The 137,921-nt window shown below is 43.4% G+C and overlaps 1 protein-coding gene across 1 annotated transcript; it reads right to left on the reverse strand.

Moving 5' to 3' along the window:
* Nucleotides 1–24,222: 24,222 nt before the first annotated feature.
* adgrb1a (adhesion G protein-coupled receptor B1a) lies at nt 24,223–104,102 on the reverse strand. Its single transcript, XM_028425316.1, has 31 exons — nt 103,367–104,102; nt 77,408–77,566; nt 76,621–76,725; nt 74,933–75,100; nt 74,386–74,550; nt 73,473–73,637; nt 72,778–72,942; nt 72,592–72,693; nt 72,382–72,488; nt 71,836–72,030; nt 71,610–71,678; nt 70,202–70,310; nt 67,884–68,027; nt 61,103–61,178; nt 58,955–59,057; nt 58,601–58,644; nt 52,503–52,629; nt 43,423–43,526; nt 42,900–43,002; nt 42,665–42,815; nt 42,487–42,556; nt 42,163–42,229; nt 40,477–40,562; nt 34,449–34,547; nt 31,385–31,556; nt 31,043–31,138; nt 30,928–30,967; nt 28,900–29,564; nt 27,192–27,227; nt 26,840–26,998; nt 24,223–24,563 (listed from the first exon to the last, which is right to left on the reverse strand). The coding sequence occupies exons 1-31, from the start codon at nt 104,100–104,102 to the stop codon at nt 24,369–24,371; spliced, it is 4,782 nt and encodes a 1,593-aa protein (XP_028281117.1). The 3' UTR covers nt 24,223–24,368.
* Nucleotides 104,103–137,921: the final 33,819 nt, after the last annotated feature.

Here is a 137,921-nt window from a genome sequence, read left to right on the forward strand (position 1 = left end):
ACCTTTCCACTGTGAATTTTATGGAATTTTTCCAAGAAGAAAAAATTTCAGTTGCTAATTCAGACTTGTTTAAAAATGTATTTTACTTATTATCTTATTTGTTGACACAGGCTGTGTCTTACCCTTGAAACGCAAGCAGTCCAAGCTGACGGAACAAAATCTTGGTCGTCCAATAACACAAATATACACAAATATATTATGTTCTCTGCTGTACAGCCGTTTTTGTGCAAAAATCTTTACAAGCAATTTTCAGCAAGCTTCTTTAGATTGATGATCCCAGTGTCGGTGGTCACATCACCTACCACCATACATGCTACAAAGGCTACACCATCTTTGTAAGAATTGTCCAGTATATGTCTGTATGTCTGTAAGAATCTAAAACACACCTTATTTTGATTGCCACAGACAAAGAAATTGGACCTTCTGAGTCTGTTTGGTTCATACATCCTAATTAGCATTCTATGTTGCAACTCTCAGGAGGTTGTTCAGTTGTCATAGAGATGCATGAACTCATTAGTCCTTACCTGTCATCATCTACAGACTAATTACATGCACTTATGTACAGGTCTTAGGGTTGTCAGTTCTGCTGACCAGGATACTGAAGTTAGGGTAATCCAAATTTAGAGAGGCACTTTCCAGTTCTTGTGCAATCTTTAAAATATTTATGTTTTATTTTTTTTTTTTCTTATTTTAAACTTGTAAAGTTGGATTAGGACACATTTGCATGAATAACAGTAAAGCAGTGGATACAATTACAGGTTAGCCAATTAAAAAGAAAGGCTTATATTGTTCCTGGAAATGTCCTCCCACCATCCGGTTAAAAATAGAGATTCTCTTCATTCACCAGCGGCTGACGAGCTGTTGTGACAGTTTATGTCAAATTATGCTCTCAATTTACCAGCATTGAACAGAACTGTTCATTCAATCTGGGCCCACCGCATGTTTAAACTGCCACTTAAGCACAAGAAGTCTTGGAATCATACTGCATGTGTTAACATGCCCTTTTTCTCAGCTGACTTTACTGTGTTATGTTCATATACCTAAGAGATTATACTTAAAATGACATCTTTATGTAAGGCTATGAATCATGCAGTTAGTTTTTAGTGTTTAAAAAAAAAGAAACACAGGCACGAACCAAGTGGGATCTTCTAGGACTGAGACTTGAATTCAGCACAGAAGAGTTTAAATACATTACCTAAAAGAATAAAGGTCTTCATAGACAAAGCAGTTAGCAGCTTTGTTGGCATGTTGGTGGATTATTAACACGATTAACCTCAGGCCGAATCACTGGTGGTTCATAGCTTAAGGCCTGGCAAGATTGTGATTTCACTACATAAGGTAAAATAATCACTCATTATGACTAGGGCTGCAACAATTAGTCAACTAATAGTCAACAGCAAAATTGGTCAACAACTATTTTAGAAGTCGACGGGTCGATAGTGACGTGATTGCATGGTATGCTGGTTAGGGCTGTCCCGATCCGATATTGATATCGGATATCTGTCCGATATCAGCCAAAAAACAAATATCGGATTTTATTAGAAGGCATCTAAAATCTCCGATATCAACGCTCTGATAAAAGTAGGTGACGCTTCACACTCCATCACAGTTGTTGGCGGTAGTGCACCCGTTGCTGCCGCCCACTGACGAAGAAAAGCGCCCGGCTCCAGCATGTAGAGATCACGTGATCAAAACAACAAGTGTGTGTATGTGTGCGACTGTAGCAAGGAGAAGACATGTCGGCTGTGTGGCAGTATCTTTCCTCACAGTCAGACAAAGACATTGCAGCTACGTGCAAAACTTGTCATGCTCAAATTTCCCGAGGAGGCACAGAGGCAAGGAAGTTTAATATGACCAACCTCATCGCACATTTGAAGCAGCACCACAAACAACAATATGAAGAGTTTAAGAAGATCACTAGACAATGAGTTTACATTGCAGAGAGCAGTGTTACATGCACGTGAGTAACACTAATAGCGAGTAACGGTAAGAGTAGTCAGCAGTTTAATAACTGACTGATTGTTTTCTGTTCTTGTTATTAGAGAGGTGTGTTTATTTTGTTTACACTATTTGTTTAAGACTAAGAGCAATGACCACATTGTTTTGGGCCCAGTTAGTAAAACTGGAGCTGTGTGGACTCTTGAGTTTGAGCAGTTGGAGAGTGAACAATACTGTTGTTGGTTTTGTGTCCCTGCTCTCAGTTGTTCTCACCATAGTGAGCTTGCCCTGAATTATTTGCACTTTAAAAGTATAATTTGTTTTTTATTTTATTACAGAGGTTATTTTTCTGGGTCTCCTAATTTTTTTTTTTTACTTTTGTATTTTATTGAATTGTTAATAAATGGGTCTTTCTCATACCTACTGCTTCTGACAATTTATAAAGCCTTTTCTAAAAAATTTGTAATCAAAGTATGTATGATATGTGTTGATTTAGTGTTTAGTGAATATCGGCTCAATATCGGTATCGGTCGATATTCATGGCTGCAATATCGGTATAATATCGGAAGTGAAAAAGTTGTATCGGGACAGCCCTAATGCTGGTGTAATGCATTTGCAAGAGGTCCTGAGTTCGAAACCAGGATGAGCCATCTTTTAGTTCGGCGCTGGGGAAAAGGTGTGCGCGACTGTATGAGAACCATGTAGAGTCAACCGCAATGCACTTCTGACAGATGCGGGAACTAGCGAGCGAACACAGAGACACAGCTTTTATTTCCTTTAAAAAAAAAAACAAGGCAAGCAAAGCATGAACCCAGGGCTTCAGTCCCAAGATCTTCAGCTCTATTCATTGAAGTGGCAGCATGGAGGCGGATGAATCAACGACAAATTAGTGGTCCAAAGTAGTTGACTATTAGTCGACTAGTTATTAAAGGTAGGATAGGAGATTTTGAAAACTCGGTGAGAGTCAGCCAGATTTCAAAAGTAAACACACGCCCCTTTCTCTCGGAGCTCACCCCGAAGCCACGCCTCCCAATCACATGGACGCCCATTACCTGAAGACGAGCTGCGGTCTGTGACTTCGGCCATCATGCACGTACCTCTCTGGTGCACGCAGAGCAGGAAGAGAGTGACAACCAAGCAATACTCCGCGCAGGGTCCACCCGGAGGATTGGCTGATGTTTTTAGTGTTTTATAGCTTCCAAAGATGATTCATATTCTTTGTTTTAAAGTGAAACTACCGAACTAATTGGTTGCTATCGGATTGTTACACTAACTTAACAAACAGTGCATCAGAATGAAATCTCCTACCCTACCTGTAAGGTAGTCTATGACTAGTCGACTATTGAAATAGTCAATAGTTGCAGCCCTAATTATGACCATGACAAAGTCATTATTTATTATTACATTATTTATTTATAATACAGGAGCCATATAATTGATTAAAATAATTAAGCCATTTGTGAGTTTTAATATCCAAAAAAATACAAGCTCTACTTTAACAGATAACTATTACTCCACTGTTGTACATGAGTCTTTGTGTCTCCAAAAGACATATTTCAAGTTATGATATGTATTAGAGTGGTGACAGATAAAGAAATAATAAAAAAGAAGGATGATGAGAAGGAGCAGGTGTGGAGGCTGCAGGTGACTGAGGAGGCTGAAATGAAGAGATTGCATAGAGAGAGAGAAAGAAGGCAGGGAAGGCGGGGATTGTTAGAAACAAAAGAAGAGATGACGACTGATGGAACTGATGAACCTCACAGTCCAGTGAAGAGCCCTCGAGGAAAAATTTGACACATGCTGTCTCCTTTTGCTATGCTAATGCCATCAGGTATTCTGCAGGAGAGACAGAGGGAGGGCTGAGTTTCATGTCTCTTGAGACACAGAGGAGAGGGACACCTGGGGTTATGCTGTTCCACTACCAACGCACACAATGCTAATGAGTATCATCTTGGGTCTGGATGAAAAAATACCTTTTTTTTGGAGGTGGCTATTGCAAACCTGATGTTTCAACATAGGAAACAAACATTTTCTGCCTGTAGCAGGTGCTTCTCATTTACAAAGCGTACATGGTGATGCACCTTAAGATATCAATGATTCATTTGTTCCATAAAAACATGAACATTCCATTCACAGAGAGGCAGGCGTCCTCCTTCAGATGAACCAGCTTCCTGCCACTGGCGATCATGTACTAAGACACGATCCCAGCTGCAAATTGATTCCTGTCTTGTCACATAGAATAAAAAAAATGAGTTATGTGTGCTGAAATTCAGAACTGTGCACAGAAAGAGAGGTGTGGATCTCCACTTAGTAAGGATGACACAGAGAGGTCCTGACCACAGACTGGCGCCACAACTAAAGAAACCTTTTATCCTTTCTGTGGATTCAGTGAGTGGATAACTAAGGTTTAACTAGGCTTCAGTCCTAAACTGACCACAGCCCTTGACCCTTCTGCTTACCCAATTAAACTTAAGTTTACACATACAGGTAGAGGTATTCACAGATAGTTTTGCAGTTCCCAGTATACCACCCCGACATACAAGAAAACAAGATGGGCAAATCCAAGTTTTAAGAATAAAAAAAAATGGCTATGCAGAGAGAAATCAGCATCTCCTCCAGGTGTGTGCTTAACAACACAATACTCCCTTCTATTTCTTGAACTCAAATTGTTTCCTCAATTACCATATTTCTCAAAAAGCTGTTTAATGTTTGCTCCAACAAACGTCTATGTGATCTCCACATGGACCTATTCTGTTGCTCCACACTCCTATTCCTCCAAAGCAAGACTAAACGCTTGAATTGTGCATCTCACTTGCATTTTTAGTGGAGAAGATATGCAAACAGACAGGCGGAGGAATAGTTTGACTTTTAAAGATGCCATGCGTGTGTGATTCGTTGCGGTTGCTGCTCTCCCAAGCAAAGATGCTCCGCTTTGTACTCCACATACTGTCAATGTATTATTCAGCAGTTCACAGTGAGTAGCTGCGCCCTGAAAGGCACAGAGAGGTCAATGGCTCATGGAGCACTATTACCATCTCGACCCAGGACTGACTGAGTCCGCATATGTGTGAAAGCTGGAGAGAGAGAGACAGAGATGTAAATGTAAACATTCCTCAATCTCTCCACTGGGAGATTTATTCCATTTCTTCTATTTCACCTTTATCTACAAAGATACACATGGAGGAACCACACTCTGTCCCATATGTGCAAACAGAAATCCCAGAAAATATTCACCGACGTACACAAACAAAGCTCTAAAACTAACCGCAGCAGCAGGCCTGAGTCTGCGCTCTTCCAATACGAGTGATTACTTTTACATAAAAACTCCAAAATGCACTGTGCTCCTTACATTTTCAGCTCATCGCTATTTAAAATGGGCAGGTAGAGGCCTATTGGTAACCAGCCCTCCCCTGTCCATGCGTGTCTCAAAGCTTTCTCGTAAAAATGTTTGTGGACGCTGCAGACAGTGACTCCACCAGCTGTCCCTGCCCAGTACCTGGAGTCTGTGGTGGAGGTGACGGAGAGGAGGATACTGAGGAAACTCCTCAGTATTCGTAACAACACGTCTCACCCCCTTCACGACACACTGCTGTCCTACAGGAGCACATTCAGCGGTAGACTGAGACTACCGAGGAGCAGCACAGAACGCCACAGGAGGTCCTTCCTGCCAGTGGCCATCAGACTGTATAACTCCTCCCCTTTCTGTAGGGAGAAGCGCTAGATAATCATGTCAGGCATCACTGTCATTCTTATATTATGTTTACTTAGCACCTTACATCTCCATATTGTATCCATGTATCATATATTGTGCTCATACCGTGTACTGTACTCTTTTTGGATTATAGTGACACTTATACTCTGTACTTAACTGCATTTAATGTAACTTAATACCTCTGGCACAAGAATTTCCTTCGGGATTAATAAAGTTTTATCTTATCTTATCTTATCTTATCTTACTTCAAAAAAGTAACTGTTAGTCATTCATTATGCTAATCTAATGCATTAATAATAAGTGTAAATGAGTGACCATCTAAGACCTCAAAAGCCTTGATGGTCCTTTAACCAAAAATGTCAGAATGAAAGAATGAGGATCACCAGCTGCAATATAAAGTCATGTGTGACAAAGGTCAGCATTTAACATACGAACAACTAATGCAGGGTCCTAATGTTGACTGCCTGAGGTTGTGTATTTACCCTGACTGTGGGATTTACAGATTGGATCAGTGTCCGAGCTGAATTAAAGTGGCTATAAATTGCCAGACACCTTTTGTTAGAGCGGCTGAGCCGTATTGACTGTCAGCTTCAGCCGCATATTAAATCTCTTTGATTTCAAGCCCACTTTGTGAAAGACAAAGTGTTTGACAATAACACACACAGAGACAATTGTGTTTAGCTGCATAACAATCCAATCAGAGGCGAAGGACAGCAATAATGCTCCTGCAGAAAATACAGAAAAAAAACAGACCACAAAACCAGAAGTTTCATTTCAACATGACAATTGGAATTTTTGTGACAACAATAAAAAGTCAAAGGCTCATTCATTCTGTGATTCGAAGCATACTTATATCCACATTCATTAAGTGACAAAGACTTCCTGTTCAGGATTAAGCAGCTGGAATCAATCAGAGAAAACACATTCTACTACATCCCACCTGTCAATACTGCTTACTGTTTGAAGCAAAGATGCAGGAACTGGGACACTGATCTCTGTTTTGTTGGGCAATTTCATCTGTAGTTTGTAGTTTTCAAAGTGGACACCTCCAAAGTGAATACAGTCGAATTTAGCTCATCCTGTTGTTTACTTTTATTTTGTACTGCAGTTTTTTCATCTCTTTCTGTCACTCATTGGTGAAGTTTAGGCAAGTTTAGGCAATCACCGATGGGTGATTTCCAGGTCACAGGAAGAAAGAAGATACAAGCATGTAACATCAATCCACCCATCAATGCTATCACACAAAAACCAGCCATCTCAGCTGTCAATGGGCAAGAAGCAGGTACAACCCAAACAGGTCGCTAATCTATTGCAGGGCAAACAAAGACACTAACACCTCACACTCATGACCAACTCAGAGTCTGCAACAGTCTCCCAGAATCTCACCGAGACAGGACAGTGGTGGTAACACCTGACCACTGTGCTCAGTGCTGTGCGCAAGCATTAGCCTTAATGGTTTCCTTTCTTAGTTTTCCACCTCTGATCTTTTTGTGAAAGTTGAAAGTTTGCTGAAACACCGATACCCTTAGTTATAACACAATCTTGCCCATTTCACCCCAGTCAGATAACAGATGAAAGCAGCTCTCTGATTCTCACACTCAGCTCTGACTCACCGAGGTGATGACTGACTCAGTATGCAAATCAATATACAGTTGTGGGAGTGATACAATAATAAAAAAAGACTGTTTGCACCAAGTTCATATAACAGCTGCACAAGCAGTCTGTAAAAGCCTTAGATCCTGTCTCCAAAAAATGCCTGACAACTCAATGTGCTGTGGAATGAATGCAGGATCAGGCTCCCTGGATACAGACTGCCTCGCAGCATGAGGTGATTGAGTTGAAGGCTGCTGCTGGAACTGTATGGCAAACGTGTGAGAACACAGCAGCTAAAAGGTAATTGTGTTTTACATATGTTTAGACCGCGACGGACGTGGGAGGGCTTACCGTGGATGACAGCTCCAGGAGGAAGGGAGAAATAAAAAACACATCCTCACATATTATCGGCTTTACATTTAACAACTCCGCAGTAGCACTAAGGTACATGTCTGCCAAAGGCCAAAAGTTCACACAAGAGGTGCTTTCTTTCATTTAATACTAATATTTTAATTAATCAACCAATCAATCAAACTTTCTTTGTATAGCATTTTTGTGCATGTGAGCACAATTCGAAGAGCTTACAGATGATTGAGAAAGTATTAACCAATAAAATAAAATGAAATCAAAATAATAATTGACTCTTGCTCAAAATATAAATATTGGAATAAAATAACAAAGCAAGAGAAATAAAGAAATGAGCACTGCTCCTAATCTCTAGGCCAAAACTTTCCACTTCTGTGCACCTAATAATTACAGATTTCTATATTCATCATTCGGAGCCTTCCTTCTGTTTCCCCTCTGGCCAAAACGTCAATCTAACACACAAGATTCCTCCTAATCAAACACACAAATGACCGTGAAATTTGCTGAACACACTCACTCCACAGCCACAGGGATGAACCACTTGTAATGACCACATGACCTTTGTTCATGCTCTATGCACAGATATATTAACAGTAGAGGAAAAGCAGGATATTAGATTGTGGTTACGTAAAAAGACAGGACTACAAAGAGCAAAGCATTTGGTGGTGAGGAGGAGGAGGAGGAGGAGGCGTAAGGGCGTCTAACCATAGAATTTGGGGTGGGGGAGGAACTAAGAGATTATCTCCTCCACCAACCACCCACATCAGGACTGACCTCTGCAGACGCCCAGAGGGAGGGTTCTGCCACAGTTGTCATTGATCTCTCCCAGCACACACCATGGGTTTGATTGCAGGGGATTCAAAATCAATACAGCAGGGTTTCTGTGGCACACTGATATCACAGATAATAATGTGGTGGAAATCATTACTGTTAAAGTGGTTTTGTGTCATTTTAGCCAGGGTGTGTTTTTACTTTAAAATGTTTCTTTTTCATTTAGAATATTTGGCAGCATCACCGTTGTGATTTTGTAATGAAATTTTACATTACAGTTTTCCACTTTTTCTACATCCATGACTGTATAGCACACTATGCTACTACAGCCTCGCAACACCATCAATTCAACAAATAACATACTATGAAACTGTTAGTAAAGACAGACTGCCCATGGGAGTAAATATATAATATCATAATAGAAAAATATCCAACTAACATCTCCATCATATTAGGCAAAATAATCCCACAGAGATCTGGTTGAATTCCTTGGTTCCTGTGGCTCAAAAATGCCATCTGTGCACAGTAAAGGGTATTTGTATGAGTTCACATTTTGACCAATCAGAAACTTGTTTCTCTCCCTTGCTGAATGGGGAAACGAAAAATGTATGAATAGAGAACAAAATAGGGATTCATCCCAGCAACCTGAATGTGTAAATCCACCCATCTTGATCTTCACCACATTTGTCTGTCTGGTGGTCTTTGTATCAGACAACAACAGCCTGGCATAGAGGCAGGAAATTATATATTTTTTTTTTTTTAGAGATGTGATGGATGAGAGCCGGGAGATGAAAAGCACCTTAGCAGCATTCCATATTATACTGAGCGTCTGTATGAGTTACAAAAGCTGAGTGCAGAGCGCCGTATGGACAGATGTGGACAAATGATATTTCAGTGCCTGCCCAGACAAATGTTCATTAAAAGTGCTATTTCTAATGTTTCCTAATTAGCACATTATTAATGTAGCTGTCTGTGTGGTGAGGTGTGTGAACACAGTATGTCAGGTTTATTATTGGAAGGAACACAACAGGCTCAAAACTTGTGAAATATTACCACTTTAGCAGACACACAGAGAGGTCAGCATTAGCTCTTTTTAGCATGTGCATGCACCTGTAACTACCCTCTTTTTTTAGCTCTGCTTTAAAGTCTACAGACCTATTCTGTTAGCCACTAAATTCTCCTGTAAGTCTAAATTTCCATTAAACTTTAAATAGTCCTTGTGTCTCCACTCTTACACATGTGCCACTTTCTTCCTGTGGTCCTCTCTCACATTTATGTGCCATTCTTAAATGTCTGCACAATATGCCTTTTGTCTCCTGTGGTCCATTCTGCCATTTTTGTGCCACTCTTGTATGTTTACACAGTATCATTTTCCTGCCCTCTCCTCTTCTGGTCCACTCTTAAATTTATGTGCCACTCTTACATGTTTGCTCATGTGGTCCATTCTGCCATTTTTGTGCCACTCTCACATGGCTATGTCTGTCATGTCACTTTATGCTCCTTTCTTCCTTCTCTTCTGGTCCACTCTCGCAATTTTAAGCCACTCTTGGATGCGCACTATGCTCCTTCCCTCTCTTCTGGTCCACTATTGAATTTATGTACCACTCTAACATGTCAGCTCTGAGCTCATCTCTCTCTATGATCCACTCACATTTATGTGCTACTCTTGAATATCTGCACTATGATCCTTTCCTTCCTCCTTGTCTGGTCCACTCTTACATATCTACACTCTTCTCTTCTCCTCCTTTCGTTCTACTCTGACATTTATGTGCCCACATGTCTACCTCAAGCTCATTAATTCCTCTGGTCCTCACCCATATTTACGTCCCACTCTTGCACACCAATATTTTTTCTCCTCTCCTCTGTCCAGCTGACTCAAATTTATAAGCCAGTTGACAAGTAATATTCAATATTAACAGGAGGTGGCAGCAACAACACAACAACACTAATTGTTGACAACTGACATGTTCATTGAAATGCTTTAAAGGAACAAATCAGGAAGCTGTAAGTGGACTTTAAGGAAAACAGGAAAACAAAAATTGTGATTTCAAAAATCCCCTTAATAAGCAGGTCTGTCCAACCTTTTTGACAAGGACAGGGTAATAATGTTCTTTGTTTATGAATTCCTGCTTTTAATATTGTGTAAACATGATAAAATATGAAAGCTGGATAGTATGCTAGCACGTGTATTCATTAGGTGGAGACCTCCGTCTAAGAGAACCGCAGAGCCCTGGGAATAGCCGGGGGTCATTTGGATCTCATTATGGAAGAACAAGAGTCATCTTTGCTCAGGCTGCACAGAAGCCCAGTGACTCATATCATTTCTGTAATTTCTAATCAGCATTATTACTATGAAAGCTTTTCTGGCACAGCTCATTCTCCAAGGCTGGAATTTCCTTTAAAACCCCATGCTCACCCCCAATCAACATATAGAGCTGTGGACAGGGTCACTGGTAAAAGGGTTTTATCGTGCAATGTTTCAGCCTCTGTATAAAGTGATGACAAAAAGTAAATTTATACGAGTCATAATTAATGTTTGATGGGATCAATTGGAAACCTATTTATGGAGGTTAAGAAAAACAATCTCAGGACTGATTGTGTAGTGTGGTCTGAATGCCACTAGTTTAATGTAATTTCCTGAACGTGCCCCACGGAAGAGGAATGCTCATTTTTTATGACTGTGACATGCTTTTTTTTTTTTTTTGGTTGGGAAAACTTTTCTATTTCTCTGCAGCCATCGTGTCTCAAATGAATGGGCAACTGATGGCTGAGCTATTATGACTGTGGAGCTAAGCACTATTGTTGATTTATTTTTAATGAGTTTTCCAATTATGCGAGCAATAATATCCATTAGAATGTATCCATGAGAGCTGGCTGTGAAGCAGGCCTGCACTGTGCCACTTCTACTGTGCCATAGTGAGACTCCTGGGCCACAGTTTTTTTAACAAACGTGGAGTCTAAACTAAAAAAGATGTGATTCAGGTGTGAATGAAAGCTTATTAGCATCCCATTTTCTTTGTTTGCATTAAAGTAAAGTTTTGTATTGCCTTCAGGAACCGGTCCTTTTTACATTTTAAGGAAAAGCTGTGGGTAAGTATGTGTGTACGTTTGTGTCAGTTTACTCCTGACAGGAACATTAATCATTGACTATGGGCAGACACAGATCAATGTGGAAAGGTTTGCGTCCAGCCCCTGCTGGGAACATTTCTCAGTCAGAGTCCTGGAGTGACAGGCTGTAAATCACGTTTGTTTGTTGGATCAGTGGCAGTTTTAACGGCTGTTGGTGGCAGCCGATGTTGTAAACACTTGAATGCTGGAGAAAAAAAGTCACACACAATTCTTCTCACAGCTGACTTTTATGTGGTAGCTTATGTATCTGGTATGAGGGGAGATCATGGAGCCTGTATGTTTAACACGTTTTCTTTTAGCCAACGATAATAACATACTTTAGCCTTTCATGTATAAACTGCTTTAGAGGACAGAATTGTGTCTACATACCATACAATAATAATAATTTTCAGTTCAACATATCATTAAACTTCATAGTTTGCTTATTTTTTTTATTACCATTACAGTTGGTGAGTCACGCAATATTTTTCTTAAAAGTTATTAATGAAATTTCCCAAAAAATCCAGCCAGTCCTATATAAGACATAAATATTCACAGGGTGTACCAATTTGGCGCCCACTTGGGGTGGTAACTATATGAAGCATCTCAAATTTGTTGAGTGGGACAAAACTCATCTTGCCTCACGAGCTATCGAAATTCTCTTTCTGTTCTATACAAAGAACACAACAAAGATGTTTAAATGTCTAAATGTTAAGTTTGAAAAGTCAATTGAGTTAGAAAGATGTAAACTGATTAGACCTCTGTGGCCTAATATCTGCAATATCTGCATAGCTGCAGGCTACAATAGCAACTCATCAGACAACAAGTCTGGATGTCTGAAATCACCTACTCACTATATGAATAGTTCATTGTAGGGACTATAGAATTAAGTCAGCACTATTTCAATTACGTTCATTGCAGCATTGTTGTTGCATGATTAACACCAGCTAAAACAATATTAAGCACAATGCTAATGCATGCACTGCTTGTAGACTACATATTATGGTGCATTGTAGAGTGCTCCATAGAGGGTGCAATGATTTTCACTACACATTTAGACAGCACTACAACATAGACATTATCAGGTGTGATAATGTCTCTGTTCTTAAACAACTTTATCTGAAGATGCACCCTGACTGAATGAAATAAATTATTATATACAGTGACAGCCTTTCACAGATATTCCACTCTTCAGCCCACAGCATAGGGGGCTGGAGCATGTCCTAGCTGACATGAGTACATCCTGTTTACACCTGCGTTCAATGTAAGGTCAACATGCACATGAAGAGAACTAAAAAAAAGGAACAACACATCTTGTTGTTGTTCTTTTGCTGGATTCCATTTGTTCTTTAAGTCACATAAAATATATGATTAGGAAAAGCTCATTCTACATGCATCAGTTTGACCCAGAGACACACTCTCTGCCCTCCATCCTGCTTTCAATATTCGTCCATTTCCCTTCTTTCATTAATTTCTTCGTTAAGAGAATTTTCAGCCGCTTCTATTTTCAACTCTTTCTTATTGATTCTGTTTGATGAACACATGTAGGTAGTGAACAAGATTCTGCCTGGGGCCAAATGCACCCACAGATATAAGGAGAAACCGAGCGTATATGTCCGTCCATACGCAATCAGACTAGCAGCACGACAGAAACACACTGAGCTTTAATTTCCATGTAATTGGATATAGGCCTCTCCTGCAGATTAGATTTACAGTAATTAGTCCTCTCATGTGGAGGGAACACAGCCAGTGTCTCTACATTGCATTATTAAGCCTCCCCCTTATTAACACTGGTAAACAATAAGGAGAACCACAAAAAAAATCACATCAGCACAGAAACTGTGGGAGAATCAGTCGTTTCTCCTCGCACCACAGGTATGCGATGTGTCTGGGATTTAAAAATGGCTGCTGCTGAATAAATAAAAGGTAGACAATGGCAGCAGTTCTGCTTTTGGTTGGAGCTGTTCTCTGTCATTAGAAGCGTTGTTGCAGAGATAAGCGCGTGGCTATTATAGGCCCGGGCCTGCATCCACCTTATCTCCTTCTGCTATAATAACCCAGCCACACCGGCAGCCTGGACACGGATAAGGGCGTCAATGTGAAAGTATGTGTATGTGTGTTGGTGGGTTCACCTACTATCGCAGAGAAACAGTGAATGGCTCATAATTTTTATATCATTTTTCTTCCAGTGTGGAATAAGTATTTAAACCTTAAGCAGTGTATTTAGTGAGTTTTAGGTGTGCTTTTTAAAAATATTCATGGATTTTAACATGCAGCAATCTATGACAAGTGCCATAAGACTGCAGTTCCTCCTGAGTCCACTAGAGACTCAGACTAGAAACTGGTTTCCATGTTAAAATGTCAAACTTTAACACAGAAATAAGTAGAGATGTCTCGATCAGGTTTTTTTGCCCTCGAGTCCGAGTCCGAGTCATTTGATTTTGAGTATCTGTCGATACCGAGTCCCGATCCGATACTTTCAAGATTCTCTATAAATCCACGCTAAGTGATTTCAGACGTTGTAACAGCTCATCGAGACCTCGAACCCAGGACCTCTCGCACCAAAACCAGCTACCCTAATAAATATATATCCAAGTCCTGATTGGGAGGCAACATCCGATTCCGATCGAGTCTGAAATCACGTAATCGGGCCCGATTTCCGATCACGTGATCGGATCGGGACATCCCTAGAAATAAGCATATTTGCAGACCGATACCTACAGCTATTTTTGTCTCTGACATGTGTTATGGTTTAGGAAATGGTGAAAGGGGCCACTGCTATTAATAAATACTTGGTAGGTGATTTGGTGAACCAACCTGCCAGTTGCTGGTCCTCAAAAATCAGGCATGGGTAACACGAAAAGGTCACAAGAATCTTTGAAAACTAGCCGTTAGCTTGTTAGCAGATGATGCTGCCTTCCTTGTAAGGCAAATAAAATCCACATAAATAACAAACAAGTACTTTCTCACAAGAGGTCAACCGGTCCAAACCATCCGCGGTTCAGCCACAAGCACACAGCCTGAAGCCAGACAGGCAGATCTGAGCTGTGATCTCACAAATCTCACAGAACAGCAGCTGTGCTATGTAAGATAAGTTCTCAGTCAATGACAACTGTGACTCCAGGGCGTCAGCATAGATCTGGTTATAAAGTAAGGCTGCACCAGGGGGGTACAAACACAACATGCAAACAATTTCATTTTTACTATGTTCTGTACAACTACTATGTTTGTTATGCTTTCAGTTTAGGGAGGATGAACCCAAATGCAGACAAGACTAAACTAAAACAAACAATAGATATCAAACAAAACAGGAACAAGGCAGAAGGAGAGAAAACTGAATGAGAACACACAGGAAATAACAGCTTTACAACTTTAAAACTAGGGTAAACAATATACCTCACCAGCTTAATAACATTTAGAGCTCACAAACATATAATTCCCTTTTTACTAGCAATACACACACACAGCAAAGAAAACCGTTGCAGGCCTGTATGTCCTCAAAAATGATTCCACCTCTACGTCTCTGTCCTCAGCAGAAGTAAAGTCATTTAGACTCACCGTCCAGTGGAGAGTCTGCAGAAATAATCCCCAATCAGCTGAGAAGGAGCAGAAGAATCAGCAATGGCGTCTTCAGGAAGGGCTCCTAGCCCAGATGGCGGTAGCGGGAATGTTCAATACCAACACTCAGTCCAGACGAAGGAACCCGACAGTGGTGTCAATAGTCTGTCTTTTGAAGCACACGGTCCATTTTCCCTCTGAAACGGACCTCAGCACCGCAAAGACTCTCATCCAGACACCTGTGCGTAGCTGCGGCACGTCTTCTCAAGCCGCTAGCTGGAGTTAGCTTAGCGCAGTACAGGAGGTCGTGCTAGACGCAAGAAAGTCTTTTACTCCAGTCGATGATAAACTACTTAAACTCTTGCTCAAACAATCCCACAATACATTCACACACAATACACTCACACAAAGATAAACCCGGTTTGTAACCAGTATGTCGCTAAAACGTTTCTTCCTTCTCTTCTTCTCATGCTTCTCTACGCACTTCCGCACTCTTTCGTTCCTAGCCCCGCCCCCTCATACCTCATCCAATCGCTACAGGTGACCTTGACTGACAGCAGCAGCGACTAATGAAAATAAACAAATGAAAATAAAGGCACATACCTATTTATAATACCTCATTTTTCTTGCGTTACCTTGCAGCTTTACTTTTACCATTTTTTTATTAATTAATATAGAATTCAGTTAACCGTTTCATTTCAATTACTGTTTAAAAAATATATACAACATCATATTTTTATCAAAAATATACTTCTACCTAATTAAATCCATGTCACATTTGTTTTTCACAGGACTACATAACAATCAAATATAATATTCAATACACATGTAAACAGACTATGAGAACTTTAACTTTTAAGATTTGTTCAACATATGCCAGCAGCATGTGTCTGTGTGTTTCTGTTACAAAGTTTTCCCCCAATCAAGTTTCCATGTGAAGTGCCGTCTAATCAGTTTGCAGCTGGAGTGGCTCATAACTGTCGAACACGGAACTTGTTAAAGTGGAAGCTGCAAAAACAGATGTCCTCATGAATTAGTGAGGGACCCATGAAAAATTAACAGACGACCCAGGACATAAGGCCAGGGGGCTTATGCTCATTTAATTCTTCTTTCAACATGCAATATGCTGCCTCCAGTTATTGTTTTCACTGTCTGTCCTTGTCCAGCTGCAGCCGGCCCTTTTTTTTTTTGTGACAAATTAAAAGTGACGCCGACATGTCCATCGAAAATAAACAACACAACACAACACGGCATAGACTCTGGGATTACTGGCCTCATCAGGCTCGCTGCTAAAAGGCTTCAAAGTAGTCTCAGATGTGGTGATCTCACTCTCAGCAGCGTTGTTAATGATGATAATATTGATATTTTCACTGCTGTTATGACAGAATCCTCAGTGCTGCTATCTACACTGGTAAAAAAAAATGTATATACAAACATCATTGTCATGTAGTGTCACTGTGCAGTGCAGTGGCAGCACATTAGATCCTTTCAAAAGCCCAGTGCAGGGTCAAAGACAGTACAGTCATGAGCTGCTTATCAGCATGTTGGGTTGTGTTTTTAATGAGCTAAAGCTACCGAAACCTGGGTGACTCAGCTCGGCTGCACCACCCAGCATGCTACAGCTTATAGAGAACTGCTGCACTGTCAAAACTAAACTCTAACAAAGAGTTACTGAGCCAAATGGTTGAGGGTAAGCTGCAGCACCACCACTACATGGTCCACATAGCCCATAGCAATAGCAACATACTGTTTAGCTTGTTGGTTCTGCCATAATTGGCGATGTCATAACACAGGTCAAACTATTCATTTTACCCTTCAATAGCTGATATTAACATGAGCTAGCTTACACTATACTGCAGCCTACATTATATTCAGCAGTCCAGTAAACATATCATAGACTGTATAAAAGATGGATGACATGACAGCTCTCCAAGAGTGCAGTGTTAATTTTGTTGGCGAATCATTTTCGTCATAGTTTTCGTTAACGGCCTTTTTTGGCTGATAAAAATGAGACGATAACTAAATAAAAACTAACGCACGGTGCCAAAAACGCAGACGAAATGTACTGACACTTTCGTCAACGAATAAAAACGAGACAAAATTATTGATGGAGATGAGATCCAATCGGAGCAAATGTTGTTTGTGGAAGGGAGGGACGAATCAGGAGACGGCGGCAGAGAGCCAATCAGAAGTGATCTCATATATTTATTAGGGCTGTCAAAGTTAACGCTTTCTGTGCAGGGTGGTTCTGTGTCTTGTAGTGTAGGGGTATGACAGTCGCTTTTGGCGCGATAGATCCTGGGTTTGAGACCTCCCAGTGCGACACACACACACACACACACACACACAGGTTTTGCCGTAATGAGTGCCTTTATAGAAAGTATTGGATCGGGAATCGGCAGATACTCAAAATCGGCAGATACTCAAAATCAAATGACTCAAGGGCAAAAAAACCTGATCGGGACATCCCTAATCAAGACAAACAAGACGGTTTGCAAACCGTGTGGAGTGAAAACACAATAAAGGTGAAGCGACATTTGCAGACGAGTCATCTTAACTTCCGTTCAAAGATACACCTGACAAAATCTATAAATGAAGACACCGCTGCTGATGGTTTTACAGCATGCGACCTGTTTCTAAGCTGTCACTGAAGTGTTTTGCTGTAGTTATGGAGGATTCATGAAGAAGGTCATGACTGAACAGTGTGTTCAGGGAGAGCAGCTCACTGTTCATTGGTTCTTTTATGAAAAGGTCATAGCAACTAAATAAAGAGGTGTTTGATTCAAACAACACAAGTTAAAGCTGTGCCTGTTTTTATTGCACTTCAAACCTTAATTATTTCATGAAAAAATATATATCATCAGAATTTTAGTCGACTAAATCCAGATTTAGTCGACTAAAACTAGACTAAAAGTTCAAAAATGTTGATGACTAAAATGTGACTAAAATCAAATGACATTTTAGTCACCAGACTAAAATAAAAACTAAATCTGAAATTGCTGCCAAAATTAACACTGCAAGAGTGAGGCCAAAACATCTTCATTGCCCCCGGGTGGTTGGTCATAAACCTCACCTCCTCCACGTTAGTGCATAGCGCACATGGACTAGTTTTTAGCATAATTACCCTTTTCTTCAAAAATGTTTAGCTGGTTACTCTTAAATAAAATAGGAAGTAGTAACATTGAGCGAGCAGCTGCTGGCTCATTGCTCCACCATGCAGCTTTACCTCAGCCTCTACTGTGCAGACTCTGGCTCCAAGATGGCATCTTCTTCCAACATGGCAGCGCCTGTACGTGAAGGCAGGACCCTGTCATCCATCTTTGTATACAGAACAGTCTATGTATTAATCAGACATGCACAGACCAGCATGTGCATTATTAAATATCACAACTTTAATACCAGCGTTTGAAGCATATAGACTTCCTATTTAATGAAAGCACCAGCACAGTGGATAACCTGCTTCACTTCCTGAAGGCTGTTACATGTTCGTACATATCTAAATGTGGAATTGTAAGTATTTTATTGTAGATTTACATAAGGACAGTAGAATCATTGCTTTAAGTAGCACAACCAGTCATCGTTGTTAATCAGAATCATTAGTAAAATCCTTGCTTTTATAAGCCTCTTCGCTGCTGTGCATCAGGATGCAGAATGAGCTGTATTAAATCTCCATTTTAAACAGTTCAGAAGAGGACAGTGTTGTTAGTGTCACAACACATTTGAGCTCTGAAGGCTAAAAGCCTCATTCTCAAGCCAAAAACAGTGCAGCCGCTTTAATAAATGTGGTGGCACATTTACCTCCGCACTTCATGTTTCTGCTGGGTGTCTCTTCCAATTAGCTCGCTTAAATCTCCCTAATGTGAAAGCATGTCTGTAAGGCCACAAAAAATGTGTGTGAGTGTGTGTGTGTGTGTGTGAAAGTCATTTAAAAAAAAAAAAAAGCTCCTTAGAGCCAGAGGCGGCAGGAGCACAGATGACCACACAGACCACATGGCCATACATCCCAGCCATACACAAACAGCTGAGCGTGAGACTGTGACACCATCACAGCCCCAGGCTGCAGGCTGTCCACCATGCAGACATTCAAGCAGGCTGCAGGGATTTGTTCTAATTCAGTCAGAGCAGCGCTGATGTTGGGTGATAAGGTCTGGCTTGCAGTTCCATGTCATATTAAGCGTGCTGGATGGGCTTCAGCTCACAGATCTGTGCATGTTCTTCACACCTAACTGGGAAAAAAAGAGAAACAAACTAACAGCAAAAGACCAAGAATATGGAAACAACCTCTGAGTTTACACGTACACAGGTATCTGTAAAAACGAATATTTCCTTCCCTCCATTTTCCAAAATAACATCGTGCACACATCGTTTTCAAAAAAGTTTCTGTTTACATTAACCCGCATAAACACGCTCCCAAGAGCCGTCATAACTACTCCAGGCCTGTGGGTGGCAGTGTAGGAAGAAGGAGAAAGCCGAGCGAGCCAATCAGAAGCCTCGTCGACGCAGTCTGGCTCTTTGAGTCAGAAGTTGTTCCAACATTGCTGAACCTGGAGACCTGACATGTCGCTGCTCCTCCACTCAGTAAGAGGAGCTGTAATTAAAATGCAAACACATAAAAAGTGCTGACACCAGCAGAAATGCAAACGCTACCCGGAATGCTTCCATTACTAAACTACAGCTGCTCAGGCAGCCGTACTACACAAAAAAAGGTCGCACCAACTGACAGCAGACTGCCGCAAACTCCGTTTTCTCTGTTTTTGTCCGTTCACATTGAAGCGCGAATACAGCGTTTTCCAAAATCTCCACTTTTTCTGGAATTTTTTGAAAGATTCGTTTTCAGAGGCAAAAACTCTGTTTATGTGTAAATGAAAGATACAAACGAAGGAAAAGTCTCCGTATTTACAGATACCCTGTTTGTGGAAACGGGGTCTGAGGTAACACATGGGATAAATACACACAGGTGGAAACAAATCAATCACAGAGGAAAGAAAGTGACAGGAAGTAAACAAGGAAAGACAAAGTATAAAGAAGTATAAAGAGGAGACGTGTGTTATGACCCGCTCGTTCTGATCACAACAATAGTCGAAGACATGCTATTTAATTAAATAAAGCAATTAACAACAAAGCCCTATATGCTTTCACGATGCTACACCTTTGGACCTTACAACTATTAAGATGGCTTCACCTAGGAGGTGATGGCTCTTCAAAATAAAACACACTTAAAATAAGCTTGCTTAAAGTCTAAAAGTATAAATAAAACACTGTTAACAAACATACACAACTATGAACACACACTCACATATTACGCTCACACAGAGATAAAAGTCCCAAAAATAAAAGCCCCAAGGTCATTACAAGAAGGTAATAAGAGGAGCTAGGAAAAGCTTCTCTGAGCTAACAGATGCTAGCTGGAGCTAACCAAGTAAAACACATAAAACAGACCACTTCCTCTTCTAGCTCCATCACTGCAGCCGTTCCTGGATCTGATGCAACCCTGAATTCTGACCATTTCTGCAGAAACAGGCAGACTCTGCAGCACACAGTAAATCCACAGTGTTTGGAGCGTCAGGGTGGCAGCTGTCTGTAGGTGTATCTGAACTCTGAAAGAGGAGAATTGATGCTTTGGATGGAAAAACTGAATTTTGCACATTTCATCAGGGAACAAACAGATGGTTAGCAGGTGACTCACTGCTGTGTGTATTATTGGATTTTCCTCTTTCCCTCTGGCTGATAAATACACTTACTTATTAAACCCTTTATTTACACCTTTAATGAAAGTTTACTGTTTCTTCTGCCATATGTTTTTCTTGTTTCCAAGCAGCAGGGACGGTACAGTCTCATTGTAACACTGCAGGATAAGACGTGTCATACAGAATATATTTAGTTTCAGCACTCACCATGAAGCTTCACAGTGTGAGTCCAATATGAAAAGAGAAGGATTCGCTGCCAAAACTGTGTCGATGCAGCATCGATGTCTGATTATCTGGGCTCAGACAGACATTTTAAAGCTCACAAAATGTTCAGAGCTGCTTCAAAATCTGACCTCTGAACCTGGGGGTTAGTTCCAGACTTTCTTCCGCTGACATCAACACTTAAAACAAAGATAAGACTGTTTCCTTGACTCCCATGAACCATGGCGTGGTGTTGGCGGGGTTGGTCCGATCACGGAGCACTTAATGCCCCCTTGAAAAGCTCATCTGGCTGCAGCACGGTGTGAAGGTTCAGGCTGGTGGACTGCACAGCTGCTGCTGGTCGTCAGCGTCCTGCTCTTCCTCCTCCTCCTCCTCCTCCATCACCCACGGGCTGCAGAAACACCACGACCGGTCGTACAGATGAGCAAAATGTCAGTCGAGCAGCAGTCCATTAAAAGCCGTTGTCAGGTCTTTGTGAGATGGAGCATGAGTGGAGGCTAATGCCTGTTGATGGCCTAATTAACAACGTGAGGTTAATGTGTCTGGATGGAAGCTAACGATGTTACAGGCCACACTCTTTCCTTCCTCCTTGCACGAATGCTGAAAGCGGATAAAAACAAAGCGGGTGAAGTCACGACAGTTCAGACAGTTATTACACCATGAGTCAGGAGTTCATAAACAATACGAGGATATGTGGGAGTTGTTGACACAGCCGTCATGACAGCTGTAACCGCTCCATCTCCGAAGGTCAAACAGCCTTCATTTCTCAGTAAGCAGATGCTGACAAAGACGATGAAGGAAAAAGCTGATGTGTGATAACACCACGATTATCTGATCGCATGAAAACATGTCAGAAGTGAGGACCGCTGCTGCCGTGAAGCCTCCCGGTTCGGTTCTGACTCCGTGTTTGTCTCTGGCAGAGAGTGACAGAGTGAACACATGCCAGCTTGAAAGGCCCAGGTGAGCTACATCAGCTGATGATGTCAGCAGTGCTCAGGGCTCAGAGCAGGGCTGCCTCCACGTCAGTGGGCGGAGCTTCACAGTCTGATCCAGAGTTCTTGGGATTGAAATGTTCTTATATTGATATAGAAGTAGAAGACTTATGTTGGCTGAAAACTGCAATGCAGGAGCATTTCTTTACAAATGAACTTTCAAAATAAGAGCATGAGGATTAGTCAAAACAAAGGGATATGGCTACGAATGGAGATTATTAATGTGCTAATAATCACATAAAGAAACAACATAATCTTCAACAATTCAATACTCACATATTCCTTAGCCTGGGTTTACTAGCTTAAGCTAATTGTTAGCTGAGCAAATTTGGAAGACTTCCTGTTTGTATTAGGACATTCTGCTCCTGTTGCCTAGCAACCTGCAGCAGACAAAACCAAGCGGAAGTTTTCTCTGGTATTATTTTGTACAAACAACAAAATTACATTTCCAAAACACATTTCCAAGCTCCAAACTCTACCTGAAAGGCAGCGGTACGTTCTTCTTATAAACCTTCTGCGTGCTCTCCTCTCGCACAATTTAGGGTTGAACTCATCACATAATCGATCACATGATCCATCTTCACTCGCAGACTTTTGTCGCCGTCTATCTGAGGTCAACATGAACGCCAAACACAACAACAACTCGAACTGTCCGCTCCCGTCATCACTTCCAAGTCATCCCAGAAGTTAGGACATTCCCTTTCCGGTAGATTTTGAAACGTATATAAATTTAAATTTGTCTCGGCATTTGTAAAAGTGTTTTGAGCTTTGTAATTTTGGATTGCACCTCCTAGCCACCGTACATCAATGACACAATGAATTCTGGGATATGCTGGGCTGTGAAGGATCTACACAAAGAATTTGAAGGAGCCTTCGACGTGTCGTAGCTTTAATTTTTTTTTAATTTGATGAAAAATCGCAGACAGCTGATGGTTTATTATATAGATATGCTTTTATTAGAAATAAGACACATTCATTTTGTGCTCTGAAAACTGTACATTAACAAAGAGGCGACCCCAGTCAAATAAAAAGGGGGAGGTGGGAGGGAGGTGTGTGTGTGTGTGTGTGTGTGTGTGTGTGTGGCAGGGTGGGGCGCAAACTGGAGGCCGGCAGTCAGGGATTGGACAAGTACAGGATCTGAGGGAGTGACCGGTGGTGATATCAAAACACACACTGTTACATTGCGATACAGAACACTCGTATAGTCCGGTAGGTCCTATCCCGGAAGGACAGGGGGGGGGGGGGGGGGGGGGGGGGGGTGGGAGGATCGGTATCAGAATAATCATGTTCATATTTATAATAATGATAACAACTATCCCCAAGCACAGTAAGAAAGATATTTATAGGCTAAAATCCATTCTGTAGAACTCTGTTGAAATAATTACAATGCTGTACATCAGGACTCCAAATGAGCCTTGTGCTTTCTCTATGTGCAGCCACCATCCCTCCCACTGCCTTATATCACCACCTTTAATCATCATCACATATATATTTATAGATCCAATCATCATTTATTCGTCTTCACACACACACACACACACACACACACAGGCAGGCGCTTCTCCTTCGTCTTTGCCTGCATGTACATCGAGAGAAACAACACGTGTCTGTTCAACGTGGCGTCCATGTTGTCCCTCTGCGGGGGCAGCGCTGAGGTTCGAGGCTGCGCTCCGGGCAGCTCTGAGGTGTCTGTCGACGAGAAGGCAACCTGCCATTTATTTTGGCTCAGAGAGATGTTTGTGTGTTTGTTTGTTTTCCTCCCATCTCCCCCCTTTGTTTGTCTGCAGGGCTGACCTTACCCTGCTGAGATCAGCAGCAGGAGGAGGAGGAGGAGGAGCATAGACGAGAGGGGGTGGGGGGGGCGCTAACGAGCCAAAATGATTGGAGGTGGAGGAGCGAGCGGCATTGAGGGGCACGTGGGTATATGTTTGGCAGTCTGCCCCCTCAAACCCTTTTGTCTTCTCGAGATAGAAAAGTAATCCAAAGGCAGGAAGAGGAGAGCGGAGCGCTGACGCAACCACACTCCAGAAAAAGAGACATGATTATGATTGTTACATCATAACCGCTTCATACAGCTGGAAACACTGCGTGGTTATTTTAGCTGTATGATGCGCATGTAGTAGCTTGATCTGCTACTCGGGCAATCCGTCACCCCGTGAGCCAGCAGACCGGAGGAAGATGGTCTGAGTGTGTTTGCTGACATCAAAACATCAAAATGAAGCGACAGAGACGGAGACGCTGTGTTCCTGCCTCCTCCTCCTTCCTTCCGCCTCGTCTTCTTGCAGCCTTGGAGTAGAAATACACAGCAGGGCAGTGTGTGTGTGTGTGTGTGTGTGTGTGTGTGTGTGTGTGTGTGTGAGAGCATTGGGGCGAATTAAGGGGGGGTTTGGGATTTGCAGGGTGTGAGGCCTGGAGGCTACATCACACCTCCGTTTGCAGGTCCATGATCTCCTGGCCCACCAGTGGAATGGTGGCGCTGGTCTTCTCCCACTCCACTGTCTGCAGCTCCAGAGGGGAGGCGGCCACCGTCTCCAGGTCCTTCCTCACCCAGGACGGAGGGGAGTGGGTCTTTCGGATGCCCTCCCACGCCCTCTTACTCGGGGTCTGCTGCTTGTCCTAAAGGCGAAAAAAAAGGAAAAGGTTTTGTTTGTCTTCATAAAATCTGTGATGTGTTTTTCTTTACTCAAGCTGCCTGAATATGAGGCTGTGGTTTCTACATGTTTTCCAGAATGACTGCGCTGCTGGCATGAGAACAGGGATGGTGATGGTCTTACATCATACATACATACTGACCTTGTATATTGTATAATATACAAGTGGAAACCTTCGGGGGCTGATACATGAAGCCTGTGCAGAAGTTTTAAAAACTGCAGTTCCACCCCATGGCCTCTGGGGGCATAGTCCAACCCACACAGACCTCCATGTTAAACTGTCCAACCTGTTTACTGCCTGGTAAACAAACACTAACATCAACCAACTTTAACTCATTGTGCTCGTGCACGCTTTGTGTGCGCACACAAGTGCACAATACCTGTTGTTGTGTCCCATTCTGGATATTTCCATTACTGGACATGCATGCAATTTACAGCGTGCACGTGTGCATGAGGTTAAATCTGTATTTACAGGACATATAGCAACACTAGCCCATTGCTAATCTACTGAGCTAACAATAGTAGCTGTGCTTCCTGTTGTACCCACTGGACACAATGATGGTTTCTGACAACAGCATTCACGGCTGCTAATTTTAGAAACTAGTCCTGCTAAGACGATGAGTGTGGCGACCACACGCGAATGTTGCTGAACAGGTGGAACAGATATGTGCTTGAATATCCGGCAGTGACCCCTTCTCTGCAGCTTCTGTGCAGCTTGGTGAAGTGTGAAGCTTGTTAACAACTGGATTTAAAGAAATAAACACCTAAATGAACCCTGTAATTAGCTTAGCTTAGCATAAGGACTGTTAGCAGGTAGGAACAGGCCATCTCCTTTGATGCTCACTAATGTATCACAACACAACATGACAGGAACACACGGTTAATATCACACTGAATAAATTTGTATGTCCATGAAAATGATGGACATGAGATGAATACAAAGGTGCTCTGATACTGTGCTTCCTACTGGTCTCACTGAATATGGATGAACTGAATGATACACTTTAAAATTCTGTTTTCTTTTTTAACCTGATGATGATGACACACGGTGCCCCTCTAAATTCTGATTGGAGGTGATTTTCTGATCTCTTTGAAAAGTTAAAGCTGGTACATGGACTAAGTAGAAGTGCTGAGGGAGGATAAACTGTGGCGGCACATCCTCAAAACACATCTTGTACCCACAGTGGAGAAGTAGATCTCTCTGCCTCTTCCACTTCAGTGACCATTATGTCACAGAATGTTTGTTGTTGTGCGATCGTGTACGTCTGTTCTGACCTGTGAAGTTGGACCTGACTTCATAGCTGTGAAACAAACAGAGCTCAGGGGATCATCTGCAGCTAACAAAGCCAACATGCTGCGTGTGACTTCAACATTAACCCCCTTTCCTATTGGTTAGAGGGCAGAAAGAGACTATATGAGTCATTGTTTAGCTAGATAAAGAAAGAACAGAAGAACAACTTACACCCCTACACAGCTAATAATACTGTCCTGAATGTCATCCTGACATTATCAGCCGTGGAGCGGCTGTTAGCTGGCAGCTGAAGGCTTGTTTGGGCTCAGAACTCTTATGTAGTGTGTCTGAAGCTAGAATCATCTTCACATAATAAACCATCATGAAGTAAAAACATGAGTATGTCCCACTATCAGTATGTCCCGGCATGTCTACACACCTGATTTGCTCTGACGTTGCTAACTGATGTGTGGCTAAGATGGAAAAGGGCCGCCACTGACGCAACCGCCCCACAAAGGGGACAAAAACAACTGTGTCTACACCGAGACGTGAACACGTGATGGTGTATTAGGGCCATAAATGGGGTTTGTTGTGTTGATGAACTTTTGAATTTTCTGGTTTTTGCCCCTGATCATCTGAATCCTATTTTTAATGATCTCATATTTCCATAGCAACAGATCCAGGCATCACATGCTGCCATCACTGCTACATTTGAGCATTTTTGACATTGTACCAGCTGCTAGCTCAGCTTTTAGAGCGGCTAAGTCTGTAGTTAGCACACCCACCCACCCACCCACACACCCACCCACCCAGCATCCTGTACCCACACAGCTAACTCGTCCTGGCACTGCTGCTGTGATCAGATAGAAACACAGCCTTTAAATGGCTGCACTCACAAGTAAACAAGAAACTCTACTCATGTGTGGTTATTTTTTTTTTCTACTTAAGAGAGAAAGATTAGATTATTAGGGGAGGGGAGGGGCGGGACAGAATAAAGTTAAACTCTTTACACTCATGTTGGTCTTGTCGCTGCTGGCAGAGGACACACTCCATCTTTTGGCAGCTTTGGCGTCAACAGGTGGAGAGTCTCTATCCTTGTCTGCACTGTGAATCTTCCTGTTCAGGTCCTGAAACATGTCCTGGTGGCGTTTCCGGGTGTGCATTATTTTCTACACAGGAACATTGCACGTTACGTACAAAGGTAAACAGCACAGGCTAGCATCAATCCTGCTTCCACCGCCTCTAATCTCAGCACTACAGTCTAACTTTACAAACAAACATCTAGCGGTATGAACAGCTAAGAGACATATCAGCTTTTTTTTTTTTTTTTTGCTCTGTAGGAATCAAAGAGACTAAAATTACCTCAAAGTCAAGCTCTGCATAGCGTGATTTTCGTCTCTGGGGGGAGGGAGATGAGACAGAGAGATTAAAGATGTGTCTTGATACTGTGTGCCTTGCGAGCTTAAACGCTCGAGTGTTTCTTAAGTGTTTTCTCCTTGTGCTGTTTTTCGGGGACTCGGAGGAGAGGAGTGAGTCATGAGAAAACAGGATTTGTGCTGCTGGTCATTCTGACCCCGCTGGCGCAGGTTTGCAGTTAACAGATTGTGACCGAGTGACCTTTCAGTCCTCCGTCACGGAGTGGTGAAGGAAGACCTGACCTTCAGGCTGCCCGGTTGCCGTGGCAGCTGCCGCCTCGCACGGCATTATGGAAGTGTGTTTTGCCCTGAAGTGAAAAGACACCAGCAGGCAGATGTCTGGGCCGCTGTGCGCTGACGGCTGTGTCGTCTCATCCTGCCACTGCTGTCTGCACTCGGAGCCGAGTGAAAACTAACCTTTTCAAAGATGGTGCGCTTACATGGGGCCAGAAAAAGCTGGACACTTGTAATGTTATGAATGAAAGGGGGCGCTGGGTGATTTATGTTCGGCATCAGATACTGATGAAGAAATTTGGACAGTGACTCTTTGCAGAGAGTTAATGTTCACTGTTTAGTCGATTGGCCTGACTCCAGATGATTCCAGAATAAAAAGCAGTCTTGCAATAAATACCACTTGGTCCTTTAGAGTGTGAATGGCTGCAGTGCATGCAAAACAGCAAGCGGTCATGACATGTGGCCTCATTCATGGATAAGAAAAGAAACACAGCAGCTACGTTAGAGTCGAGTCCTGTGTGGAGAGAATGATAATAAAGAGGAGAGATGTGATTAAAAAAGAAAGTGATGTTTACCACAGTGAAGCTAGCATAAATCCTCAAACTGAAGTCGCTAAAAACAAAACAAATCAATCTTCAAAATGCTCTGTCAGAGGTTCCCAGTGTAAGAATATCAACAGATAAACATGCTTGATGATCACAAACAAAAATAACAAAAAACTGAGTCATCAGTGATTATCATTTATATTTAAAATAATTTCATACTTTCATTTTTAACTATCACTGCATTTAATAATAGTACGGCAGGTTCACCCTGAAGTCAGAGGGCAAGACATGTTCTGCAGCGTAACGCTAATGCTAAATGCTAATCCATTTGAACTCACCGGTGCCTTCACTGGATGACAGCTCCAGTTATAGGCAGCTCTTCATTCCTGGTCTCAGCTACATACTGACACACTTGCCTGTTGAGTTTCTTAGCAACTGTAAGGTTTTTCTACCTACTGTGAGTCTATATGAGACAATTTGACAGATGTCCTCTAAGAAAAACAGATATTATATTTGGAACAATATACAAGTTTTTAATGATTAGATTAGCCAGAAAAGTGTTATTTACTTTTACTCACATGCAGTTTACTTAGATAAACTGTAGCTGTAGATTTTGCAAGACAAACCACTAATGAGTTGAAGGCAGCCTGAACACAGACTGCAGTTTCTATAAATGGCCATAGGTGGCAGTGTTAACAATGGCTTAATGATTCTTACATTCAGAATTTTGAACAGAAAAAAATCATCCCCTTCACTTTTTGCCATATTTGAAACTAATAATGAGAATTTATGATAGTGACAACAAAAACAGAAATTTGTGTCAATGTGTTATTTTATGAAAATGCGTTGTGGTATCAATAAGTGTCGTGGTCGTACCTCCAGTGAGCTCATGGACAGCGTGGAGACGGTCTCGCTCTTTGACATCACGCCGGAGTTCCCGGACTCTCCCCCTTCACACATGTTGGTGGCCGCCTGGGAGTCTCTGGGCATGTTCTGCAGGTTGTGTGCAGGTGAGTCTCTGTCAGAGCATGACACACTGACCTGGTCAGCAGGCAGGCTCTTCAGCCCGAAGCCGGGCACCGGCTCCCCAGTGGGGGGGTTGGCCAGGTGGATGAGCCGGGTCTGAGGCATCTGCTCGATGCTGATGTTATACTTGGCTGCCGGGTCCTCTTTCCCCTTGGCTGGTTTCAGGGTGCCCGTGTTCGTGTTTGTCGGCAGGATGACGTACCCCGGGCCCTTGCCAGCTCCCTCAGAGCTGCTGCCCTCTCCGTTCCCTCGAGACAGATCTCCGTCCAGCTGCTTGAACAGCTCGCCGTCGCAGATGTAGATGGATTTGGCGCCCGGCAACTCCGTGCTGATTCCCTTGGCGGTGCCTTTCTCCCTTCGCATCGTCAGGGTGTGGCTGGTGTAGTCGGCCACGTTCTGGAGGTGAACCTTGGCCATGCTCGCCGGCATGGTGTTGAAGTTAGACCCTTTCTGAAGGGTTAACGTCCCAGAGGAGGCCTTCTCCTCGCCCTGGAGAGACGAGCGCTTCATGGTGCCTGGAGACAGAAAGAGAAAAGCCTGCTTTCAGCCTTGAATCGGAGGTAAAACTCTTCTAGTGACGCAGTTTTTATATAAAAAAAAAATCAAAGGTTTTACAGAAAACACGCCTGACATGGGGCTTGGCATGACCCCGTGGCCCAGACCTCATTTCACCGTAACAACTGCTGGCTTATGGCAAGATGCATTTCCCATACACTGCGCTGAACAACATGAGACAATGCTCCATGCTAAATATCAGAGGATCGTCCCTCCTCCTCCCTGACATGTACAAAAAACAGAACCGCCATCGCTCTGTGTTCTCCTCTCCACTGGGCCCGTCTGTGTCTCAATAGCTTTTCTGCTCCAGATGTATTTCCTGATATCCTGTCTCAAGAGATAATCAGATCCTCACTCCCAGCGGATTTCACAGCAGAGCCGGTATCTGATGCAGCACCGTCTGCAGGGACTTAATCATACAGGGGTAGTTTAGCAGAGACTCAGCCGGCCCCTGTTCATCTGCATATAACTGCTCAGTACATGTTCAACAAGGGCTTCTCCTGGCTCAGAATGGGCTTTAAGGTCTGCACTTAGCATGTGTTAGCTCTTTTCACTGAGATAGATGTGCTCTCCTGTTATGTCTGACCATTTTCCACAAACAGCTGAGGAACACAAACAGCCACCATTTTCTGCTCCGTCCTCACACCTGCATGGAGTTTACATTCCGATTTAGTCCCTTGTTGGCATCCAGGTTGGTAAGAAACGAGCCATGTACGGCAGGCAGCGAAGATGGTGTCCGTGTCACATGATCTCCTCCTCTGCCCCGCCCCTTTAGCAGGCTGGCAGTGCGTCCTGACTCTATTGATTCCAATGGGAGAAGTAAACATGATCTCTAAATGTGAGTCACTGTGAAGTCATTAAAACTGAATACTGGACCCATCTGTCACATGACCTGATGTTCAAACATTCTGACACCTACATTGTATTTTACAGACGAACCAATCAGGAGAAAATGTGACTTTGTTGGAGCATTACATGGATCTTAGCAGCACAGAAGGTATCCAAGCTAACTCGCTTTGTGATGCTGACAGGTAATGATGCTAACAGTGTTATCTTGTCGGTGTATCACGAACCTTTGATGGCTCTACAGTCTTAAACTGAGACAGACTACAGGTAGAACAAGAGAATCCTGGCTGACAACACTGAAAATAGATTTAGCGCTAGCTTCAGAAAGGAGCGTTATTTTCTGGTGATGTTCCTTTGGTGCTGACTGAAGCCTCCTTGGAGGCAGCCAGGATGCTAACTGCATGACACAACACAGCGGTGACGTCTCACATCTGCTCTGACGACGCTGAGAAAAACCCTAAAATCAGAGTGACTCACCTGATCTGCAGGCCATATCCACGTCTTTCTCAAAGTCAGTCTGAGAACAGAAGACAATCAGTGTCATTTAAGGGGTTAAAACTCTTATTGATATACATGTTAAAAGTCTTCATACCATGAGCTGAGCGTGGCCATTCTGAAAGGACCCTCCTGAGTCTCCGTTAGCGTCCTCCTGTCGGTCCACCACGCGACACTTCACAGCCTCCTGAACCTGCAAACCATTGGTTGTCCATGATAAATCAATCAACGTAAAGCTTTAGAACATATAATGAGGCTTTAGATCGTAGCTGTGTGTGTTTGCTGGTCCACAAAAGAGCACAAAGAAATGATTTGCCCATCCCACCCTCAGTTCCATCTTTTCTTAAATCTACAAATCTCTAAAAATGTCCTGACAGGAAACCAGAAAGGCCGATGGATGGGTGTCCACATACTTTTGGTCATATAGGACATGAGATACCTCTCTGCGCAGGATGCAGTGAACCATGACGATGACGAAGCCTTCCAGTGAATCGAACACTGCAAAGAGGATCTGGAAGAGGGCTGAGCGCCGGTCGGTGATGGCCAGGACGGCCGACATCCACGTGAGGGCGAGGAGGGGCAGAACCACACAGGAGCTCCACAGCGACGCCCTGCAGGACAGGACAGGAAGTGCAGTCAGTCAATCATTGCACCTTCATCAACATAAACACAGATTAAAGAAGTTTTTTAATGTTCATTAGATAATTTTTAAGCTGTCTTCTATGCAAAACATTTCCAAGAGATAAGCTGGATCCTTGTGAAGCTAACAGAATTTTAACCCCCCCCCCCTCCCAGTTAGCATAGCATTAGCGGGCTTTAACTCTACCCATGCATAAAAATATTACATCACCACAAATAATTATGTTACTATCACAAACAGAAACATACATCCATTTTCAGTAGATATATATGTTGGTAATTCACATATATTACATGCATGTATGTTTAAGATGGTTCAGTCCAAACCATAGAGGATCTAGTGCCACAGGAAAGAGAGGGAGGGAGGGGGGAGCGAGGGTGAGCAGTGGAGGGAAAACAAGTGTAATGAGGCTGAAACAGAATGCAAAGACAAACAGAAGAGGCAGAGCAGAGGAGGACAGACAAAAGAGAGAGAGAGAGTCTGAACAAGTGTCATTCTCGCCATCTTTGCTCCCACTGCTCTGCTTGTTTTTCTTCTGACTCATCCACATTTTGTTCTGATGTGAGCATCGGGGACACGGACGACAACTACCCCGAGTGTCAACATCATGAAACCATGTGAAGCGAGTCCAGAGGTGAACAAACCGTTCCTGTCTCTGCCAGAATATGAGAGTATTTAAAACGATCTGCTGCTCTCACTCTGTTTATACACTCGATTCTACTTTTAGCTCAGATGAGGCTGGAAACATACGCATCATATGATGATTATGGCCAATAACATTTAACAAAATCACAGATTTCTCCAATCATTTAACACCAGGTCATGTTAACATGTCTGTCATGATCTGACTTAGACTATAAACTATAAGACTATGCTGCAGATTTAGCAGAATAGTTAGAAACTGAAAAAAAAAAACCCTTTCTTAAATATTTTCTCTACCTTTTAAGAGAAATAAATTAATAAAATGATCATAAATAAAATGGAAGGAAAGTAAATATAGTTAATTATTGTCTATATTTTTGTAAATTTGATATATTTTAAATAGAAAGCCGCTGATGTCTGTAGGTTTCTGTCCACCTCTGGTAATAAACTGAGCTGAGTCTGATGGATTTTTGTTGTATTGACTTTTCCACCCTGCCCACAGTAACACACCGGAATGATTACTCTTATACTAATATTAATTTTGGTATAAATTTAAAAAAATTGATGGTGAGTGACTGAAGCCCGTCTGAAGGACACATCTAGTTACTTTCCCCCATTCTTGTTGTTAATGTCTGACTGTAAACCCACAAACACACCGCACGACCATCCAACGTTCAGCTGAACCCAAGCGGAAAATCACTTTTTATGAAGAGGTCATTTTAAACAGAGGCAGATGTGACTGAAAACCCGCCGATCAGATTTAACATGATTTCAATAATGGGTGCTTTTATTTAACTGAATCAGAAGAACCAGAAAAAAGACAATACTATGTGTGTATTTATTTCCTATTTCATTTAAAAATGCTTGAAATATTAGAATTAAAACATGTTATGTGGAATTTGTACAGGACCAGTTTGGACACATCTACTCAGTCGATAAACGTTTTTACAGCGTGAGCTCTCTCCGATCTCACAAACACTATGAACCAACACAAATCAAGCTACTGACGCCTGACTCTCTGTTTTTAAAGACATGAAGATGTGACTTGAAGGCACGCTGGCTACAGCAGCCTCCTGCAGAGAGGCTGTGCTTCAGCTACATCTGGAACTTCTCCTGGAGACGCTCCAGGTAACACTGCTGCTACTACTAACACAAAAACACAAAAAACCCTAATTAACCATAAAAACTAAGAAACAAACACTGAATTATGGTTGTGTCCAAAGTTCAGACTAACTGTACTGTCATATCAGTCAAATGATTAATGCAAATAAAGCTTTAAGTATAGAGCAGGTTTTAAACACACAGCGCTTCACACACACACACACACAACAAACATTGCGACACATTAGTTTGATTAATTTATGTTATAAATATATGTACTGTATCAATTATCCATTCAGAGCTATTTAAGATTTTATCTCCCAGAACACCAAGCTGTTTACAGCTTATGTGTTTGGGCTCATTTTTCTCAGCAATATACTAAAGTCCTGCACCTCCATCCAAACAGAGAGAACCCAGCCTGCCTTTCACTGTAGAATGTAGGTTATAAACCATCAAGAAGAAAGAAAGATAAAAAAAAGGCCAAGTCAGTAGATCATAGCTTTATGACTGTGTGATATAACTGTTTTTCAGGTGGTTGTGTCGAGCTTTAACTGGTCCCTACGTGGTGCATTCAAAGACTTTTGGAGAGTTCAGAGTCTGACTGTTCTCCTATTTTTTTTAGATTTAGCATAAAAAATGTATTTCAAATCCATCTGAAGGTTTCAGGATTGTGAGGGTTAAAGTAGCTCTTTAAAATGCAAGACACACTTTAAGACTAAGTCCAACACAAAGCTAACTTCTATTAGCAAAAATGCTAGAAGTGGAAAATTCAGTCAGAAGATAGATCTCAGCTCACAGCCATGGCCTCCTCAGTATCTGTTCTAATCAGCCTGGCGCTGTGAGAGTCTCTAAAGAGTTCAACACACACACACACACACACACACACACTCTCTCTCTCTCTCTCTCATCAGGCGCATATGCAGTTATTTATACACATTTGTTAACACAGATTGTTTTCTGTACATAAGCTCCAAGAGCTGCCGGGGCATCAGGGAGAAGAAAAAATGACAGAGGGACAAAGAACAGAGAACCAGTCAAGTGTGGGAGAAGAAGGCAGGCGTACAGCAGAGGACAGGACAGAGGTAAGAAGAGTTAAGGAAAAATAATTAGCGGGACTAACATGGCGTTACTGGTAGCTGTGGTGGAAACGTCAGCCGAAGAGATAACTCCGCACTTGGCACATTTGAGCGTCATATTGTACAGTGGCACTGTCATCTGACTGCAAAGTCAAATTAACACGCTGTAACATACACAAACAGATACAAATGCACCAACACACAGACTCGCACAGATGCATGTGCGCACACACACACACACACACAAAGTGAGTCTCGCACAGTCTCTCTCTCAGGGCTACATTCCACCTCAGAGTTTGGTGTGTGTGTGTGTAGACCTGTGTGTGAGGTGGGGGATGGGGGCGGGGCCTGATTCATGAATTTGACTTCCTGAATGAACACCTCTGTGAGTGCTTCACTGAACCTTGTACACCTCATGACCCTCAAACTCATCTAATACTTTAATGCAAAGGTTTGCACACACACACAGACAGACATACATCATATACACATGTGCAAAAGCAATTCAAGTACCCACAAAGGAAGAAACATTTACATAACTAACCAATGTATTTTGCTTATTTCACCTGTCAAGCAACCTTCTGAATCAGCAGCAGCACAATCATGTTATCATGAACTTAGACGTGTCCTCTTAAACATTTGTTGTAGTGTCTACAAATCACTTTATCCCTCCACTTTAATGAGTGGCTTAATCCAGCTTAATCCGGCTTGTTTGCTGTCCTCCAAACCGCTAGGTGGCGCCTCGTAATATAAAGATTCCGTTCAGGCCGCGGTAGGACAAAGTGTGTGTATACGTTGTGGATTTTTATTTTTTTTTGTCCTGTTTGTTGTTTTTTGTTCCTTTGTAGCCCTGTGGAAATAAACTCGGGGCAAAGCTGTCGTAGTTCGATGGTTGTTTACATACGGCTTTTGTACGCGACCTGGACACTGTCCCTGTGAACCTGGAAGTATGACGTCGCCAGTGGGATTCGCTAGCTGCATTTGTGTTCAGACCTGAGCCAGATGTAAGCCAATCCGGCTAGATCCACCTCCGAGAGGTGGATTGAAATCAATCCGGATATATCCATATACGGCCTGAATCCCGCTCTAGCCGGATTGATTTCCCCAGTGTGAACAAGTGGTTGTAATAAAATACCATGATTTTAGGTGCATTCAAATACCATAGGAAATTTCATAGTCTTCTGCCTGTTGTTTCTTTTTGTAAAAAGTAAAGCATGCTTTTCAGAGCCGCAGGCAGGTTTAGGAGCTCTGATTGTTAAGTCATCAGTAACCCTTGTGTTCTCTCTCATCGCTGCAGCTCTAAAAATAGAACTTGATACATAGCCCGGGGTTGTAGAAGTAAAAAAATGGGGTAGTTTCCTAGTGGGATCACATCCAACCCTCCAAAAACTCCTCCTCTGTTGCTGTTGGACAAACACTGACGACAACACTGGAGATATCGACAGGTAATAACAAACCAATCTGTTACCATATGGCCTCCTGCTAAACAACAATTAGAGCAGAGGAGCCGAGGGAATCGATTTCTGTAGCCTCGGGATGTCCAGATTAAAAATCACATAATGAAAGAAACTCAATTTCACGTAAAAAGGGCAATACAGCTGCTGGAAGTTCGCTGCAGGCAGGGATATTAAAAGGCAATCGACACGTTTTGAAATACTTCCCTGGACCGAAGTAGAAAGTGGCAAAAGGTCGGTGACTGGGCGGGAGCGAGATGTGCTCAGATAAAGTCAATAAACAATATGAAACAACATCACGTGGCTCAAGTACAATGTAAACGTTCATCTATATATTAAGATGTGAGATGGAATGCTAAGCTAAGACACACTTTCACCCACACAATTATTGTTACAGATCTCCATTAGCTCAGGCGAAACAGACAGAGTGACAATACGCTGGCCTCTACCTACCTATCAAATGACAGTGCAGGAGACTCGGATGGATGGATGACCTAAAAACACAACACTACCAGGACCCCTACCGTTATCCTCAAACAACACTATGCTCCAGAACTGCAACCTACCTGCAGGGTCCAGAGGTACAAGCTGTGACCGGCTCTGAGACATAGCCAAGGCAAAGATGGCCGAAACACCACTGAACAAGATCCGAAGCGACAAGGCCGTGTCGCAAAACTACCTGAAGATAGATGATTTTTACATAAACAAAAGAAGTGAGGCTGGATGGATCACATGGATATAGGGACCATGGCTGGACCTCTAATGGACACAAGACACTGCTCCAAGTAAAGCGTGGGCTGCAACAGTATCATTAAAAATCAATAAATGACATTCAGAATCACTAGTGGCAGCAGTAAAAACACTGAAGGCAAAGAAGCAAGATGAAGAATGGAATTAAACATAAACAGATTTTTACAGTTATTTTAGTATTATCAGCAGAGCATAGAAAAGATCATATCTGACACACCGTGACTTGATTCTATGCTGAGGACACCATAACTGTATTTTCTTCTGTACAAATAGATGGCAAACTATTGATTGAAGCTACACAAATAGAAAAAAAGTAATGACCTTAGTTCGACCTTGGAAAATGCACCAAAAATAACCAAATAATGACGGTCTGAAGTCTGTGAGATAATCAATGAGTGAAGAATGAAAGGATAAGAGGCTGACTGTGAAAAGAAAGATCCAAGATAAACACGATCCCAAGAGAATCTTTCATGACTGCACACAAACTTTACTAACTGCCTTCCCCTGATGTGTCTGTTATTGCAGGAGGTACAGAGGATATCTGCCCTTTGTTGTTTCTGAAACTGAGGCCAAGGACCAGCCACTTGGCCATTGTCATTTCCTCCAGAAGTCAGTTTGTAGGAGCTTTAGACTCCTGGTTGTGCCTGGGACCAGTTTGCCTTTCAGGACCTAGTCAGCACATACCCCCACCCCCAAAAATGGCAATGAGTCTGACTGTGAGTAAAGCTGCTCGGATGGTCAGGAAAAAGGCCTGTGTAGCACAGCTGCTCTGTGGCATGATGCCAGTCGAGGTGGATGCCTGTTAGAAGACTCTCTGTGTGTGGGTATGCTTGGCAAGCCCGCCTCGGGGAGACCCAGGAGTAGAATTCATTGAAAGCTTCAGCAGAGCCTGTAGAAGTGCACACAATGCCTGCAGCTCAGAAGCCTGGGCACAGAAGAGAATTATCATCCTCTTTGATACTTATCAAGCAGTCCGCTGAGTTGACCCACCCAATGGGGGGTCTGGCTGAGAAGCAGATACAGGTCTGATGAGCTGTCTATGACCCTGTTGTAGAAGGTCTTTGGTGAGTGGACCAAAGAAGAAGAATTTCCAGGAGACAATTGACCAATGAACATCTTGGAATTGGATGGAGAGATAAGATCTGCTCCCCTTCAGATCAACAAAGCCAGCTGTTAGGATTCCCCTAAAGCCAGCATCGTCCAGTTCCGTCCTGGTCTGAACAACCACAGTGGATCCACGAGTACACAGCTGGATGCCCGGCAAGATTAACCCTTATGATTCCAGGGACAGTTTTGCTGTTTGTGTAGCACGGTGCTCACTGAACACACCAACGAGACAAGGCTGAGATTTATAACCATGGTCTCAAAGAACATGTGTCGCAGAGGGGAGAACTTTTCCTTGTACTGCACATTACTACTGCAACAAGATTAGTTTGAACCCCATCATCTTCTGAACCAAACCAAGTGGGTTTGATGATTAAACCTAGAGTGACTTAAGTAAGTCAGTTTGTGTACTTATTCCGTATAATGTGAATATACTGCACGTTTTAGGATGAGTTGATATTCAGTTTGTTCTCTTGTTTATAGCCTGATCATGTCACCTGTAATACAAAGACTGTGACATGTGGGTAGAGGCTCGGTCACAAACACTGATCTGAAGGTCTACGACCTGGTCCTACATTCAATTACAGCTCGATCACACCAAGTTCTCAGCCACACACAAAGCACAAAGGTGCATTTATGACACACACACTCCCATACAATTCAGGTGAATAGAAAACATTAATATTACTGCAACTAGCATGTGTTATTGGAAAAAAAAGTCAGCGTTTCCAGAAAGAATCTGAGGTAGTGTTATGTTCTATCCAGCTAATGGAAGGCAGCGTAAAGATCAATAGAGAAATAGTGAGGTGAATAGGCAGGAAGTAATAATAAGCCAATCAGAGGAGCTTGCTAGAGGATTCAGCAGGTTTGGCGATGGGCAGGGCTGGTAGCCGTACATTAAATAGAGGGTGGGATGGGCAGGTACGGGTCATTTTTTGAATTTTACCCAATCACTGATGACATGGGAGGGGGCTTCTGAGACTGATGTGTTCCTGATGGGAGAGCCCTGAGTGAGAGAGAGGGGATTCTGTACAAACTCAAACATGACATTTCAGACATCAAAAACAAGTACAGTTCAACAGAGAGATCATTGAAAAAAGCAAACATTTTCCAGAGAGAGAGAAAGAGAGAGCGAAACGAGAGAAAGAAAATATCCTTTGAATGCACCAACAATGTCAATGGAGACGGAACAGCCTGCACAGTAAAGGGAAGCAGGGTCTGTGTGTAGGCTCTGTGCGTGGATCAATGGATTTGTAGAAGCCCTATCAGCAGCATTTTATATACATCTGTGGATGCTCTCATTCATCCAGGTCATAGTCATGTCCAAGAGGTTAAAATCGCGGCAATCTGTTTTGGTTGGGAATCTGTGTTTCCTGTGTTCAGGACGTCTGTGGGTGGATCTTGGAGGAACTCACGTGACTAAGATCCCTCTTGTTGGTTGATGGACAATTAACGACCAGTTAACCCTATGCCAGGGCCCTGTGCAGGACTAGTTAACAGTCTACCGTTAGGGTTTGAATGGCGGTGAAACCTGCTGGGAAGGGATGAGAGGACAGAGATGTAAAGGCTCCATCATTTCATCTCTTAACTGAAATGACTGGTGTTTGTATAAAGTATGCACCAATCTGACTTTTTTCAGTCCTGGGAGCTGAGGAAGCCACTCAGGGCAGTAGCGAAATGTCTTCAGAAAAAAACAAATCCAGAGTCCAGTTTCCTCGATTCAAACTCTTGACTATGACCTGGATGAATAAGAGCATCCACAGATATTGATAAATAGACTTTGTCAGGTCTGATCACAGAAGTTAAAAAGCTGCAGTTCCTCCAGTAGCCACTTGAGGGTGCCTCCAATCGCCATTAGATCTTTACCTATTTGACATATCTTTACAACACAAATAAACATGTTTAGGCGACGGGTTGGGACAGAACTTCCTACTCTGTACTTCTGTACTTGTGCTGCATTGCTTTTCATCCAGGTTTGTCAATAAGCGCTCTTGGGTGACATATCAGAAGGTTTTGTCTTTATAAACTTGTCTGTCCTTTATCAAAATGTTGGAGGACCAAACTGTATGTCAAGAGAACGACTGCCTTTGTGCTCTTATCTGTAACTTCTGTCAGGGGTTTTATTGGTAGTGACAACATTATACTCACAAATGTACATGCTGAGATGTAATAATGTGACATATGATGACCTGACAGGTTTTAAAATCTCAGGAGTTCATTTAGTGAGTATGATTCAAAAATGACCAAAAGAACTGATGCCAAGAACTTAAAGAGTTAAATAGATGAGTGTGTTTTTTTAATCTTACGGTCTCTTGCTGTTTAAAAAACGCCCTGCTTCCCTTTACCAGAAACAACCAAACAGGAGAAAAAAGACGGATGGATTTACAGAACTTCACATCAAGAGCAACACCTGCAAACAAAGAGCAGCTGGAGGAAAATGCGACACATTTGAAACTTAAAAGAAAAGCAATGAGATGAGTCATCATCTTGCTCAGTCTGTACAGGGACCAATAACCAGTCGGCCTCCTCCACAGTCATCTCAGGCTACACGAGGACATCATTTTCATTTTTGGTCCTCATTTTTTTTTTGGTGATAAAAATGAAGCGTCATCTTCAGCCAATTAGCTAAAGTGTGGAAATGATGGCCAAGCATCATTTTTTAGGCAATGAGCCAACAACTGAACTACCCCCCCCCCCCCATAGCTGTGCCATCAGGCTGGTTATAGGTCCTCTGTGTAAAATGGATGTGTGGTATAAGGCATACCCCGCCCTCTCCTTTAGTTTCATATCAGTAATGCCGTCTTTGGACACCAGTTTGTTAAAAACGAGAATCCCAATAACCATGTTAACCTGCCGAAGAGAAGAGCACAGGATTAAAGCAGAGAAGAAAAAGACATGTTCAATAACTTCACAGCATGCAGCGCTACTCTGCTGGCTGGATGATGTTGATGATGATGATGATGATGATGGCAGCAGCATGCACAGAAATGAGTCACAAACACGCTAGCTGCACTTACTGTAGGCTCTGCACTGTAAATGCTAAATGGTAGCGTGTTAAACGTAGGCGACAGGCACCAAATGAAGCATGAAAGGTGAAAAATAGTTGAAGGAACGGACTGCGAATGTAAAAATTAATTTCTGAATATAGAGAGCGTGGTGAAAAGGAAAAAAAAATCATAAATAAAATATGAGCGGTGTGAAATCAAAGGTGGTGGAGTAGTATGTTGTGGTTAATTCCTACAATTTTGCTGCTTTGAGGATTCTCCGCCTGGTGGTTAAAGAGTGCGCTAGGCCAACTGCTGCAGCAGCTCTCTCTATTAGAGAAGCAGCTTAAACAAACAGGACACCCAAAACAAGCTGTTGAACTTGTAGGAGGGAAGGAAGGAAGGACTGGAAGGTGAATCACTGAAACTGTAGCTAATGGATGTGATTAGCAAAACAAGGACACAGAGTCAGTGCAGCGTGTGTTCTGCCAGGGTTTAAGGCTGATTTAGGCTCGATGTGAGGGGACATGAATGACAATTTATGGAGGAAATTACCTCAACGTGATTTTATGGTTAATATAAGGCTGTCCTTGTTCGCATTCTAACAGCAGCTGCGAGCAGGTGGAACATTAAATATGCTTTATGAATCCTGTCCGGTTATACGGCTCATATTTAAATATATACCACTGAAAAGTCTGTGTATTGATAAAGCTTATGAACATGATGTTACTAGTTCCTGAATTGGAAACTTTTTTCATGGCCATTACAGGGTAAATAGAGATTGAACCTTAAAAAGAACTGGGTGCTTAAATTATGGTTTAATTGTGCTTTTTAAATGTAGCTCATTTTGTCTTATGTTTTAACAGCAGCTGCCCATTTGCCTAATGTAACAAGTTAAAAATGCATCAGACGTGTGGAAATAAAATCCAAAAGTGATTAAAAAAGACTGGGAAGTAAAGAAGAGGTAAATAAGGACCAAACAGATGCAGGAGAAGGAAGAAATGTGAAGAGGAAGAGAGGAAAAGAAGGAAAGTGGGGAAGGGGAAAAACGATTAAAAGAAGGGAAGCAAAAGAGGAAATGAAGAGGTGGAAGAGAGGAGGAGGAGAAAGAAAGAGGAAGCAAAGGGCAGGGACAGATGGGGAAAATGAGGAAACAGTAAGAGGAAAGGAGGAAGTAAGAAAGGAAAAGAATGTTGTGATGTGGAAAGGGGGATGAAATGGAAAATAAAACAACAAAAGCAGAGAAGCAAAAGAAGAAGTAAAAAAAAAAAAGAAAGTGCAGGAAGTAAAGCCTAAAGTAAGCAAGAAAAGAAGGTGAGTGAGGAACGCAGCATCTTTAAAATGTTGACTGCATGTGTCCTGGGCTACGTTTCCAGTGTTGTTGGAGTGGCAGTTACTTGAATGGAGCTACAGCAGTGTATCTGAAAGCATACAAACAGTGACGAAGGAGGAAGAGAGAGAAATACCAAGACTACAGCTGCAGCAGGTCCCACAAATGCATAGAGAAGACCTCCTTCCAGAGACAGCCAGCAGCTACAGGAGAGAGGAGCAGGGAGGCACACATGGAGACAGAGGAGGGCGGGGGAGAGTCAAGGTGGGAGGGGCATGGAGGGTTGTAAGGAGGAGGGAGAGGAGGGTGTGCATGGCAATTATGAAGGGTTGTAAAAGACAGATGAGGCAGAGAGAGAGAGAGAGGTTAATCATTCTGACCAACCATGTGTAATATCCAAACATTAATAGTTAAAGAGGAGGAGCTTAACAATGGCGGGTCTATAAGAAGACATGCTTACTAGCTCTGTGTCCCGTATCCCTTCGCCTTGGTGAATCCCACTGAGATCGCCACGACTAGAGCAGGGAGACCTGGGCAGGAAAATAAACGTGGAGTCATGTTAACACAGGAAAGACGAGCGAGAGAGAGAGAGAGAGAGAGAGAGAGAGAGAGGAACAATGAAGGCGAGAAAGCCTCACCCCAACCGAGGCACAGGAAGCGCTTCCGTATGATGCGGTTCCTGAGGCGGCCCGTCACCGCCATGTAGGACTGCCACGCCTCCGTCAGAACCCAGCAGAATGAGGACAGGAAGAAGAAATGGAGAAAGGCCGCGATCAGGGTGCATAAGACCTGAACCAGAAAAAACAAGGGAGCAGTTTTTAATCAAAGCATACATGGTGTGGTCATGTGACAGGCATTGTGATTGGCTGTTACCTTATTCCTTGTTTGTGTCTGTCCAATGAGAATAAGGGCATTAGAGGAGATGATGGAGAGGCAGAAGTTAATGAGAATGACTGAGCGCTCAGACCGGATGTACCTGCAGGGAGACGAAACACTCCATTAAAAAAACAACCTCCACAAATCTATCGGACATGTGAACAGCATGTAGCTTTAAGGAAGTCAGCACTTAAAGAAAACATCCCTGGCAGGTGATTGGCTGATGCTGACCATCATCACCCACCTAAAAGTGGTTTGACTGAAGCCTCAATGGCTCTCAGGTTTGCTTGGAGCTGCTAGCTGTGTCTTAGCTCCATGACTAACTCCTAACAAGCATTAAAAACACTGTGCTGAAGTTTGGATTTGGGCAACATGGCGTGCTCATTTTTCTCTTATTTTTGAATGTTAGCTGAAACACAGATGCACATATTTGTTCCACCACTGCTAGCCCCATGTAAAGACTCCTCATATCAATCACGGCTCAGTGCAAATATTTTTAACACGCGCTGCGTTATCTCACCTCCAGACAGATACATAGATGATGATGAGTAGCAGCAATGTCAATGAAGACACTCCACAGCCCACGATCAGCGTCACAGACGGGAGCTGCGTCTTATCCATGTTCTGCAAATACGAAAAGAAAGAAAGACGCAACCATCACTTTATTTAGCAGATTATATATACCTGAGCTCAGCTGCTGTGTAATTACAGACAGACAGGGAAAGGAGTTCAACCTGTCTGCAGCTCCAGATGCAGGTTTCCAGAGTTTTCACACAAAATTTGACACTGAATGCAAATAAGTACAGTAGATGTTTATTATATCTGAAAATTATAATGAAGGAAGGAAGTATGTCTGTTCTATTTACACCCAAAACTATCATTCTGATATCTGAAAGTGTACATTAAAGTGACTTGAATTGACTAGAATTAAATCCATCCAGGTTGTACATTACATTAATAATTGAAGGGGACGGCCGCCTGAGACATACGGACAGAAACCTCTGAGGATTTTCTTGTGTAACTGGGTCATCGTTACTGGAAAGAGACATTAAGACACAGTTTTTCCAATTTTTTTTTTTTGGTGCTTGGAGCGCCACATGCAGAGTACTATATAGTTCTATTACATTGGAAAGAAGGCAGCCATTTCCAAACATGGCCAACTCCCTCCAACACAACAAATCTGATTATTCGATTTTGATGTGAACTGTCATCTTAATGTCTACTCACATGTAATGACATCTGTGCGAGCTCTGCCCTGAAAACAGCTGCTTCTTTACTTTATGTGCAGCTCTATGAAGTAAACATCCAAACTTTCAAAACCAAAAGGGTTAAAGTAGAGTTGTAAAGGTTAGCAGGATTCACACACACAGACAGACACACACAAACACCAGAGGAACAAGCACTGCCTGCGAACTCAACTAAAGATGGTGTAGCTTTCAGCAAAGAGGCTTTTCTCTCCTGACAAGAATGAAATTACAGTATGTGAGGTGCACACACACAGACACACACACACGCAGACATCTGGTATGTAGCCTTCAGAGAAGTCGACAGGCTGCTGCTTTTTGGCCTCAGCACTGGATCAAGGTGACTTCAAGGTGATTCGTGAATAACCCACAATACCTCAGCAAAAAAACACACACACACACACACATCAAGCGGCTGCCTCGCATCTCTTCCTTACATATTTCAAAGATATGACAACACTCCGACAATTTACATGTGCTCACAAAGGAAGCACAGTAACGTAGGTGTCGTGCTGTGGGCGGGTGTTTCATGCAGCTACATGTAAGCTTATATGCAAACATATGTCACTTGAACACACAGTGCGCTGACAGACACGGTGGAACATATTTCTATGTGTAAATGGAGCGCATGTCAAATGATGTGCGCTCCAGGAAACACCTACACACACACATACACACCATACCTAACATTAAACTTACTGTATAAAGTAAATCCAGCATATTGTGTGTCACACTTTTACTCTGGGAAACATAGAGGTCCACTATCCTTTGGAAATATATAAATACAACCATATATGCATGCGGAACTATGCCATCAGACGTAGAGGTAGATCTATAAATCAATGGTTTTCTTAATCCGCATTGCCCAACACCTGAACATATTAAGCTGATTACAGATTACAATAAAGAAAACCAGCAAAACATACACTGTATACGGCTGCTGATGATTGGTACTGGCCACAGAAAGCCATGTATTGGTCAACCTCACACAGATTTACACCTTTTACAGACATCATCTTGTTGTCATGGCAACCCCTGGCTCTCTATAATTGACAATATTTTTTTTAACTAATTTTCTCCAATCCAAGTTCAGGTTTATATATGTATCCTAATTAAAGACCTGCTCAGAGCTCAGATGAATCATCACAGAAAGAAAAATGTCAGGTGACAAGCACAGAAATATCACAGAAAAAAGAACCGCCATCGTGGTCACAGCTCTCTCCAACAGTAAAGGTAGAAGGACTTCCACTCTGTGACAAATTGAACTTGCCACTGTGCAGTCATCTGAATGAGGGTATGGCAGAGAGGGAGAGAGGGAGAGCCTGGAAGATGACCCCCGTCCTTGAAGGCTGGTCATCGCCACCACACACAGGAGACCATTTTTACAAGATCCGTGACATGACAGGATGACAAATAACACAGAGCTACATTGTGGCAGAGCCGTGTCTCCCAGGAAATGAATCCATCCAGTTTTCTACAAGAAAACCCAGCAGACCCAAGAGCCAGCACGCTGGGTCCTGACTCCAGAGATGCCACATCAGAAGAGAATTCAGTACAACGGGTCCAGGGACATTTCTGAGGTAAATCCCCGGGAGATTCTCTGAGTCAGGTTCGCCACAGAAATGAAGTGGAATGCTGGTGGAAAAGGGTCATCCGCTCATGTATGGGCCAACTACACTAACCTCCTGAGTAACTACTTACTAGCTTTAGTGTGGGAAGCATGTCACCTCCCTGTGTGAAGTACTAGTCGCCACCAAGCCGTCACAATCCACCTGAAGTCCTGATGCAGGCAAGGAGGTGGATCAGGCAGCTCACACACTGTCACTGAAGGAGTTAAACCCAGTGAGGTAACATAAAAATGAGTCAAAAAGGGAACTTATCAACAGAAACCTAAAGCCAAAAGTTATTTTTCTCTGCTGAAAAGCCTCATCACTGAGGCCCCGTTCACACTGGAGAAAGTCAATCCAGCTAGAATAGGACTGAGTCCAGATAGCCTTTAAGCTGGATACGTTCAGACCTATTTTCAAATCTGGCTATCACACACACCCTTAACCCAGCTCAACCCGGCTCCTTTGTTGTCCTCCAAACCGCCTCCAACCATGTGGCGCCTCGTAATATACGGAGTCTGTTCAGGTCGTGGTAGGACGTGTCGCTCATTCTTTCATTTTTTTTCGGTTCATAAAGCAGATCCTTTGTAGCCCTGTCAAAAATAAACTTGACGGTTGTTTACATACGGCTTTTGTACGCGACCCGGACACTGTACCCGTGAACCCGGAAGTATGACACTGCTAGCGGGAATTGCTAGCTGCATTTGCATTCAGACCTGAGCCAGATGTGAGCCAATCCAGCTAGATCCACCTCCGAGAGGTGGATAGAAATCAATCAGGATATATGCAGAGCCGTCGCAACACGGTAGGCAAACGCCTAGGGCCCCGAGCATGAGAGGGGCCCCAAGACGGACGGTCAGTGAGCACCACCATTTAACTACAACTGTTTTGACAGAGCGCATTGACACATTCAGACTCCCCCCTCCCCACGGGGCCCTGTGTCAGCGCTGCTGTCAAAGCAGAGAGGGGTAGCGGCATGTTCAAAATAAAGGATGAAGCACACACACTCTGCAGGCTGCAAGGAAAGACGGCAACAGAAAGAAGCAGAGGACAAAACAGGAGAGAGGTAAGAGTCTGTACCACAGCTGGGCCTCACCTTACTCCACCACACTGTTTGTGTACGTCACTACAGTCTCCTTCATACTGCAGCTGTTCATTGTGAGTCTGCTGAATGAGTTACAAACGTCAATATAATGACGTGATATAACGTGTGGAGCTGCTATGCTAGTGATACTTTAGCTTGTTGTTTTTTCATCAGGTGCTGTGCTTAAACACCGTCTGTGTCTCCTCATGAAGATGCCACAACCTCCACAGATGAAGGTATGTGCACTATGAATAATCTGGATTATTTACATTGTTAATGATCAGGCTGATCATTATGGTCTTATACCACACAGGTCATGTGGAGCCCTGTGAGGAAACTCCAGAGGACGTCCCAGCAGCAGTCCAACACCTGAGAGCCTCCACTCCTTCCTCTGCTCCTCCAGCACCTGACCTGGTAACAAAGGAAGGTTCCAAGTTGTCCAGTTCTCACTGATGATCCTGCACTGTAGCCAAATCGATGACAACACTGATCATCATATCTTGTGTTGTACAGAGAGTCCATATTTCTATGATATATACTGATTGTGTTGTAAGTTTTTTTACTTCCTTCAGATAATATTTTCATATGTGTGTTTGCACATTATTTAAATAAAATGGTTGCTCATATAATCACTGTACATGTCTTTGTGTTTGGGGTGGCATTTCCATACAATCTAGTAGCCCGTAGGGCCCCAGTGGTACCTTCTTGCCTAGGGCCCCTATAGTGTCCAGCAACGGCTCTAGACATATCCAGATACAGCCCAAATCCCGCTCTAGCTGGATTGATTTCTCCAGTGTGAACAGGGTCTGAGATACATGAAGACTGCTTTTAAAGCCAGTCCCTGGAGCCTGTGGGGGAAACTGCAGTCTGTCACACTTGCACATTTCTCAGCTTGCTTGCACGCTAACAGGTGCTCATCCACCAGGACAACAACTACAGCACCATCAGGTCCACAGTGGCGATGGCAGCCATCATCATATTCATTTGTACCACCACTTCCCCCAAGTCAAAGACAGAGCTCAGCAGTCGCCATTTTGACAGTGATGTCATACTGAGACACAGTCCACCTGATGAACAACCTAAGTAGAAGCCTCACATTCAACAAGTCATTGGAATTCTCTTCCACATCCAACACATCAGATATGAGGCACAGAGTGACCTGCAGGGTTCACTTATTTACAGACGTAATCACCCAAACCTGATGTGGCTGCAGCTGCAGCAGCTTACACCTAATGTTACGCTGTGTCCAGGTGAAGAAAGTGGAGGTGAGATGAGGGGGCAACGGTAATGAAATAAGCTTTGTTGTTCACAGGTGGAGGGTGGGTGGACATGAAGAGACCTGGACACACACACACACACACAGACACACACCTCTAGCAGGAGATAATTGGCTGAGTTTATAGCCTGTCTTGTCTCCAGGTTTGATATGTGTGCCGGGGCCAAGTTAATTAAATCCCTCTGATTAATCTGCACTGCAGCGAGTTCCTTCTCTCAAAGCAGAAGAAAAAAAAGATTACGAATGCAGTGGAATGGAAAGGCATCTGCTGAGACAGACAAACTTTTCACTTCCTCCTCAGCCAATCACCGGCCTCGACCGGCAGTCTCACACAGAGTCCAAACAAGAGGGCTACCATCTGCAAAAAAGTGACCAGACTGCATTATTCCACATGAGCAGAGACAGCTCCCGCCCTCCACAGGAGGTCTTTATATCAGATAAAGCTGCTGCCGCTAACAGTAAAGGGATATGACCACTTAAACAGGCTGCACTGATATAAGAAGGGATGGGCTGCTGATCCATATACTCACACTTATCAAAGAAAATAAGCATAGCTTGCTGTAAACATAATCAGTCAAACGTAGCGCTATCTGGGTCAAACAGCTTGTCTAATTATAGCTGTGAATTTTTATTACCAGCTCTAATTGTAAAGAGAATGTCTTTGGGTTATTGAGAGAACAAAACAAGCTTTGTGCATCCCCCCCCCTAAGGAACCGGTGCCGCCATTTTTTTTTCCAGTACATTTAAACGATTCATCAAAGGAAATAAGCAATAATGAAAATAATTGTTACCATCAAACGCATTTATTCAACAAGCGGACTGAAACCATTCAGAACAAAGCACGTTCAGAGTATTCGCAGGAGAAAGGACATTATTTTCAGGTGGTTAGCCTAGCTTAGCACAAATGCCTACACAGATTTGTGACATAGGATGAGGTTCCCCCGGCAGCATGAAGCCCTGCAGACCTCAGTCAGTCCTGGTTACCCCCCCCCCCAACAACACACTCACAGTGAAGGAAAGGCTTATGCAGGCTTACAGCATCCAAAATGACACAACCCCCCCCCCCCCCACACAGGTCCAGCCGTGGCAGTGAAGCGGGTTCAGGGTTCAGGGTTCAGGGTTCAGGGGGCTTTGGACTTCTGCAGTGCTTTTTTTTTCCTCTGTGTTTCCTGCTAGTCGCTGGTGAGGCTGGACCGAGCAAAATGGACACAAGAGGTGGCAGCAAGAGAGTAAATGATGTAGGGAGAGAGAGAGGGAGAGAGAGAGAGGGGGAGCTAAGATATAATGCAGCATCTGAGCATGAAACATGGTGTGATGAAATGACTGAGGGGTAGAGCAGAGAGGGATGAGAGGAAGAAAAGAGAGGGGGGTGGAGAGAGTGAGAGAGAGAGAGAGAGAGAGAGAGAGGCTGGGGTGTTTGTCATGCTGGAGCTGTAGGAGGCTAGTTGCAGACAGAGCGACTGAGCCGTTTGGAGGCTACTATGTGTTGCAGTAGGAATAATTAGCACGGTGGCCACAAAATAAGAGAATGGGGGAGTGGAGGAGGATGCCTGGCAAAAACAAGCAGCAACAATTTAGCTTCCCTCAGGGGGAGGGGGCTGCAACAGAGCTGTGGTCTGCACAGGTGGAGGCAGGCTGCAGGTCGGACAACACACTGGGCGTGCTCTGTTATCAGCTCGCTGACAAGTATTAGCTGATATTCAGAAGACAAGTCTACAATCATGCTCTGCAAGGCTGCACACACTGTAGCAACAGCAGCAAAGAGCTAAATGCTAATGCAGCATAGCAACATGCTCACAGTGGAGATGCTCTATATATGATCATGTTAGCATTGCCACTGTATTCCCCAGCATATTCTTTATCATCTACTTTTATCATGCTAACATTTGCAGACAAAATTCAATTGCAATCCGTGAAGTAGTTTTAATTAGCAGAGGCTTCATCAGAGTAGTGTTTGTCCCTGATTTCTACCCAGAACAGGAAAAAAACAGGATACAATGAAATAAACAGCCCAGCAGACATATGGATATCAGATATGTGAAGTATTATTTGGTTGTTGTTGTGTTGTCTCGCCTCTGGCACAGAGCACAGTTAGCACCGTACCAGCAGTGTTTGATGTTCTCGCTGCCATCGGTGATGCTGGTGAAAACTGCTCAGCGTGTCAGCTTGTAGCTTGTCAAAGTGTGACCTACTGCCTCCTGCTCCACCCCCCCTTCAGCAAAGGTCCTGCCCAGATAACTGAACTGAACACGAGCTCTGATAGAGAGCAGCAACTGGACTGTGACTATAGGGATTGTTTTCATTCTTAAATAAGTATGAATATTAGATCAGTCATCAAGCCTGCAAAGAGTAGAATCCAGCATCCATTCTCAGGGTTACTCTAGGGTTAGCTGCCCATACACCTATCTCTATACTCATCTTATCACCAAGGGCATTAGCCAGGGCTAATGCAGAGTGAAAGACAATCATTCACACACTCACACTTTAATGTAAGACGGCGCTCACAAGATATTAGACTCATCCAGAAGCCATGTTGCAGGATTTCACTGTGGCAACATATCCGCTAGGCCACTAGCCGTCTCATAGTTCAGAACAGCATCACAGTGAAGCGATCCATGCCCGGATCTGAGGGTGCAGAATGTCTGAGGTGATAGACTGTATGTGTCCACATAAGTGAAGTTATATAAAGAATAAAACTGGAGACATATTAACCAAATATTTGCAATAACCAGACCAAACAATCAGAGAAGAAGCAGCTACATACAGCGCTGCCTGAAAGATCACTCTAAAAGCCGTGAGCTCCACCATGAGGAGAACACTGAAGAACCACAGTCTGCACGGCAAAGCTGCAAAAACAGAGAAGCCTTACAGGTCTCTGAAACAGAGCACTGATCATTGTTGCTTAAGCTCATGTGAACAAACCAAAAAACATATTTTCTGGACACGTGAAGCCAAAACGATTTGATTTATATGAGACGTTTGGAGAAAGGAACCAGCCGCCCGCATTCCAGCATAGGAACCTTATCCCATCTGTGATGCATGGTGGTAGGAGTATCATGGTTCAGGCCTGTGTTATCAATGATGGGACAGTGAATTCTGAATGATACCTTTAATTTATAAAGGATAATGTTCTCAAACACTGAAGCATCGCTGCATGCAGTGACATCAACACTCTCCAGGCTAACCATGGGCTCAGTGAGTCAGTGCCATGCACACGTACGACTGATGTTGACATTTGCTCTCAAAGTCTGTTCAAATAAGGCGTCTGATTGAATTCATGTAAGAAACGCTGCTCTGTACATGAATGTGACCGTGACGATCCCAATATCCCAAATACTAAGGCGACATTTCTGCCATGCAGCCGTAGCTGTGCTTTAGACAGAGCCATGCTAGGCTAACTGTGTGCTTTAACCCCTTCACTCACATCCCTGCATCTGTTACAACCACGCAGCCGAGCTGCTGTACGAGCTCCTGCTCTGGCCTAGCCACCTCCTCTGGGCCGTGCAGGCACGCTGTCTGCCTGCCTGCCTGCTATGTCTTTAAGAAAAGCCTGGCTGCCCATCCTGTTACCACGGTAACTAGTGAACAAACTGCTTCCGAGGCAATTTCCAGTCTAATAATAACTAATCGCACTGAATGAAAATTCCCCACAAAGACACTGCCCCTGTCCCTGAAGAAACTGGGGCACGCTTGCTTGACTGTGATTTTTATTTTTTTTTTTCGTTAACACGGCCGTCCGGCTGAATGTGGAGCCATTGTGTGTGCTGCTGTAGCTTTTCAAGTCTTATCATAATGTGCCTCCTTCCTTTCGATCTTTCTTTTCCTCGTTGTACAGATTAATAAATTGCCATGCAGCACCTTCTCCGTGAGGCCTGGTAACCATGGAGACGCCGCTGACAGTCTAATATGTTAAAATATGCTAATATGAAGACATGTTGGTGAAATATATGCATGCAGGTATAATGGTACAGATTTTTAATCCCACTCAGGGAGTCCTGTGTGTGTGTGAATCTGACAGCTTAATGAAGCAGGTTAGCACTGAGCTGTGCATCCCTGATTGGTAGGATACACACAAAGATGAAGATGATGAAGACGACCCCTCCTCCTCCTCCTCCAGAAAATTAAGAAAAAGGACAAAATACATCTCCTTTGCACAGACATACAATAACCTTTAGCAGCATGGATTTGGCATGTTGAGACAAGGAAGGAAGGAAGGAGGGAAGGAGGGGAGAGAGGGAGGATCTGTTGATATGTAATGACAATGACGCCCTTTGGAAAACACACACACACAGAGCACACAGCTGATGCAGTCACACAAAACCCTACAAACACACACACACACACCGTCTCTGACACCTTTAAGGAAGTCAAGGGAGATTTCGGACTTACCATTTCGGGGTTCAGCCGTGCTAAAATGGCGAAGGTGGACAGTCTGTCACACACGCATTTGGTTCTGAATGAGTCGACTAGCACGGCTTTGCAGCCCCTGGCAGACCAGGATCCCAGCACAGAGGAGCTGCACGGGCGAAACACACACACACAGGGAGAGAGAGAGAGAGAAAAAAGCGATGCGGTGAATATAGAGACAGTCCCGGTTAAAAAAATACCCACAGTGAATAAGGAAAGCGGTTCAAATCCCACCGCGTTCCACCGGCTGCTTAATCCGTTTCACATCTCCGCCGGATGCAGCAGGCGAAGGCGCAGAGAGCGGAGTGAACGCGGCGGTGAGGCGGCTGTGAGGCGGCGTGCTGCAGCTCTGTGCCCGGACACATTACAGCTGCACACCGCAGGATCAGCCCCACCGAACATTTATTATTAGTATTCAAAATAATAATAATAAACAGTATTATTACTAATCAGCTAAACGAATGATTCACTCTATAAATAAACGTTATTTTTATGCATTAAATAAGCTACAGTATAATTTCTGATGCGGTACTGAAGCATGATGGGAAAAATGCAAACATTAATAAAAGTACTGGTATTTTTAATTATTTTAAATTAGGTTCACATTAATCATAATAAAGTCAAAATGAATTATTAATGGCTGCGATTCACTCTAAATATTGTGATGATGGAGCCATGTTTATTCTCATTAGTTTCACCTGGGCTGATGTCAGCACATGTATCAGTGAAACATGGGAGTTAATGGCTGGTGTGGATCAGTGACAGTGTCAGATATTCATCAATAACATGAGATCAAACCAATCATATCACAGACCACCTCTGGACGCAGGAAGGAACCTGCCAGGCGTTGGATTTTTGCTGATATACAGTTTGTAGTGTTGAGCGGATTCAATATGTCTCCTCGTCATGTGACCAATCAATGTGTTTGGTCCAATATCTGCAATATTGATGAAATTGACCAATAGTTATCAGCATAGATCTATACATGAAAACAATGTGAGTATTTTGGGCCAGGAGTTCTTATGTACGTGCCGTGACGTGTTGTGTTTTGTTGGTGAAGTCAAAGCAGTGTGACGATCTGTAGCTTCAGTGTTTTGTAATCTGACACCTTTTGGCAATTAGACAGCAGCGCTCCATCTGATTAGGCTGCTGACACAGATCGGCCTTACATTAATCTGCCTCAATGCACAAAGGAATTAATGAAATAAGTCAGATTGATGAGGGCGGAAAAAAAGCAGGTGTTATGAATTAACAACAGGCAGCAACAGGCGGCAGACTTCTCATGCTAATTCATGTCCATTTGATTGACTTGATTTTCCATCCACTTGATTGAGCAGGTTTCGAGTCAAACTCTGTCTATGAAATCCAAATGAATTTTTCAGGCCCTGATGGTTGTGAGCGCTTTTATTTGAAGAAATGTTGCACTTGTGTGGCTTCCATGAAGGGTTTAAGGGCAGTATATCTCCCGTTCAGTAGAAAAGATGGCCACCACCCAGGGTCAAAAGTGTCTAAATTGATCAATATCAGCCAATAAGATGAAGACAGAAGTTGATGCTTGACTAAATAATAATGACCGTGTCTCCAGTGGATCCATAAGAAATAATGTCTTTATGTCTGTGACTCTGCAGTGTGAAGGTCAGGAACTGCCAGCATGGCTGCTGTCTGCTTGTGCTAGCTCTGCATTGGCTTTCCTTCGACAGTTAATAAGTTCTTTTCACCACAGGAAAGGCGTCATGATGTCTGCTGTTAGATGGAAAAGCTATGTGAGCCACAAGCAGGAGAACAATATCAGCATATCTGCAAAGATTCCATTCTAAGGAAGGTCCCCTGGTGCCTGCCCGAGTTAGGCCCCGTTCACACTGGAGAAAGTCACTCCAGCTAGAGTAGGATTCGCTCAATCCGGGCCCCTAGATGACGCAAGAGTCGTTCAGGCCGCGGTAGGATCGCTCGTTCTTTTGTTTTTTATTTGAATCAAAAAGCAGTTTATTCCTTTGTAGCCCTGTGAAGAATAAACTCGGGGCAAAGCTGTCGTAGTTCGACGGTTGTTTACTTTTGTGCGCGACCTGGACACTGTCCCCGTGAACCAGAAGTATCACAATGCTAGCCGGATTTGCGTTCAGACCTGAGCCACATTTGAGCCAATTCAGACTCAGAAAAAATCCTGCTCTAGCCGGATTGATTTCCCGGGTTAGCATGCTAACATAGATGGTAGGATTAAAATGTGTTGAATTGTGTGTCCACAACATGACACCTTTCGTGAGCTCTCAGTTTGTCACTTCATTTCTAGCTTTGCCCTTTAATCTGTCTGAATGTCCAAATACAACAACGCAACAGGCAATAAGGGCAGCAGATCATATTAGAAAATAAACCAGACACATGTTCACGCTTCTCCTGATCTGATAGGTTCATACACTGGAATGTAGTGCTTTGCTGTGTGTGTGTGTGTGTTAGAACCCAGGAGGTGACTCAGTGCTGACATTAGCACATCACCTCTAACAGAAATCCAATATATTAGGACTTGGTGCAGTTTTTTCTGTAAGGCCTGACGTGATTAAGCCTCTGTGTGAGCCGCACAATGGCCTGCAGACAGTCTTGGCCCCCACCGTCTAATTGGATAATTTAGGTGCTGGTCCAGCAGTCCTGCATGGAATGATGTCCTCTGCCAAGAACAGAGCACATGGATGAGGTGCAGTCAGTGTGCCAGCACACAGGAAATATAGGAGCACGGCCACTTGGAGGAGGACTCGTGAGTGATTAGAAGGATGATCTAAGATGATGTCATGAAGATCAAGACTGCGTGCATTTCATTTATCTATTTATCTGTCAGCATTAAAGGTCGGGTAGGAGATTTCATTCTGATGCACTTTTTGTTAAATTAGTGTAACTTCTCTTTACAATCCGATAGCAACCAATTAGTTCGGCAGTTTCACATTAAAACGAAGAATATGAATCATCTGTGGAAGCTATAAAACACTAAAAACATCAGCCAATCCTCCGGGTGGACCCTGTGCGGAGTATTGGCTGGTTGTCACTCTCTTCCTGCTCTGCGCGCACCAGAGAGGTACGTGCATGATGGCCGAAGTCACAGACTGCAGCGCGTCCATGTGATTGGGAGGCGTGGCTTCGGGGTGAGCTCCGAGAGAAAGGGGCGTGTGTTTACTTTGGAAATCTGGCTGACTCTCACTGAGTTTTCAAAATCTCCTACTCTACCTTTGAGGTTCTCTATGAAGATGCAACTTGTCTCGATGCTGCTGATCAATAAAATGAGCTTTGTGTGTGAAGACGTGTGTCGTCCCTCCACTGTCTGGACTGAAGTTAGTTACAGACACAAACTCATGTAAATGTTCCTGCAGGCTACTTTCTGTCCTGTTTGCTGCATAAGATGACAGCTGCGTTGTCCCCAGTGGCCAATTAATGCAGGTATAATAAACAAATGATTTACCCCCATTTAAAATAAGAGCATGTTTCTGAGTAGACGCCACACGCTGGTTTAGTTGAGGTGACTCTCTGTCCTCGTGGACTAGGGTCAGATTTTCTGGGTATTTATCACAGTCTTATTCTTGCAGACTGCCGTGAGCAGTAATGTTCAGAAGTAAACAAACATGGCCGCTGATCTCCACCTCCTTGTCTATAATTGCGTTATTGTAATTGATGAAAACTCTGTCACCTCCAACGTCTTTGATGAATGGAGGCAGCCCGTCATCATCAGCACCGGCTCTGTAAACCAGCAGAGACAGCCGGGCTCATTTGTATGGTCGGAGGCTAAGTCGGTGGTTAGTGGCGATGAAGTAAACAATGTTTAGCTAATGCATAAATAGCTGTGTCCTCAGGAAACATAACAATTATATGCTGTAGTTTTAGTTTTAAAAAGAACTTCTGTACTAACTTTATGGCCCCTGTTATATTGTGTAGGTCCCCCTTCTCTTACCTCTAGACCTCCGAAGATGTGCTGTGGTATGTGCACTAACCACTATGAACCGCAGAGAACTGTCAAACCTGTTCGATATACTTCTCTCCATGCATGTAATGAAAACACAACTTTTCAATAATCATTTCAGAATCTCTAATGACAACTAACGACAGTTTTGGTGTCAGAAGTGGGATTCCAGGCGGGTCGTCGTCTCAGCGAGGCAGCGAGTGGCCTCACCCTGACAGATTTAAGGCCGAGAGGGCTGCCTGGTGGATGACGGCCATCACCTTGGAATCCAACGAACTCAATCAATCAAATGTATCTTTAATTGCGACGACTCCAGTGAAACCTACAAATGCAGGACTTGTTTGAGATCTGGGGGAATGTGGAGGCCGAGTCAGCACCTTGAAGTCCTTATTCTGTTCCTGGTCTGTGTGCGTGTTTGTGACACCTCTCACCTCCTATCTGTCGCCTCCTTTCCTTACTTGGGCCCCTTTTGAAAGGTACTGACCACTCCAGAGTCTGTCATATTTCAACCTTCGCATGTGCACTATTTTATCCACTGACAGGCGCCTTGACGATCAACTGTCACTGGTCAGCATGTTAAGGCTAATTGCTTTAGATTCCTGCAGCTTGGATCTGACTGATCCCTTATTCATAGTTCAGCATGTAGCTATTAACCTCTACATGTCTGGAGTGTGTTTCATCTAGAGAGCGTCAGTGTCCTTCCCTGCTTTTTGATAAAATGCTCTCACACACAGTTCAGGCCACATTAGTCTGCTGCCAGATCACATTTTGCTGGAATATTTATAGCACATCTGATAAGACATAGCGTAAACAAACCTAGGCAGTGATGTCAGCGAGCATGAGGCTGACGGAAAGATGTCGCCGATGTGTTTGTTGTTATTGATTTCAGGAGATTGAAGGGTGCTGCATGTGAAGCCGGGTGGCTCTTATCAACATGACAAGGACAACTCCTCACATTCCAATTTCTCTCCCAAATATTAAGTCATTAATCATAACTGCTGTCCAAGAAGGAGTTTAATTTGCATAGAACATGCCCCCCCCCCTCAGCCCAGATTGGATTGTGTGTCCTTTTCTGTTGTCTCTCCCATTGTGTCGTCATGCTTGTCAAACGTGGTGACATGACATAAAAAAACGGCCTCAGACGCTGTTATTGGACAAGATATCAGAAAGTCATCACAACACATAGGTGTTGCATTAAATTGTCTTTCTTTGCGGTTCATGTTGACCACGGCTCTCATTTCATGTAAACAATTAAAAATTAACCTACTGTCTGTCTCAGTCTTCTCTTTGCTCGGGGTCTATCCATGCCAAGCCAAACTTCTTTTAATCCCTGAACTGAGGCAATGTTCTGCTCTTTGTCTCTCTAACACAAGTGTACGCACCCATCTAAATGCAAATGTCCAAACCTGCATTGCATTAAGGCCGTTTTCCTTGTTCTCCCAGCCTTCTCTTGCAGTGCTCCCACTCACAGTGTTTTCTTGTCTTAAACAAATAGGGCACTTAAAGAGCACGGAGCAAATGAGCAGAGCTTTGAGTCTGCCCACAGAAGCAGCCGATTTGAACTGTTCAATATGTATCGTCTATTCTCTCTCTGCCTCTCGTTCTGTCTGACTCGCTTTCAGTAGACTATCACACATGTTGATGTGTGTGCGTGGGCTGGGAGGAAGGGGGGGTGTAGGGTGGCAGAAAGTGGTGAGCGACACTTTTAATTTTCCACAAGCTGCATCAGTGTCGTAGCAGTGATAGCGCTGGGTTATCGCTGTCCCAGACAAGAGCTGCCGAGCTGTCCGGCACACTCAGCACCTTTCATCAAGGCAAGCAGCTCACTGACTTTGTCAAGATTAAAAAACACCGCAGCTTGCCAAGGAGCGATCAGACAGAGATGGTTTCCGTACAAAGAACCGCCGTAGGAGCAACACGCATGAACAAAAACCAGTGTCTGTGCTATTGCTAAGCTAAGCCTGTGACAATAACGTGTTTATTTATCCGGAGGATGGAAGAACATAAAAAAGCCAATACTTCCAGGCCTCTGATAGATAGAAAGATGTCAAACACTTGCATTTGAAAACATGTGCATCACAGCTTTAAGAATGATTTCAGTCCCCCCCCCGGAGGTCAGATATGACAGTGAAGTGAGTCTTACCTGTCGCTTTCGTCCCAGGATATGCAGGTCTGGTTTGTGGTGCCCTGCAGAATGTGATACAGAGATTTAGAACCACCTTATTTAGCCAAGTGTGGAAACACACACACAGATCCAGGTGTTAGTAGATCTTCATTAGTAGCCTACAGACAACAGTTGTGTTTTGATTGCTACCTGTTGTACTTGGAGTTTCACATACGTATTTAGCAGTAAAAAACATAAATTAAACCCTGTTACTACTGTCTACTGTTACGGGAGAGCTCCCTGCAGTTCAGGCAGAAAAAGCATTGATTGGAGTATTGATTAGAGTCATACGTGGCCTTCACAAAAACAACATAACAGCAGCATTTTACTCACGTTATAAAGGTGAGAAAACTCCACCACGACCGGAGCAGACAGGGAGGCTGGAGTCGGCTTGATGGTCACTGACAGAACCTTGGAGTTGAGGACTGTGCTGTTTCTACAAGAGAAACAAAAGTCTATGTTGTCATTTATAATTCAGGCTAAATGTGCTAATATGCTAATCTTAGCAAATTAGCACAGTATCAAATCCAGCAGAGGATGATCGGAAGAATACAGGAGGCTGGAGCCTATCCTAGCTGTCGTTAGAGGGGCCAGCCCATCAATATGCACAGTCAATGGGAATGACTCGCTTTTGGAACCTCGTGTGGCCACTGGAAGAACTGCAGTTTTCAGCCAGAACACTTCTGATGCTCTTTGGACTTGACCAAAAGAACAATAATCTATAGGTAATGAGGAACATACAAAATAATGAAGCTAGCAACTAAACATGAAAGTACACCCTTGCGTTAACCATTTATGTCACATTGGACATTATTCACAATCACATTCTGTTATTGAGGGTGATGTGAAAAGCACAAACTGACATTCCCCTCAGTTTGGTAGAGGTCATGCGGCTGTCAAAAAATGATAAAGCATTTAATTAAATCCACTTCTAATAATGATGGTTTTTGTCCAGTCTTCCTAATAGCAGGATAAAAACACATGAACCATGATAGTTTAATTAGCACAATAATTTGTAACAGATTAGCGGCTCCGCTGTGAGTTTGCAAAACATACGTTGAGTGAAAGTGACCTGAGGCAAATTGTTTTTCAATAGCTTCTATCATTTTTGGGACGTTTTATTTTTACATTCTCCTTACCTGCTTAGTATGCATTGCAATTTCTGCTTTTCATAGGTACTATCAATCATGTGGAATGAGACTATCAAGAAAAAAGTGAATTGCTACAGGAAGTACTGACAACGGAAACTTCCAGTCGGGCCAAACATGTTCAACAGCCCGTGCTCCGTTTCCTGGTTACTCACATCATCACTGTATCCTCTGCACGCCATCGCCCTCTCACCATTCCAAAACACAATCAGTCAACTTAAACTTTTGTGTCATCCAGTCTCTCGCCTCACACTCATCTCATTTTCCTCAAGAAGGGCGTTAAGCGCAGAAAAAGAGAAGAGACAAGGATGGAAAGAAGAGCTGAGGAAGACTCAGAGCAGAGAACATGTGGGAGGACCGGAGGGAGTCGGCTTCATTCCCTGTTTTTATATGTTACCAGTCCATAATGTGCTTTTACCACATTATCATAATGGAAAGCTGCTTCTCGCTGGAACCAAAGCCGGAGATAACAGGCGGTCGCTCACATATTTCTGCACACACGTGCAAACACACGCACAGCTGTATGATAATCATGCTAACAATAACTTCCTCACAGAAATCCTCTTAACTCAAGGAGATAAACAGCGTAACGTGTGGCAACCCAAGGCTAGTGTGTGCGACGGCTTCTGCATTAAATCCTTGTTCTCATTTAGCTGGAAACATTCCCTTTAGCAGCTAATGTTAAATACTTCAACCACACAGGGATGAGCCAGAACACCAGGCGCAGTGTGTAGCTGCATGTGGAAAGCTTTGGATCTGTATCTCCATTTGGGTGCTATATATCAATTCAGTACATTTACATGCACATGAAGATTAAAAAACACATTTTGTCTCCTGACACTTTGTGGAAAACCTTAGGCTATAGTGGGGATATTGGGAATGGCAAACACTACGCTCCTTCTTCATCTTGGAAAAGTATGAAGCTATGGGTGTGTCCAGTGTGTTGATTGTTCTCTGGTCTCTCATTGGACCAATAATGCTGTGTCCATGGTAACAACCTCTACTCACAACTGGCATTTTGTTGGCTGATAAATGTTCCAGTGTAGCTTTTCAGGAAACTTCCAGGTGACCTGCTCATTGATCTTTTTAGGACTAGTTTACATGTCTAAAAATATTACAAAACCAAATATGACTGAATTTAAATCTTAAAGTCTATACTTAACCCTGGTTTGAAAAACATGCATGTGTGTGTAAAGCTCTGCATGACAGCCGAACAAACTGCCTTCCAGCCCATTAGCTTATCATTCAGAATATTTAGACACCCACTGGTTCCTATAACCTGACCAAGCTTCTAATGTTCCTGATGCATGTGTAAAGCCATCAGCAGTCTTACCTCTGCAGAGTCAGGATGCTGCCCAGGTTTCTGTAGAGAACGATGCCCGTTACGAACGTGGAGGAGTCGTCTGAATCTGTGGACAGAGGTTCAGAGGACACACTGAGCAGGCAGGTCGAAACTCAGAGTCACAGAGCCTGAACAGCTCACTCTCTGCTAGCACAGTGGCCTGCTATAGAGGAGGGAATGCAGGTCAGCCATGCTGCCTCCAATCCTCCAGCTCCCCCAAGAGCTCTTTACAGTGGAGCTGGCCTACATGACTAGTCAGCTATAAATGCCGTCTCTCACACTGCTTACACCCAGACACACACACACTGGCGTGCAGACTTCATTCATGCACATGCCGACAGTGACACAGACAGACATGAAGAGCACATCCACCTTCCTTTTTCATGTTATAAACACACATTACACAAAGCACTGCCGTTCTGTGTATGATATAATAACATGCTAGCAGAGAGCCAGACGGTCCTCATCCTGTGTGCCTGGCAGGAAAGTCTTTGAGCTATGTCACAGAAGTGACTGCAAATCTATAAACCTTACTCTCACAGAAGCTCCCAGTGGTGCCAAACATGAGATAACAGAGTTAAACTGGGACAAACTTTTTCAGATCTAATAGCTACACAGACAAAGTGACATCCTCCCTGAATGGTATAGTCATGCCCTGCCCCTACGTGCACATTTTTATATTAGCCTTTACTTTAACCATTTCACTACTATAATTATAACAGTTCGCCTTATTTTTTTAAGATTCTGTCAGAAAATGTTCTTTGTATTATTATTATTATTATTATTATTATTATTATTATTATTATTATTATTATTATCAGTACAGCAACAAGACTTTTGAGATTACAAAATTAAACTCAAACTATTTTACATCAACTCTCCTACACCACAAAACTACCGCCCCTGGCACACACGTAATTTGGTCATTACCGTAATGTAATGGCGCTCGAAAGAGCCGTTTCTCAGCTTTCAGAATCCGTTGAGATTTTTTCAATAGTGCCAACATAACCAGAGCTACGGTAGTTCAAACAGCGCATGTTCATTTCAGTCGCCGGTGAAAGCCTTATGAATTATGTTTCTGCACATAACATGTACAGAGCTGGCAGTAGAGATATCTATTGTGTGAAATCTGAAAATATACATCAACAACTGGTGGCCAGAATTGGTGTCAGTGTTATTTGTCCAGCCACTGAATGGATAAAACAGGTCCTTTGTTTGAAACAGATCAACATAAAGTGATGAACTGTGAAGAAGTGATGCATCTGTCAGGTTCTATGGGATAAGGGAGGACAGTGCCAAAACCTATGGTACCTGCAAGTGGCCAACCCCCACAGACTAACATGTTTAAAGCTACCACATGAAAGCAGACTTTAGATTTTAGACAACTTTCTCATTGGAGCCGCCCCAGGATCTGTGCAAATGCCAAGTTTCTGCAGAAAAGTACACTGCAGGTCCATGGGGACGTGGACAGTTCAGTATGTATGGCTGAGTGTAGAAAGTGTGGGTGTGAACCATATGGATGGATGAACAAAGATAAATGTATCACATGATGAGGTGTGGGCAGTGCATCTATAGCAGAAGTCGATACATGCTGCTAATCAGACTGCTGGAGTGGCTTGATTTTTAAAATTCAAACAATAAATATGTACAAATACTGTATGGATTATAACAGTATGAAGGTATCAAAGGTGTGAAACACCTCACTCTCAGACAAACACATGGATGCTTCAAGATCTGGTTTCAAGATTGAACAGCCTTTTCTTGTTAACTTGCCAGATAAAAAGAACAATATATGTTATGTTAAATATGTTAAATCCCACATTTACTGTGACTATGGGGAGGACTCAGAGATGCAGCAGAACACATGAGAACTGACTGTTTCCTTTAAAATAAAAACCTCAGACAGGGTCAGCAACATCATCTGGAAGCTCACCCAGTGCTCTGGTTGCAACGGTCACTTGAGCAGCACTGGACCTGCATGGACCACTGAGCCTGAGTCAGGAATCCATTCAGCCAGACTCACAATGCAGGACAGCTATTAGTGATATTGATCTGCACAGGGTGACTCAAGACTTTGAGGGCAGAGTTGGTTTTCCTTTTTTTCCCAGTGAGAGCTGTGAGTGCAAGAGTGGATCATAACTTGACAACAGGAGCGTCTGTGGCTTTGGAAGTGCTCACCTGATGGTCAGGTTCCGGATGATTCTCCTCTGATCTGATGAACTTATTTAAGTCTTTCTCCACTGCCAGGTAACAGCAGTGGCACACGCTATAGGACAAGAGTGGAGAGTGAACACAGAGCTAGCAGCTAAAGGGAAAAGGTATCAACTGGACCATCAGCCGGACAATGGACTGCCCACAGAGGCTTTTGAAAGCCCATTTTCAAAGTAGCTGGCTAAGCCCGACAGTATGGTTCCCTTTCCCAGGTAAACAAGAGGTGATGAACTGTCTTTAGTACCTTGCTCAGATATATTCTGATTGATGGGCTGGTCGTGTAAACGCTCCTGCTCACGGCAGCCCCAAGTTCTTTGGCCAAAACAGGTCTAATATGGACATATGGCTTCAGATCTCGGTGGATGAGCCCCCCCCCCCTGTTGCCAATAAGGGACAACAGAGTGGTGCCAGCGTAGGGAGAGATTTGTCAAAACCTGACTACATGAAAACACAGACAGGCGTGGGGCGAGGCAAAGACTTCTCTCGCAGTGTCAAAGGCAGAAAAAACATAACTCCATCTGCCAGGCCATCTGAAGACATCCAGCTCTTCTGCTTCAGCACACTACATGGCAGCCCGAGAGCACACAGCGGTGTGCCAGGCAGCAGGCAGAGGCTGTAGCTCCCGGGCAACAGCTGAGCTCCCATGGGCATCGGGGGGTAACCAAGCAAGACGTGTGTGTGTGTGTGTGTGTGTGAGAGAGAGAGAGAGTCCGGGGATGAAGTATTATATGTCCTGCTCATGCACTCTTTGGCTGACCTATCCAATATGCTCAGCCAGATTGTCTGTGCCCCAGCAAGAGCTAGCCTGGAGGGACTTTAACCAGCAATTCAATAAGTTATGTGTCTGTGTGTGAGAGCTGAGAGAGCTCCTAGCCAAGTTTCTGTCCATAAACATTTGTCCTTTTCATCTATGTGCAGAGCATGATCTGATGCATGAAGTAATTCAGAAAAGCAAAACAATGGTCTCCGTTCCGTGTAGTTCCTTCTTCAGCACCCGTCCTCTACCCATACTTCAGCCGGCACGGAGCACTTGAGCTGTATTGAGGGCAGTTCTGAACAAGTTAGTGCTGAGAGGAAGTAGACTAGAGACCCTTTAACGGTGAGTGAGCACTTGTGCTTATTCCATATACTCCATTACCTCCTATCAGAAGCATCCAAGCTAAGGATGGTTTAAACTTCATACAAATTTAATGCTGTCTGAGTGTATATTTTGATCACATGACCATGACAAAAAAAAATCCAAGACCACATAACTATGCAGCTCACCAGCCCTCAGGAAAGAATGTGGCTGAATAACAGCCGTGTGGACCAAGCAGCGACATTATTGGCAGGTGGTTGGGCACCACATGGGCACCTGTTTCCAAGGCCGATGGTTGGACATCCTAAGTATGCAATCCCTCCTGACCTTACTCCAGACCCCTGCTCTGGGCCTTGGGTTAACCTCAACACCACATGTTCACTGACAAACTTTACTCATGCCCAGGCACACTATGCGACGTGAATGTAGTAAACTTTGGTATGACGTCACGTTTGATGCGTGCAGATTGTACGATGACCATTTACTGAATCACAGGCAATCGCAGGTTACGACATACGTCAACATGCGAGGAGGAGGAGGATGTGGATGTGGAGTGACAGGTCATAGCAGCTGTCACACTGTGAGTCAGTCATCCTAAATTTCTGACACCACTAGAATTTTATCTCAGGCCGTCGTGGAACCTGCCTCACAGTGCGACGTAAGACCACTGATTTTTAGCCACGACCAAAGATATCTCCATGATTCTCATCTTTCGCCTGCAACAGCCCAAAATCGCACAGTGTAAACTGGGCTTTAGGTCTGGTTCCAGAGGTAGGTTTCTTGTTATCTAGACACGGGGCAGGGTCTTTTGGGTCTTACAATGGAGATATAACCCAAGAAATGTCTCCTTTGGGGAAGGTTTTAGACAGAGTGGGAAGGGATCAATGTAGGTCTGCTGCTCTTCATAGTATGAGGATCCAGTTGAGGAAGATTAGCAAAAAGCCTACTAAAGTTACACTAACTTGCCCCTCTCAGTGTGTATTTTGAGAAGTTTTTGCAGAGGAGGGAGGCAAGGCCTCCTAGGGACTAGGGATGACCTTGGAATGACAGGAATTTCCCCTCCTATATAGTTACCTGTACTTAATTTATGTGGCCAAGAACCTACTTTTCTGCCCTTTCCTTGGAAATATGCAGTGATAATGCTTTAATCTGTTCACTGTATCAACATCAATTTGCAAACAGCAAGTGCAATTTGAATTTTACTTAATAGTAGCTTGTTTAAAAATATGCAAACACAACAGTAAGCACTTTTCTCAGTAATTACCCTTTTTATACTGCATCAAGTGATTATAATTTGTGTTTTTCTTTTGTGTGTTTGCACATTGCAAATAAGTGGCAAATCCAGTTCTGCCTATAGCTGAAGCTGCTCCGTTTCATGTGAGAAAACACATTTCTCTCCCTTCTTTTGTTGCCTAAGGAGCATTCCATTTGTGTTTTCAGAAGCTCATTTCAGGACATTTATACAGGCGTGTGAAGGGCCCAATCAATCAGTGTAAACAAGGCATCACAGAGCGGGTTTAATCCATGTAAGCATGTCCAGGCTGTATGCATGAAAAGCTGCTGGTGTGACACTGCCACTGTGGAGACACTTCTCCCAGCTGGGGAGGAAATTGTCTCTAATTGCTCATGATTGGCTCCTGTTGACTCCTGATAAGAAGTGACGGCCTCATTAGCATGCTAGCTGTCTTTAACGCACAAAAAACCCCCAAAAAACATCCCGGCTGACAAATAACCCTGCTGCTCTGGAGAACTGTTCACCTAGCATCTGCCTGCGGACACAAGTCAAGCTCAGCTGGGGTTCTCAGCAAGAGCTGAATGACACAGAATGTGTTCATCCCTGTAGCAGCAAAGCAGAGGACGCCACCAAATCACTGCAGCTACTCTGCTAACTCTCCTGTCACAGTCGTGCTTTGAGCCCTTGGATTTACAGTACCTCTCAAATTTCTGTCATCACCCCGTGGATGAAGCTGAATGGGATTTTGATTGCGGTGCTGAAAGCATTTTTGAGCTTGTTCTGTGCTGTCGTATGCTGTCAACAAACTCTTAATGGTACCAACGATTGTGTTATCCCCATTGTGTGTCTCTATCTCTGATCCACAGACCATTCTCACATGACTCACCCAGCATCTTCCACTCTCGCTGTGAATGTGCAGAAAGCTTCGTTTTAGCATGTTTGCATGTTGTTGTTTTTTGATTTGATGTCACCATTGTGTTTAATCTATTATCAAACCGCTTAGTCCATCAAGGTCACAGAAATATCGACCTCACGGTGCGTTCTCCTGCTGAGGACAGACTGCCTCTAGCAGACTGCATGGTTGGACTTTGCATCTTCTCACTGAGACAACTGTCAGACTGACTCTGGACACATGTTTATTGCTGCGATAAAATTCACATAATTGCTGCTCCTACAATGTTTAAATGACCATTAAACACCAATATGTGTGACTATAGCGCAGCAAATTGCAATGAAAGTAGCTCCAGGACCTCAAAGCTATTTGACAGAAACACCCCATTCTAGAGAGACCTGAGTGGCACTGTAATGTAAAAGTGGGAGGAAGGACACTGTGTGTGACTTCCACAGGGGAAATAAATTTGAAAACCAGCTCCTAATGAGGACCTAATTTGCCAAAAATGGCCTTTTTTTGCTATGTTTCCAATAATAATTAGACATTAAATAGCCTGTAAAGTGCTTTACAACACTTCTCATCCATACAACTGGAGGTTCATTGTCTTGCCTAAGGACACTTAGAAATGAGTAGGTGGACAACCACCTGAGACAAATTCTTCATCACAGGCTGCTTTTAAACGAACCTTTTGATTAACTGAAAGCTTATTAAATGGTTAATATTCAGCATTTGACTCATGATTCACTTTAAAATGTATAAATGGGAGTTTTACATAGATTTTCTGAGATCAAACCAAATACACTCAATTTTAAATGAGTAGAAATGTAATATTTAACACATTAAAATGTTCACACATACATTATGGTTCCTGCGTCGTTGTTCTATCCCGGTGCTAAATTATTCCCTCTGTCTGTAAGCAACAAATAAGTATGTTAATGGTCCTGTCTGCAATTCACAGCCATCATCACTGGTGAGGCAGATGGGCTCCGTATTAACATTTTATGAAACTTACTCTGGCCTTATTAGAGACGAGGCGCCTTTTTGTCGTACAGCTGCTGAACAGCGGGCGATGTGAAATGATTTTGTTGTTATTCCCCCACATGTTTTATTTGCAACATTAAATACAAGCATCTCTGCGTGCATTTGTCTGAGCGGGGGGCTTTGCTTTGCAGATTAATGGCAGTAAACACTGTTTTATAAATCAACTGCTGTTCCCTGCTTCTTTTTTATTTGTCTTTTGATGGCCCCTTCACAACAAACACACACACACACCCAATCAAACACACACACATGGACACATTCGAGTACATGCAGATAAATCCATCATGCAGTGTGTTTATGAAATGACGGCTCTCACCTGGCTTGCCGGTCGACAGGATGTTCTTAGGGATGGTGACCCTGTCCTCGGAGCTGCGAGCCCAGTCCACCATGCCCCTCCAGCCCTTCATAGGGAAGCTGATGTCAGCGTGACCCAACACCGGACGCTTGTGGATGCTTAAAACTGTGACACAGAAATTAAGATGACTTTTATTCGTTTACAATTAGTAGCTGCTTCCCATTTATTCTGTACTTCCTCTTTTATTTTGGTGGTTCTTGGGCCATTGCTTTAGTTTCCTTCTTATTGGTGAAACATCGGTTTGTGTGGTGGCCATGGGCCATTGTTTTAGCTGTAATATATTTTTAAATATGGGCTTATCTGTGTTTCATGGTTTTTAGCAGTACTTCCTGTTTTATTTTGATAGTTCTTAGTACCTTGTGTGTCATGGAGTTTTCAACTTCCTGAGATCTCTGCGAGGAGAATTAATCAACCAGTTTATATAAAACACCAAAAAACAACAGCAGCAGTTCAAATGTGGTGAATTCCCAACTTGACTACTTTTATGAGTTTGTAAGAAGAAACTCTCTATACGTTGGCAGATAGATGATGGGGTGTTCTTTTGCTCATGTTTGAGTTGTGGGAGGAGAGAGGAGGTCAGCTGCCCCAGAGGAGGGATACGCTGCCGGTGTGGGCGGCTATTTGGCTCCAGACAGCGCGGTGGCACCGATATAAACAGGACCTCTCATCTGGCCTCAATTCCCACATACTCTCCCGCGACTCAACTCAAACTCTGCCTCGTTTTTATCTGGAGGTCAGAGAGAGCAGCACAGCTTCTGTGATGACTACATGACTACAATATATTGTTTCTCTGCTGTTGGAACACAGTGGCTGGGCACCGGAGGGAGGTGTGAATGTGGATTTAGAATCTCGTGGGACACATCTGAGGACCTACCGCCCTGGGGAGCGCTAATATTCAACGAGGACTGGTCTCTTCATTGAAATACTGAAGAGCAGAAGGAGAATGCTACAGAAATAGAGCCTGTGGTGATGAGAAACAGAGCTCCACCAGCTCTGCTTTCACAGTTATTTACAGTGAATTATCACCTAGGATACTTTTACTATTTTGGGATTGTGTGTCATTGCTGCTTTTTGCCAGAGTAATGGTGATTTTTTTATTTGAATTATCTGTAATTAGCCTTCTCAAAATCATCCAAATTGTAGAGGTAAAACGCAGGAAAAAAGCTAAATGGAACACTTATCATCACCCTAAGAGCACCATTCCCACAATAAAGCACAGCAGTGGAAGTATCATGCTTCACTGTGGGGAATACAGTGAAACACACGAGGAACACATCATCTTCCAGAGATTTGAGACTGAGATACAAGTTCTCAGCAGGACAATGACTCCCAGCAAACTGTGAAAGCAACACATAAAGGTAGGGTAGGAGATCTTGAAAACTCAGTGAGAGTCAGCCAGATTTTGAAAGTAAACACACGCCCCTTTCTCTCTGAGCTCACCCCGAAGCCACGCCTCCAATCACATGGACGCGCATTACCTGAAGATGAGCTGCGGCCTGTGACTTCGGCCATCATGCACGTTCCTCTCTGGTGCACGCAGAGCAGGAAGAGAGTGACAACCAGCCAATACTCCGCGCAGGGTCCACCCGGAGGATTGGCTGATGTTTTTAGCGTTTTATAGCTTCCACAGATGATTCATATTCTTTGTTTTAATGCCAAACTGCCAAACTAATTGGTTGCTATCGGATTGTAAAGAGAAGTTACACTAATTTAACAAAAAGTGCATCAGAATGAAATCTCCTACCCTACCTTTAAATACCAGACGCATTTAAAACTACTAGGAAGTGTGGTGGTTATTACACCATCCCTCATAATTACAAGCCACAGGGTTACCAACAAAAAACATCAACGTGTTGGATGAGGACAAAATATAAGTTCCTCTGTGGCTCTAACCCTCTCAAACAGTGCAATAATGAATGAATGGAACCCTACATTTAAATGGAAATTCTCCCTTGAGCATTAAAACGTCACCTAGAGGTTAAAATTGTGCTCGATGACAGTTTCAGTTTTATTTCCAGTTAAACCATCAATGGCCATAAAGACCCATTGTACGTATGTAACGGTGGTGTTACCTCAAATATGTCTTTGGTATGTTTGAAAATAAGGCCGACTGATAACACATGGAACCGACACCTGACAGAACATGTCAGACCGTCAGGTGCCCCCCCGTCCCCACTTTCATGGATTCAGAATGTAGTTGTGTGAAAGAAAAGCAGCGATGACAGAATTCCTCTGACAGATATATCTATATAATATGTATAGATAGAGATAAGGCTGACCTAGGTTATCGGTTACTTCATACATGTCTTGAAAGTCTTTCATCCTCAAACCGATGACATCCACAAAGTCTTCCACCAGACGGAACAGCTCTTTGACGTTCGGCCCCAGCTGAGAAAACAGACACACGAGGCAGGAGAAAGACATGAAAGAGGGGAAGAGGGAGGCGATGGATTTGAGGAGAATATTCTAACTCTATATTCTAACAAAAGAGCTTCATGGAATAATAATAAAACATTTAAAATGTGTTCTGACACTAAGCAATCCGACTGAATGGGACATGAAATATTCATACATTTGTGATAATGGACTTTACAAAAAAGTAAATAAAGCAGAATTAGTATGCACACAAGTAGCTCCACATGCTACAAATACTTTATTTGTATTTTTACAGCCTCAACAATCTAATTTTGTTCTGCTTTTAGATTTTCTAATAATTTGCAGAATTTTCATCACATGACAGCTGGTCACAAGTGAGCCAGTCATGGCTGCCCAGCTGTGTAGAGGCATAAAGATTTTGCTTAATTCTTTGGTGATTTTTTTGATGTTATAACAGAACTGGTGCATTCAAGAACCATTGGAGAATACATGCAATTTAAACCTGGCAGGTGTTGGAGTCTAATGGGTTAACACAGTATTGTAACATTTCCCTATTGAAAATATTGAATAGAAGATCAGGTCAGGACGTTCCATTTCCATCTGTCCTACATGAATTGGGACTCTGCTCCTTTGAGGGTGATTTCTGAACCTTAGACATCGACAGTATCAAAATTCCTTTTTAGGAATGGAAAAATGCATCAACCTGTGTGGTGGCTGCGTATAAAGAGGGTCACATGACAGATGATAAGACCTGTTGAATACCAAACAAGGGCCCTGATGCTCAGTACGGCACAAACAGGTAGATGATGCCACCATGCTGCTTCTTCCAACTTAATTCATCTTTATGTGGTGATGCAGACTTCCAGCTGGCTCGGCGCTCACATATAGCTGCTGTGTGGACGGCTCAGTGTGACTCACTGTGTTGTGATTTTGTGAAACACATGGAAAAGTTTTTAATAATAATAATAATAAAAAAACCAGCTCAGTTTCTTCTGTCTGCACAGTGACACTCCTGAGAACAGGCGCTGGACAGCTGGATGGAGGCACACAGAGCAATACACGGGTGCTGCAGATGGACGAGTGGGCATTGTGAGCTGACTCAATACTCATTAGCTGTAGTTATTTCTGTCCCCCTCTCGTCTGTCCCTTTCCCTTTACCTCTATCTATCTGAAAAGACACAGGTGGGTTGTTTGTTCACCTGTTTCTTTGTCACAGCATCATCAGTTCCTGAATCTCCATGCTTGTTATCACTACACACAAAGTTCAACAGCAGATGTAATTACAGACTTTTATACAAAGATGACACTAACCAGTTGTGCTTCCTCCCATCTGTCTCTGTTTTCTTCCATTAACAGATTGCTGACTGACTGGACAAAGTTCTGAAAGACAAAATATTTCATATCATTAGCTCTCTTTCTTTAAGTCGATCAGTAAAGATACTGATAGTCTGCATCTTTTATTCATCTGTGTGAAGAAGTTTCATTTGTCTCCAACAGCTTGAAAGCACACCACTCATGTGCTCTCACATCACCTCACCCTTATGTCTGCACCGCTGGGGCTGTAGTAGGCCCTCCTGAAGATCTCTGTCATGTTCTTCAGTACGTCGACGATGGCCAGCAGATCTCCGCTGTAGCTCGTCCCATCGCTGGACGTCACCCTCAGCTTGGTCATTACCTCTGAGACTCCATCTCCCACAAGGCCGCGCTGTGCTTTGGACAAATGTTCCCGAGTCTGACGGAGACGTACAAGTAAAGATAGTTGTTAATACAAACAACCTCTAGCTTAATCTGATGTATGATGCAGAGCGTTGTGAAGTTATTAGCAACATAATAACATTGCAAAAGCGTAAATAATGTGAGTGTGATGCTGTTTATGGTCGATGCTATGCTACAGCAAGCTTCACAATCTGATCCATGATACATCATATATTAGGTCCAACAGTGTGAATGTTGGCCAATAGAAAATGATGTGAATTGTACAAAGCAAAATAATGTTTGTGGACTACTAGCTTTATAAAGACAAGGGCAAAACTAAATCTAAAAAGCTGTGATAATGTCATTGAAAGGAAAAATGGGTTCTTACTAAAGTCTGTATACTGCGATAGTCATTGGAAATGCACTTCATGTAGGTGGGAGTCTCCCAGTAGGCGATGCCCTCCTCGTCCAAGGTGCAGCGGCGCAGGATAAGCCCTGCGTGGAGACACCAGGAATCACCAAAGCGTGAAAGTTTGTTGTTGTTTTTCATTTAAATTCAACTTAACCCTATGCGCCTGTATGCTGTGTGTGAGCTCACCCATGGCATTAGGAGGACAGCGTACGGCTGCTGTGTCTCCTGCTGGAGTCATCTTCCATACAACGTTGGAGAAGTTGTCCTCGCCGCATATTTCGTGTGGTTCTGTTCATACAGAAGAAGAAACGAGCGTCCTAAACGGCTGCATAATCAAGAATTACAGTAAAAAAAGTGTGGCTGTCCACAGACCTGGACATCTCTTTTCATTACAGCGGCGGACCTCTTCTCGCTCTCCAGGACAGGCCTGCCCTCCAAAAAAGGGCCCATAACAAATCCTGTTCCTCTGCTGGCTGCCTCCTCCACAGGTTTTAGAGCAACCTGACCACAGGGACCACGGCTGCCACTTCCCATCCACTGAGAGGACGAAAGCAACAATCAAAGACAATAAAAACATGCTGTACAGAGGGCAGTGTAGGTGCAAGTGTAGGTTTTTTTCTTTTCCATGAGGCTTTCTAAACTTCCTCTCCACGAATCTATATTCCTCCTCTCTCAGAGTGTAAGCTGTGAGACCATATGGGCCCCCTGACCAGATAAGAGACAAGACAGATATTTACAGCTAAAGGACAATTAAAAGCCCTCTTGGAGAAAGCGGGAGGTGGCATCTAGCTCGCTAAGAGCCGATAATGACTCTGAGTGAGCGTCCACAGATTCTCTTTCTGCTGTGAGCCTCCTTACCTCACCACATGAAACTGTACAGAAATAAACTAAGCTGCTTTTAACCTTAACAGATGTGCAACATCACAGGAGTGATGAGACAACAATTTATCATTTATAAATCCAGATAAACTCAGTCAACAAAAACTCCTTTGTCTCCTCTTTTGGACCATTCTGAAAGATTCTGGTTGATCCACATTCAAACACATTCTTTTGTTTGGCTGTCGTACCCGGACACTCCCCGAGGAAGCAGTCAACAGTTTCCAACCAATCCCCTCTGCATTCGGAGCCTCCGTACGACGGGCCGTTACACTCCCTGGTTCTTTGCATGGTCCCGTTAGAACAGGAGGCGGAGCAGGAGCTCCAGCTGGACCACTCATTCCAGACGCCATCAACTGAAGGTGGCCGAGGTCACCGACAGCAGCAACAACAGGAGGACAGTACAAGTATGTCAGTAAAAAGCATTTCCTTGGGACACATAATTTACCTGGTGCTGTGTAAGTACATACTCCACATTTTGATGCCATTTTAATGTTAGCTTGAGATAGTAAGTAAATGTCAATCTAATATGTGGCTGAACATTCTCATTCTTCCTACTAGTGGAGTCTCAAAGTGTCCTCAAGGAACTCTAACAAGTTCATTTGCCTTGCTGTAAACACACACTAACCAAGTATAGATGATTTAAAACTTTAACAGACTCTGCAAAGGTCTTTGTACAATCACATGGTCTTCTAAACTTCTTAAAAGAGCACCTGTGGCACTGTGTGTGTCATGACTTGTGGTGGTGCTTGTCCTCCCTTTTGTGAGCAATGAGGCCCAGCATTGTAAGCTGGGGACAGGTGGTGTCTCTGTTTAGTAAGAGCTGTACCAAGGGCTGTACCGAGGGCCTTGACATAGAGGCCCTCTGTTACACCTCTATGAATCCACCTGTCCTCTCTTTTCTGCATGGAGACCTGTGCCAAAGAGTTTGCTCAGATGTGCTAGGGCATGAGTCAACTGAGCAGCTGTTTCCAGGTTAAAAAAACAAACAAACAAAAAAAGCCTTGCTGGGGTTTCTGGGATTGTACACATAAAAAGGCAGAAGTAGCTGTATGAAGGACTGGATACAGTTATGGTTCTGTCTTTGTATGGTATGGTCCTCACCTGGGCAGACAGCTATGTTGCAGAATTTTGTCTGTTTCTCGGGGCCATCACAGGGATCCCCCCCAAACTGTGGGGGGGTGCAGGTCCGCGTTCGGGACCTATAACCTCGGCCACAGGTGGACGAACACAAACTCCAGGGTGACCACTCGTCCCATGCGCCATGCACTGCAAGCAGAGCAGCTAGGGTATGATTTATTGACAGACAAACCACAGAAACCATTGACCCCACCAATACCAACACATGATAAGTATGCTGTTTGGCTTCAAATAAGCTAACTAACTGTGGTTTAAACTCGAGGAGTCTCCCTGCCTGGCTGCATGTACAAGAGCCTGCGACATCTTACAGGGGAATAAAATGCAGGAACAAGTCTGCTCGGTGATAGGTGAAGTTACCCCGGGGCCCACGGATCTGTAACTGCCTGTGGAGGTGAGTCAGGTGGGTCTTGTATGGGTGAGGCAGGTTCCAGGAGAGGGCTGGGCGAGCGCAGGAAGGTGGCAGGAGCAGGGGGGTGAATGAGGGCAGGGGCGGTGGGGGGGAGGGGCTTACCTGGACAAACGGCAGAGTTGTTGCAAGGTCTCTGCTCTCGCAGTGGCCCACTACACTGGGTGCTGTAGGAGGAGGACACACAGAGACGAGTGCGACTCTGCCAGCCCTCCCCACACGTGGCAGAACACACACTCCACGCTGACCACTCCTCACCTGAAGCTGAGTTTACTGAGGAGGAAGGGATGGGTAAAGGATGGGAGAATAGAAGGAGGGGAAAGAGGGGGAAAAGGAAAGGAGAGGGCCAGAACTAATTATCATGCAGGATGCTGAGTCTGTGGCCAAAAGAGGAAGGGTTGTGCTGTGATAGAGGGTAGATTCTAGCTGTGCCGCATTTGAGGAGTCGCCTCCGTCAAAGGCCTAATAACGACCCTTGATTACCATTGGTTATGCAAAGTACTGCACACTGAATGACAGAAACCAATAAGAAGGCCCACATCCTCTATGGAGGGTCCAGATTGGAGAGCAGATACAGCTCAACCATCTAACGCTATATACATTACATCCTTCAAAGGAGGCGGCCCCTGAAATGGACCCCAGCTTCCGGTCTGCTTGTCCTTCGTCATCTGTGAGGTTCTGATGTCATATCCTTTGCATTGACTTCCAGTGGAAGTGAATGCCACTGGCGTAGGATATGTCAGTCATTGTTTTCACTGGCCATGACTGCCAATCTGTTGGGTCAGCTGACCAATAACGGAAAACTGGGCAGTCGCAGCTGGGGAAGCAGGGAGAGGAAAAACTAAACAGGAAATGGGGAATCCAATAGCAAATTAAAGTGATACTTCACCTAAAATGTATCGATGGGTTTGTACCAAACACTGAGAGCTGTGATAAGCTTAGATTCTATTAGATAGAACAAATTTGTGGTATGAAGACATCCCTTGAATCATTGCCTCACTCTCAATTCATCCCTTAACCTCAATGGCAGCAGATGCTCACGATTCTTGGTCGCTGTGTAAACCTGTCTGCCCTCTGCTTTCCATCATTCACATTTACGTTTGTTAAGACAAGATGAGACCATTCAAATTTGTACCACGAGTACAGAGGCGGAGACAGGAGTGGATTAGCTTAGTTCATCGCATCCACATGTACCACTGGCAGGAAGCAAGAACTGTTTTGAATCACTTAAGAATTTGATACTTGCTAACACTCAAAAATCTTCAGCAGCTTGTTGATGTTACTTCAGCAATTTGTTCACATGGAGAGAGTTCACCTTGTCGTCGGTAAGCTTGCAGTTTGCGTGTTAACTCACCTGCTAAGTACCTGCATTCTCAGTCTGAACTTAAAGGCTAAGCTAAACTCCAGCTTCATACTTATCGCATATTAGATGTACAAAGCTGCTTTAGTATTTCCTTGGTTTTGGGTGGAGTATCACTTTAACAGAGCGGGGAGGACTCAAGTTGATATAGAGCTACAGACAGGGCACAGTGTCCTGTTATAACCTCACATAAAATACAATTCCACTATGTTCAGTCAGGGTCCATGTTGGAATTAGTCCACTGCGGACGATGGCACTACTACAGGAGCATTTGATAGATGTATATATATATATATATATTTCTTTGAGTGCGACTCCCTAAAGTTGTGGGTGTCATTTTTTTTGTTGTATTATGTTGTACAAGGTGTAAGGTGGTCACCCAAGCTGCCACAGTGACTGATGCATGGGATCCCTCTGCGTCTCGTTGTCTTACCTGTCTGAGGGCTCTGCTGTCCGCTGCGGGGCTTGTCTACGTCATCACGCTTGCGGCTGTCCACCGAGCGAAGCGATTGGCTGCGAGAGAGATGGCGACCTTTGCCTAAAGGAGGGTGAGGCAAGGCCGGGAGGGGGGAGGGGGCGGGGGGTTAGCAACCACAGCTCCGTCATTAATGGCTCATATTTGGGACACAACCGCGACGTGATTGGTCACCCAGAACAGCATCAGCCAAACTTGGGACTTGTGTTGTGCTGTCGGTGTTATTGTGGTGTGTGTGTGTATGTGTGTATGTGCGTATTTATCTGAAAATGCCTCTGTCGACTAAATAAAACACACAAACACATATACAGAAAGGACTATCTGCTGTTTGAACTACTTGTCGGGGAGAAAAATTACAAATTCTGTACAAATGAAGAAAGCAGTGAAACAATTCAGTGAAAGCAGTGATGCTTCTTGGTTAACAGATTCTACATCGTCGTTCTCAGACGCTGGGTTTCTGTGTCCCTTTAGCTGTGTGTGACTGTGATGATTTTGCGATATTGTGCGTACATGGTCCTGAAAAAGGCTGACCATGTCATTCTTGTGTTTCATCGATCAAAGTCCCCTTTCCAACATGCACTCCTTAAGTCAAAACGCTGACTTAGAGGATGGACACACAAGCAGATGAAGAAGATGTAAGAAAGGAAAGGTAAAGAAAAAGTAGCTGTAAACACACACACTTGTATTCAACAACAAATGGATACAGGAAATGAACACACACACACGCAGAGGATGAGGAGCTCACCGGTGCAGGACTGTGAGTTGCAGGGCCGGCCTTCCTCCACTACGCCCTCACACAGGTACGACTCCTCTGGGGGTGACTGGCAGGTCCTCGTCCGGGTTTGGATCCCACCTCCACACTCGCTGCTGCACTGCGCCCATTGGCCCCACGCACTCCAGCCACCTAAAGACACACACACACACACAAACACATGTTTACACAACACTCTAACCTCTGTGCTGCGTTTATAGTCGTACTGCCATGTGTTGTTTAGATTGATTTTCTCATCCCACAACATGAAGTGTGTAGCTGGAGCTTGGAGAGCTGCCAAAGAGTATAGTGTACTAGAAACTAGAAAGAAATACTGTATGACTGCTCCACCACCAGCTAACCTGCGTGTTCAAAAGTAAATGGAAACCATGTTTGTAGTTGTAAATCTCAATGCTGCAGTCTACTGGATCAACAGCTGATGCTTGTTTGATGACTGGGTGGACAGGGGACCAGAAACATGGACAGGTGGCTGTCCACATACTTTTGTCTGTATATTGTATTAGCTTAAAACTTGCCCAACTCAAAACCGAGTCAACAGACAGCTAATGGTGTAACTGATGCTACATCACAGACCGTGTTACTGAGTCTGTATGTTGATGATTTGACCACACAGTACCATGCTTTACCATGCATCAGTCATATGGGGAGAAATCTACAGCAGAGGAGAGACAGATACACATTCCTCCACCACAGTGCAGAGCAGATAAGATGCAGAGCCGCCATCCATTCTGCCCCAGTGTCCGAGAAGTAGCTGTTAAAAATTCCACACACACACACTCGATTTCTCAAAACAGCACAATCACACACCAAAAAATAACCTGCAATGAAGATCATTGTGAGACTGATGGTATCTCAGAGTGAAAGAGGATCTGAGGGGAGATTTTTTCCTCTAAAACAGAGGTGTGATGAATGCCACTGTCATTGTGAAATTCCCTGTTTGGCCATTCTGATTTAATGCGCTCCATTAAGATGTGTGCTGATATGAGGAGAAGCAGGCAAAGAGCTGCCGAATCTCTCTCTCTCTCTCTCTTTCCCCCTTTCTGTGTCCTGCAAGCTCATAAATGTTTAATGGCACAGACAGATGTCTTTCAGCCCCCACAGGCGACAACAAATATGTATTAATCTGCATGAATAGAACATGAAGTTGGCCAACATCCAGACACACACGTTTTTAATTACTCACAAATCAATTTCCTCTGGGGTGAGGCTTCGGGTGAGAAGAAGGAGGGGGGAAGGGGGGGACACTGGAGAGCACTTCATTTAGCCAAAATAGGCACACACACACACACACACACACAATTCCTGTACAGCTGTGTGTCATCTCACCATGTCAGCGCTGATGAGCCAAACGTTATGGATCGAAAGAGACAGATAGCAGTGAAAAAAGTGCAGATCTGTAAACGATTTCCTTTCCCTTCAGTGATGAAATTAACAGGCACCAGTGATTACAGTCAATATCTGTTTGTTGTCAGCGGACTGACCGAGTGTTGCCCAAGTGTTTACTTATGGCTGTGAAATTGGATTTGCTCATATTTCTGTGACATTCGCCGCTTAACCAGTCCAGCGTGGGCAGAAATGGACCATACTGGAAGACTACCCACAGCAAAGCAAACAAACAGCGACGCACTGGACCGGTAATAGAGTAATCACAGCTGTCTGTGCTGATGTGAAGCTGCAGTTAGTGATGCTCATCACACACACTCGTGTGCATGTTTTATATATTTATACACCTGGAGGCGGTGAGGCTGAGAGATGGTTGGTAAACTATGCAAAACCTCAAATCGATGCCTGTTCTCTTTCATATGTTAAATATCAGCGTGTACATCTTCCACAAGACAACAAGGATGTTGTTTACAATACCCTCAGCTCTGTCTGCAGCAAAGCTGAGCAGATGGTGATGCACGGAGTCAAATGGGGCCTTCCTGGTAAGTTTTTTGTAATAGTTTATGAAGTACTTTCCTGGCTGATCTATGATTTGGCATCGGATCCACAGCGATGGTGGGGACCCTACAAGGTGCAGGATGTGCAAGGAACTTCCAGCTGCTGAGCTGAGCAGATTGTGTTGTAGTATGTAGGAGCATAATAAAGGTTTCTTAATCTTAATCTTAATAAGACAGGGAACCATTTACCTGTCAACATCAAATAATGTGTTTTTTCTTTTGGCGATTCAACACGTAAACCGTGTAGCATGTCATGCAGCTGCTGCTGTGTGTGTGTCCCACTTGCAGTGTCAGCTTGGCATTTGTATTTCCTCGTTTGTGTCTCTCAGTAGCTGGAGAGGCACATAACAATCAGCTTCCATCCCTTCAAATGTCTCTCTAATCTACACAGCAGTCATCTGTCAGTGCCAGCTCCAACATGGTCTGCTCGGTTTCAGTCGCCACTGTCTGAAGCACCAGATGGAAACAGACAGAAAATCCACACAGGTTTAGACCAGCGGGCTGAGAACTGAAGCCAGCTGCAGTTCCTCTGATGGCCACATGAGGCTTGCTCTAAAAGGGACCTGCATTTACAGTTATGTGTATTATTAATGAAAATCATAATGCGCTTTGTTGATCAACTGTTTCAAAGCTATACAACATTTTTAACACACTCCTGCATAAAGACTGTGCATTCGTGCCGGTACAGCCCCCTGAAGTGCTGTATCGTTGCCATGACAACAAATTGTCACGATCATTCAGTGAACATTATCACAGGAGTGCCTGAGACTAGACGTCTTTTTCCTAACTTGGCGAGGGAGAAACAAAGTTAATGAAGAGAAGAGAGGATTCGACGAGGAGCGGACAAAGAGCTATTCACCGAGGCCTACTCAACCTGCACGCTGTCTCATTGATGGATGAGTCTGCTAATATTTTATAGCTTTATTTTGTTTCAAACATTTAATTAAGGATAGCAACAATGAATGTATCTACTAACAAGTACTCTGTGTGCATCAAAGCGTCTTATTTCTTATTGTCACAGCTCTTTTGCTGTCTGAAAAACTATTAAACCACACATCAGGGAGTCCAGCGTGTTCCTTCATCAACATGCACAGTAGTTTCATTTGATTCAAGCACACACACAGACACAGACACAGACACACACACACGCACACACACAGACACAGACACACAGACAGACACACACAGGAAGAGATTTGCTCATGGTTACACATCAAAACTACTCTTAGTTAAGTCATTGAAATATTAACTAATGTATGTAATATTGTATGTAAACTACTTGGTTAGGGTTTTTAAATAAACCTGCTTCACCCTCCTAATGGCCTTTCTACACTGTGCGATTTTTACCGATCTTATAAGATCATTGCATGACACAATGCGATGTGAATCTAATAAACTTTGGTACGACGTCAAGTTTGATGCGTGCAGATTGTACGATGACCATTCACTGCAGGCGATCGCAGGTTATGACATACGTCAACATGCGAGGAGGAGGAGGATGTGGACGCGGGGTGACAGGTCGTAGCAGCTGTCACACTGTGAGACAGTCATGCTAAATTTCTGACACCAATAGAATTTTATCTCAGCTTATCTTTGGTCGCAAGACGCTGACAACAGCCGTCCTGGAACCTGTCTCACAGTGCGACGTAAGACCATTGATTTAGAGCCAGGACCAAAGATATCTCCACGATTCTCCTACGATGTTCGTCTTTCGTCTGCGAAAGCCCGAAATCGCACAGTGTAAACCGGGCATGATTGAAAAAACAACGGATTCTGAAAGCTGAGAAACGGCTCCTTTTGATCACTATTACATTCATTACAGTAATGACCACATTGGGTGTGTGCCAGGGGCGGGAGTTTTGTGGAGCGTAGAAGTGTTGATGTAAAATAGTTCGAGTTTAATTTTGTGATCTCTTGTTGTTGCATTTATATTTGTTTATAAAGAGAAATTTGAACGTTTTTTTTTTTTACTTTTCTTGTTATTACACACTGTTCTGAGCATTTATAACATAATAACAAATATGTGGAGCTTTTGAAAGTTATATTTCATCTGTCAAGAAAAACAGGTAAAATAATTAATACAAAGAACATTTTCTAACAGAACTCAATAAACTACTTGGTTAGATTTAGTCATTAAAGGTGCTCAACACAGAAGTAAATCTTTATTAATACTACTAATATGTAATATACTTCTCAGCAAAAAGCCTTGTTTTGTGTTGCTGGAGCCAGATTTAAATGTTAGCTGTACTTTTAGAATTATTTGCCCCAAGAAAGATTGAGCCATCTACATTACAGGCAGAGCTGTTAAAAACATTTTGGACAGTTATTGACCTCTGTGCCATAAAAATGTAAAACTCATATGCATACCTTATAGCACGTTGGAATTTCTGCCATGTCTTGGACTTTTTCGTGTTTCATCGTCTCTGCTCTTTGCTCTGATTCCTCTCAATAAACTCACTGTTAAAATGATGATTTCCAGTTTCGACAGTTACATTCGCTAATCACTCAAAGCGGCCAACACAAAGCATCGTTTTTTTTCTTCAGTTTTTGTGAAGGGAGTGGAGCGAGCCTGATGCAGCAGAATCACCTTCAGCTGCACCACTGAATCTGGGTTTATTGTGAACAAATATGCTTTATGAATACAAAGAAGGATTAACTGCAGTTTGGAGCAAAGGACAGAATCTCCTTCTGTCAAATGAAGGCTTCGGCAAGACGAGAGAGTAAAGGGGGAGGGGGGGGGGGGTCCGTTTACAGATAAGATTCATTTTTCTGCAGGAAGAAAAAAAAATGACAAGAACTTTTTTTTTCTTTTCCGCCCAATAATCAGAGTTGGGGGTGAGGAGGGGGGAGAAAAATGAGAGGAGAATAATGCAGTGTTGTCTTTCTCCCTCTGCAAGGACATTTCATTATGTTCTCAATAATTCAGATGGAGGGCTTTTGTCAGGAGCAGCTGCAGAGTCCAAGTCACCTCAGTAAGCCTGAAACTCACCCTCTCTGCTCCTTCACCTCCCCAAATCCCCACCGTGCATTGACCTTCACTTTTCCCCAAAACACACATTCCCCCATCAATAACTCCGGGTGTCTGCACGGCTTCACAGTTCACCGAGTGCATGCATGTATATCACGCATGTTTTTTTTTTTTTTTTCCTGGGTCTATAATGAACTTCCTGAAAGTCACCTTCCTCTCCTATTTGGAGAGATGGGATGAGTGGAGCAGCATCTCCTGTTACAGCTCCAATTTCTGCACCTTTGAAATCATCAATAGCTGCCACTAACCACACACACACACACACACAGTGCAACACACAGACCTATTACAGATAGGGTTACTGCAGATTTATTGATTGAGAAGTGTGTGTGTGTCCATGAGGGGCTGTGATGGGAGGAAAGAACGGGTGAAATATGTTGACAGCTGTTATGGAAACAAGCAGGCAGTGAGGGAGGGATGGAGGGAGGGAGGGAGGAGAGGAGAGGAGGGCGAGGGAAGTGTTAAAGAAGACATAGACAAGAGGATGGGGAGGAGGGGTAATCATGAAAACATGAAACGGCAGGCAGAAATGGGGCAGATGGTTCACACGAAGCTGTATGGCTGAATGAAGGATAAGGCGAGTGCTGACACCCAGAGGACAGAAGCAGTCAACTGCACGGCGGAGATAACAGGCGGTGAAAGGAGGAGAGTGGAGAGAGGGGTGTAGGGGAGGCAGAGGGATGATGAAGGAAGACAGGGACAGAAAGATGGGGACAAAATGTTAGGACAGATAAGAGGAGACGGGGGGAAAATGAAAATAGCGGGGAAAATAGGAGGCTTGTCAAAGTGACGGGGTTCCAAATCAATGGAAATGGTATGTTTTGTGGTTAATTGCAGCAGCCTGAGATCATGTTTCGGGGTAGACAGTGTGTTCGCTCTCTGACACAGTAAACATTTTATTCTACATAATATGCTGCTGGCAGGACAAACTGTGTAAAAGTTCACGTTTGCCTGAAATTTAGCATCAATAGCATAAAACAAGCTGATCAAGAAAAACAAACAAATGTTTCTGATCTATCAGAATGTCAGTTTTGGATGCAAGGTGGGGCTACAGGACAGGGCCACACAGCCCAAACCTTTTAAAAGAGGAGCTACTGTACTGTTTAGGCCAGACCTGGGCAAAGTACGGCCCGTGGGCCGGTCCAGCCCGCAAACAACCATCCACCCAAAAGTAAACAAAGGCTGCAAAAGTCAACTGTTGAGCACGGCATCACCGGTAACATCCACCCGACCCTCCTTGAACTCTAATTGGTTTTCTTCACATCATCGGTGCTGCTCTGCACTGTGTGTGCAGGACTATGTTTCAACATACAACCAAAGTAGACATGGACACACTCAGGGTAGAGACAGAAGAGGACAGAGGAGTAACCTGCTTTTCTGTTTTATTGAAGAATAAAGTACCTTTATGAATTAAATCAGCACTATTGTACATAAATGCACACAGCTCTATTTAAAGCTGTGGATGTGGAACACTTATTGGTGGGATTAGCTCTCTGGGTTGCTTGATATTAGTCCTGACCCTGTCCTACGCCCATGTTTGGTGATAAAACATCGATGTCGCCCTGCCCTCCGTCTCCTTCTTCGTGCCCACCAGCTGCACCCTCTATCCTGCGCTGTATTTTTGATAGCATGTGTTGTAGTGGTCGCATTGTGCGTGGGGAGACAGAAGCACCAGATTGGATCTGGATTGTGGTTGAGACCTTTAGCAGGATTTTATTACTCCGAGCACACAGTCCATCTTTCACACCGCAGCTAACACTGGCTGCCAGCTGCAATAGCCTTCCAGGATAATACAGAACTTTCAAAGCAATTTGGCACCCTGCACATACTTCCCCAGTAGGGCTATGGTGTTCCTGGAGGGACAAAATGTGTTCTGACCAGAATAACCAGCCCCTGCACCAAGTGGTAGAAATAAATCACTGCCTTACAGTGACATCACAGAGACTGAAGTCATCATAAACTGGATACCAACACTAAACAGGTCCATCTACATGAACACTGGACCACCATTCTTGCACCTTAAAAGTCTATAAGGTCAAGGCCGATTCTCCAATTCTCAGCATCGGTACAATCCGGCCGCTTACACTCTTTGTATACTTTACGCACTCTGCTGCCACGTAGCAGCTGATGGAGTCCAGCCCACACCCAACCTACCAGGCAGGAGGCGCCTCTGTAACATCTGCAGCTGTCTGAGCTGCTGTGTTCTTCCTGCCAACATGAAAACATTCAGGAAAGTTTAGCTGAAATGTTCAGAGGTCCAACCTACTCAGACTGCTGCTGCGGATTTCACACAAACCTGACTATTCAAATATGAATCAAAGCACCAGTCAACATGACCTATTAGTTGAATGTCTTCTTTTAAAAATACACCCAAACACCGCTCTATCAGTGAAATCTTCTCACACAACTATCTGGCTGTTATTCCTTCACACCCCTGCAGATCAGAGTCACTGTACTTGTGGGCCATCTCTTTAAACCCATCAGCTGAGGAGCACGAACCATTAAACCCCCCCCTCACCTTCCAGCTCTGAAAACTCTCTGCCAAAACCCCCATTGTCTCTGAACACACAGTCTCATGTGGGCTGGCTCTTTGGTTTCAGGTGCAGGTCAGCCAACCAGACATTTCAATTCCGAAGATGGATGCCCCATTTCAGTGGGAACGATAAGGAAAGGCTCAAAAGGTCTTTCACCACCGGGATCAGATGCTTTTCTTACTTTTTCTGCAGCCTGACTGACAGCTCAAATGAAATAAGGTTTTTTTCCCACCCTTTTTTTCAACACAAATCCATCTTCACCACTGCTGATAAAACCTGCATGCTCACACAGCAAAGGCGCACAACTCCATGCTTGGCAAATCAGTGCAATTATTTTGTGAGTTGAAAACTGCTGAGAAACACTTGAGCTGGTTGTTGTTTACAGGTTGTCTTCCAGCTTCCCCCTTCAGCACGCTGGGCATCAGGCTAAAAGTGTTCCTATGGGAACTGCCAGAGCCTCCAGATCTATTTCCTCAATGGACTTGAGTGGACCCCCCCCCCCCCCCCCCCCTCCACATGGCTATTAAGAGTGAAAATCGCCCCCGCTGAGCTCTGGTGTGTCCTTGGCTCTGTGCAGCTTCTTCATTCACTCCACAGCTGATGATTGTTTTTTTTTTCTTTTCTTTTTTCTTTTCAAGTTACTTTGGGAGCGCAATAAACTGCTCCATTTAATACCCACACGCCATGCTACAGTATATGAAACACATTCAGAGGTGTCCAGGGATCGCTAACCTGCAAGATCCACCGCCACACACACACATACACACACAGATCTCTGAGAAATGTGGTTTATTCTTCCCACGCTTTATACCACTCTCATACATCAGAAAGCCCTTGTCTCCCCACACAGTGCGGGGTGGTGACTACATTGTGACTCAGAGAGAGAGAGGGAGAGAGAGAGAGAAGCACGGAAAGAGAGATGGATGAGGAGGTGGCAGGAGGCTGCTGCGGGTTTCATCCTGGTAGGCCGTGTTGAAGAGCCACGCGGGGTCACTGTGGGTGATGCAGAAGTGAACGTATGGACCAGTCAACCACACAGCACGCACAAGGAAGTGACAACATATGGAAAAGACAGACCCTCTTTACAGGGATCCACCTAATGCACTCGTGTCACTCCACATTAAGGGTTCATTTTTTATGCATGATTTAGGGTGTAGTTGCCTAAAGTGACAGATTTTTTTATGCAACCACCCACTCATCCCAGCTGCACTGGCTCTCCACTCATATTTGGATAAACCAGGAGTTCGATGCTGCCAAGATGGCAACAGCTGTAATTTAGATAGACTTGACAATCTGTGATCAATCAGTGGCTTTCTTTAAATCATTCGCTAACTAACAATAAAGACAATAAATAGGGACACCTCAATCAACAATGGGTCATTTATTTAACTAACTTGCTGCTGATTATATTATTATGAATACATAATGAAACTAATGTTTTGGTCCTAATGTTTGGTCATGTAGCAACAATGAAATCTACACAGTTTTCACCTTAATAACAAGAAAAGTGCATTTTGTTCCATGCATAGCCTGGCTTGCTCTCCTCTGGGAGGAGATATTCGGTTGTAGAGGCTGCTTCGACTGGGTGGAGGCTGCATAATGGCTGGATAGCTACATAACAAGTTAATTATCTCAGCTTTAGACGTGATTGTGTTGCGTAGCTGCAACTATTATACTAACGGTTACACACATGCAACAAAGAAAGGAAGAAGGAAGCGAGATGGTCCACTCCTTCACTCCTCCACTCCTCCACTCCGCCACTCCTTCACTCCTTCACTCAGTACCTCAACAGAAAAGTGGATGTTTAGTGGAGTTCCACGTTAAGTGTGAGTCGTCCTGCAGTCTGAATTCAGAACACGACAACGTACACACAAACGGTATAGCAGCATTTGTAAGAGAAACATTGTGACTGTCGGAGGCTGGCTGCCAGAAAATGATAAGAGCTGTGCATGATATGACAATTACTGAAATGAAAGGATTACAAATGTTTTTACAGCAGTGGTGGTTATAATGGAGAATCTCCTCATCTGCAGCCTTCAGGCACCTGCTGCAGTGAAGCTGTTTGTTTTACTGTCACATAATCCCCTGTAATTTATATAAAACCTATATTCTCATTACTTCAAATTGTTTTTACTTGGAGTGTTTATCCTCTGCAGGTGCAGCATCTCCTCTCATTTGTGAGGAGCTGAGAGTCTCCTGCATGGCGGCGGGGCCTGTGACGGCACCGCTATAATGAGAGAAGTGACATCTATCAGAAATGTATTCATTCTGATCCATCGTATTGTATTGTTCATCACAGGAGACTGTGTGCACGTTAACACTTAAAGTTACTATTATTCTGCAGACTGTAGCAGGAGCAGCCAGGCCTTCACTTGCTATCAAAGAGCATTTCAAGCAGATGAAATGCTTTTCAAGGCTCTAGGGCCATGCAGGGGGCCTGCTAAGTGTTAGCACTGGGTGGGTGTATATGTCTACATTTTAGCATGATGAAATATGACAACAGGGCCTCTTTTGCTTTAAAGCAAACTGTGCTTTGCAGGAATTTCTTCGCTCAATGCATAGCTCTGAACAGCTTTAAAAAACAGCCCTTAGAATTCTATTCCAGTTGTCATACTTCACATAAACCAATATCTTTTTTCAGTGGCTGTAATAAAATGCAGTAAAACAGAAAATGAGAAGCAAGCAGAGAATCCTCTCCGCCTGTTTTATGGCAGGAAATCAGCATTTGAGATTTTGGCAACACGTACGGGCAAAGTCAGACAAGACAGAGAGGGAGGAAAGAGCTGTAGTGACACCAATCATGAAATCCCAGCAGGACATGAAGGAATTAGTCAAAATTTTCTTAATCTACACAAGGAAATGATGCTTCTCAATCCTTGCTCAATCCATACAGGATCCCTGTGAGTCTTTGGAGTTCATAATCTAGCGTCTGGTAAGAGGCCCACGGAAGCACTGATGTCACACATGTATGACATCAACATCAGGATCATGTTTATGTTGTAGGATCAAATATAAACAGACATGCTCCTTAATCAGCTGTCAATCAAACACAAGATAGGACAGTCACATCAAGAATATACACCAGCTAATAGGCTGTCAAGGTACACGTTCCTTTCACATACCTGAAGGGGCAGCTGCCAAACAGAGGACACACCCCAAAAACATTCAGAATGCATTTGAAAAACATGATTTCTTCTGACTACCAATGTCTGATTGTGACCTCAGTTAGACTCTAAACACTTCTTTAGGTTCATTTTGACAACTGTTCTTTTGTTCCTCCACTGTCAAATGGACGGTTTTGTATATGAGCTTTAGCTAATTTGCACCATAAACAAAGCAGGATTAAGGAAGAACAGAGTCATCCAACATCGAAGGGAACTGAGCTTGTACTCATTGGCTTTTTATATGCAAGGTTTAGCCGTCATGTGTATGTGAAGTAAGATCTCTCTGTGATCATACACTCCCGCTTGTTGCTCCAACACCCTTCACCTCTGGATGGAAGTGAAGCCCAAGAGTGATGATGACTGGTTTACTCAGACCCCTAATGGCTTACCTCATCCCCAAAGTGATGTTTGGGCTTGCACTCTGCTGCCAAACACTTAAGGGGAAAAAATCTGAATTACGCCATCTTCTCATTGGAACAGATTTGATTTTTAGCGGTTGCCTCATGGCTCATAACTTACCCTCCTTTTAACTGACCTCCTTCTCAGGGCTGAGCTGAGCACAGGTGATGGATGTCGGCTGATGTCAGAAAGCATGGAGCTGCATCCAAGAATGGAAGTTTTTAACCTTCAACAATCGAACTATCAAAGCATTAAAACCGCATTCATCTCTGTAATTGAAAGCAGAAGCAACACTCCTAACAGCACAGATAAAGATAATTCATTAGTGATCTTTCTGCCACACTAAACGCTGAGGAGAGGAGCTGAAATATGGAGAAGTGTGTGGGGGGGGGGGGGGGGGGGGGGGGGGCAATTTGATTTAGCCGAGGCAGACTGAAAAGATTTACTCCAGGCTGCGGTAACTAAATGTGTCTTTCAGAATGCCCTGAAAATAATTAATTGTTATTTTTCTTTGAATTTAGTCTGAGTGAGCCTCAGCTGATATAAAAGCAATGGAAGGATAACAAGTCTATCAAACACGTTGATGAGAAACTGTGAAAAGGCTCACACTGATGATCGCTGTGATGCTTTGATTACAAAACAAAGTCTATCTAAATCCAGGAAGAAAGGTGTAGCGGCTCTTAGAAGCCGATTATAAACTCACTCGCTGACGGATAGATGACGTAACTTCTTCTGATCGCTGTGTTCTCTGGTTATTTGTAATTATGCTTGATTGGTATCACAGAGGCAGAGCTGAGGGTGGTGGCCGAGTAACTGAACTCCGTGCACGCTTTGTTAAACATAACACCCAAATTACACTGTTCATCATACCCGCAGCACTTGGTTCAACGGAGTATCAACTTTCGAACGTTCCATGAATGCATCGCTTGTGGCGTTTAGATAGAAAATGCAACGAAATGTTTAAAACTGGGATGTTTGATCGAATTTAAATCAAGCTCTAAATCAAATATTTATGCAAACAAGACATTTTTATATTTTACTTTCAAAGACTGAAATACTGGGGCTGATTTTACAGCAGACACTGTTAAATCACTGTGGGTTGTTTTCAAAATCAAAGAAAAACCGTTACATTCGCTTGAGGAGAAATAAATACGCTCTTCTTTTGAATTTCCAAGAAAATTATCTCCGAAATTTTAGCAAGACGATGTTTTTGTGCACTTTTTTCTGGTAAATCTGAGACTTTACACTCTACACTTAATTAAAAACTTGCTGACTCAGAAAAACAGGCCTTACTTTTACATTATAACTTTTCTGAGAAATGTCTGAGATAATTACCTTTTTGACAGAAAAAGATCAAATATGTTTTTGTACATGAAAACTTTTCTCAGAAGTCTAGTCAATCAAAAAAATGCATTTTTACTTGAACGTTCCAGTTTTCTTTGGTGCTCTCAAATAATTGCCTTGTTTTTATAAGTATCCTTATGTAATTAAAAAAAATGAAAGTATCCAAAATGTAAGTAGGTAAAGGTCAGTGAAAGTAACTCCCTGCATACATATCTCACCAACAAAAGACAGAGTGTGTAGCTGTGTACACAATCCAGACCATAAGTACCTGATGTCTGCTGATATCTTTGGTAATTAAACCTCAGTGCAGTTGGAAGAAACGCCTCACAGAAATAATATGTTAACAGGATTTAAGCTGAAACTTAGCTTTAAACACTGTGATCCACCACGGAAAATGGTCTGATGTTTGTGTGTGTGTGTGTGTGTTTGTGTGTAGCCTCTGTCTATACATCTCTGTGTGAGTCTGTGTGTTGTTAGAAGAGTTCATGGAACATGTCTGCACTAATGAGTTCTTTTCCCGGACCTGGCAGGCTTTGGCCGAGATCCGCTTATTGTGTGTGTGTGTGTGTGTGTGTGTGTCCTGTCTTGTGTGGGTGCGTGTTCTGACAGCGTGTCACCTCTGTGTGTCATTCCAGGTGATACCGCCAAGGAGAGCAGCCTTTACAGCCATCCCGCAGAGCCACCGCCTGCTCTTAACAAGGACACAGATGCAACAACACACAGACACACACACACACATTTTCATACAGCTCCAGTGCACAACAGCAGTAAACTCGTACGCTGCAGCGAGATCCGAGGTAATTCATCTTCATTGCCCAAGTCATCAAATGTGAAGAACGACAGTACGACAGTTGGACTAGCATTAAATGTCCTCACAGCCAAGGAGACTGGCGACATGAACACACTCTAATTCTCTATTTTCTCTCTCAGACACACACACACAGGCAATTTCACCCTCACACAGACTCTCTATAATAGAGAGGAAAAAGGGTTTCAAATCTCCTCAACTCCACCGGATTTCTAAAAAAAGGAGTGATGAAGTGTAAAATAGAGAAGAGTAGTGGTGGTCACCAGCTGCCTGTCAGAAAACACGCTATCACTTCCTCACATCATCTCCTGCAGTCACACATGACTGAAGGGGGAGGGGGGGGGGGTGCCTCACCTCTTTTTCTCTAATCCTCAAACTTCTCCATATGGCAGGAAATTAATAGTTTCACACACACACATATAGATTTATCTGTTTGCCACACTCATCCTGGAGCAGGACTTTATCATCATCCCTGTAAGTATCTGTGGTAAAAATTGCTTAATTAAAGCATGAATTTTTAATAAGCCCTCAGGCTGGGTTGAGGAGGACCTGAGACAAGCTGTCCTCCACCGACGAGCAGCCTGGAGGACGGAGATGGACCAATTCCTCTTCACACTGACTTTAAGTGCAAGTGAGTCCTTTGATAGAGAACAGGTTGAGCTTGTAAAGGTCAGAAACTTCATGAGCAGCAAGGTCACTGGCCTGATCTTTAAAATGCTACGTTCTTCACTTCAGTAGCGACTGGGGGTGTCAGCTTCTAAAGCTAATGCTGTGACCTTAACCCCGAGCTAGGTTTACGTGAGTTTCATTGGCCCGACAGGCAGGTTCACTGTCATTTTCAGAGGTAGTGGCTACAAAAATATGCTACTGTCTGGCATGTTGGTCTGTTTGGATATTTTGGATGTTTGTCTTGACTCTACAGCTCTGCTAGCAGGCTGTATTGTGCTTTGATGCCAATGTGTACAGTAAGTAATTACATGCATATTGTGTGTGTGTGGTAAGACGAAGCACATGCATCAAAACTGATGACAGTAACATTTAGCTAACACTAGCTGCTGCATTTGCTGTGCTGAAGCATTACAGGTTGCACAATAGGGAGGCAAAGCACAGCCATACTGCCAGCAGTAAGTGGCTTCCAGTTGGACTGTGTCAGGGCTGCTCTTTTTCCACTGATCCTGTTCAGAATTCTAACATTTCTCAGTACTTTTCCAAAGTGCAAAACAGTTTGGTGGCCTGAGGATCGTGCCTCTGATCTTTGCAGATGATGTGGTCCTGCTGCCGTTGTTGGGCCAAGACCAGCTCTTACAGGATCGGTTTGCAACATGAAGTGCCCATGGTTCACACCTGGTGTGAAATGGCCTATCCATGTTGGCCATAGGAGGCAGTAACTCATCTCCAACATGGATAGTTGCTGGGAAGAGAGAGGTCTGGATTTCCCTGTCTGGGTTTCTGCCCCTGCAGCACAACCCTGGATGAGCTAAAGAAAATGGATGAACTGATGGATGGATATCTAACATGGGTCCCAGGATGGACCCCTGTGGAACTCCACATCTTGCCACTTCAGTCTGACACACAGACTTCCTATCTTAAAGATTACACTGAAGACACAGATCACCCTAATACACATACAGAAAAAAAAGCACAATTTTATCGCAAGTTCAGTCAGGAAACACCTTAAGATGTGAACCTTTCAGCTCATAGTGACACAACAAAATGACAACTGCTGATATTTTACATCCAGTTAAAAATCCAATTACACTCCCTTTCAGCGATGTAAGGGGGAAAAAGCTCACAAAGATCTCTCAATGTTCTTAATTGGCCAATTAGAGAGGATTACTGCTGAAAAAAAGATCAAGGAGCACATGATACATGTTAATTTGTTAAGACAAGAAGCACATTTAACTAGATTTATAAACACACGAAGATGAAAGAAAGTGATGGTGAGCAGTCAGTGAATCTGTTCACGTGACCCTCAGATGTGACAAAAACATCACTCCTGGTTTGAAGTGGTCATGCTAAAAAGAAGCAAGTGTCCATTATTCTGTTGTGTGTTGCTTCCTTGGAATGCTACTTCCAGCATGTTAGCACATATACAAACAGTGTGCTGAGGCAGGCTGCAGGTTAAACAGTAACTATAACTCTGCATTCAAGGACTGCAGAGCAATGAGAAGGTAATGAAACAGTTAAAAAAGACATTTTTTTTTAGATCACAGTGTAGGTGTGACCTGACAACAGGGCAACATAGTGCTCGGTTGAAAATATTTCCACCCAGCTGAGTTCTTCAGCATGTTGTCTACCCTATAACAGCATGTTAATGGGGCATTCACTGCCCTGCTGTGAGTGCAAGATTGTATACGGTGCATTTGCACAATAAAAAACCTTCCTACTTATGATAATCAAATATATATAAAACAAATACATAGAAAATAAATACAAATGTGATCAAAAAAATAAAAATAAAATAAAGTATATGTAGACAAAGAGACAATACAAACCAGGAGCTTAACAGAATAAATCCAGATATATAAAAACTATGGGAAAAAATAAATCCAATCACCAATTTACTCTGACTGATTTATTCTGCTAAAAGGAAAACACTGGACCTCACCGTGTGTAGTCTGACACAGATTAAATCAACTGCCAATTAGGGATTTCAGCTAAATACCAAGCACTGACCCCACCTTAGCACATTCTACATCGCCCCGCTTAATATACTCTAATCCCTGTAAGTGTTTGTTACTTAAAACATTTAAACCCCCAGAGCACAGAAAAAGTCTGGATACATTCTGCAGAAGAGTTGAGTTTTCTGCTCATGGTCTTTGTGCCATCTACACAGCTGGATAACAAAGTATAGACGCTGCAGTTATGTCTGGCGTGTTTCATACTTCGAACCCTCGCCATCTGCTGTGTAGCTGTAGCTGTGTAGCTGTAGCAGCGGTACATCAACATCAACAGAAAGCCGAGAAGTAAAAAGCTGTGGCGATGCTCGTACCCAGGGTGCAGTGCTGCATGACTTGGTAAACCACACACGTCTGAAGCCTTCTCCATTTATTGAACACTTGTTTAAATACATCAATGAAAGGACTTGGTCTGAAATAAATGCGGTAATCGCAGCTACTCCTCTAATAATTAGACTGATAATTAAAGCGGTGAGCATGTCGTGACCACAGACACATTTGCTAATTGTTTTCGCTGCCCTGCTCTGTAGGAAAACTTCCCAAAACAGACTGCGAAGCTCCCTGCGGGCGGAGCGGCCTCTACACCAGCACAGAGCCTTCTCCTGCCATCTCCTTTCAGTGTCTTCCTGCCCACACTGCGCCTCCTATAGTGAACACCACACCTCATTCTCACACACACACAATCAGCTTTATTCTCTCTCTCAGTCAGCCACCCACACTCAGTCACGAGGGACCGGTGCTTGGTTGCACCAGTGTATGTGCCACTTTCTGGTGTGACATTTCTGTGTGTGTGTGTGTGTGTGTACTGGTGCATATGCCTGTGAAGAGGAGCTAATGCATTAGCCTTGCTTTAGGATTCCTCTGTGCTCCTTATGGAGGCGGGTTGGAAATCCCTTAGTTTAGCAACAATGTGCTCCAGCCACACATAGGCTTAGAGCGAGAGACACAGCGCTCACATTCATCTTCCTCAGCCGCAGCCGGATGCCAGAAACTGGAGGAAAAAGTGCAAGTCAGGAGGGTTTATGAGGATTTCTGCCTTCTTTCCACATAATGTCACTTTTTTTGGACAGCCTGGTCTTATATTATTTCTTTAGCCATCCACTGCAAACAGAATGTCAGACAGCACTGATTAGACTCTGCCCGAAGCCTCTCGCAGCGATTCTGACATTTCCAGTGAGGACTACACACAGGGTATAGTTTAGAGTTTTATGTCTAATTTTCCTTGATGTCAGCTGACTACAGGTACCAGCAGTCCTTCCTACTATCAGAGATGTGTGGTTGGTTACGGCCACTCTGGTCCAATGCATGTGGTCCTGTGGCACATTTCATGAGACAACCGCCGCTCTGCTCTGCTCAGCCAAAAATACATGCAGAGTCTATTTTAGTGTTCAGCCACTGAGCAGCTAGAGATAGGAAGACACAAGAAAGGCAAAGAGAGAATCCAATTAATTTTACAACACGTCCTCATGGCATAAGAGCCATCAACAGTCACACTTATGCTGGACAGTCACAACGGAACATATTGGTGTATGGGCAGATGCCAGGTGATCGTAAGATTAATATTGACAGCGGCGGCACGTGCAGCATGGCAGACCTTAACAAAGACGTTTTATTTTAAATTGTGGTTTGGTTTAAGCATTAAAAACTATTACTAAACTACTACTTACAGTCAGGCCTTAAATAAACAGGTTTAGGGGTAAGGTAAAAATCACGTTTTGTCTAAAAACACACACATTAATAACATTAACCCATTGTACATATCTGCTGTCGCCACGGCGTCAAGCCCTGCCCCAATTAAAACACATTAAAACTCTGAGATATTATGTCTTCCTGGTGAGGACAGGCTGTATTTTTCAAAATAAGACACCATGTTTGGACTCTGGGTCATATATCCCATTACTACTTTAACATTAAAACATAAGCAGCAGAGGAAGGCCACAGAAAAACAAGAGGAGGTTCATGTAGGAAATGGAAAAGCACAATCAAGCGAGTACAGACAGGCAAAGAAGTTTGTTGTTATTAGAAAACATGAAGATTGCTGCAGGATCTTGTAATTTTTGCATGATCTTGAAACAGGAAATCTCCTAATAATCTCAGTCAAGCTGCTCTTGTCGGAAACACAGCTGATGGGACTTGAAGTCGTGCTGAGGATGGAACAAACCACAGCCAAATTGTAGCTCACACCCACCTAGTGGGACTGAAAGTTTGGCCGAGAAGACCAGGTTCAGTAAAACTGGTTTCAAACCTGAATCTTGCAGCAGTTTTACACCCTTAGAGGCTTCCTCCAGGTTTTCACTGTGACACTGTGTCCTTGTTTGGTTCTTTTTCAGGCTTTTCTGCTTTATTAAATATTTCACACTTGAGAAAGATGACAAAGCTGAAAGTGAGAGCAGCTGATGTGCAGCCAAGGTCACGACAGATGATCCCAAGGCATCGTGGGTAAAGCTGTACTTGTTGGCTTTCACCTTCGCTTCACTTTGTTGTCCACTCCTTCTTTCGGTTGAAAATGAGTCATGTGCTTTCTTATCTCCACGCATCTCTCTGATCCATCCTTTAATCACTCACAGGCTCCCCTGCTGTCCACAGCAGAGGTCTAACAAATGAATACTTTCCTTCCCCGTGCCACACATCGAGCCACATATCACAGCACGACAACACACATGCACTACACAACTACACACTGGAGGTCTCAGAAAAGGGTTTCATTCTACTGCATGTCTGTTTGAGGCACGACTCATTATGGTTGTAGTAAAAATGGCAGAGAGAGAGTGGAAGATCTTGACTCATAACATGTGTTATCAGGTGGTTTTAAACACTGCTTAGTTCACTGAGTCACAAGAGGGAAACAGAGACACCCAGGCCTCCCTGTCTCCAGTAACTCCCCTTAGCTGCCCCTCTCAGATTTGGAGAGGAAGCCTGGTCACCCTACACAGAAACCTCATGTCCACCACTTGTGTTAATCCTGATTTATTTAGTCACTTTATCACCATAGGTGAAGGCAGGGAGATTGGTCAACTGGACCAATACAGTGCCTGCATTGCTTTAGAGGCAGCCTACAGTCAATCTCCCAGTCTCTCTCCCAGTCTCTCTTACCATCAACACACTCAAACTCCATCCTGGAAGGATCCAGGGCCTCAGTTTGGGAGGTGCGTCCTTCTAGGATTGAGGTCTTATCATGGGATAAGAGGGTTTATTGGTCTAGCGTTCATTACAGCGTGTCTTTTAGCTAATTGCTCCTGATAGGGGGTCTCAACACAAACAGGTTTGGGGTAAAGACCCAGACAAACACTTTCCACAAATTGATTCCTATAAATACAAAGGTACTTTTCCTAGAACAGGAAAACCAGGACCTACCACTGGAGCCCGAAACAGCCTGGTTAGGCTGAGTCTGAAAGAGCAATGTGAAGGGGTTGGTGTGGAGACCCTTCTGCACGGTCTAAAAACAGGGGTTGGGTCCAATGGCTGCTGGGTCCCAGGCAGGAGGGTTGTGGGTTTGGGCAACAGAAAAGCCTAAAGAGGTGCCTTTAATGCCCACACCCAAGCATGAGTCAAAGCAATATTTCATATTGGGATACCAATTTACCTATCATTGACCTCCTCCTCCCACCGCCCATGTCAGACATTTCAGCTACACGGTGCTTCTATGGTATTAATATTAATTTGTGAGGATGTGTTGATTTTTAAAGATGCGTATTATGGTTTCAGACCTGAGTAAACATGTATATTAGCATACAAACACTGTAAATATCTAATAGGTTATGATGTATATGTGTAGGTTGTCAAATGCTCCCTGACTCGGATGCTCTCACACGTGTTTACATGTTGCCTTTCACCTTCACTTCACTTTGCTCACCACTTCTTTCTCAATTGTTTCTCTGGTTGAAAATGAGTCATGTGCTTTCTCATCTCCTCACTTCTCTCTGATCCATCCCTTAATCACTCACAGGCTCCCCTGCTGTCCACTGCAGGCTAACAAATGAATCCTTTCCTGCTCCGTGCCACACGTTGCGACACAAATCACACCACAACTACACATTGGACGTCTACCAAACCGACAATATTTCTGTAAATCATCAACAGTCAGCGTGACCATGAAGCATCCGACCACTACAACGTTGTTGTTCCAAAACCTTTGACTTTGGCTATTTGAATGTCAGAGCATCCAAAAATAGCCCTGAAATCAGCGGTCCTCTCATCTTAAAGGTTAAAGACTTGCTGTGTTCACACATCGAGCCATGGGCTGCTGCTCCATAGTTTTTTCATTCATTTGAAGCTTCACGGTAATCTTTACCTGGGAGATATATGTGTGGAAACATTCTCCTCAATATTGCCTATGGTGTTTACATGTGTGCCCTTTATCACGGTCACAACCCTCAGAGATAAAAAAATAAAAAATGCTGAGACACACTTTGCATTGCCTCTGTCCTCTCATCTGCTCTCTGAGTTTCACACAACCAAACACACACACACACACACACACACACACACACAGAGCGACAGCAGCAGTGAAGCAAGTGAGCTGAAGATAACTTGAGGTTGTAACTCCAGGCTAAAAGATGTATTTCCCAGTGACTGCATCCCAAACACAACGTTTGGAGTTCCAAGACTGAGGCTGTACTCCTCAGCTCCAACATAACAGCACCAAGTCTTAATAAGTCAAAAAAGGGCATACCAAGGTTCTGGGTTCATACACCTTCTCCAAGGAGAGTTGAATGTATTTTTACGGTCCATTTTCAAGGTTTTCCAACAGCTTAAAACTTAATTTGTAGGAAAGGAAATTGAGATTTTCAAGCACTTTCTCCAAAATTTCAATCTGCCTTATTGTTACCTTGTGTGGAAGGATTCTGTGAAACTCACAAACTAGCACATCCTACCAGGCTCTGAGCTGTTAGCTTGTGTCAGATCAGATCAATGAAGATCCTCTTTAAAAAATCTTGGTGTGAAAATGTCCAATGGTCTTTGTCTGACAAAGTGGCATTTTAACTAACTGCTACTTGCAAGCTTTCAGAGATCTTCAGTGGCTTGTTGTGTTTTCTCGTCATTGATTCATTGATCTGATTGGTTAGCTTCTGATAGATCGGACTGACTAATGGTTCATCCAATTAGCTGCCAATCAGTGCCTGTCCTTTCTAAACAAACCAGGTTAGTCTGTATAATACAGATCAGCCCATATTCTGTGATTTATTCTAGAGCTCATAAAATATTGGCTTTTATGTCTCCTGTAACTCTGAAATCAGAGCCTGTAAACAGCCAGTGACACTTCCTTTCATCCTGCTCAAAAGGTCACATTGCAGTCAGGTTAAGAGCTGCCTATTGACAAAATGAAGCTGATAAGCAGGCAGACCCCAATCTGCCACCACAGGTCATCCACACTCAATCATATTAATCTAACCATGGATTCAGAAAGGGTTACCCTTCCCCCTACAGACAGGGAAATTATCAATAAAGCAGATGTACAAATCCTGACATGCCCCATTGCACATTAGTGGAAGGTTATTGTTGCCTTGAGCAGTTAACGCCCTAATGGATAATCAATCAATCATTACACCTGGAACTGAAAGGACACGCTGTCAGTCTTTCTGATTGCAACAGCATTTGCTCTGAATTTTAGTACGTTAATCTCATTATCTCTGTACCGGATTAATAGAGATGGTGGTGTGAAGAAGACAAAATTATTCATTACTGTTTATGGTATTTTATCTTTACTGAATTGTTGCCCAATTCCTCCCTCAATTCTTTGTGCTTGGCTTCTTTATTGACTGCTGACTGCGATTTGACTTCTTCCTTTTATAACTCATTAATTATACCTTGCAAAAATGAACATTTGCAGAGAGAACAAAGTATGATAAAGCCACAAACCAACTCTTTCCAGAGTTGTAAGTGGTAGGTTTTAAGTGGGTCCTTGTCCCATCCGCTATAAGGTGGGGTTTATGACCTATACTGCAACCAGCCACCAGGGGGCCTCCCTTTTGAAGAGCCATCAGGCCATCCATGTTTAGTTACATTGATATTATACATAACTGCATTCATATGGAAGGTTTTTTGGTTATATTGGAAGGACTGTTCCAATGTCTAATGATGCTTTGAATTCTTCCAAGGACAGGGCCCATTTTTCAAGCAGTTTAAATTTTCAAGGCTTTTTGTGAGTCAAATCACCTCAATCCTCTGTGCACACCCTGAACTGAGAGGAGATTGTGCTGTTTGAGCACTGGAGTGCACCTTGTTGCCAGGTTGTCACTAGTTTCTAAGACCATTATCACCAGTGTACTGACTATGGAAAGTTTATATGCGTTATTAATGACTAATCCCATGACAAATGTTGACTGAATTAATAATGTCATCACGAGTCGGTTCATTCATTTTATTTACAGTGGCTCCAATAAGAAAATGAATAGAAAACTTCCCTAGCTGAAAGTCTGATGCACACATCCATCCACACCCTCAGACTTTTACACCCTTCTGCCTCTCTGAATAATAAATAAGCTACTTCCTGGGGCAGCTCTGAAAATCTGCATCGGAGATAAATTAGAAGAAAGATTTATATAAGAAACTGAGCTACAATACCGGGCTATTATACCTTTACCTCGAGGTGGCAACCGCAAGAGTTAAAGTAGATACAGGAAGTAGAACGTGTGTCTTGAACTACTGCAGGGATGGTGGAGCAAAAGAAGTTTTTATATTATTGTGACAGGTCTAGAACATTTTACACTACCCGAAGTAGGGCTGGGCGGTGTGACCAAAATTCTATATCACAGTATTTTTATATTATTATAACGGTTTCCGGTATTTGACGTTTTTTTTTCCCCTCATGCGTGACGTGTTAACTGCATTGATTGTGAGAAGAATTACTGCAGTAGAGTGGTTACCCTGTTCCACAGTCATGAGAATTCTACAAAAAAAATCCACATTATAGTACAACATGTAATACAGCAGGGCTGTGGGTTATTATTTAATATCCAGTAGCATCCTGATTACTTTAGGCTTTTTCCTCAATTACGATTAATGAATGATCATTTTTATTGTTTTAAACAAATGGTGTGTGTGTTTGTGTGTGTGTGAGTGACGTGACTCCACAAGGACAGAGAAATCTGTTTGTTTTCCTGAGGTGGCGGAAATAACAAAATCCGTTTGGACCGGACTTTTTATACTTCATGAGAAACGATCGTGTAGAACTCCTCATACGGCTCTCCCACTGCAGCGCTCACACACATACAGGTTTAGCCACTGTTTCGCTGCTAATCATCGACAGAAGCAGCCGAAGTCATTTTAGGCCATTTAAACCGGTGTTGTCGGTATATGAAAAATTCATATCATAACATAAAGAAACACCGGTTTTCAGTACGAACCGGTATACCGCCCAGCCCTAACCCAAAGTAGCACACTGCCAACATTTGTTGATAAAATTCTAGGAAAATCCAAGAGTGCCATAATGGATTTTTTCAGAACACATGAGAAAGTTTTCCATGACCTGAGAAAGACTACGTGTGTTAAACATCACACTGGTAAATGCTTATCGCATTGCTTGCATTAAAACACTTGGGAGTTGTCTGGTGTTGACGCACCAGAGTCTCCAAAGATGCATAGGGAATAGATAATAGAGGATGTGGGGAGGTGTGCACAAATCCTAAGAAACTGTGGCATGATCATCAGCTGATTTCTCACCAGGATGGCTGATCTTTTTGGTCCACACCTATGTACAATTACTGTGTTCACATATTACAAAACGAACAGCCGAGAAGTTCAGTTTGAATCAAACAGCCCAAAGCCTGAATGTGAGAAAGCACCTTAACCCTTGAGTCCCACCAGGTGTGTTTACACTGCAAGTTTAGTCAGTGCATATGGTCCCAGAAGCGACCCTCTGCTCTGCTTTGCAAAAGGGGATTTTGTCACTGCCGCATTACTCCAAGCAGGCAGGAAGTCAGACACAAGATGTGCAGAGAGGATCCGGACAATATTAAAAGAAAAACTGTTCAACCGCTGCCATTAACTTATGTGAGTTGAGTTTGTCAGACAGAATGTAAATGAGAGGCTTGATTCTGGATGTGGCTGCCATATATTCAGTGTGTGCACAGAGAGTGGTGGAAAAGGAAACTGATGTAAAGGGGTGATGGAGCAAGAAGAAGTCACACTGAGGACAAAACTAAACCGCAGCACAGCCAAAACGCAAAGATGTGACCCGGACTTTTCTGTCAACAGTAAGATTCCCTCCAAGTCTTTACTGGTTTTATCATCTTAACATGACACAGCAAAACCTCCAAAATAAAGAGCCCATCATCCAGCCCCCATCAGCTGATTATGAGCAGAGCATGAGCTCTGACAGCTGGCCTCACCCCTCCATCTGCTGCTGGGTGGGACCTTCCATCTCTCTGCACAGTAGGAGTGAGGAAAGCAGGATGATGAAGTCTCGGGGTCCTGAGACCAAACAGGTCCAGCTGCTTGACCCAAACAACAACCATCTATCCTCATCACACCCTCTGACAACTCCTCACTCTCCTTAAGTCTCCTCTCACAATGTCTCTCTCCCCTCTGTTGCTACTGTCTTTCCTTCATTCATCACTCACAACCATCACCATGCTATTTTCCCTTTTTGCTGCACAGCAGGCCATAACTGCCTGGCTCCCCGACCTATTTCCACACAGAATCCATTACGTCTCCCCAGCCTCTCTTTATCTTCATCCACCAATTCAATCCATCCAGACAAATATTCACAGACTGCTTGCCTCTCTTCCATTTGAGCTCATCACAGGGTTCCACAGCCACTTTCGCTCCGAACCTGGGATTATCATCAAGGAGGCGCTTCGCCCGTGTGGGCTGAAGCACACACGGGAGGGAGAAAAAGCTATAATGTGTCCTTCTCTTTTATATCTCGACATAAGCCAACAGTGAATGGTATATTTCTTTTTTATTTTTCACACCTTGAGGCACAAACAGCCCACACCCCGCTGTTGAGCACCATAAGCGGGATTACATAAATGTGATAAGTAGCGAAGAGGAGGCTGGGGTGGCGAGGGTATATTAGCTACTTGGGAGACTGGAGGAGGATAAGGCAGGAGATACCCACCGCAACATCTTCTCTGCTTGGTTGGCTTCCCACGACTGGCTCAGTGTCAGCCCACTATGAGCCTGGGGAGGGGAAGATGGGGAGGCAGTGATGGTGGCTTGGAGGAGGAGGAGGAGGAGGAGGAGGAGAAGAAGAAAGAAAGAGTGAGACCACGGGCTGATTAGGAGAGAAGAAGAGGGATGGATAGATGGTGGAAAGGTTAGGGGGAGAGGGGGGAGCCGAGAAATGTTCCATCCCTCTGGCCATAGTCCTGACGAAGCCAGGACAGAGATGTCAGGCCACATCCTGTCTGCCGAGAGGAAAGGGAGGGGAGCCGGGATCAAGCAGCAGACAATTAGACTTCAAGCCACAGGCCCTGAGCTCATTGCATTTCTCCCTCTCTCTCCCATCTCTCTTTCTCTTTTGTCTCTGTTTACATCACCCACTGCACCCCCCCCCCCAGTCACTCCTCTCCTCTGAGCATCCCTACCGCTATCCAATATCAGCACTCGATTCTCCTCCGTTTTCAAAAGCTTCCCGGAGGCCGATCAAGTGTTGCCTCCTGGACCACAGACGAATGGAATACGGTGCCGACCTTGCAAGGTCACAGAGCTCGCTTCCATCAGATGAAACCTTAAACCTTCCATTTGCCTCTTTCTGTCCTGCTCTCACCCCCTTCTACAGATACAAAGTGCTCCATTTGCTTTTTCAGTCAATGTCATGCAATTGTCCTCACAAATTATACACATTTTCACTGACTTGATTGCTACTGAAGATGCCATTTGTCTGTCATTTTGCTGAGAGCATGCTAAATGCCAAAGCTGACCTTTAGCTTAAAATCTGTTTTGCTCGTAGTTTCTTGTTCGAAAGTGTCTTCGTTTTGTTTTACAGAGAATAAAAGATAATTTTTACAATTCATGGCAAAACAATGGTATGCTCTTCAAAAAGCAAAATAAAAACCAGCCTTTTGAAATTAAACAAGAGCATTCCTACTCACCACTTATCTGCGCGTCTTTTCCGCTCTCCTTCATGCTGGGTAAACAGTTTTCCAGATAAACTCCATTGTGATAACAGCTATCACCCTCGCTGAGCTGCGGCGGCGGGTCCCAGCACAAACATGGCGTCTGCATGATGCCACAGGGCCTGTTAGAGGTGCTAGAGGCCAAGCAGTCCTCCAGCCACTGGCACAGCATCTGACAAGCCGCCATGCTGGGGTTCCGCTTCCCCACCACCAGAAACTCCGTTTTGAAATCCCCGCCGCCGTCTGTAATGGGCGCACCGGCCCGCGGAAGTCCCTTCCTCATTTGTAGGAACTGCTTCCCAGCCTCCAGGAAGGCCACTGGAGTGGAGGTGTCGCACAGCCTCACGATTTCGTCAAAACTCTCCATGCCCAGGTAGGTGCGCGTGGTCTCCAGGAAAGAGTCATACTGGAATGTGCGTAGCTGTGATGGCACGCAGTCCTCTGTAGGTTTGGTCACCTTGATGAAGATTGTGTAGCGTCTGGGGTCAGGGTTTTGAAGCGTCCAGGAACAAGGCACAGTGGGAAACACCGATGAGGAGAGAAAGAACCCAAAGAAGCGGCTCTGGACTAAGGTGGAGCAGGAGTCCGACTCTGGGCCGGAGGGGGCTGCATGACACCACCTGCTCACCAGCAGAAGAAGGGAAAGATACAGGAGCAGCACTGGGATGGGCCACCTTGTTTGGCCAGGAATGAGAAAAATAATACTTGTCATGGTTTGCAGATGAAGGGACGGAGACGGTTTCACAGTTAGAGTCCTTGGTGTAGTCCACTTCCTGGACTGTAAGAGAAGGACGAGGAAGGGGGAGAGGATGTGGAGGAGAAGGCGGAGGAGGACAGGGGAGCACGGTTCCTCTCAAACATCCAGCAATCGGCCCATGGCGGTGTCAGTCAACCCTGAGATTCACAGGAACCTGTAACACGGAAAAGATATGAATTAATCATGGTATCAGATCAGACAACCCAATGGGATTACACTATTATCTCCACAATGAGAAATCTATCAGATATTATTGTCTGTGCAGTAAAATGAGAAAGACTGCAGTGACTCGGCCCCTGGAGAACAACAACAACAACAACAAGCTGAATCGAGGCAGATGGAAGGAGGGAAGCAGCCATTTAGCTAAGTTTTTCTTCATTACCAAGTTCAAATTGGTCTCCTCCTGAGAGACAACTGCCTTCCTCACATGTCTGCTCCCATATTTCATCCGCCAGCACATTCATTTGTCCAATTATAAGACTATTAATTACCAAAAAAGGCAACACCTGCAATCATTCATTAGTCGGCACAGACAGCGACAGTGTCAGCGGATCAGTGCTCGTCATTGTTATGCTTAGCAAAGCCAAACCAATGACACGTTTCACACTTTGAGGCAGTATATTCCACTTATGGCCCCTTTCTTCTCTCTCTTCTGTGCTTTTATTTGCAGTGTAGCTTTCCAAGGTTTTGTCATTTTAAATTGTTATAATCCATACCTCTACATAAAACTGCTATGAAGTGGAAAATAGTTTGTTATAATGTAATCCCTGGATTTCTCTTGTAGTTTTAGCTACAATTGTGTAAACCTACTGATCCGAGGAGAGGAAATTTGGTATTGGACGTGATGAGATGACTTTATTGATGATTTTATTTTTCCGAAAAATAATTTAATGAAGCAACAAAAATGCAAACAAAACAATACATATAACCAGAATTCATTCATGCAATAACTTGTTGAGCAGGTTGAGCTTTACTAAAGTATATGGACTGATTAACATTAGAAAGTGTTAACCTCATTTCTATTGTAAAATGAACAACTGTAGACTTTACACTGTCACATCATCCAGGCAAAAGTATATAGACATACTGAAGTCATGTGACCACCATGCAGAAAGACATGGATGCTAAATCAAGCTTGTAGCAGTCATTAAGAGACTCGGAATCAAAATTCCAAAAACCAAATCCAAAAGGTAAAGCAAAAATCTCAAAACACAAAACCAAAGTCCACAAAGTACAAAAAGGCAAAGGAAAAAATAGCAAAAAAACAAGCAAACCAATGAGGAGTAATCCGGAGAAGGACGGGAGGACAAAGGAGCATGGAGGATGACACCATGGAAGACAGCAGGTGAGACAAATGGGGAGACGAACCGACAAGAACTCAGGGAGCACAGGACTTAAATACAGGAAGCAAACAAGACACAGGTGAGAGACATTAGGGCGGGGCGAGCATTCACAAAGGCGGGAAATACAAGGAAGTAAAACTAACTGGGAGACACACGGGGAGGACAGGACTTCAAAATAAAACCGGAAGCAACAAAAAACAACACTATGAACACACGAGGGAGGTAAGGAGAAGACACAAACAGGGAGATCAGGGGAGGAGGAAGGATAATAATACACCCATAACAATTACTGTCTTTGAGATGATGTTTTTTGGGTATATCTCACATTAAGCATCACCTCTGTCATAACAGATTCACCTAATATGTTTTTCAAAAGAATGAGATATACAAATTATTTCACAGTTATTCAGGGGACAGTAAGCCAGACAGAGAAACAGCTCCCGAAATATTTGCTCCACCAAATGTCAAATTCAAATGACAACCAGGCAACTGTGGCAGTAAGTCGACATCAGGCTCCACAGGATCCCTGTCCAGGTGCTGGATATAGACTGAACATGCAGAGAGCCTGATGGCCCCTGAGTGCAGTGTTACCAGAGAAACCAACACGGTGGCTCCATCGCATCCAACTTTTCTGTGTGATCGGTGGGTGTGTGTGTGTGTGTGTGTGATGTTAAATATAAGTTGCCACAAACCAATCATCAGACCAAAGAACCACAATAATATGTTTCGTTTTCATTTCATTTAACTGAGCACATTTTAATTAAAGTCTGGTCATTTTTTCTTTCATAATAAAAAGTTAATTCAAACTTCAATCAGCCTAACAGGTCTCAAACCACAGCAGCAAATAGAGTATCTTTTATTTTCATTTTCACAAATCTTTATGAAACGAAGTGCCGATGTTTATGATCGATACAAAATCCCTTTATGAAAACAAGTTAAAAAAGGACCAGATCTGACCTCAAACAAATAAACAATTATTCTCAAACTGAGAGGTTCCAAATTAAACTTCTGTGTTCATTACTCGGCAACAAATACTAATTTTTTTCATCACACCAAAGCTTAAACACCATTGTAAACATGGGTCCATGATTATATTGGCTAAATCCTACAAAATAAAATGCTGTAAAAGGTCATTATTACAAAACTAAATGCCGTATATAATACTTCCGGTGAGGGATTTTCACACCTTTGCTCTGATCATTTCTTTGTGAGCCTTTAAATAAAATCACAAGAGTATGAATTAATTCTGTTTGATCAGCACAGTCGGTCTGCTACTGAGAGAATTAACATCACTCAGTCTTATTTACAACAACATCAGAAACACAACGGTGGTATTATCTAATCGCTCATATAAAACCCTTTCCAACAAGTAACATGCAAAGGAAATATTTGCTGGGATATCATTTCAGCCTCACATGAACACTAACAGATAAACTGACACTGAATAATATGAATTGTGTCCTTGCATAAGAATTTGACGTTGATTTCGTTGGCGCTTGTCAGTGTTTATTAAACATTTTGCATGAAACTGACAGAGTTGCTGTTTGCTCATTGTATCTCAGCCAAATGGAATTCCTTCAGCACAACAAATTAATCATCAATATCAACATGCTAATTTCACTACAGGAAAGGCTTCATTTATCTCTGCTATTAGATGGAAAAATATGTAAATATGTTGGTTAAAACCAGGTAGAAAGTATCAGCATAGCATGGATATCACACACACACACTTCATCACTCAACTGATGATGTATCACTGAATTTATATTTGGAAGTGAATGGGATCAGAAAGAAAAGAAAAGGTCCACGCAGGTCTAATCATGGAGAATATTTGGGGGAAGGTGGTCCAAGCTATCTGTCCCTGTGATGAACAGTTCCTGTGGAGTATGAAGCACCTTTTTACAGCAATGGAACAGCCCCCTTTTGTGCAGCCAGAAAAACTCCTGGTTTAATTCAGGGCTGTCAATGCTCATACTCAATGCTATGGCAAAGTTACAATATCTAATATCACTTAGCATCAAAAGGCTTTTCATCAGGTACAGTGGTTCATGCTGTTTTTTCCCTCTTCAGTCTGGCAGCTCTCTAACTTCATCTCACACCAAAAAGAAGAAGCCACCTGGGAAAGGTTCCTTCCACCAGAGAAATCTGGCGGTAATGAAATGTACAGAGCTTTAGGAGAGGATAAAGAGCTGCTCTTTATTGACAGCTCCACCTCAGACGCCCCCCTCACATCCTCACCACCTCCTCCACCTCCTCCTCCTTCTCTGGTCGCCCAACATGCAGCGCTCTATTGGAGCTTCCTGCCCATGTAAAGACTCCCCTCATTACCAGCAACCCCTCCCCACGGCTGAAACACACACCCCCACCATCCTCTATCGATCTTTGTGTTTGAGAAGCTAACAGATACAGAGCACCTATTAACACACTTTCATCTACTCCACAGCAGAGGGGAATAAGACACGGCAGTGAAAGACGAGATCTAAGCCAGAGCGACACAGTCTGCTGAATCAAATCGGACACGAAGATTAAACTGGATGTTCCCCGTCAATTAATCGATACGACTCTACAATTTCTGCTATTACATGTTCTATTAGGGTTTCTGAAAGGCCTGTGATGGGAGGTTTTACCGGCTGTCAAAATAACACTGGGTGTCTGTGCATAGAATGCAGTCAGACTGACACAGAGCTGTGCACCTTCACAGCATCCTTCTCTTTTCCTGGTGGGTTTTGTCTGAAGAATCAATAAGTAGAGAGAAGCCTTGCACCTTCATGATTGGATTATACGTTTAAAAACGACCTTATTGTCTATGGATAGCTGTTATGTGATTCTGTAAATGTTGATCAGTGTTATATTGACAGATCATTTCTATAGATATGTGTCTGTGAAGGCCTTATAAGTAGAATATTCTGAGAGTGTTGTGCTTAAAGAACACTGCATCGTCAGAACACATTGCCTCCAAACTCTCTTCTTCTGAAGAGAACCTGGTAGAGTTCAGGTGTGTTTAGGTCCACTGGATTGATGTGTCTTTGGTTTGAGCCTCAACCCTGAATATAATCTGCTCCCAACCAGGTTTAAGTTTGTAGCGTGAGTTACCATGGTGATGTAGCAGGTTAAAGACATGTATCCACCTTTATGCTCCTGGTAGCTCATTAGGCTCAACACCTTGCTAACCTGCTGATTTTGCTTCCAGGCTCAGAAAATGCAACACGACACTAGAGAGGGCTGAGTGAACAATTGTTTCTTGGATTCTTAGAATCTTCATTAGTCAATGAGATAAATGACTCAATGTTACTAAAGTTAACAACTAATCTACTGTGACACAGGCAGTATTGTTCTTACAGGGTGTGTAGGTGTTGCTATGTGTAATATAAAGAAAAGAAAAGAAAAAGCTGGGACCTTCAAAACCTTCCAGAGGAAGATTCCATTTTATTTTTATTGATTATCGATTCATTTTCTTTTCAGCAGCACTTCTGCCTCATGTTGTGTGTAAGGCCTTGTGGGCCATGTGATCAGCCTCTTACATTACAGACACTGTACAATCTCTCCTCTCTGATGATACAAATCCAGCACTAAAGAAATGCCATAAATAATGCTTCTTCCGAATTATTTTGCATGTGAAAAATTGGATGACAAAGAGGAGCAATTTATTCTTCAGAGAAGAGCAACGGTGTCTGTAGCTTTCTGCCTTAATAGTTTATACGGCAGAGTGTGGCAGCAGCAGCTCTCCGTGTTACTCGGCTAATCAGCCTGTAATCCCTGTGCTGGTGATGTGAGAAGTGATGCTCCATGCGACTCTATCATTTTCTCATCAGCACTCTCTTTGTCTCTGCCTCTGCCTCTACATCTCTGTCTGAGGGACTGTTGCTTCCCTGTGATTGAGCCATTGTTCCGACTCGCTCGCAGAGCCAGCCTGTTGGGCATGTTTACATGGATTCGTGCGCCTAGGTTGCCGGCTAATGCAGCACCTTTGTTCTTTTAATTGCTTGCTGTTAAAGACACAGGCTGAAAGGAATGAACAAATCCACCCTGAAGACTACTAAAATTTTCTCTCCACACCCTGAATACCAATGTGCACTGACACCTTGTTGTATATTGTGACTCTGGTTTTGGTATTGTGTATCCCTTTGGGCATTTGAAGAACAAATATGACTGTCAACTGCAAAATGGGCAGTTTGCACATGGCACACAGTTTTTTTTTTTGGCATCTGATCAGATTTGATAAGAGTAGGAGGCTGATGACAAACAATTACATCAAAGCGCCAAGATATCAAAGACTGAGTTTTAAAAAACATGCTTGATTTTCATATTCATGATCTTCAATCAATTACTTTATCAGATCTGATAAAATTGCAGTTATTAGATTTTTTTCCACATGGGTGCAGCACAACAAGATTAAAAACTCCATAACAGGAAAAAAAAACCAGTATGACATTGAAACTCCATCACCCAGAATGCACTAGGCTCATTGCCTTCTTGGCAGCCAATCACAGGCCTACATACATACTGTTACATACATGTTACTGTCTTTTCTTTTAGGGATCATGGCATTTGTATCCAGCACTCCTCTGTCTATGTGGCCCAAAGCTTTCCTTTAAAATGTTTGTCATGCAGAAAAACGTGGCCGCTGCAGACGGCGAGTCCACCAGCTGTCCCTGCCCTGCTTAAGATATGCATGTAACTAAAAGCAGACACACAATTAAGTCTGTGCATCAGATAGAGCTCTGGGTCCAGGCTAAGTGTAGAGAAATGATTTCCTTTCTTCATTATTACATATAATCTAACAAGTTTCTCTTTGTGTGGGGCAAAGCATGGATTTGCAATACCTGAGTTTTGGCCACTCTAGGAACTTACAGCCATGTCAGTGTTAAATCTCTGTCACCTTCTTTGTTGTCTATCTAGCGGCCAAATTGACACATAAGGGGACACATTTTTCCATTTATAATGTGATTAATGGACTCCTAGGTGAAAGACTGCCGGCTCTTTCTTACTTACGTAGGTTTTGTTAAAACACTGTGAAATAACATGCGAGTAGCTTAACATGCATAATCATGTATCATTGAGAGTCACTTGTCATTGACACATCATGGCATGACATCACGTTGCATTGCCAAGTACTACTATGAATGCAGTCTGCAGCAAAAGAACCCATTGTCCTGAGCAAGGAAAGACCACATAGAAACAAGCGGGGGGGAATCTGTCTGTGTCTCAACAAACAAAAAACCTGCAAGGCTCCAAAATTAAACAGATAATCATCCATCTCTGCTGATGAATGTGTTTACTCTGGTAAATGTCACAGCCTTCCTAATAAGCAGAGAAGACATCTCTCTCTCTCTCTCTCTCTCTCTCTTTCACACACAAACACACACAACACACAACTTGGTCACCATTACACAGAGTGGCTTACAGTAAAAGTGCTTGAGTGAGTATCAAGATAATAACCTTGTGTGTTTATTGTTTTCCTGTTTCAAAATAAAAGCTCAAAGAAATAATCTTCCTACTTCGGTGTGAAAGAACTCGCCTGTCCTGACCTCATCACCTCTCAACAGATTTTACAAATACTTAATGGGGACAACTAACACACGTTTTGTCCTGTATGTTGCCCCCATCAGTCAGTCATCCTGCTCCAGGACAGACAGACAGACTAACAGACTGACACTGCCTATCCTCATGCCAGGCTGCTGGTGGAGTAGAAAAACTGTGATGCTGTCAGTCTGCATCAGTCAAAGCCCACAGAGCAGGGTGCAGACAGCAAACAGACGTCAGCGCTGTTTACAGCACTGTAACACTCGAGCCACTAAAGCAGCATGAGAGTAATATGTCTATTAGGAGGTTAACTGTAAAGACTGTGTACACTCAGGGAGCTAAATGCTGTTCTGTCCTTGTAGTATGAAAGAATCACAGAACCAGAGACAGAGAGAGAGAGCAATTATTCGACATGGAAAAGCTGAAGTGGGTTGTGTTAAATACAGCCTTAATTGGATTTCACCATGATGAGAATTTCTGACATGTGTAACCCCAGATTACAGCCTTGCCACATGCAGAGTGAGCAGTACGAGTGGTTTTACAAACACGTAAAAAGCGGCAATAATGACAAAGAGATCCTCAGCTTTGTCGGGTTCTTACTTCTAACACTCACAGATGCAGTCACAGTGGCGCTTTGCCTGCAGCCAGGAGAAAAAGGAGCGCAAGATTAGAGTCATGATGCATGTGGCTGTGTATGTATGTGTGTGTGTGTTATCTCTATCTCCTAATACCCATATCTCTCAGTAGGGATGTTACTGATGGCAATGTGATGGTCCTTTTTTTTCCGCTAGCGCCATAAGTCTCTGTATAATGGCCGCTTTGTTCTACGACGTAATCGCATTAATATGAAAGGCAATTGCTCTGGATAGCAAATCAAATCAAGCCAGATCGCATTCAGATGAAAATGAGTTAATCAGAAAAGCTATGTGTTTGCACAAAGGAAAGGGGATTAAAACTGAAAGGGGAACATCATATGCAAGTGACTGCTTTCAAATGTCATTCCAGATCTGGCCCAAACACACACACACCTTTGAGAAAGACTACAAAATGTAAAAGATTTAAGACAGTCGCTTTTCTTCTAACGTCACAAATATGCAACCACAAGGGAGGCCGAGATGATAGTCTGAGAATTTGTTAGGATTGATTTGCGTCACAGCTCGGCACAGATGGGTTTTTCTAAGCAGCTTTCTCCCAATGTCCATTTTATTGTATTAGTCCTGCCACAGCCTGCAGTTTCCGTTGAATGACAGTTCTCATAGGGAAGGGCTGACAGACGATGCCATCGTCCATCACCGTGCCCGAGGCCATGATGATTTCCAGCCCGGCCCTGCAGAGTGCACATTTATTCTGCAAATAACGCCACGTTAACCTCTTCACATGGACAGTGGATGGTTGCTTGGCTAAGCAGGAGCCCTCCTATGGACAAAGAGAACCTTGCAGACATGGTCATGTTCCAGTTTGGTGGAAATCACAAGTTTTTAGTCATGTTTTAGCAACACATCAGTCCTGAAACTAGTACCAGGCCAACTTCCAACTTCATGCTAACTAATCCTGGGTGTTTATCAGCCCAGTTCTAATTCAAGACCAACAAGACCAAAGTCATGTTACAACTTTATGGACAACATTTCAAGTCCAGGTTCCAGCAAGTCCTGAATGAGTTTCCAGCCTTTATGTTTACAAGCCCTGTTATACAGCAAGCCCGTATGTTGTCATTGGTAATGTGTCTGGTGCAGATAGCAGCTGATCAGCTGCAGGTTAAGTGCTGCTGGGTGGTGGAGCAGCACAAAATTCATTCTGCCCATTACACCATCATTAACAATGCACTGGAGTAAGCCAAACACATACTATTGATCAATGCAAATGCAAACATATGCACAGTTATACACAGGCACAAGCACACACAGAGACACACACTATGTTTATAGCCATTATTTGTCCCTGGGTGTGTGCATAACAGACGCACACATGTACACATACAAAGGCCAGCAATGACTCACTATAATAGCCATTTGTGAAAATGACCTTAATGGATGACATGGCGACGCATCATCCACACATGACTTCACAGTCTGATGGAGACTTACACAGATGCCTCCATCCTGGCAACCAACGGCAACACAACACTCAGCTTTGCACTGGTGCTCCTGGTGAAAGTGGGTCTTGTATATGATACTGCGTGTTATTCAGACTTCATGATGGTAAGCTCTTAACTTGTAGTCCATTGCATTGGCTGTAGTTTCATTAAATGTGGTCACAGCAACCAGAAGAAGATGACCAGAAATAGCTGTGAACCCCTGACCTTTTTATTGAGTTCCATCAACGCTTTAACACTTTGGAGTCATCCAAAAACCACTTTCCTTCGATTTCCTCCCTATCAAAGAGTAAAAGATACAGTTAGGAAAAGTGTGAAAGGAAACAGCTAATTGAACCAGCAGACCGTGTGTGTGTGTGTGTGTGTGTGTGTGTGTGTGAGATCCGAAATGTGCCTTCACACTCTTACGCATCAAAATCAGCGCAGAAGGCCGTGACAACAAACACTGCGTGAGGAGACATTCTGCTTAAATTCTTTCACAGGTTGTGTTCCTGGGGTTTTCAAACACTCACGTCTATTTTTGGTCGGTGATGAATCACTGTAATTCACTGAGGAAGCCTGCCACACATGATCAGCTCATAAATAGACTGAGGATCAGGTACCGTGACGTTTGTCTTACTTAGACCTGTGACTTTCCCCTAATTGTTACTGCCACCAGCCTGAGCTCACTGTACAGGGGGGTGTAATTTACAGAATGTTATCAACGTATAGACTTGCATTATTTACAGTTTGCTGAGCTTCCCTTGCAGGTTAGAGCTCATTTAAATGTTAATGGCTTACTGTAGTTCAGAATTGAATATATTAATCAGTCATGTTCTTAAAGTGTAAACTGATTAACATTCAATGCATGAAAAATAAATAAAACACTAACTTGAAACTCAGTGTGGAAACTGGAAAGTATAATGGTTTCTCTTTGTGCTTCTTTTCATTTTATTTTGGCAGTCCGCTTTCTTTTTTTTAAACTTCCTGTCCTAGTTTTCTCTTAATCTGAGTTATTTGTTGAGTTTTTACATTTTATTTGGTACATTTTGTTTACACCTTGTCTCTTAATTCTTTGATTTTTTTGGTTATTTTTGGTTAGTTCCTAGGTAGGTGATCTACTTATTCACTTATTTATCAGCTATACACTTTATTCTATGCAGGGTCGTTCACAATGTGAACAAAATCTGGTTTACGCCTGAATCCTTTTAAATGTGACGAGTAAAAAAAAATCTGTGAATTTAGTAAAATGTGTCATTTTTGAGCAGGGTTAGAGAGATTTTAAAAGCTACAGGGACCGTGCTCAGCTGAGCTGAGATGCCAAGATGGTGACTATTCACTGTATTATTCACAGATCATACTGTCATCAGATTCATACTGTGTGTCACCTGTCAGTCTACCCATGTTCAAACAGGGAGGGCTGGCTGTTTTACTATCATAACAGCTGAAGGAAATATCTCATCTGGAGAAATTGGTCGCAGGCTCCCCCTACAGCCTGATGAACGCCGTTAGTCTGCTACAACTGTCGTAAAAGTTTTCTAAATGCACATTCACTGACTAGCAGCCAAGAAAACCGGCAGACTCCTTCAAGGCTGGAGCTGCTTCAGCTCGTTTTCTTAGTTTTATTCTAATAAATCCACGCAGGCTGCTGTGAGCCGCAGCTACACCAACACAACAAGTCACCTGTGTCACTGTCAGCCCGCGCAGGCGCACACACTCACACACACACACAGAGAACCCGGAAGACTGTATTTAAGCAGTTTGGTGACAGTGTTACCTTATTTAACCGACCTCCATTTAAAAGAACCGCGGATTCGTTGTCGTCGTCGGTCCGAAGCGGTTCGGCTTCACAGGCCAAACACGAGTCCCGCACACACCACATGAAGATGATCAACTCTTCCTAATGGACCTGGTTACGGAAGCTGCCATTGCCGGCGTCGCTATGGCAACCGCTCTTTTCAGCCCTTTCCGGTATTAATCCTTGTTTGAGCTCGCGCTTTATCTCTCTCCCTTTTTCTTTTCTTCGTCAATTTTCTTTTCTTTAGATTCTTCTTCTTCTTCTTCTTCTTCTTCTTCTTCTTCTTCTTCTTCTTCTTCTCCGTTTTCTTTTTTTTCTTCTTCTTCTTCTTCTTGATAAATGCGACGTATACCGTAAAGCAGGTACCGGTTTCTACCTGAACCACACAACTTCCTGGTCCCGGTGCAGGCGATGCAGATGTTCTCGAATAAAAGCGGAGGTGTCATTGAATCTATTGTGAGTCGATGAACCATCTTAATGAGTTTGGAGGCTGAAACACTCCATAATGTTACTTTAAAAGCCACAAAAACATGAATATTGTATCGTGGTGACACATATTTTTGTATTGGAGGGTGTGTGTGTGTTTACAGTGAATGAGAGGAGGCCTGATCTGCTGCAGTGTAGAAATGGCTGACTCAGATCCTCTCCCCTCCACTGTGACTAATATTTATAGGGAGAGAATTAGTAAACATTCTGTGTAGTCATATGTGCGACACATACTGGAAACAATAAAGTTTCTTATGTTCCCCTGCAGCCACAGAAAGAGCCGAAGAGAAGTTCTTCTCCTTGTAGACGGGTACACCGTCCCATTTCAATGAGAAGCACTGGTTCTTTTTATCTGCTCCTTTCTGCCGCCGGTTCATACCTCTGCAGCAGGTTTTGTCACAGCTTCACATTGCAGATGATCAATGGAGCTCTTTCATAAAGCTCCACTACACAGGCTGTGTTTGTTTGGCTTGCTGTGTTTGGTCTTACAGTAATAGCCTGGATTCAGAGTCCTTATCACTGCACTTGAGCAGAATAGGTTAGTGCTGCTGCGCTCTGAACACACACACACACACACACACACACACACACACACACACACACAGTATCTTTGGTGCATGTCGGTGAAAAAGGTCTACACAAAGGAAGTAGTGAGGCAGTGTGTGTTTGTGTTTGTGCAACTATACTGCATTCATGACAACTTTCACGTCTGATATCTTGAATTTAAATTTGATCAATTTCCGCTGAGGGAAAGTTAAAGATATTAAACCGCTGCTCTGAGAGGCAGAGCCCTGAGGAGGACAGTTGAGGAAGTGCATTATTAGCACGGCTTGTTAGCTTGTTGTCAATGGGAAACATTAAGTGCGCTTTAACTGGCACTTCCTGTGTTATTTTGCCATTTCTTGGCCACATTCTTTGTGTTTTCTGTGAACTATTGTCGCCTTATTTGACGGCTTCTTTTGTGTTGGTTGGTTCTCCCTCTGTCTGAATTCTGCTATGGATATTATCTTTAATTATGTTAAAAGTTAAATGTCAAAAACTGTTGGACTCTAGTTTTCATAAGAGTGCATGAATATTATACTATTACACTGCATGTTATTTTTGAATATCGTCCACAGCACAGTACATTTACAACACTAAAAAATCAAATGTACTATGTCTCCAAAATGCCCATACAAGGATGATCGATATTATTTTTCTCACATGCTGTTATACCACTGTGGATTTTTGTTTTATTTTAAACTTTAATATAGTCCCATGCAGACTTCAATATGCATTTATAGCATATTATAAAAAGCTCAGGAATGTCCATCAATTTAAGGCAAAGGGTTGAAAAATAAATCTGAACTAAAAATGTAAATTGGGAGGAGGCATGAAGGGAGTGGAAAATAGACTTTAGGCTATATAAATGTTGTAGCTGGTCGTGGTGGAACACTGAACAGCTGTTTCATTGCTTTTAAAAACAAGATAACCTTTATTAAAAGCTTTGTATCTGAGCTTCAGCGGAGCCTGACTCTGGGAAAAGAGGGAGCAGCCAGCCGGTCAGCACAAACCTGCACTGTCCTGTGGTCGTCACACAGATCAGTGTGTGTGTGTGGAGGTTTCCCAGGGTTGAAGGGCTCCATTGAGATGGGCTCTCCTCCTTTCCCCTCATTGCCATGCAAAGGGGACCAGCTGCCTACACTCGGCTGTGACGGCTGAAATATTTACCACTCTGTTTACCGGGGTCGTCCTGACTGACAGGCCAGCCTCCGCCCGCCCGCCCACCCCCTCCCAGCACCTCCTTCTCTTTCACTAAAACTTCATGGCTCCCTTTTCTCCTCCTCCCAGCATCTTACGCGGCGTCTGTCGATAATAGACTCTTTGAATGACAGATTTTAATCCTGTCCCATTCTAATGATATTTGTGCTCCCCCTCAGTGTGTGTCACCCACTATCAAAATGTCACAGGCAGATTTACAAGTGCATGAGCTGCCAAACAAAGCTTATTTTAGTCTGGGGCTTTAGGGCGGAGAGAAAATCCATATATACTACAAATCAATGGGGTGGAGGGGGGGGGGGGGATTTATGGCTGGCACCTGTGGACTTAAGATTCCAAATGTCTTGCATTTGCACAAAGGAATAAATGACTCGGATGGATTTGATCTGTGCGTTTGCTCGTCTTCCTTCGCTGTACGCTGTCATGGCTGCAGAAACCGAGGGCGATGCTGTGATTAACCGCTACAAAAGCACAGAAGCCTCTCCTTCTGTATGCCTGTGTGCTGTTTTACCACCATTAAAACTAAAGGGTGCAGGTTTGATTTGCAATTACTAGTTCAAAATGCAATCTCATTTTGTACAATCTCGATTTGTTACTGCACTAAAACTTGTTGATGTTTATCAATCCATCTTTAAAGGATCTGCTTTGAATGTTTTCTGCTCTTTCTTTTTATCATTCCCATACACATCATGGCTCATGAACTTATATTGGTGGCCCTGCTCCACCAACATAAGTTCATTATTATTATTATAGCACGCATGCTGAATTCTGACACAATTTACTCAATTTAAATCAAATAAAGCTTAATGACGGCCAATTTGAGTGACAGATGGGTGAGCTGACGGATTTGAATATGATTTGAAGAGATCACCAGCTAAATATGGCCAATTATAGTACTTGATAATGACTATTCAATGGGCTGATAAGGGCCAAAGCCAAATATATATATATATATATATATATATGTCTGCTTGGGTGAACACAGCAGGTTTATGGATAACAAATTCCAACAAATCGTCACACCAGACGCCAAGAAACGCTCACTAAACTTCTTTATTTACATTTCCATCCTAGACCCTAGCTGTCTGTATACAGACAATATGCAATAACAACAAACAATCCCCATTTAATCGTAGTTGTAGTCATGTATGCAGACACTGGACCTACTCCTGTGAAGTGTCCTGAAGGAAATGACCCCCTTTGCCTGTGTCAACACATCACCAGCACTCATGATGCCACACCGCAGAAACCAAATGTCCTCCCTGTACTCACCACCAGGAGGCCTGAAGCTCAGCATGTCCTCCTTTTCCATCATCACCCCCTCTTTTTTTTACCCCTATCTATCTCCATACAGTTGCTGCACTCCCTTTTAAATGCCGGCGGGGTTGTGGTGGGATTCTTCAGTGCCGAAGTGAAAAAAAACATGACGTGCCTTTAGGGCTCAATTACCCAATGCCAGCCATTATTACTGCAGTTCATCTACAATCGTTTTCTAAGGGAAGGGGCCGCAGAGCCCACACAGCACCTCGCCGCACCCCCGAGAAATGGATTTATGATATGCCCCCCCTCCATATGGAGCTATTGGCCACATATACATAAACAACTCACACACAACCCGTGAGCATTTCACCTCACTGCAGCCATACGCTCATAACTCCTCCTGACTTATTCATGCACACTTGTCCTAAAGCATTTATTTCTATATGCTATATATACACTGCTCGACATCACAGTGTGAGGTTTCAAGGATTCTCCAGGCTTTTTATACTGAGCATGAGAGTCTAACCTTGGTGTCCTTTTTACTAGCTGCGGTCTTCTGACGATGGCCATGCCGGGCCCACCTCTGAAGAGGAGGCATCCTAAACGACTGTCCTCTGAGCCCCACCTGAACTTCTCAGCTGATCTCGAAAGGTAAGTGTACGGACACACACCAAGTGGTCGATCCACAGGTCCCCCATGGTCGGTATGGTGCCCACAACAAGACCATGAGCTAGACCCCAAAATACTAAAACTCCTGCTGGGACAGACGCTTTTTCCTTCATCTGGATGGAGCATGCCATTGGAGCATAATTAATTTCCCTACGGGGATTAATAAAGTAAATCTTAATCTTAATCATTTTCTGAGAACCGTTTCCTCAGACAGACCACAGATAAAATTTAAAAAAAGGTTTTAATGTTTGGTCAAAATTCTCTGAGAGGGTTCGGTTCCGCTGTGGCCCTGGTCCTTTTGTGCTGGATTACCCTTGAAGGGGGCCCCAGGGCATAACATTAACTATAAGGCTTCTATGGACCTTGAGTTTAAATGGTGCTTTTAAGAAAGGAGCCAAAACTCTACAGCTGCATTAATCAGATAATTGTTGGTTTATCAGGGCCCCCTGGGGCCACAGGAGAGTTTACTCTGCTGGTAACGCAGCCGTGATGATGCTGAATATCTGCAGAAGGGGTTTGTGTTTGTGTGCACATGCTGTGTTACTTTTGTGTGTCAGCTGTGGACGTGGCTGATTCCACACCTCATCAGACCTGCGTTGTTACTGTACACTGAGCCTGTGGCAGCTCCACGTCTCAAACTTTCCCTTCTAAGACATTATATTCTGGTCTGCATTTTATTCCCTACATAAAAGTAATGGACTGTGGTGTTTTCATTTAAATCACTGGCTGTTTTGTTCTCTCTCAAGATGATGGAAAGTTAACCGAATTCATAAAACCTTTAACTCTGAAAATGGTCCTTATACAAAGCTAAATCACTGCCTGTCTGCACACACACACACTGCAACTGAAGCATGTTGTGTTTGGAGGACTTTGGTAGATAGCTGAGCAGCGTCTGAGCAGACAATGAAAATAGTGCCAGCTGCAGAAACTCAAAGTTAATCAACATTAAGAAAAACCTAATCTGCTCTCCAAGCACAGGCAGAGATGAAGCTCTCACAGACTCCAGAAAGGGCAGATGGTGGAGAAGGTGAATTAAAGGCCAGCAACAAAAAACACTTCCAACACATTTAGCTTCTTCATTACACTCCTGAGAGGCGGGTGACTGCAGATTCTTCATTTTATATTTGCCAGGTTTTTTTTGTGTGCAGTGCACTCTCGTTAACCCCCGAGCCAACGCCAAACAATGACGCCGTACCAAACACGCAGCTTGATGCTCTGCTCTGCTTAAAGTCAGAGCACCTAGACCCGTGCTTCTCTGCTGCCAGGGGGAGACACAAAAGACCTGCCGCTGGCCGAGGTTAAAAGCACCTGCTAAACCCTCACAGAGCAAAAAGACGGCCTCTTTCAGCACATCCATTAGCACCTTTCACCTGTCGACCAAAAAGCGATATTGAAACATAGTTACTAGCTGATCAGTCGACAAGCCAACTGCTGAAACTGGTTTTTCCACATGTGCTAATGGAAATCAGACAAATGTGATAAGTGCTGCAGGGTAATGATGAAGAAAGGCTGCACTCCTCACAGCGATCAGCAGTGCTGCCTCTCATGCACTGTTAGACGAGCTGTTGCTGGATGTGGTGGAGCATTTAGCAGATACATGTGATATTTTGTCATGTTTTTAGTCACTCTGGGCTCACGGCAGAATAAAGTGGAAACAGCACAATCATGGAATAATTAATGGTTTATTTTGTTCAAATGTTTGCAGACAGATTTTAAGGAAATATTTTCTGTTTGTTTACTGTTGTGTAATTATCTTTTTCCCCTGAAAAACAAACATTTCAGGGAGTGAAATGTTTTGTGCCACCTAGATTTTTGTCTTTTCGTTAAGCAGTACACATTAATATATATATAATGGACAATCCTACAAACAACTCTGTACCATCAAATAATATAGAAGCTTTGAGTCCTTTAGGGTTGAGTGGTAACAGTTCAGGCAAAAGTGCTGTAACAAGCAGCCCACAATCACTGGCTGCACCCTCCATCAGGACCCAGCCTCCTGTTGCTACAGAACAGGAGTGAGACGGGAGCCAAGAAAAACTCTCCTCGATTCAGTGGCCGAAGGAGTCTGACGATTGAGTTGTGGAGACGGGGGAGAGAAAGAGAGAGAGAGAGAGAGAGAGAGAGATAACATTAAGGAGCAGAGACTCTGAACGGTGACGGAGGCTATCGGTGTCAGTGAAGCTGCTTTTTTGACCCACACCATCCATCATGAACAGGAGAGGAAAGAAGGAAGGATGGAGGTGAGGAGATGAGAGGAAAAGAGAGGAGGAAGATAGTGAAGAAGGCATAGAGAGAAGGGAAGAAGGTGGAGAAGAGAGGAGGAGAGAAGAAGAGGAAAAAAAGATGGAGGGTTGAGGAGAAGAAGAGGGAGAGGAGCTTGGAGAAGCACAGAAGATGAAATTTGAGATCACATGTGAGGTAGAGGATGAAGGCAGGGGAGAGACAAATGAGATGAAATCTGAGATTTAGGGAGACAGAGGAGGAGATGAGGGTTGAGGAGGGAGGATGAGATGTGTGTAGGAGTAGATTTAAAAACGGGGGGCTGTGAGACAGAAGAGAAAATGGAATATGTAAATAATAATCTGATCTGTGTGGGGAAAAAAAAAATTCTAATAACTTGTTTTGTTAATTCAGTTGCTTCGTCCGTCATTAGGTCCACATGGAAGAGCATAAAAGCAAATTAACAAGTGCTCAAGTAGACAGAATATGCCGAGCTCAGTATCCAGCTGCAGCGTCCTCTAAGTGGAGAAAAACAAGGCTGTAGATGTAATGAGGTGGAACGCAGAAGGGTCACAAATAAATGCTTCACTTCAGCACAGCAGTTGTACAACACAGCTCACAGACTGGAAAGTCAGCACTTCAGGGTGGAGGGGGGGACGAAAAGTTTACAAAGACGTTTATCTGACAAAAGACAAATTGCTACCAGGTGTACCCTCGATGTACGTAAAGAGAGAACTGCAGCGGCTGCTCGACGCTGCAAACATCTGCTGCAGGAGAGTCAGGCGAACACCTCAACTCTACCTGAAAACAAAGTTTATTTCTAAGCGTTCGATGTTTAACAGTGTGCCTCTCCCTGATATCCATTCTCATATGGAATGATTTCATCTTGAAAGTGAAGCTGAACAAATAAATCAGTGGTAAAACTCCACCACCCAGAATGCACTGTGCTTACCTACCTTATGTGAATATCTAATATAGCACATTTTAGATTTAAAAAATTTAGGACATTTTACATCATAGGGGGAAAAAATCCCAAAAATATGTGCATATAAACAGGCTACTACCCAGTATGCCCCCACCAAGAGGTCATGTGACACAGGAGTATTCAACATCTGGAATCTTTAACACAGACTGTGGCTAGCAGTGGCTCATTTTCGACACCTGCCACGGTCTGGAACAGAACATGTCCAGTCCTGCTTTTGCAGACTCGCAAAAATATCACAGAACACCTTCAGACAGACATCCACACCTTCATCGACTGCTGTCTGGATTACAGTAACTCTCTGTGCTGGTGCTTATTCCAACAGGGCATACATAAAATTACAGCTGGTGCAGAACACAGCAGCTGGATGAAAAGTGAGAGCTCACCACCCCCACTGGCTCCCAGTTACTCACCTGTGCCAAAGGAAGGTGTAGTTCAGTGTGTTACTGGGAGGGGCTTCATATTTATAAGCATCTGGATAGCAAAGCTAGCGAGAACGCAGCGGGGAAATCCGTATAAGGTGTAAATGTGTGATTTACATAAGAGGGTCTAATGTAGCCTGCCTTTTATCTGCTTCTTTACGATCTTTTGATCGTTTCTGTTTGCTTTCTCCCCCACCGTTCTTACAGGACTTTTTGTTTTTGCTCTGGAATTCTTCCTTCTTCCTCTTAGTGTTTGTTTTGGCGCCTCAAGCCATCTTGTTTTTGTGTGTGTGTGTTTGTAAAAGGATCGCTAATCTGCCTATTGTGACAAGGGTGATGCCAAAACGGATGTTTTTGTGTCACAACAGATGTGTCTTGCAAGAATAAGAATGAATACTGACCAACATAGAATTATGTGCATCACTATACACTAACACTATACCCTCCTGCCTCCGCACTGCATGCACTGCACACATGGATAGCAGGTATTACTGCAACATAATCATCCATGTTTGACAGATTTTCAGCCTCAGTTGTTGCCTCTGCAGACACATCTTTGATAAACACTGTACAACATGCACACAAAGAACAGCAGCAGCAGCAGCAGTGAAGCTGCTCCCACATCTGGAGAAGTGTGCCGTTCAGTGGGGAGAGTGGTAATAACGCTGATTAGTTCCAGTGTTGATGGCTGCTTATGGAGCTTCCAGGGGGGAGTTGAGTAGAGATGGAAATCAGGGCTCAGCTACGGATGATTATCTAGCCACTCCAGATCAAAGATTTCCCTCAGTCTCATCACAGAGGATAAAGAAAAGATCATTTCACCCCGTGCTATGAAGCTACCTGTGTCTGTTTTATTGAGATATGCAAAAAAAAAACAAAAGAGCAGCAGAGCCGTGTACACACCAACAGCCACGGCGTGCCTCTGTGCAGACTGACGCGCATATGGTCGTCAGTTTATGTAACAAAATAAAAAAAAATGCATCTTAAACCGAGCACTGGGCTATGATTGTTTAATGAATTAATGGGTGCCAGGAGTTTAAGAAGTGCAGAAATTACAGCATAATGTGTTAACAAGAACTCATATTTTCAGCCAAAAAGAAGGTCACGCTACTGCTGTGAAAGCTGTGGAGGATGCAGAGTGAACCATCTGTGAATTCTCAGGCTAGGTGTCCGTGTGCAGTATGTGAGCGTGGGGAGAGAAATGCCATCAAACATGGCTGCGTGGACGTCGGCGAATTTCTGTGGCATCTCTTCAACTCGTCAAAAAAGAAAGAGCTGAGAGAGACAGTTGGTTTTAAAAGCTTTGTTTTTTTACTGATTTCAGATCATTGTTCGTCAATAATGAAGCCTTTGATCGTGCGTACACCTGTGGCTCTTTGTCAGGAGCTCTTTGTGTGAGAAAACTTTAAGGATGCGCAGCTTTCATGTGAATTCAGTGTTGTATCCGTCATCAGATCAGATGTGTCACAACACAATTCTCTAAACAAAGCTGACGCTTACACATACACCCAGGCTACATGTTAGCAGAAAGAGAGAGCGAGAGAGAGAGAGACCATGATGCAGGTGATGGTTGTCATGCGTTGCCGTGGCAACAACCAGAGCTGACCAGTGTTGGATTTTTATTATATGTTTTTCTTTCCTGTGTCAGAAAAAGGTTTTCACGTTGACACAAATCAGCTGACATGTCTGGTCTGTGAACAACATGGCCGCCCACCTGAAAAGCAGCGTTTAGAATATGTTTACACACGTCTAAGCTACAAATGTTTACAATGTTAAGCTGAGGCCTGCCTTAGAAAACCTACGATTTTTGCATGTTTCCTGTGTATAGACGTGAGCTTCGGAGGGTTAAATTCATGGGTTACCCGGTCTCTCTTTTTGTCATCCGGAGCTTTCAGAGGAGCAGGCAGAGGTGTGAAGGTGTTTCCTCTGCTTCTTTCACACACTTGCTAACATGAAGATAAAAATAGCAAACAGGCAAGAGAATCCTGCTAAATGAAGATCTGCACTCACAGCCGTGCTGCTCAGCCATGCTAACATACTGCAGCTGCTACTATAATACACCAGGCTTCCACCTGCCCCGGATCAAACCTGGAACATGTCTTAATATGTCTTTATGTCTTTAATATAAACATGATGAAAAGAAGATTCTATATTTATGAGATAGTGAAGTCACCTGAAGGCTGCACCTTTGCCTGGGAGCAAGTTTATTTCCAGAGCTGGTTAAATGTTTAAAGAGGCCAAAAATGGAAGGATGTCAAGCTTCATTTAAAGGTGAAACAGGAGCTAGCAGGGAGCTGACATTACTATTATTAAATGATATTATATTATTCAGATTAATCAAATAAGATTACATGTAGTGCATGTTTGAGGTGTGACTCATCGCTGTGGTGTGTAAAATGTGTTTTATACTGTAAAAATGTCAGCTTAAAGACAAACTATGAGCTTTACTATAAATCTATACATGTGGTGTTCATGTGTGAAGATGAGTTACTCATTACCTACCTTTTTTTTTAATCTGGTAGAAGGAGTCTTTTAACCTTTAACCGCACACACACACACACACACACACACACACCTCAAGAAATAAATGTCAGGCAGTGAATTGATCAGTGAATATGAAGACGTGACCAAACACCTAAAGCAGTTTTGTATCTGAATCCAAGTATATCCCTGAGTTAAAAATAGTTCGTCAGTTTCGCTTTAAAACGAAGAATATGAATCATCTGTGGAAGCTATAAAACGCTAAAAACTTCAGCCAATCCTCCGGGTGGACCCTGCACAGAGATCTAATTTATTCAGTAATTCCAGAGACATTTTAGTTCAATCAAAAGTAGCAGATTATATTCGATCGCCTTTTTCAAAATTGAGTGTTTTTTTTATATATATAAAAATATTTTGGGAACCTTTCTGGGATCACTTTAAATTCATTTAAAAAAATACACAAAACACTTCTGTTCCAGTGTAACGCTGTTATCCTCAGTAAATAAATAAATAAACATAAAAATGAGGGAAGCACGGTGATGTCAGTTTCTGCTGATATCGGCTTTAAAATCATACATCTTCAAAAATAAAGACTTTATACCATTATTTTGTTTTATACAGTTTCCTCTGCATCATTTGAGTAAAATGCTACACACCATGTGTAGATAGATAGATAGACTCTACTGATCCCACAGGGGGAAATGTGTTACAGCAGCAGCATGAATACTAAGTAAGTGGTGCATTTACCACTGCAAGTACATCTATTTAATACATGAATTATATATAGTTTTCTACTTTTTTTGTTATCAGCTGCCAAGTACATTTTGTCAGCCTTTTTTTCAGTGTAGTGTCAGGTCTCCGTCGCTTTTATTTTGAAAGAGCCTGTTTCCCGTTTCAGTTTGAGGTCCCTAACGCTCCCCTCGTTCCAGGTGTCTTGCTGTGCCCTCCCCCCTGTGCTCCCTCCTCCACCTGCCCCGCCCTGATGTGTCTCACCTGTGTCTCATTGTCTCTCCCTCCCTGTGTGTGTTATGTGTGTGTTCCCTTCACCCCGTTAACACCCTGGAAAGTCTTTATAAGAGAACTGACCTTTTAAAAGTTTTGTCTTTAAAAACCCGGAGTGGGACACTAACAGGAACGACTGTACGTCTGTGAGGTCTGTGCGGGTGCAGAAAACATCCATTCCGGATTAGGTGTGATAATAACATGTGCTGTATTCCTATGTGTCTGACACCTCAGGTCAACAACAATCTGCAACTCCAATGCTGTTTACTCAGACGGCTCAATACTCTGAAGCCTTCTTTGTTCTTTAGTGTTGAATGCCTTGGATAAATCAATACCCAGTGCTGCACAACATGCTTTCCTAACCAGAGACTTAATTACACCACTCACCACCTTTAAAATCCACTCACAAGTGACTGCATGGATCGGCCACTGCACGGGGTTCAGCAATCGGACTTTTAGATATTAACACTGTTCACATTCACACAGCTGAAAGCGTACACAGCTCTGATTCTGGATTAGGCAAACAAGTTGGCAACCTGCACGCTGCTGCTGGCTGACACCAACTATCAAGTTCTGCAGTGTTAAATGTGAATGACAGGATTTGTATTTTAATGCTTATAAATACCTTTGTGAACCTGCTAGCTCGGTTTACGCTCGGCTGCTCAACAACAAAATATCCAATCACATTTCATGATATGACAAAAACGCCCACGTCCATCAGGGTCTGCTACACAAAAAACTGTAGGGTCAAGGTTAAAACTGTATAACCACACAAAGATGGATCCACTTCCTAAGATATCATTAACCTGTCACGCCTATTATTATGCAAAATAATAATCTAGAAATATATACGATTCGCCATTTTAACTTAGAGGTCTGTGGAGATCGACTCGTTTTTAAGGTGGCTGCCTAGATGCCAAGCAGGGAACTGAATCTGCTGTTGAGGTTATAATACAAAAAAATCAAAAACTGCAGTTCCACCTCTGGCCACTAGGTGTCCGACTCCAAACTCAAGTCGATCCCCATAACCATTCAAAATGTCCAACTTTATAAAGCAGACATGAGCATGTTCACAGTCTGCATGGGGAGAATTTTCAAAAAACGTACACCAGACATTAGGTTACGCATTAATTAGGGGGTGTGGTCATATTTGAACAGTGCTACTTGTAGAGTTTGATTGATCAAGGGATGCAGAGAGGTTCACGCCTCCTGGTCTTTTTCGGTGCATTTTAGCTTCATTGTTTAGGGTCAATGACGCACAGTCTCTGGACATATGACATATCCATGGATGGCCATAAGCAGGACTCCAGTGAAGGTAACTGGAGACAAACTTGCTAAAGTTCTAGGAACCCACACAAGAACTAAAATAAACAGAGTGAAGGGAAATCATCATCTGAATTCTCACTGCTAGCTAAGTGACTAGCTTAAGTGCTACATGCAGTCATTTCGGCGCCACCTACATCAAGCTAACGCTGGCATCTGACATGATTTGCAGCCTTGATATGAGTAATCATTCCAAACACTCACAACTGAACCTCTATTCCAAGCGGAGCGTGAGGGCGGTGGTGTGAATGTAGTCATTGAGTCTCTTCGTGGTAAATCTTTGTAGCTGTTACATGGTTGTCAGCCTGAGCTCCTGTCTAACTCCACACATCGGCCAAGCCTCATTAAGCACTTTCCCAAGCTCCTCATTTTGTCCCTAATTAGGGGAACCAATGGTTTTGCAGGATCTGGTCAACCTCCAAGTTGCTCCAAGCAGACCCATCCCTCTGCTGAGAAGCCATTAGGAACTATCGGGGCAGTGGGGGATATTGGCATGTTTCACCTTTAAAGAGACCGTGTTTCACCGGCCAGTCCGCGCTGACTGATCGCCGCCTTCGTGGGTGCCACACAGTGGTTTCTGTCTGCGTCACAGTCCCTTCTCTGTCTCGCCTTTAATCCAGCTCCCACTGTCACCCATCTTTTCATCTCCCCTCTTTCAATGACTCCCTCTGTCTCCTCTCCACCCCTCTGATGTCACAATTTCAGATATGAGGTTCTGTGATAGCGCACAGCCACGGACACTGCAGCCTTGTTTTAGAACAGAGGGGATGAGAAGATGGAGGGAAGGCGAGCGACTTAGACAGCGCGGGTATTTTCCAAAGCTGCAGGAGGATGTAAGACGCAGAAACAAAGGAGGACATCTAGGTTAAAAAAAACATGCATGAATGCCTCTGAAAAGGCCTGTGTGCTGCGCTGCTGGCTTGTCTCTTCCCTGTGACTCGGAGCCAGCCGTGCCTGTCAGGATGTTACTGTTCAGTCTATTTCTGTTAGCTGCTCTCTTTCTTCCGGATAAAACAGTAGATACTAATATCTGCATCTTCGGTCGGGGGTGTTCACATCATGTGACCTTTTAAGGACATTGTGCCTACACTAACTGCAGCTAACTCAGCTGTCTGTGCCTTATTTTGATGCTGTTCCACCTGCTGTTTCTGGCCGAAACAAAACATTGTGTGACACATTAGCTGACGGGACCTGATACAGGACTTAATCATGGAACGATCAAGAAACAAAAGTCCACAATACAGGAGAGGTCAGGGAGGGTGGTGCTCGTGTAATGCTGAGGAGTCAGGGGGGTTTGCATCCCACTGACACCTTTGCTTCATACACCACTGGCTGCTTTGTTAGGCTTTGTTGTTACAGTTGGAGTTGGGCATTAAATAAACAGTTAGGGGTTAAGTCTTAAAACACATGCATCATAACTTTAAGCACATTCTAAAGGAAAACCCCACCCCTCTGCTGCTGATGGTGCCAGTCAGTGGAAACTAATGTGGCATAAAATGAGTGAAATGCTAAAAATGTGTAGCAATAACAAGTGAAATCAGAGAGTAGTGCAGTATAGAGACAACACTGGCAATGTATGGCAAGCTTGCTATGTAGCTGTCAGAGTTCAGAGGTGCACATTTAGCAGCAGATATGAGCCTTAAAATGAAAAAATGATATCAATATATATCAAAAAGACCAGTATGTCTGCAGTGTGGAGGTTTTTCAGAATCAGAAAAAGCTGGTGGAGTAGGTCTCTCATGGCAGCTCAGCTCTCAAGTTTAATTTCCCATACATTAAGTCACATTTAATACAGGAAATGTTTGATTTCCTTGGCTAAAAAATATATGAATATAGCAGCAATCATCCAAAAACAGCTGCACTCCCAACACGATTGTTCAGCTACATGTGCTGCAGACAGAGCAGAGCAACATAACAGCAGCACGCACTGATACATAAGCATCTGCACTAGGCCGATATTGGTCAATTATATCTGCAAAGGGATTCATAGGCAGGATCCTCAACAGGTCTACAGTGTAGTAGACGGTGCACTCTTGCAGCAGCTGTACAGATGTTGTGACACTGCCACAAAGCACACCAGTCTAATCCAGCTTCTCTACTGCTGGACTGGGTGTTAGATAATGGGACTGATGTTTGCAACATGTGCTGATGGAGCAAGGGAAACAGCTTTATGGAGGTGTTTCACACCAAGTTTGATGGCTTCCTGTAACATCTGCAAAGGAACTGATATCAGATCGATATCGGCCAATACGCAAAGCCCGGCTATCAGTGCAGTAATTATGGCTCAAATCCCTCCATCTATAATATAAATCAATAAAGTATACATAGACAGACAATATGTTATTTTTAAAAAATCAGTATCAGCTAAGCTCAGACCTAATCCCGTGTTTTATACGGTGTGAGAGTGAGAGTGAGGTTTTACATGTGGGATCGATAGTGAGTTAAGAGAGGAGCACACAGGGGGACAGTAGGTATCAATGTGGCGAGGATGCTTTTGACCTTTAAATGCTTGATGTATTCCTGCCTCATAAATACGCTGCCTCAAAATGTTTTAAAGAGCATCAGCCCACAGGAATATCATTATTGTTTTTAGCTGTAACGCTAAGACTTTAAAAGCCTGGAGGCGTCAGCTGGTATTGATTAGAAATGCTGATATCAGCCTGCGATGTTATTGCCTATCAGGCTGCGTTAAGCTTCAATTTAATAGACTGTAAATAAGCAGGAGTTAAAAAATCCCACGCTAAGAGCTGAACCTGAACTGTCCTCATGTCACTTCACCTGTTGAGATTTGCATCATGTCAAACAGGGCTCCCACACATCAACTGATCTAATGACTAATCCAGTGTTGGAGCTGATGCCTCATCCAATAATGGGCTGATGTGTCTTATAGCGCCCCCTCTAGTGTGGTCCAGGAACAGAAGTTTTCTGTCAATAAAAAATAATCAAAGAAGAAGAAGAAACGCAGGAAATCCACTGACACGCTGTTGTAAAGTTCCAGCAGCCTTCCTCCTCCTCCTCCTCATTTTGTGCCATATCACAGATTGGACATGCCATCACTGCAGCACAGGGCGGGAAGAGGAAGCGAGTTGTGCCCAAAAAAAAAAAGAGGAGGGCACTGAAATGACAGCAAATAAGACTGCCGGCCGTCAGGATGACTGAAAGTGCGCCACAGCCATCGGCTCGCGGCGTCCATCTGCCTACTCCACTGAAAGGAAATCTGGCTTCTCCCTGTGGGCACCGTGATTTCACCTCTGCTTAACCATCCACGCATTACCCAGCCGTGACTCCAGCAGAGGGAATCCACGGTGACCAGGTTTAAAGTTGGATCAGTGCGCACAAAATGTTGTTAATTGTTATCTCTGTCACACCATCACACGCACATGTGAGGCAAAAAAAACACGTGTGAGATATCTGAACTTCATCTGAACATTGCAAACTCCCGGACCAAGTCAGGCTCCAGGTTCCTCCGGCTGCGCTCTGCCTGCTCTTGTAGGGAGGACACCAACCACCCAACAGTCTATTCAAAGCTGTGCGTTTTACATGCAGCGTTTTCATTCAGTGTCTGTGGGGTTGCTGCTAATCAGCTGTTATTTTTAAGGAATCCTCTAGAGATGAGGAAAAAAAGCAAAAATAATAATGAGCAATTTAAGAAAAGTTACAGCTTTATATGCACATTCTGCTGTGAGCTGTGTGTACAGTGTTCTGAGCAAAGAGATGTGACACACAGCGCATCCCCAGTGAATCCTGCCTGCCTCCATCCTCCCGGGCTTGGCTGAGTGTAGCCCAGGCGGCGACCGTCCACCAGCGGTGCGACTCCCTGATCACAGACCTGACACACAGCGCTGCTCACCAAGCTGACTGAAACGGCACCGTGCGACGCGCAACACATAGCCTGTGTGAGAATAAACCTCCGCAATATTCACCAAGTTGCCATTTGTCGCTTGTTGTGACCACACACCTGACGTGTGTGTGTGTGTGTGTGTGTGCTGTAAACTTGACACTGCGCAGCGATAAGAGGTCAATGAGAGTGATTAATTAGAGAAAAAAGAAGAACGTACCTTCAGTAAGTTACCGATCCCTTTGATGCATGCTGCCAGTGGCCAAAGCTCGGTGCGTCACGGGGGCTCTCACCAATTCCACAGTGGATAAGTCCTAGGATAAGTCCACAAGAGGCATTTTTATGAATCGGAATCTCGCCTGGACTGCTGAGACAAATAAATGTACCGTTGGCGGGAGGTAAAAGGAGAGAGAAAAACTCAGAGAGGAGTTTGAATGTCCGTTAATTCCGCCTGCGCTTCCAGTGCGTAAAAGAGGCTCAGAAATCCCGGCTGTGTATCCGTCTCTGGTTTTCTTACATTGTTCCCAAACCAAACGCGCTCCTCTGATTCTCAAAGCCAAAAAAAATCCTCTTTAAAAAATGTTTTTTTTTTTTTTTTTTTAATTCCAGAGATTCTGTCTGAAAAAGTTATTTTTCCAAAATCTGGAAATCCTCCTCCTCTGCCCCCCTTTTGGCGTGTGCAGGTCGCGCGGGCTCCCCAGGTGAATGTGAGGGTTTAACGGAGCGGCAAATCAAAGAGGGCTCGCGCGCGTCTCGGGAAGCGACGTCCCCAGCTCGCGGCTCTGGAGCGTCCTCGTCTTGTCTGCGTGTCCGCGCGCGGCAACAGCCGGATTCCTTATTTGGAAGCCCGGGGGCTCGCGCTGCTGCTGTCAAGACAGTCGAGTTACACCAAAGTGACTTCCGGGCAAATCCTTCAAAGTAAAACACGCGGCGCGAGAGGAAAGACGCTGCGGAGGAGCTGTGTGATGGAAGCAGCGCGCACACACACACACACACACAATAAACATTATTTTATTTAAGTATTATTTATTTAAGTACATTTCAAATCAATGTGCCTTCATTCTAGGTTTAATTTATAATTCAACCATGTTCGTCTTCACAAATTAAAAGACCACAAAATAAGATCAAAAGAAACATGTTGGTATTTTAGCTTAATGTCTCTTCTTACATTGTGTAATATTCTGGAATATCACAGTTGTGTAAATGTAAGTAACTTGTTAGTGTGTTTACATCTGTAACTGAAAATACCCTTACCCTCTATAAATAGAAGCTTCTCCCCTTGGGAATGCTTTTATTTTGAAGGGCAATTTTTTTCTTGCCAGACTCTGCCTTTACTGTGTTCAAAGCTGAAGGGGGGGGGGGGGGGGTCCTCTCAATAGAAAACTCACCCATCAGCCCCCTCTTCTGGAGTCAGACAGCTTCGCCATGATGTTGTGTCAGGGGCTGTGGCACCACCTCCATTTACCGCATAGACAGGAAGAATAAACAGCGTGTGCTCATGGGAAGGAGGGAGCATTCAGGAAGTGTAGCTGTAACCCAGGTCGAACTTCCTAAACTACCTCAAACAGACATCTGCTTCAACCAATCACACACACAGTGCAGAGTGAAATGTTTGACCTCACTCCCTGAGGTCATGCACACAATAAATAAACACATATGTGTCATATTAAGTATGTTTACAGAAAACAATAAACTGGACTATATTTAGATTTGTTTTTTATTTTTAAATCTAAAAGTTTGTCAGCAGTGACTGACTGTAAAGGCCACTTAAGGAGATTCTGAGCATCATCGTCAGCCTCATAATGTCATAAAGATCACCCAACAACAGATCACAGGTGTCCATCGAACACACAAACAGCTTTTGGGGAACCCTGATCGTCTCAGACTGATGCTGACCTTTTAGATGAAGTTGCAGTTTTTGGATAATTCATCTTCTTTTGAGGGAAATATTTGGTTTGTATAAAAAAAAAAAATTAAAAAACTTTCATGATGGGTTTTCTCTTATCATTCTGAATGACCCGTGTGGAGCCGTTACACCACATTGAATTAGATGGAGCGCAAATAATATGCGGCGATTTGAATCTCACTTCAAAGAGACGTGTGATTATTGACGTAAGAGACAGTCAGCAGAATTACATCACACAGAGGTGTGAACCTTTCACTGCCTCTTCCTCCTCCTCCTCCTCACTGGTGCTCTGACAGGGATATTTTGATAATAACATGAATGCATTAAGTTGTTATAGAAGCACTGTACCGGCTGGATCACACTGATGATTCACTAATTCAACCAGATCAGAACTTACAAACCAGCATGGTCAGAAGGCAGCTCTCAGTCTTATTAGCGAGGATGGCTAACTGGGAGCAGGGTGATGTTTAATTTAAAGTTTGTTTTGAGCAGCAGGGACTCCTTAATTCTAAACCTTAATGTAATTTGAGTTTAAAAACAAACAGCTGAGCAGGACTGTATATAACCAGGAGCAGCTAACATGAGTGATCAGCTGCAGCTTCAGCACCACGGAGAGCTCCACTGATGTAGCTGCTCAATGGTCAGACCTCACTGCAGCTGTTCCCATTGAAGGACTCACCAGTGTTTTTATGTCTAAATCACAGACTTGCTAACATATTTCCATGTTTTATGAGCCTGTTAGCATCATGCTGAATGCATCACTGTGTGTACATATGCTGCTGCTAGCATGGCTGTGGAGGCTCAGTGTCACAAACACATGAAAGAAAAGTTAGACACATTGTGATGTGATGACCCACTGACGGCCAAAGCAGCAAACACTTCGTGGATGGCTTGCAGTCAGTCAGTTGAGCTCACCCATGGGTTAGTGTAACAGTAGACTGTTGCCACTGCAGCACTTTGAACACCACACACACACACACACACACACTGGGAAACCCCTTTAATGTGAGACCCAGAGAGAGAACCTTCCAGAGTGTCCTCTCCATCACTGTCATCGTCTGCTGCTTCAGGCAAACATTTGCAAGTGCACATAAGGACACAGACACAGAAATCACACCACTGTTGCACATGTGAATATTTCCTGTTTCCCACTGTCTTTCTTTAGCGTTGTTGTGATGTCTGGTGATGTTTGCAAACACATTTGTGGTAATTTCTTCTCTTGCAGGCTGCAGGATTCTGGCACTACGTGTCTTTGCCAGCATCGCCTCCCTGTGCTGCAGCTATGCTATGAAGCAATCCGGTTCCTGGCACAATCAAAGTATAAAGCAGCCGCGTCATAAATTGCATTTACAGGAGGCTGAGAGTGCATTTTCTGACACGCTTTGTGTTGGAATTACGTACAGCTAGACTCCGACAGCACGGGGATGAGTACGGGTGGAGGTGGAGGTGGTGGTGGTGGTGGTGGAGGTGGTGGGGTAACAGCTGAACTAATAAAAGAGCATTTAAAGAGAAACCTAATGCCTCACGCTGACACGGAGGAATTAACGATTGCTGCGTTTCCAGGAATTCATTAATGCTTGGCATGAATGAATATTGTTATCATTTAAAGTAGTAAAAGTGGGAATACAAATGTTTCCTATTGTCCTATTTTTGCAGAGAAAATGAAGCTGTAATTTTGGGCACATTGGCTTTAATTGCCAGCATGCTTCATGTTGTGACATGATTTTATGACCTCGGTGCAGTGATGCAGTAATGTGTTTGCATCTGAAGATGGATGTGCTTCTTTCACAGACTGTGTGTGTGTGTGTGTGTGTTTACACTAAGAAGTTTTTTTTCTTTGGGCTCTCCTGGGAGCTTCACATCCCACGGCAGCATGGTGATCTTATGCTTTTAATATATGATTGTATTGTCATTAAATGAGGATTGTGGTGCTATAATTAAACACAACATAACAGGTGTGTGTTTTTAATCTCAAATGTCTGCACCAAAAAGAAGCAATTTAAACAAAACTACACAGCAGATTAGTCAGTGAAGGTGGGGCTTGTCTCCATGGCAACGGTAAAAATGGTGGAGAAGTTTGTTGCAGATGATGAACTTTGTCACATAGCTTTCCTTTCACTCAATCCTGCAGTTTACTAGATCTGCAGAGGAGGATGCTTGCATTATTGATTGATTTTCCATGATTCGTCGATCAATGTCTTGTGATATTTTATGGACAAAATGTCCTGAAAGTGATCCTGCTTCCATACCAACAGTTTAAAACTTCTATGTATTCACTAATTGTTGCAAATTCAGAGCACCTGATGAGATCTTTTGAGATTCTCAGCTTTGCCTGTGTCTTTATAAATGTCTCCTTCTTGACCTGATATTTTCTTGTTTAATCTTCATGCATCAAAGGTCTATGAGCTTATGAGCTTATGAGCAAAGCCACACCAACGTTGTGCTTTCAGACAAATGTGCTTCAGAAAGTCAGAGCTGAGACGTCTTGTGATTGTAGCCGAAGGAAAACCATTATCTCACACTGACACCGAACAAAGGGGATTGTATGTAAATTCTGCACTGAAGAAGAGGAGTGGGTAGAAGTCTTTGATGACCTCCTGGTCACGTGGCGATGCATCAGTATATGCAACCCAAAAAAACAGGATGTTAGCTTCTGACGGAGCGACGCTGGAACCTACTATTTCTGCCTCCAGCTCCCACAGAGGAAACACGTCCTGGAGCTATCTCTGTTCTGGACACACAAAGATGAAATTGATATTGATTTTTCTTTGGTGAACAGGTTTTATTACAGCAAGCATTTTAAATGCAGCTACAGTCAGACCTCAGGCTTCGGTGTTCACTTCGTTTTCTATTAGAAAAACCACAGAGTGCTGAACTTCCCTCTTTTTCTGTTTCAGTAATGTAGACAAGCAGGTTGTGCTGCAGGGCTCTGGAGACTGCAGAGCCCTGTCATCTGCATCACACACCATTATCAGACATGACTAATTCAGCACGTGGCCAAAAGACTCTAAATGTGTAATTAAATATTTAATAAGGCCACAGACTATCCACCCACCTCACAGTAGCCATCTCTCTGCAGCCTGAATATACCTGGATGCAGTGCAGCTGTCGGGGCTTGTCGTTTCCCCCCCGGTCAAATCTGACAGGGGTCCTGTGGGATTTAATAAATGCATGTGAACTTTATACAGAGATAAAACACATTGTGCTCCACCGTGTTCCTTTTTTCTGTTGCTGCTTTCCCTAAATTGTTTGTTTTGTGTGAACTCTAGCTGATATCTAATCTCTGGGTGCAGCCCTATGTCGTTTGGTTGTGTACAGCTCATGCTGGAAAACACTGTCAGGAACATTAAACCCTAATTTGAGTGTGACCTTTTTAGCTGCTTTTATCTAACTGAGGCAGGGAAAAGTCTGCTCCATTCAACGCGAGGGTTCGGCTCAGCAGCTATTCATAAATTAGCCCCCTCCTCATGTCTAATATATGGCAAATAGTCCAAACCCTACACAAACCTTTTAAATTTGGATCATTCCACGCGTCTTTAATCACACATCACACAGCGCCGGGCTGACTTTAAGGCTTATTTTAAGTGATGCATCGATCCTCTGTGTCTGGATACATTCAAGGCCTTGTCGAGCCTGAGCTGAGACTTGGCCCGGGTCCATGTTGCTGCTGTGGTTGGGGTGTTAACTGTGCGGGGGAGGCTGGAACCATCCAAGCCAGAGAAATCATCGTTGCTCACATCTCATCCCCCAGCCATGTTTTATGCTGAGAGAGGAAGAAACGGGGTGCCAGTGGATGTGAATATGTGTCAGCTCATGGAGCATACAGTGAATAATGTGATTTTACCAGTGTGCATGCGTGTGTGTGTGTGTGTGACTGCACTCATGCATTGAATGAGGGCAGACCTATACAAAGACACAACTGCAAAGAAGTGCCGCCTTTGGGCGCTGTCATTTCTACAGTGTACAGACTCACAGGTGACTGTGAAGGTTAATAATTCCATCAACATGATAGCATCAAGCTAGATGAAAGCTCCAGATATTTTCCATGATGTCATTTTAAGTTCAAGGAAGAAGAAAAATGGCTGGAAAATTGGTCAGAAGCTGCTTGTTTCAATCACCTGCTGTCATACGTTCCTTTTCACTTACATTCCTGCAGTGCTGATGGATTGAAATGGACCAAAAAGCTTAAATGTTAAAAGCCAAAGTTGCTTCATGAGCAGATATTTTAGATGTTTTATGAAAAGTTTCATAAGTGAAATATGTGTGGACATCAGTGGGTTACACAGAGATGCACAGGCTATTTGTTGCACGCCTCACACAGTATAACGGTGACAATGGAGAACTTGATGGAAGTTTATTGTAGGAGTCAAGTGGAAAGTCCAGGAGGTGCTTGAGTCCACGCTCCTCCACTTTAAGATGAGCCAGTTGAGGTGGTTTTGGTTAGGATCCCCCCTGGCTTCATCCCTTAGAGAGGTATACCAGGCACCGCCTTCTGGACAGCAACCACAACACAGACCCATTAGAGGGATTACATCTCCTGGCTTGCCTGGGAGTAGATGAGAGTACCCAGTGAGGAGCTGGAGGAAGCTGCTGGAAGCACAAAGGTTTCTATTTCCCCACCTGCTACCCTGACCCCGATGGGTTAAGTGGTTTGGAGAATGGATAAATAGAAGGTTTGACTGCTTGACATTG

This window comes from Parambassis ranga, chromosome 16 (assembly GCF_900634625.1).
Source record: "Parambassis ranga chromosome 16, fParRan2.1, whole genome shotgun sequence".
NCBI classification, from domain to species: Eukaryota; Metazoa; Chordata; class Actinopteri; family Ambassidae; genus Parambassis; species Parambassis ranga.

Coding starts and splice junctions, on each gene's coding strand:
- adgrb1a (XM_028425316.1), bottom strand. CDS start 104,102: ATGACAAGTATTATTTTTCTCATTCCTGGCCAAACAAGGTGGCCCATC. Junction 76,726..77,407: donor CAACTCACAGTCCTGCACCG/GTGAGCTCCTCA, acceptor ACCCTCCTTTAG/GCAAAGGTCGCCATCTCTCT. Junction 58,645..58,954: donor AGTTTTCTCACCTTTATAAC/GTGAGTAAAATG, acceptor CACATTCTGCAG/GGCACCACAAACCAGACCTG.